Source organism: Actinia tenebrosa, unplaced genomic scaffold, assembly GCF_029948245.1.
Source record: "Actinia tenebrosa isolate PJP-AT-01 unplaced genomic scaffold, QUT_ActTen_1.0 PGA_scaffold12__29_contigs__length_12842862, whole genome shotgun sequence".
Classification (NCBI taxonomy): domain Eukaryota; kingdom Metazoa; phylum Cnidaria; class Anthozoa; order Actiniaria; family Actiniidae; genus Actinia; species Actinia tenebrosa.
In genome coordinates this window covers 4,205,745-4,349,628 of record NW_028292572.1, presented here as the reverse complement: position 1 = coordinate 4,349,628, position 143,884 = coordinate 4,205,745, and the positions used below count along the sequence as shown (strand labels likewise).

At 39.2% G+C, this 143,884-nt stretch overlaps 12 protein-coding genes and 8 pseudogenes across 14 annotated transcripts; 8 read left to right on the top strand and 12 right to left on the bottom strand.

The window, feature by feature from the left end:
• The first annotated feature begins 3,517 nt into the window (after window positions 1-3,517).
• Window positions 3,518-5,039, top strand: LOC148912021 (uncharacterized; annotated as a pseudogene).
• Window positions 5,040-8,672: 3,633 nt separating this feature from the next.
• Window positions 8,673-25,520, top strand: LOC148912020 (uncharacterized; annotated as a pseudogene).
• Window positions 15,182-16,557, top strand: LOC116287754 (uncharacterized; annotated as a pseudogene).
• A 1,262-nt stretch (window positions 25,521-26,782) lies between the features above and the next one.
• Window positions 26,783-28,419, bottom strand: LOC148912019 (uncharacterized; annotated as a pseudogene).
• Window positions 28,420-30,852: 2,433 nt separating this feature from the next.
• Window positions 30,853-31,728, bottom strand: LOC148912018 (uncharacterized). The gene has a single exon (XM_089027921.1). It carries the CDS (start codon window positions 31,726-31,728, stop codon window positions 30,853-30,855), a length of 876 nt encoding a protein of 291 aa, XP_088884047.1.
• A 3,726-nt stretch (window positions 31,729-35,454) lies between these two features.
• On the top strand, window positions 35,455-40,058 carry LOC148912017 (uncharacterized). The gene has a single exon (XM_089028319.1). It carries the CDS (start codon window positions 35,754-35,756, stop codon window positions 40,056-40,058), a length of 4,305 nt encoding a protein of 1,434 aa, XP_088884445.1. The 5' UTR covers window positions 35,455-35,753.
• A 12,632-nt stretch (window positions 40,059-52,690) lies between these two features.
• On the bottom strand, window positions 52,691-53,642 carry LOC116306985 (uncharacterized). The gene is made up of 2 exons (XM_089028055.1): window positions 53,355-53,642; window positions 52,691-52,922 (listed from the first exon to the last, which is right to left on the bottom strand). The coding sequence occupies exons 1-2, from the start codon at window positions 53,585-53,587 to the stop codon at window positions 52,733-52,735; spliced, it is 423 nt and encodes a 140-aa protein (XP_088884181.1). The 5' UTR covers window positions 53,588-53,642; the 3' UTR covers window positions 52,691-52,732.
• A 482-nt stretch (window positions 53,643-54,124) lies between these two features.
• LOC116306978 (uncharacterized) lies at window positions 54,125-55,910 on the bottom strand (annotated as a pseudogene).
• A 2,138-nt stretch (window positions 55,911-58,048) lies between these two features.
• LOC116300019 (uncharacterized) lies at window positions 58,049-60,629 on the bottom strand (annotated as a pseudogene).
• Window positions 60,630-65,427: 4,798 nt separating this feature from the next.
• Window positions 65,428-68,505, bottom strand: LOC116300029 (uncharacterized). Its single transcript, XM_031708790.2, has one exon. It carries the CDS (start codon window positions 68,503-68,505, stop codon window positions 65,428-65,430), a length of 3,078 nt encoding a protein of 1,025 aa, XP_031564650.2.
• Window positions 68,506-72,835: 4,330 nt separating this feature from the next.
• Window positions 72,836-73,553, top strand: LOC148912016 (uncharacterized; annotated as a pseudogene).
• Window positions 73,554-77,346: 3,793 nt separating this feature from the next.
• On the bottom strand, window positions 77,347-78,145 carry LOC148912015 (uncharacterized). Its single transcript, XM_089028504.1, has one exon. The coding sequence runs from the start codon at window positions 78,003-78,005 to the stop codon at window positions 77,430-77,432; it is 576 nt and encodes a 191-aa protein (XP_088884630.1). The 5' UTR covers window positions 78,006-78,145; the 3' UTR covers window positions 77,347-77,429.
• Window positions 78,146-88,827: 10,682 nt separating this feature from the next.
• LOC116300058 (uncharacterized) lies at window positions 88,828-89,904 on the bottom strand. Its single transcript, XM_031708825.2, has one exon. The coding sequence runs from the start codon at window positions 89,772-89,774 to the stop codon at window positions 89,082-89,084; it is 693 nt and encodes a 230-aa protein (XP_031564685.2). The 5' UTR covers window positions 89,775-89,904; the 3' UTR covers window positions 88,828-89,081.
• Window positions 89,905-91,810: 1,906 nt separating this feature from the next.
• On the bottom strand, window positions 91,811-100,873 carry LOC116300068 (uncharacterized; annotated as a pseudogene). The gene is made up of 4 exons (XR_016119385.1): window positions 100,660-100,873; window positions 98,653-98,761; window positions 96,651-97,883; window positions 91,811-96,346 (listed from the first exon to the last, which is right to left on the bottom strand). The product of XR_016119385.1 is annotated as an uncharacterized LOC116300068 (transcript).
• A 1,122-nt stretch (window positions 100,874-101,995) lies between these two features.
• Window positions 101,996-103,103, top strand: LOC148912014 (uncharacterized). The gene has a single exon (XM_089027920.1). It carries the CDS (start codon window positions 101,996-101,998, stop codon window positions 102,917-102,919), a length of 924 nt encoding a protein of 307 aa, XP_088884046.1. The 3' UTR covers window positions 102,920-103,103.
• An 824-nt stretch (window positions 103,104-103,927) lies between these two features.
• On the bottom strand, window positions 103,928-109,030 carry LOC116300699 (uncharacterized). The gene is made up of 4 exons (XM_089028215.1): window positions 108,692-109,030; window positions 108,091-108,153; window positions 107,476-107,614; window positions 103,928-105,943 (listed from the first exon to the last, which is right to left on the bottom strand). Exons 1-4 carry the CDS (start codon window positions 108,890-108,892, stop codon window positions 103,932-103,934), a joined length of 2,415 nt encoding a protein of 804 aa, XP_088884341.1. The 5' UTR covers window positions 108,893-109,030; the 3' UTR covers window positions 103,928-103,931.
• An 89-nt stretch (window positions 109,031-109,119) lies between these two features.
• On the top strand, window positions 109,120-112,256 carry LOC148912013 (uncharacterized). The gene is made up of 4 exons (XM_089027919.1): window positions 109,120-109,136; window positions 109,192-109,244; window positions 109,364-109,414; window positions 109,803-112,256. The coding sequence occupies exons 1-4, from the start codon at window positions 109,120-109,122 to the stop codon at window positions 111,008-111,010; spliced, it is 1,329 nt and encodes a 442-aa protein (XP_088884045.1). The 3' UTR covers window positions 111,011-112,256.
• Window positions 112,257-112,723: 467 nt separating this feature from the next.
• LOC148912012 (uncharacterized) lies at window positions 112,724-116,248 on the bottom strand. Its single transcript, XM_089028425.1, has 4 exons — window positions 116,088-116,248; window positions 115,722-115,904; window positions 115,358-115,399; window positions 112,724-114,942 (listed from the first exon to the last, which is right to left on the bottom strand). The coding sequence occupies exons 1-4, from the start codon at window positions 116,152-116,154 to the stop codon at window positions 113,069-113,071; spliced, it is 2,166 nt and encodes a 721-aa protein (XP_088884551.1). The 5' UTR covers window positions 116,155-116,248; the 3' UTR covers window positions 112,724-113,068.
• A 353-nt stretch (window positions 116,249-116,601) lies between these two features.
• On the top strand, window positions 116,602-118,302 carry LOC116290553 (uncharacterized). The gene is made up of 2 exons (XM_031697610.1): window positions 116,602-117,073; window positions 117,595-118,302. The coding sequence occupies exons 1-2, from the start codon at window positions 116,767-116,769 to the stop codon at window positions 117,672-117,674; spliced, it is 387 nt and encodes a 128-aa protein (XP_031553470.1). The 5' UTR covers window positions 116,602-116,766; the 3' UTR covers window positions 117,675-118,302.
• Window positions 118,303-118,844: 542 nt separating this feature from the next.
• On the bottom strand, window positions 118,845-125,007 carry LOC148912011 (uncharacterized). Of its 2 annotated transcripts, none has more exons than XM_089028304.1 (6): window positions 124,035-125,007; window positions 122,922-123,497; window positions 122,489-122,621; window positions 121,815-121,951; window positions 121,504-121,668; window positions 118,845-120,860 (listed from the first exon to the last, which is right to left on the bottom strand). In XM_089028304.1, exons 2-5 carry the CDS (start codon window positions 123,318-123,320, stop codon window positions 121,540-121,542), a joined length of 798 nt encoding a protein of 265 aa, XP_088884430.1. In that variant the 5' UTR covers window positions 123,321-123,497; window positions 124,035-125,007; the 3' UTR covers window positions 118,845-120,860; window positions 121,504-121,539. The 2 variants fall into 2 exon arrangements, with proteins under 2 accessions (XP_088884430.1, XP_088884431.1); XM_089028305.1 differs by having other exon boundaries at window positions 122,940-123,497.
• Window positions 125,008-143,884: the final 18,877 nt, after the last annotated feature.

The following is a 143,884-nucleotide window of genomic DNA, read 5'->3' as shown; positions in this document are numbered from 1 at the left end:
CTGCTCATAGTCCCCAAAGACCCAGAGTAATGCTGCTCCATGCGCCCGATTACACTCTAGGCATGTCAGTATTACATTGCCTCTGCAATGGCCGCGCTTATTATTCATACGATCCACGGAGAACTGCTGATCGTCATTTGGGTCAAACCTCCATAGTAGAGGTATGTTACATTTGGCACACCGCGCCCCTTTCTTATAGACGTCGTCCACGCATAAGTCAAAGACATGACCCTTCTCTTCGTCGTGGCGCTTGTAGCGAAGGAGTTTCTTAGCAATGTTTTCTTTGGCTACGTCCTCTGGCGTCTTATCGTAGCGCAGCTGCGGACCCCAGGCTCTTTTTAACTGTTTGGCATACTCCACACGACTTACGGCGGTGTAGATAAGGTTGCTCCAACACAGCCGCTGGTCTATGATCCATAAGGTTTCCTTTATGGTAAGTCCTTGCGCGCTGTGGACTGTCATACAATACCCCAAGCGCCAGTCTGGATGGGAGGTTATTTTTTCCACCTTTCCTATGGGCACCCAGGCTTTGTCATGCGTTACTGCGTTCTGCAGTTGGATGTCGGTACCGGGTACTAAGACATCTTTTTTTTGCATGCGGGTGTCACGCGGCTTATAACAAACGGGCACCAAATGACTAGGGAACCGCTCCTGGTGTATTTTGAGTAAGTCTTTCTGTATGCGCGACTGTGCTGCGCGCTTACTACTTAGCACCAGATCCTTAGGATGCCAAGAATACAGGAAGTCTTCGTACGACTTTGCTCGTACCCTCTTACGTAACACCTTAGATTGTTCGGCGTCGATAAGGCCCCTTAATTCTGCCTTTAATTTCCTCACTTGATCCTTGCTACGGTAGTCTGTTAATTTCTTCATGATAGTCTACCATTTCTTTTAACCATTCATGGGGCATTTCTCCGTCTATAGGAGGTGGTTGACATGGATCCCCGGCAAATACGACTTGGCACTTTCCGCGGAGGAAGTCTACGAACTCCTGCAGGATTTCTAAGGGCACGGTACAGATTTCATCCCAAAGTATCACGGGAGGTATGTCGTGGATGGCTTCCGGCACCCACTTTTGGCCATTCCAGCGAAAGAAGCTGTGGTAGGTTTGTGCGTCGTAGCCCATTTCGCAGAGTTCTCTTTCCAAACGATGTGTTGGCGTTAGCACCTTTAGCTTAGGAAAGAGTTCTAACACACGCGTCGTCTTACCGCTGCCTCCCGTACTGTAAAGGTAAGAGAAGCGTTGGTAGGAAATAGGGTCCGCAACTGAGGGCAGTGGCTCTTCCGTCGGCGTAATGGAACCGCGGGTGTGTTCTCCATGATATTCTACACGTGCCCTCCAGGCTCTTATCTCCTCATCTTTAACGCGCCATTGTCCACTTTCTGCGAGTTCATCGGCAGTGTAGAATTCCTTCATCTTTTCCAATACGTGCGGTTTCACATATAGGGAATCCGTGGCTACGCGTGGAATGTCTTCTTTGTCAAACCGCAAGAGCATTGCGAGAAGGTTAATGTGCGCATATGCGAGCATACTGGCACGGAGGTGATAATATTGCGGTCGATGGTGCTTGTAATAACACAGCGCATTCCATTCGTGCAGCTGATCTTCTACGAGGTAATCCCATTTCTCTACAGACACCATCGTTCCTTGATCGTGGGCACGTTTTATGAGGAAGCTTAACTCTCCTTCGTCTGTTATTAAACGCCGTTGCATGTGCTTCTCTCCCTCCTTAGCGCCCTGGGTAAATTTGCCTATGACAATTCGGGCGGTTGGGTTGTGCTCTGGAAGCCACTTCGTGTAGGCGCTATGGCAAAGTATGGCTTCATGCGCTGTGTATTTCAGGAGCTTACGCTCTTCAAAGAACTTTAACAATGGCACTGGTATCCATTCTTTCTCTTGTAGATGCTTCCGGTACCATGCGTAAATTATGGGGTGCAAGTCTTTAGCCAACTTCCAAGACGTTAATCTGATGAACCCTGTAGCTGGCGCGTCGTAGCTGCCGTCTAAGGACACACGAAAGAACTGTGAATCTGGATGGCTGTAGCGGTCGTAATATTCCTTACAATCTCCCAGGCCTTTAAATGATGCAGGATAGCAGTGCTTCATGTCTAAGGACACGTATTCTTCCTCATCGTACTCCATGTTCCAAAGACCGCCGTGGCCATGTTCTACGCAGGCTTTGGCTATGTCTTTGAATTCTTTGGGGGTCGGTTTCCACCCATTCCTTCTTTTTGCGGCTAAGAAGTCCAAACTACGAGAGCTGAGGACCTCGTCTGAGAAGTCTTCCCCAAGGGTTTCACAGGCGCTTTGGATGCGCTGGTGTTCGATTTCCGGGCGATACAAAGTGCCGTCTTGGGTCATAAACTGGCTTCCTTCCGAATCCATTAACCATATTGAGTTCTCATGAATCAAGTTCACCAATGGGGAGGTTTCGTAGACCTTGGTTTCTTTCTTTCGCGGGAATCGAAGTTCTCGCCAAGCGTGTCCGTTATGCTGGTAGATGACTATAGGAGCACCTCTGCCGCCGTATTTATGTGTCCCAGGGTAAATGTACCCGTCTGTGATGTCTTTCACGTGTATACGCCTTTCTAAGAGGGTTTCTAATTTCTTTATGTTGTCTATCGTAGCCCCAGCTTTGTAGGTGGCGTTTTCCCATTTCCTGATGGCTTCTTTTCTTTTTGGAGTTAACTTACCTCCGCGGGCGGAATCTTCGAAGAATTCCCTTACCAGTTTCCCGACGCAGTTGCCGGGATGTCGCATTGGCTTGAGTTTCCTAACGTCTGGCTCTTTGATCTCATACGCACAGTAGATAACTACCGTAACAGGGTAAGCAACCTCGTAGAACAGCGCGTCGATGCCTACCAGCGCTCCGGGGCGCGTTTGCTTATTTAAGACAAACAGGTTCTGCTTACCAGACGCCCGAATAGGGTTACGGCCTCTTTCTATTACCCAGTCGCCGTCGTAATACTTTATAAACGTTAACTGTAAACGGTAGTTACCTTCAGGCATCAGGTCTATTATCTTTTCGGCTCTTTCTTCATCCATGATTTCTTCTGTGTCTCCTTCTGTGAATGTCGTGAAGGCAAAGTCGGCGTCCAAACGATCCAATACCTGGGTTCGCAGCTTGCGTACAGTTTTGTTTTGAATGTGCAGCGATGTTGTCCATCTATATCTAGGAAATATTTTAACCTTCGTTTGCGACACAAATATTTTAACTTAATACATAGATTTCGCAAACACAGCAGCAGTAAGGGAATCATCGCGCGGGTAATACCCGCTGCCGACGCATACATTTAGAGGGGCCTGAAACGCGGGTAATACCCGTGAAATTCGATGCTTGATGATTTGGATTTCGCGAGTCCCCCTTACTGCTGCTTATGTTAGTGCGCAAGTCAACACTAGAAGCACTATATTGGATGACAGTGGAGGTTCGCAGCAACTCAGCAGGTATTCCTAACACTATTCGAAAGTAGTATAATAGAAAACAACATATTGAAAAACATCCAAAGATATCAAATGGCAATCCAAGAGTCTAAAAATAAACTAGACTTCGCTATATCACCTGGATGTTGGCTAATGCCTTCTCACCTAGCAATCAACACAGAATCGGTGGTGGGATATAATAACAAACTACAAAAAGCCACCCCTGATATGAAATTTGGATCTAATATTAATAATGAAACTAAGACCATAGGAATCAAATATCCAGAACAACTTAAGACGAGCCTACCACACCATTCGATAGAAACCGAATCTACTATTGAAAACGAGAAAACACCTTTGTGATTAGAAATTCTACTAATTAGAAAGTCACTAAAAAACCAACAGGGAGCTTACGAATCGACGACCTTTTGACGACGACGACGGATAATATTGCGGAAGTCTGGGTTCTAGTCGAAAATGCGCCGGCGCTAAATTTAAAGTGCACAAATGCTCGATGTTGCGCTTATCGACTTTGTAGTACGTTGAATTTGGGAGAAGTTAGAGAGTTAGTTTTGTGGTCTTACATCATTGGAATGCTCAGTGACGAGGAATTTCTATTGCTTTATGAAGCAAATACACCAAAAAACCCAGATTTACTTACTGGGCATACGACAGGTTTGACTTGGATGAGATACAGATGAAGAATGGAGGGCCAATTTCCGTTTTTCTAGGAGAAAAATATATCAACTTGCTGACTTTCTTCGTTTACCAAATGAAATTTTGACATATAATGGACTAGCTGTTGAATGTATTCCAGCCTTATGGATGTTCCTTAAACGATTTGCTTATCCTTGCCGATATTTAGACATGGTTCCCTTACTCGCTCGCCCAGTACCACAACTTTCTATCATAACAAATCATCTGCTAGATATGATATACGATAGATGACATCATCTACTTACACGATACAATGATAACTTACTTTCGCCTGCAAACCTAGTACGGTATGCTGAAGCAATACACAGATCAGGAACTGCCTTAGATAACTGCTGGGGACTTTTGATGGTACTGTTCGCCCATTGTGTAGACCAGGTACAAATCAAAGGGTAGTCTACAATGAGCATAAGAAGGTTCATGCCATTAAATTTCAATCTGTAGCATTGCCTAATGGACTTATCGGAAATTTGTATGGACCAGTTGAAGGCAAACGCCATGACAGTCGAATGCTTGCATCCTCAAATCTTCTTCAAGATCTCCAAAGATTTTCCTTTTCACCAGTAACTGGACAGCCACTGTGCGTTTATGGAGACTCAGCTTATCCTCTGCGTGTTCACTTACAGAGACCTTTTAGGGGAGCTATACAAACGCAACAACAAAGGGACTTTAAAAATCTATGAATTCTGCTAGAGTGTCTGTTGAATGGGTTTTCAATGACGTAATATAATATTTCAAATTCTTGGACTTTAAAAAGAATCTGAAAATTAGACTGAGTGCAGTATGAAAAACGTATATAACTTGTTCTTTATTGCATAATGCCCGTACTATTTTGTATGGATCTGTTACATCAGAGTATTTTGGAATTGATCCACCAGATTTAGACACATACCTCATTTAAGGCAAAATTTATTTTCGAGATAGAGACTAAACACAGAAAATGACTTAAAGTTAAGTTTTTGGTTTGCTAGAAACCGAGTTTTTTACGTATTCCTATTGGAATTGAATACATGTCTATTTTCCAAGTTTACCATATCCCACCATCAAAGATCCCATCCCTGGATTTGGGGGAGTTCATGGGGTGGTAGATAGAGTTTGTTTGGGCACGTCACGTGACCCTGGGCTCCCTGAGGAAAAAAGGCCACGAGGCTCGAGGTTCGACAAAATTGCACTTAAGGTAAAAGTAAAGCGAAGGATAAGGATATTTATACGTGTATCTAGGTTGTTATTCTTGTGAATTCATCTCCTTTTCATGTATAATTTGTCTGTAATCTGTAATTTATGTCTTACATTGTAGTTTTTACCGAACGAAAGATCGAGCGTGACAAGATTGATTTGCTTGGCTAATTCGAGTTGAAATTCTTGTGGAATAAAGTCTATACGTAAAGAGATCCAAGCTTGACCTTGATAGGGACAGGGAAACCCTTTTTAAACCCCAACACAGTAAAAAAATCGTGGATATGTGCTTTAATCCATTCGCTGGATTTGTGTAAATACGCCATGAGTGGATGTGATGGAATGGATTGATCGGAACGACAGGATTTGGACTGTGGATGACAATTTTCTAACGATGACATGGTTTTGATGGATGTCGATGCTAGAATCGATGGGTTGACGCTTGGTCAACATGCTGGTTACGATTTCCCTGAGTTTGCTGCACCAATTGATGATTTTGTTTTACCGCTGAAGGCTAATGAGCCACCGTCAACTGGTCAGGATCACGGAGCTACCGGATACGATTTTCGTTCATACCGACCCCAAAACACCGCTATAGACCTCGACGAGTTCGACCGACAACGCGAGATGAGTGAGCAGCGTAGATTGGCCGCCCTATGGGCGAACGCTGCTCGCGAAATCGAAGCTGAAACAAACAAACTCAAAAACAATACCTACTTCCTGTGGGACCCATCATCAGCCATCGAAAATGTCGACAAAGTGACGGCTCTCTCAGAATCATTCGAAGACTTACACCCCGTGTTCCTCAATGGTATAAAGGACAGAAAACGCCTTGAATTTGTCGAGGTGAAATACCGAGAACTTAAAGAAAGCATGATGCACATCATCCAGGAATGCAGGATGCGGATGCAAACTGACCGACAAGGACAGGCACAGGATGATAATGTTTCCGTTGAGAGCTATGGTTCCCAAAGATCGCAACGCTCGACACCTTCCTAGGAAAGGCTGAAGGCTATGCTGATAGCAAAGAAAAGGCTAGAACTCGCGAAGGCACGTGAACAGGAAGAAGCTGAGATTGACAGAATGACGTAGGAGAGAAACAGGAGGATAAGAATCAGGAAACTTGAAGAAGAGGTTTTCCTGGCAGAGCTTGAATGGAGAATTGAAAGCCAATACGAAGACGGAACAGACGAGATAGACAACATATATCATCCCATCGACTACAGCACCATCCAGCAACGTAACGCAACAACCCCTAGTGGAAATGCCGTAAGGTATAATGATCACAGAGATGTACCTTCTCAACGCTCTCCCCCACTGCTACTAAGAGAGGACTTACGTTACGCGGCAGAACAACAGATAGAACGACCTGCCCCCAAACCGTCAATAAGACACGTGGGCGGAGCTACGACGACAGCGCCAGGACGAGTACCGAGAAATACCGAGTGCCGCAGGAGGACCCCATAGCGGCAAAGTGGAAGATTCAGTTGCTGAATGGATTCAGGCCCAGGCAGTTTAGCGGTAAACCTTCGGGGTTCCCATTCTTTTGTGCTCAGATCAAAAATCATCTTGAGGGTGATCTGCTCATTGACGCTCAGAGAGTGGAATATCTCCCTAAGTTCCTGATCGGAGATGCCCTCGAAGTCCTGAAAAGAAACAGGGGATGCTCCTATGAAACGATTGTGCAAGTACAATTCATTTATTATTGATTTCACAACATCTTCGAATGCCGTGCCATCTTAACTAACCCTTCATTAATTTCCTAGTTACATAAATTCAAGAGGCAAAAAACATTGTTTAATGGAGTTTATATTTTCAACCGACCTTACTTACATTTCAACTTATCCGATTGTCACTGGCTAAAACTAGCACATTACAAGACAATTATCGGTTTTGAAGGCGCTTCTCCTAGCTAAGGATGCGGCAAATAGTCAATTAGAACCTTCAGAAGATCAATTGTATTAGAATCAAACCAGATATCCCACAGAATTTAAAGCACTTTCTTTTTGTTTACGCGCGAACTGTGTATCATAACTTCAAACAAACCAGATTGCATTACACACAGGAAGCCCGACATTGACAGTTGTTAAAGATATATTACTTGCTTTCAAAATTATTGTTCTTCACAGGAGCAAAATACTGCTGCATTATTCTGAACATCGCGTTCACAGCGTTCTAAACACTGACCATTCTGTCTGAGACCGAGAGAAATTGTATGTCCACAACAAAACATTCGAACAACGGCGTATTTTGGAAACTCCGTTTTTTAAACGACCATTTATATTACAAGTGTACTTTTCCGCATCTGACAATTTTCAATTGTATGGGCAATTGATGGGCATGAATTCTTCTTTGCGTCCTCTATTTATTTCGCCCCCATACTCTTTAGTTTCTTCTTGAGCTGGAATCGAGCTTTTATCTTCCACGAAATCTCCCGTTGAAATCTCTATTTGCGTTGCAGTGTCAGGCAACTTGACAACTACTTTAAAATGCAAATGAACCCTTCGACAATACTTTCAGTACTGATTCTACATGAAGTAATTAGTTGAATGGTAAAATATTTCTTGATTCGAGTGATGCGTTTCTAAGTTGCGAAGGTTTACACTTCCAATATGCTAAGGACGTCTATTGTGTGACGTCTATTAAGGCTTAATAAAATCGAACTGGTTCATAGATACAGTATTTAAAAAGTGTTTAAAATATTACCGTGTACTGAAAAATTCGAAAACATTAGCGCTGAAGAAAATTCTTTGTTCTTTTTTTGTTTTTGTTTTTTTTGGCACAGAAGATTTACGTATTTCACTGTAAGGGCACGGCACCATGCAGACGCGGCGCAGATGTTGTCGAATCTTTCAGTACACGGTAAGGCACTTACAAATTCAAGCTCACACACGAAGACTGCTTTTTAGACCCGGATAATGATTATGTTTGGAACCGAAAATCCTTAACCCCCCTCCCCCCACCTTCCCCCACCTTCCCTCACCTTCCCCCACCTTCCCCCCCTTTAATAAGCTCCCCTCAATGGTGTTGGAAATAGATAAGCCCCCCAGTTATGGTATATTATTTTTGTTTTCATAGTTAAAGTGCAAATAAACCCTTTGACAATACAATACAATACAATGCGATACAATATGTTTATTTAGTGCCGTAATATATATAAATAAAATTACAATGTACATTTTGAATAATTCTTGTGATAAATACATATATATATAATCAGTATTACATTGTACATTTAGTTTGTTCCTTATTTTAAAGCACAGGCTAATAGACCTAATCGGCTAACGCATGACTTGATTTGGATACGAAATCAAAACAAACAATCACACGTGTACCGCTCGCTTCGACGTCAAGCGATATGCCTCACTTTTGTTGCGCAGGAGAATGCCAAAATTCGTCTGAAAATAGAAAAGGTCTTTCTTTTCATAGTCTACCGATCAATAACAAGCCATTGCTGAAACTGTGGATTGCAAAAATCAGGCGTCATCCCGATTATTTCAACAAAAACACGCACATGGAGATTATGCAGCGCTCACTTCAGATCGGAAGATTATATAAATCCCGAAGCAAAGAAGAAAAGGGTAAAAAGTTATGCAGTCCCATCAATTTTAAACTGGACAAAAGAAAAAGACTTGAAACCGAAAAAACGAGAAAGTTTAGGCGCTAAAAAGCTTGAAGTTTCCCGATTACTCAACGAAGAAGCAACTGATAGCGCTTCAGAAAGCGAAGGTGACAAGTTAGAAGCATCTGGACGTGTGTTGATTTCAAGAAAAACTCAAATTTTTGAAGACGAATGTGATAACTACTCTTTCGAGATGGAAAGAAACTTGAGAATACCTTGTGCACACCGATTTTCTGTTGGTCATTTACTCTCTAAATGTACTACGTCTTCTAAAGAGCTGAAACTATTTAGTCATTATACTGGATTTAATTCACATACTGAATTCATTGAAACTCTTACGTTTTTACTACCAGAGGTAAATCGAAAACAGCTTTCTTACTTGGATAGTGCTGCTGGGAAATCCACAGTCATTGATACAGAAAAACATTTTTGAAGAAGGGTATTCTGCGGAGCGGGAGAATCCCGAGGAAAGTGATAGTGAGACTGATAATGTTGATGTTGAAACTGACCCTAGAGTGAGCATGACAAGACCCTCGTCACACATGCTTCCAGGTCAAGATGAATTTTTACTAACAATGATGAAAATAAGAATGGGACTTTCGAATATAGATCTTTCAGAGAGATTTTCTGTTTCTGAAAGTAGGTTCAATAATATTCTAATGACATGGTTCAATTTCATATACGTTGTTATTGGTAGTCTCAAGATATGGCCCCACAGAAATGTAATTTTAGCAAATTTTCCTGATGAATTCCGTGAAAATTACCCTAATAACATTCTAACTGTTGATGCCACAGAACTTAAGGTTCAAGTCCCTAGCTCATTACAAAAGCACAGTGAAAGCTACAGTACTTCTAAGTCACATACAATGTTTGATTGGTGTAGATCCAAAGGGTGGCCTTTTTATTTGTATCCCAACTCTATGAGGGATAAATCTCTGACAAACAGATTGTCGTAAAGTCTGGATTGCTAGAGACTTTGAAAAACAAGCTTGTTATAGAAGAAATGTTAATAGGCGATGCTATCAATCAATCAATCCTTTATTTGTTAAAGCAGGTTAGGTTTACAAAATTTTAAAACAAATATTGCATCGACAGCCAACGGCTGATGTGGACCTGCTATATATATATATATATAACAATATGATGAAATATAATAACCACTACTATAATCTAAAGAATTTAAAATGTAAAGGACTGGTGTAAGATTAAATTAATCATAATTAAAATCTGAACATACACCTACTTGGAAGAATGCCACCACAGGAAGAAAGGGGACACAAGCAATCCAGGCCACCATCCCCCCATGACAGAGCCCCCACAAGCAGGTGTACACATTATATGTAAATTAAATAAATAATAAATAAATAAAATACTAAAATAAACTTAATAATAGGCTTAATAAAAAATAAAATCATCCTTCTTATTTGAAACAACAATAGCTTCTTTGTTAAATGAAAATTGGAGAATATCTTTAGAATGCTTTCTTAAGATTGCTTGAAACCCATCTTTACTGATAGTATTAGTAAGTTTGACTTTCTTGTTTATAAAATTCTAGATATTTGGACCCCTATATTGTAAAGAACTCCTGCCTAATTCAGACTTTACCCGAATGATATTTAATTGATTACTGAATCTTGTTGATCTAGATGATTTAGAAAAGAAATCCAAAATTTGGCTAGGGGCAGCCCCTGTGAAAACTTGATGCATCTTAAGTAATATACGTCTCTTATATAAATAATTTATAGGAAGCCAGTTACATTGAGACAAGCATAAAGTACTTTCTAATGAAGAAGGAAGATGATTAATTATACGACATGCTCGAGCATGTATATGATATAAACTATTAAGTAGTGATGGGGAGCAATTTCCCCACACCGATATTCCATAAGTAGCACTAGGTATAATTATTTTAAAATATATTTCTTCTAGGGCTAACTTAGGTAAATGTGACATTTTTCTTAGAGCACCAACTTTTTTGGAAAAAGAAGTTCTAACTACATCCACTTGTGCATGCCAAGAGAGTCTGCTATCAATTGTAACACCAAGACAGGTTGTGAAATTGACAAACTTCACAAAGCCAGGGCCAAAGTGTAAAGGCTGCAAAGGACCAATAAACTGTTGCTTTTTCAATATCATAGCTTCAGTTTTGGAAGGGTGGATTGTCAATTTATTTAAAGAGCACCACTTAGATATCTGTACCATAAGACCATTTAGAGATGAAATAACTTGGGCAACACTTATAATAATAATAATATACTTTATTTAAAGAGGGTAACACCCAAAAGCAAAAGCTTACAAACTTGTGGCCCTCAAAAGACTTAATATAAATAGTTACATGAAAATATAAATATACATATATAAAAAAGTACTAAGAATAATATATTATATATTATAGACCAAGTCGAAGACTCGCACCTATGTGGGGGCCAGGCCATGCGAACAGAGAGACCTGGCGCGACTCGTCACGCCAGATCGCTCTGTGTCGCGCCAGGTCTCCCTGTCTTCAACCACACCGGCGCAAGCCCTGGACTTAGTCTATATTAACTAGAATATGATTAAATAATTATAAATAAATAATAAAAATATACTTATATCCAATAAAACTAACTAAATCTTAAAATGGTCCATTGATTCCTGGTTTAAAAGAATACTCCATAAGTATTTAGATTTAAAATTATTTATAGAAGATGCAGTTTTCAATTCTACAGACAAGGAATTCCATAAAGTAGATGCTCTAAAACTGAATGAGCGGCCTCCAGCTGTAGTCAATGATATTTTTGGTACCTTAACGTTGTACTTAGAAAAGCGAGTTTCAAATTTGTGAACATTTTTCATGGGTTTAATGTAATTGAGTAGATAACTAGGAGTAATCTCATTTAAGATCTTAAACATTAGAGCACCGGTCAAGTAATTGCACAATTCATTAATAGGAATCCAACCAAGTTTGTTAAACATAGGGACAGAAGGTGCATCACGTGCTGCATCAAATATTGTTCTAGCTGCTCTTTTCTGCAATCTAAGAAGGCGATATTTACCCTCCTTGGAACAACCTCCCCAAACAGGGGCACAATACTCGATAAGTGGCTTAATAAGTGTATTGTAAAACAAAATTCTCTCCGGATGAGGTATATACCTCTTATTCCTTTTAAGTAAGCCAATACGTTGTGAAACTCTATGCTCAATACTATCAATTTGAGAGTCCCATGTTAGCGATCGATCAATTTGGACACCAAGCAGTTTAACTGAATCAGTTGTTTATAACTTTGTATTACCTACTTCGATTGAAATGTCACGTTCAAGAGTAGATAGTTTACGAGAGCTACCAACAAGCATGACTTTTGTTTTAGAGGTGTTAAGAATCATTTTGTTCCGTGACGCCCAGGATTGAATAGGTTTAAATTCATCGGCCAACTTAGATTCAACTTCTTCAAGAGTTTTCCCTGACACAGTTTGAGTTGTATCATCAGCATACATGTCAAGTGTAGATTCTTTAGTAATTAAAGATAGATCATTTACAAATATTATAAAAAGCAAAGGTCCTAAAACAGAACCTGAGGAACACCATGAGATACTGATTTAGGAGAGGATAAACGTTTTGCGATCATAACAGACTGTCGACGATTTTCCAAATAAGATTTAAACCAGGCAATGGCTGAATCACTGCGACAATAGAGTTGGAGCTTAGTTAGTAAAACATCATGATCAATAAGATCGAATGCCTTACGAAAATCAATGGCTACTAAGCCACTAAGCAGAGCTTTGTCAATATTCATAAGTAGAACGTCGACAATTTTGATTAGGGCTGTCTCACAGGAATGGCCTCTGCGAAAGCCTGATTGATTAACACAAAGCAAGTTATGGTCAGTCATGAATTCATAGAGTGAAGAATGAACATGTTTTTCTAACACCTTGGAAAGAATAGGAAGAACCGAGATAGGACGATAATTATTAGGATCCTTCCTATCTCCATCTTTATAAATAGGTGTGACACGTGCAAGTTTCCAAGACTCAGGAAAAACTCCATTTCTTATTGAGGCGTTGAAAATTTTTGTTACTTCAGGTGTAATAACAGGAGCACTGATTTTAAGTAAACGGGCACTCAGTCCGTCTAAGCCAGTGGATTTATTCAATGGCAAAGTTCTTAGCTCCTTAAAGACGGTGCCTTCGTCAATAAGTGGAATCTCAAATTTATCACCTAGAGGATTAAGCTCATTAATATGAGTATTAAGAGATTGATAAAAATCACCCGAAGCAAAAATTTGAGCATCAACTGATTTAGCACTAACATCAAACTTACTAGCAATGTTCGAGAAGTATGAATTAAAACATTCGGCAATGTCAAGTGGATCAGTAATGTCTGAACCATCAATGTGCAATCTATTGATGTTTTCCTTCACATCACTACCACTGAGAGATTTCAAATGTTTCCAAAGACCTTTCGGATTTCCTTCATTTTCCTTAAAAGCACCATGGAAATAAGCTTTTTTTGCCTCTCTAATGAGAGTAGTACATTTATTTCTCTGTTTCCTATAGCAATACCAGGTGTCATTATCACCACTATTCCTGGCTTTAAAATGAAGGTTGTCTCTCAATTTCATTGCCTCACTGATATCTTTTGAAAACCAAGGTGGTTGGCGAGGCTTACGAATCCTTTTTTCTACCCAGGGAGCATGCTGGTCAACAACCTCAAAAAAGAGTATTGACCATGAATCAAGAGCTAAATTTGGATCTTCCCATAGGTCAATATTAAACCAAGGGACAGACTTTAGATCAGTAAGAAAAGCCTTTTCATCAAAATCTTTGAAGTTACGGTATCTAATTGTAACATGAGTACCAGGATGAATCTTAGACCTGTCATACAAACGAGTGAATAAAACAGGCAGATGGTCAGACATAGAGATGTTTAAAACATTGATAGTATGAATATTTTGTGAATGAGATGTATAAATATGGTCAAGGCATGATCCACTTACTGGTCTAGTTACTTCCTTAACTAGTTGTTCCATTTGAAGTGTAGAAATAGCTCTAAATAAGGGATGAGACTTGCCCTTCTTATCAAGTAGATTAATATTGAAATCTCCCATAATGATGGTTTCTTTGTTTTCAGAATGAGCAGCTTGACCCGATTGAGTAGATTGTAGTGTCATCAGCGTACATCATGACAGAGCCATCTTTAACTTGATCAGGTAGGTCATTAGTATAGATAGTATACAGTCTTGGGCCAAGCAAGGATCCCTGAGGGACACCAAATTTAATAGGAAGAAGGACAGATCTTTTGTTGTTTACTTCTGTATATTGATATCTATCAAGTAGGTAGTTCATTAGCCACTGATGTAATGGACCAGAGATGCCAACTGCATTGAGCTTTAAGGATAGGATTTCATGTGACACAGTGTCAAAAGCTTTTTTAAAGTCGATAAATATAGCTCCAACAGTTAGGCCTTTGTCCATAGCTAGCTTCCACTTTTCTGTCATGGTGAGAAGTAAGTTCTCTGAAGAGAGTCCTTTTCTGAAGCCCCATTGGTGCTTACTTAGAAGGCCACAATCTTGTAGATGATAGAGCAAATTTGATTTTCTAGGAGCTTTCCAGGAATGCTGAGTAAAGAAATTGGCCTGTAATTTGAAACTTCAGAGAAGGAACCTTTTTTATGAACTGGAGTAATTTTGGCTTGTTTCCATATATCAGGAAATTTGTTCAAACATGAGCTTTTGTGGAAGACTGTAAATGGACCATTATCATCAGAAGATTTTATCAGGGATAAGGCTTGTGATGAAATGCCGTCTGGACCAGAGGCCTTCTTGGCTTTCACCTTCTCAAGGTCTTTAGGAATATCCCTTCATTTTTGAAAGATAAAGTTGGTTTTAATGAAGATGATGTCATAAAGACGCAAACAGTTGCAGCTCACAGAATTCATGTGGAGAGAGCTATGGAAGGCCGAATGTTGCAAAATTCAAGAACCTTAATTTGATCACATTCAAGGATCTAGTTCACATTCAATAACAAAATTCACCTTCAACATTTGTAAATCAATCATATTCAACAGATATTTTTATGACATTCAAAGATCGCGATTACATTCAACAGCTTCATTCACATTCAACATTTGCAAGTTATCATGTTCAACAAACATCCCACGAATGAAATAAATCGCGTAAATTGTAAATGACACTCAACAGACACACTAAATATATTTCGATCTCATACAACGCAACGAGATCGCGTTCTACATTCACATTCAACAGAAATGATTTGTCAACAAATCCCACAATGCATTTCCAAACTGTCATCGAAGTGCATGCTGGGAAGGACTACACGTGAGTTCAAAAAGGCGGACATCCGGAATCAATTTTAAAGCTTCTGGACGATTATGAACTCTATAGAGATAATTATGGTTTGTCTACAAGAGAGAATATCGCTATAAGAATTGAGTCGGTTATTATTGCTCTTCAGCAAATTATATCTTTTACTTCATCAAGCAGCCTTGAATGTCAACCTTTTCTAGAATCTCTTGCATAACCTTCATGTTTTACATTTAGACTGGACTAGAAGCAATAAAAACGTTTCTCAGTGCACAAGAGTGGCTGTTTATTCTTTGGAATCCCCTAGTGTCTGTTCAGCTTCTACCTCAGGTAGACCCAAACTACAAATCTGTGAGGACACTTTAATTCAACTAAGATCACTTGGCTTTACTTGGGAAACCATATCCAAGATGTTGCTCGTTTCTAGATGGACAATTCGGAGACGTGTGAAGGAGTTTGGAATTGAAGAAGAAACTGGACACTCTGATTTGTCAGACGAGGAACTGGATGTAATTGTTCAGCAATTCATTTCCCAGCATGGTGCTCTTGTGGGCTGTTCCATTGTAAGTGGCAGCTTAAGATCAATGGGACTCAGGATACAGAGAGATCGAGTCAGAAAAAGTATTGGACGTGTAGACCCAAGTAATTCGCACATAAGGTGGGCCGTCACAGTTTCAAGAAGATCATATTCTGTCCCTGGGCCAAACAGTCTATGGCACATTGATGGTCATCATAGTCTAGTAAATTGGGGGTTTGTCATCCATAAAGGTATTGATGGGTTTTCCCGAATGGTTGTGTTTTTGAAATGCTCAACTAACAACAATAGTGAAACAGTTGAAGAATGCTTCATTGAGGCCACTGAGCAATATGATTGGCCATCCAGAGTCAGAACCGACCACGGAGGAGAAAATGAGAAAGTGTGGGAGCGAATGGAAGAAAGAAGGGGTGCAAGCAGAGACAGCTATCTTGATGGGACATCAGCTCATAATCAAAGGATTGAACGCTTGTGGAGAGATGTATTTGGTACGGTATGTCACACCTTTTATTATACTTTTCAAGCAATGGAAGAATGTGGTGCATTGCAGCGTACCAATAAGCTGCACATGTTTGCGTTGTGTAGATTATTTATTTACCAAGGATAAACAATGCTCTAGATTCATTTCTGTCGGCATGGAATCTATATCCAATTCGGACAGAGCACTATTTGACACCTATCCAGATATGGATAAATGGTATGCTGGATTTGAGAAATCATGCTTTGTGTGGAATGTCAGCAGATTCGAGCATTGCAGGGGCAGGTGTGTTACATATTTTTTTGTGATAGTACTACTACTACTACTAATAATAATGACTTTATTTAATGAGGATAACCACATAATGCACAAATGCACTAAAAACCTTTCGTCCTCCATATATATATGTATATATATACAAAAAACTACAAACTATAAAACTAATATAAAAGAACTAAAGTCTCCGACACAATGGCCACCTAGTGATAATGACCCCTGAGTCGAAAACGCTAAACCCCCATCAGAGCCCCAGCCCAAGTTTCACGGTACTTACTTGTATCTCACATCCAGGGTAATCAACTCTAAAATCTGGACCATGATATTAATTGTTTTTCTGTTTTTGAGTACATATCTGACTAGAACATTGTAATTGGGCAATCAGTGATACAATAATATCTATTGCAAAATACAAATTATGTAAGTGTAAATAGCCACCAGTACTGTGACATTAACTCATTGAGAGATGAAGATCACAGGCATAGAAGCATATCAAACTTGTGGTATGTTCAAGTGTTTCACTTTTGAGTGCACAATATTTTCAAAAAGTTTATATTACAATTCAGACACAAACAAGAACTACTGTTTTATATTGCTTTAAAATGTTCCCAAGGTTTTAATCACTGTCATTTCACATACATACACATGTAAAGACAGTTGTTGCTGACTCAAAATAGAATCCCGTGCCCCCATTCGTAACAAGGCTATAACATATTTTAAGGTGGTTAATTAATACAGGAAATTATCTGATGACACTGCAAACCTTTTTATGAAAAAAATGCAAGCTATCGTTTACCTTGCTTGAAACACGTTCCAGATAGCTTGATATTTCAAAATTTATGATTTCCAAATTTAAAAAAAGGAATGATGAATAATAAAACCATGTTTAACTAAACAAGTTTTAGCGTGAATGGGCCTCAGGTTTTGAATCTTCAAGAGCAAAGTACATATTATGTTCATAATATGCCAGTGACACATGTATGATTCTACAAGTTCAGAAAACACAGCTCTCATACAAACAAGAAAATAACATTATTATACAGGTTATATGTTTTGTTAACTGATGGTTTTTAATGTACAGTAATTATTTTTCATCTCAAATACAATTTTACTATCTAACGTAATAATTATTTTAATCAACAAAATTGGCCACAAAGGTTAACCAAACTCAGTACAAGTTTAATTAAATGTATAAAAACATTAGCCAAGCAGTAAATGAATGATACTAAAAAAACTGTCAAAAGTTAATTTTTTGACTGAATACCTTTTGTAATTAAGGTTTTATAGCGGAGCTCCCGAGCGATCGGAGCCCCATACTTAAGAAAAAATGGTAAACCATCGAGTTGATTTTTCATGGCTTGGCTGACGTCACTTCCGTCCGTCCGTCCGTCCGTCCGTCCCGATTGGCTGGTTAGATTATCTTTTTTTTTTAGCGGGAATGTCGACGCGTTGCAACATCCGGGTACACATAAAGGTAAATCCGGCTATTAAACTTTTGTAAAAAACGTTTTTACACCTGTTATTACGTATAGAAATACCGAAAGATAACAACACAATTTTTTATTCAAGCTTATATTTACATTTATATTTACTCTATTTATGATGGAACCCCTTTCCGAAATCGATATGTCGAAAGAAAGCTCAGAGGAGAATGAAGCCAAAAGAAAGGCCAGAAGTAAAAGAGTTTTTTCGGAAGAGGAAAAACTCTGGAGGTGTGAAAAAGAAAGGCAAAGACGAAGGAATCTCACCAAAGAAAAGCGGCAAGCAGAGAGAGAGAGGGAGAGAAAACGCAAATGCAGGCGGGACTTCGATTATGAACAAGGAGAACATGAGGAATATGAGGCAAAACTTGACGCATGAACACAGGGCTGTCAACCCCCAAGATATTCAAATCTGGAGAATTGATAGGGAAGGGACATGACGTCACAGCGCGTCAAAAAGCGCGCGAAAAGACGTCTTTCGCTTTGTAACATTTGATGTGATTGGTTTATTTCTGACCAATCAGATTATCGCTTATATTACAATGGCCTGCTTGCAAGAACAGTTCATGAGGAACGTTTTGATTTTGTTAGCGATATAAAATAACACAAACAACATGAAATAATTGGAATTTTATGGTTGTGAAAGTCTAGTCTCACAAGACAAGAAATGGTCAGCTTCGGGGATTATCCGGGAGATTTGATACTCTAATCTGGAGACCAGGAGACACGGTCCAAAATCTGGAGACTCCCGGTTTATCCGGGAGAGTTGACAGCCCTGTGAACAAAGAGAAAATGAACGTGAAAGACAAAGGAATTTGAGGCAAAACTTCACGGATGAACAAAGAGAAAATGAACGTGAAAGACAAAGGAATTCGAAGCAAAACTACTAGCTAATGCGACTCTCAAATGCACAGAAAAAAATCGCTTTAGGGCAAGTTATAGACCAAAGACAACTAAAAAAACTTTCATGTATTCAAAGATGGATTAAGAAGTGTTCTCCAAGAATTCAGGTGTGTGTTTTTTAGCAAACCATCATATATTATTATTTTTTGACAAGCATTTTTTTCCGACGAATCGGCAAATCAAAGACTTTCCCTCAAAACTTTTAATATTTCTGTAGATAAGCTTAATTTATTTTAATGCTGGAGGAAATATAACATGAAGAGCATTTCGTCCTTTGTTTAGCTTTATAAATCATTAACAATTCGGTTGTTTTTAACCAACTATCATATGTTTTTCGTTCAAGAAAAATTCAGCTTTGCTTGCCTCCTATCGCGTGTCCCATCGGCAAAACAAAGCTGAAGACTTTCATTCAATAATGTTATATCTTTCTACAGATAATTTATTAATATATTGAATGAAATGTAAAATTATACCAAACATTCAACTGTTTATTAAGTTATTCGAGCTAGCCATGATTATACAAATGAGCTTAAATTTGTGTTGTTAAGAGATGATATTGTATAAAGACCTTGTCTTTTACTTTATAACCAAGCTAAAAAAATGTTCAAAAACATTTACAAATGCCAATTTACTGACAAAGAAATTAGTCATTTTGTATTTTGCATTATTTTCTATTTTGTCTCAGTTGTTCGTGTCAAGTTTAATACTGAATGCAAACTTTGCTTATCTAAAACTTTTTTCGTTCGTGATTTTCGTATCTTTGTCACACATGAAAACAGACATGAAAACTGGTAAAATTGAATCTCAAAATTTAGTAAGCTTAGTTTTCAAGCTTCTCGAAAAGTAGTTAATTCTCATTTATATAATAGATTTTCACGAACGCGCGCTCTGATTGGCTGAAAAGCTATCTTTTATCAGAGTATAGAAACATAGATATGACGTCAAAACCATGTTTTCTATACAAAATTAAACATAGAAAATACGTCACAGGAATTCGGCTTTTCAATTTCAAGCATTTTCACATTTTAAATTGAAAATATTCATTTATCTTTATCAAGAATTATGTCTTTCCTCTAAAAAAGGAAAATATGTCGTTTTGAAGCACATTTGATTGGTACTACATGTCGACGAGTAAAGCTTTCTTTCGTTTGTGCTGCGACTATTACAATGACCTTATTTCGCTAAACTAGAAGCTTTTTGCTTGACCGTGATGGTGTTAGAGAAGTCAAAAAATAATTTAAAAATTTTTTCATAGTCTAACAAGAATGAGCAATCTACCATCGTCAATTTTACGCTTATTTACGGTAATTTTTTTACCGTAATTTGTTTTCCAATAGCCCGAGACTATGATTACGAAATACTACCTACACTACTATAGTTCAGGGTCAACTAAAAAAAACAAGTTTTCCAAGTACTGCACTGCTAGCTTTCTTCCAATTTTGAAGATCAAAATCGGCTCCTCGTCTCTCGGCTCCTTAGCATTCAAAGTGTTCATAAGGTGGTTTTCTTGAGTGTTTGTACAGGTTAAATGTCCATTTAACGATCTGAACTTTGAAAACGTTTTTTAAACTCTTCAGTATTTGAATTTTCATTTCTTCTAGTAGTTAAATGCTTGTTTTCTTTGTTTTTTTTGCTAAAATTTACAAGCAATTCTCCTTTCTTGTTGAACAAATGCGATAAACCAGTTGTATGCCAGCCTGTACAGATCTGTCATTACCTGTCAAAACTGGACCAATGAGATAGCCATAGGTCGCGTTTTTAGCCAATCATCGCATAGATGAAATTTGTTTGCGTGAGTTTGACGACAGACGCGCGCTCTTTTTGTAAACAAATCTTTTTTTTGAAATTTTACTCTTTTTTCCCCGTAAAAATCTATTATATAAAGTGAATAGATCAGGCTTAGCTGTGTAGCTAAGCCAGAACATAGCTAAGCCTGATCTATTTGTTAAATGAAAGGGATAAAATTATTTCAATGAAGTAATTAAGAAAACTTTTTCCTTTTAACTGATGACACATTTGGTTTTAAATGTTCAGGGCCTTCATTTCTCAAGTTTAGTTAGTTGATGATCTCCAAGCAATTTTCTTTTTGATGCTACCAAAGCATTTGTTTTTTTAAATTTTCATTGCGGTAAAAATACATTTAATATAAAAGCATCAAAATTCTTATGGTTTTCCAAACATCGTTATGTGAAAGACGCAAGTAAGCTTTAGTTTTTTCTCACCTTAACCAGTTTTCAAGTCTGTTTTATAGTCCTGATTTGTCCTAAAAGAATCGGGAATCTCCAAAATTTCGATTTCAATGAAAGACATCCAAGGTAAATTTCACTAAACCTGATATTTTGTTGGATTGTCTGTAGTTATCTTTCGTTTTTTTAAAAGTAAAATTAAACAGGAATTCAAAGCTTAAAAATGTAGGCCATGGAAAACTTTGTTGAAGAATGTTCAATGAACAAAAATAGCCCGTGGGGTGGCTGGTGGGGCATACCCCTAAACCCGGACTCGGACTCAAAAAAAAAAACAAAAAACTAACTACCTAAAATGCATATATATATAATAGGACCAAAAGAAAAAATAAATAAATGTATTATAAAATATATTGAGATTACTCAAAAAATATATAATATATCACATACACCGTACACTCAGGACACGACTCATTTGCCGTTATTCATAATAAGAGCCAATCTGTAGACGGGGCCACACTGTTTGAATATTCACCACTGAAAGTATCGTGTACGAATCGTGGGATCGAGTTGGCCAAGACTTGAAATAATTCCTTCGGAAATGTTATTAATCTTGTCTTTATTAGGCTTTTTAAACTGGTGATAGATAGATAGATAGATACTTTTATTTAAACAGGGTTATCCTATCAGTAAAATACAATGAATTTACTGTTATCAACAGGAGCCCTAACTAAAGAAAAATAAAACAAAAGAAATAGACTAAAATATTTAAGATATGAAATTAAGCTAAAAGCTAACACTAATAATAATATCAATAAACTATACAATATATATACTAAATTTATATACATACATACATACAAACATGCAGAGTAGGATGTACACAAGCAGACACATACATAGAAAAAACCCTCTTGCATGCATATATGTAGGTATCATAATATTGTAATATGTAGGTATATAAAATACGACCATTAAAAATCTAAATATCTATCAAATACATTATTTAACGATTTCATTAAAAACTATACAGCCATGATAGTAAAAGGCTTTTTTAGCACATTCCGTACTAACTCTGGGCAAATGAAGCAAACCACTCTGCCTCGTAATACGTTGAACAATATCCCTATTGTAAGTAAAATAATGCTTAAAAAACTGAGGTACGCGTCCAGCAAGGCATTTCCTAACTAACTTATAGACATGTTTATCTCGTCTAATTTGCAATGTGTCATAACTAAGTGATTTTAAGGCTTCATCACTAATAAAGTTCTTCATAATAACGCGTGCTGCCCTCCTTTGCAATCTTTCTAGCAAGTCAGCATTAACTTTCCTGCAGCAATTCCAGACTGTATCACAGTAGTCCAGAACAGGTAATACAAAAGACTTTAAAAAAATCGTGTTAGCAGTGTTCATAGACAAATTATCTCTAATACGGCCTAATATTCCGAGTCTTTTTCCTGCCTTACTTAACACATATTTAACATGTTCATTAAAAGACAATGTCTCGTCCAAGACAACACCAAGATAGGTGTACAGTGATTTACGCTTGATAAGATTGACACATCAAAGCTGGTTACATTAGACAGCCTGGCTCCGGTACCAAACAGAACACTCTCAGTTTTATCTTTGTGAAGAAATAGACTGTTATTTATCAGCCAGGAGCTCACCAATGCAAGTTCTTTAGTTAGGACTGTTTCAAGGGGCTCATAAAAGCGGTTAACTGATTTTCTTATGATTAAGAAAAGCAAAAATTTCTAGGCATTTCAAATTGTCAATTACAGTAGATAAAGAATGAAGATTGTGTCAGTTTTATACTCACTGTAAGGGCTCTGTTCTCGCCAGCTTCAGATAGAAGTCTGATCCAATCAGATTCAAATGCAATAGCACTTAGCTCAGTTGCTGGTGCCTCAGTGATCTGAAAGTATATTATTTATAGAAAAATAATAGATATTTCTTAATAACTTAAAATTTAATGTGAAATTTAATGGGGATGCACACAACAAAAAGGGACAAAGAAGAAACAAAAAAAGGGCATAGTGTCACACATAGTCCTGCACCCCTCCCCTGGATCCCCCTCTGGTTTGCAGTTCCATTTTGTTCTTGATTTAGATTTCCAATTTTTGTTTTTGTCAATATGATGTACATGCAATAATTACAATTATTGGATGCACGAGGAACATTAAATATAAAACAAACAAAAACAAAACCTAACTACAACATAATATTATACATCAACCAGCAAAATCTACCCTGGCAATGTAGAGAGTTAGGTCACTGTCATCCACATCTGAGCATGAGGCTTTCTGGAGTGCAATCTGAAGATCACCAGTTGCCAAATACCAGTACATTGGGGGAGACAGGTAAGGGAATCCTAGGCCTGACTGAATTAGGCTATGGTCTATCATCTTACCCAACACTTAACACACGGATAAACCATTGACAACCAGTTCATTGCTGAAAACAGGTACTTTGTGTTCGTCTCCACTAAAAACGTTCTTAATTCCTTCATTCTGTGCAGTGCCAAAGAAAACGTCACTGAACGTCTGTCGCAAAACACCACCTGCATCTATGGCTGGTTGGCCCTTTAAGGAAACAAAAATAGGAGCTGTAGGATCAAAGTCAGGACTTTTATAGAAACTGTAAACCATGACTATATCCTTTTGATCCACCTTTATCTTCTCACGAGTTCCCCTTGGTTTCATCTTTGACCTTAAACGATGTAACATCTGAGGAAGAGTTTCTGGCTCAGTTGAGATCTGCGGAATGTCGTCAACATCATTGCTGCCGGCAGTAGTGTCATCGGCTACTGTGTTATACTGCGAAAGAACGTTTGCAGCAGTGTTCAAACTGTCACAGGTCATAACGGCATTTCGCACCACATGTTTGGGAATAGTGGGAAAGATTGCTGCCATATTCTCCACTTTTTGTTGATCCCATGGTGAATTAACTGCCCCAGACGGTCTTAAGTCATCATCATCATCATCACTCACAGTTAAAGTACTAGGACCAGCTGCTGCGGTGGGTTGGGCCAGTGAGTTGGCAGAACTTAAGCCAGCATGTGACCCAGATCCAGGCTTGTCAACTTAACTGATAAAAGAGGAAGTAGAAGGAGTAACACTACCAGCAGATGGACTTGGTGGCTGAGATTCTTTAACGTTTTCTGCATTATTTAGTGTGTCCTTGCAGACATTGAGCCTCACGTACAACCGGACAGTTCCGCAGAGATGTTTCACATGCTTGAAATCCCAAACATGATCGCCTTTAACCAGAGGTTTGGAAATGGTATTCCTCTCTCAACTGATGAAGTCAAAATCCCTATTAGTGATGTAGGGGAGCTTTGTCTGAAATAATTTGACCAACTCTGACCTTATGCCTGTTTCATCAGCATTACAATGAAGATCACACTCTCCCTTTAAAATAGTCATTGAATCTACATAGCTATACTCGTCGTCTTCATCAGAGTCTGGCTCGTCCAATAGGTAGACACTCTTTGGAATTGACTCGTCACTTTTCTTCAACTTTTTCTCTTTGCCAAACCTGTATGGATGTCCTGGAAGGGGTCTTTTCCCTTTACCACTCAAGTTATTCTGAACTCTACCCGGGACTGTGGCAGCTTGACTTGTAAACTTGGTGTAGCCGACGACAAGTTCTGAGTAGCAAATGATGCGGATCCTCTCATTAAATTGCGCGTTCTGTTGATTAGACTTTGTGCTCCAGAAGAACTATTTTGTAATTCTTCACGAATGCAGTTTCGTACTTCTTCTCGGATAATAGATTCCCTATCTCTGCTAAAGGTATTCATGGTACAACGACTAGGGTCCGCCATTTTGAACTCACGTGAAGTCCTTCCCAGCATGCACTTCGATGACAGTTTGGAAATGCATTGTGGGATTTGTTGACAAATCATTTTTGTTGAATGTGAATGTAGGACGCGATCTCGTTGCGTTGTATGAGATCGAAGTATATTTACTAGTGTGTTTGTTGAGTATGATTGACAATTTACGCGATTTATTTCATTCTTGAGATGTTTGTTGAACATGATAATTTGCAAATGTTGAATGTGAATTCAAGCTGTTGAATGTAATCGCGATCTTTGAATGTCATAAAAATATCTGTTGAATATGATTGATTTACAAATGTTGAAGGTGAATTTTGTTAATGAATGTGAACTAGATCCTTGAATGTGATCAAATTTTGCAACATTCGGCCTTCTATAGAGAGCAATAGGTAAAGTTAGAAGGTTTTCAGTGTTCAAGAAAGATATTCCAGTGTCCATGTTCGGAAGTATCAACCAAATTTGGTCAGTTGCATGTTTTCTTTCTAACTTTCAAAATCCTGTCTTAGAATAGAACTGAAGAAAACCTAACATACCATTTCACATGATCAACATAAACATTTATTTCAAACACCATAATATGTACATACCAAATAAATGAATCCAAAAGCTTCTTATTAGATCTACATATGGTTCGATTTTGTGCTCAATGCATGAATTAATTGTCAGTTATGGTACATTACATTTGAAAATTGCCAAATTGGTATTGTTTGAAAACAAAGCAGAGATTTAATCAATAAAATGTTGTGTGAAAATAATACAAATAATTACAATGACATAATGGCTAAATTGGAGCAATTAGTGTACTTCTACTGTAGCACTGGCAAAGTGTACGCAATCACACTGAATACTAAAAATTATTACAAAGGCATCCAAGCATGAACAATACACTAATATTTGTGCTTCACAAGTTTTAAAAATCAACCACACCCTAAATCCATTGTTTGGTGTAGGTTCTTAAGTTCGGCGGAAAACCCAGATTCTTAAAGCCGGCGGCGGAATTGATATCAACAGGGGAGAGCGGGGCTGAATTATAAACCCGGGATAGGTTTTTAATTACGTTTCCTTATACTTGCCCGAGAGAACACAAGGTATGAAAACAATACTATTTTTATTTCTATCGGAACAATAGAGTGCAAACGCGGATATATTGTACTCTATTTCCAAAAGAACAAAGCATCAGTAATCTATCTCTCTGAATTCATTATAATTTAGTATTTCGTGTTTTGCATCGAAACAATGGAATTTAGGGCTTAGTTGATATTTTAAACCAGTTCAAACGCACGGGCTCGGTTTTGCATTAGAATTCAAGACCTCAGGCCTGCAGCCCTCTGTCTTGAATTCTAATGCAAAACCTCGTCCTAGCGTTTGAACCTTTATATAAAAACCATGTATCATTGTAATTATTAACAATTATGATTGACCGTAATGGCCAATCACTTCAAATTATATGGTATATTGTTGTTATTCAAGGGAACTACAATCATTATGCATGTGTGCTCAACATTGAATGGTTATATATAGCTGCTCAGGATAATATAGCACTATCTTGCTTTGATTTCAAGATCTGAATCACTTTTCTTTGCCTTTATTAAAATACACAAATTATATTGGAAGATGTCAACAACTGCAATAAAATATATTCATTGTTGTTTTGAAAATGAATATGCTGTCATATATCATTGCTAAACATTACATACTGGCTGTTACGGTCAAGTTTGTTGTATTACGTAGTCACTTCCCTCAGTACATTAACAATTTGCTACTTAAAATGATTCATAATTTAGAAAAGATGAAACGGTGGATACAATAAACTGTGGATACAATACAACAAATTTGCCTGTGAATATTCAGTTTAGCTATTTAAATTTTCATTATCAGTCAGAAAAGGTAAGGCATGATTGAGGAAAAACTCTGTAAGCTTAGGTAACAAAACATCAGTCCTGTAAAACTGGTTGAAAACAATTCTGTCAACGCACATTTCATTAGACTCAGACAGAAAGACAAAAGTCACACCACTGAAGGCCAGTTATTGATAACTGACCTTGTACTTGAGTATAATACCCTAGAGCATGATCTAGTTTCAGTTGTAGCTATTGCCAACTTTGAATAGATAGAAGTTGGGGTCTTGGGCAGCTTGGTCGAGCGTCTCATTTCTTTTGGTAAATGGACGTTTGATTTCATTAGGCCATACTTACTTCCTGTTGCTGTTGGGTCGTATACTTTGGCATCAGGGCTGGCTCCAAGAAATGGGACAGCAGGGCTTACAGACAGTCCAGTATCAAACACAGCAAAAGTGGCAGCATTTTTCTGCATTTTTCTTGCAAAAATAGATTTGGCAATCTTTTCTTTTTTCTTACCATGAGCAATAGCTCTATCTCTGGACAAGTCAGACCCCTCAAACAGAGATTTGAGCATTGCTTTTGTGGGCTTCCTCATCCTGTTTATAACTTTACTAAAGTTAGAAGCTGTTAGTCTGACTTTGTGCTGATCCAGCCACTCAGAACATTCTCCTTTGAAGGAGAATGATAGTTAATGATAAGTGGGAGTCAAAAACGTCTTTAGCAGAATTATAATCAACGTCCAATGATGTAAGGTTTTGTTCATCATAAACAGTTTCGGGGTCAACAGGGATTTCAATAAAATCGGTGCATGGATTTGTAAGGTCAGCATCAACAGTTATTCTCAAAGCATTGCTCACAAACACAGTTTTTGGTCGTCCAAAGTCCTGTGGCTGGTAGGATAAAGGGGAACCAACAGGCACATTTCCGAGTGCAGTATTTACAATAAAAGAAGGTTCTTGGTCGCTCAAGAGAGATGAGAATGGAGGAGGCTTTTCCTTATTGCTCATTATAGCGACATGTATCAGCACATGTTCACCGGACAGTCAAGATTTGAATGTAGGCCCTCGAGCGTCATACAGTTTGCATGCAACAGCATCTTCTTTCCTTGTGATCTGTCGCTGCTTTGGCGAAGTGGGTCCCCATGACAGGCATTGGAACAATTGAAGTTGCTCTGGGAATATGCCAGCTTTGTGGACGACCTGTGCATGTTGCATCGCTTGGAATATCTTTCATTCCAAGACACGTTTAATCGTTTAGTTGAAAACAACAATGCAAACACGTGGTTGCAATGTCCACCGCTTCCTCCAACGCAAGATCAGTGTCCCTTTTCAACTACAGCTTGATTGTCATCTTTAAAGTGAACGTAAATGTAATGTGGTTCTTCGTTTTTCTTTAGGGAACGATAACAGCGTGATTTCGCTACTTTTGGAGAGTAGGACGTCACGTAAAAATCAAACACGTAGCCCTCACGAAAGAACTTGTAGCTTTTTTCTCCAGCGTGTTTTTTGCCACCTTTCTCCAGCCATTTTGCTACTGTGTCGACGGTGACTTTAGGGAAGTCTCTTAAGCTCTTTGACCAGTCTTTCTCGCTTTTCGAAGTGAAACAAGAGCAACAATTAACGTGATTACAAGAGTCTTTAGACGCCATTTTGCCAAGTTTTGTGTAGGCGCCTCGTTTTCATGTTGGTGTAAACACCCAAGTCAAGTCATGTGATGCATTAGCCGATTAGGTCTATTGTAACAACCAGTACGGCTGAACTACACAATTAGCTAGCTTAACTATGTACAAAATTTAGGTCAGGAGTAATTATATATGTATATATATATGTAGGAAAAAAATACATACGAAAATTAAAATCTTATAATCTAAACTGAAAAAACTATATAGACACACAAAAATGGCTAATAGAGAAATAGAGAAAAAATCAAGAAAGGCACAAAAAGAGCTAGATGGAAGTTGAAAACTATCAAAAATTTATAAATATTGATGAGATATTGCCTATTGTCTAATGTAAGATTCTAAAATATTTGAAAATAATATTTTTTAAAAAGAGGATTTTGTTTTTGCTTTCTTTAAATCTTCAGCAAGAGAGTTCCAAACTGTTGCACCAGAGAATCTTACATCAAATTTCCCATAACTAGTTCTTGCCTGTGGAATTGAGTAATTTAACTTGGATGCAAATCTATTATTATAGTTACGTCTTTGACTTACGCTCGAGAAGAAGTTGTTGAAAACATTAGGAAGATAACCATGATGATATTCGTACATAAAAATAGCGGTTTGGTACAGAACAAGATCATGAAATTTTGAAATCTTAAGGCTGCTAAAAAGAGGATTGGAATGATCACTGAAATCAGCAAAAGTCATGATACGCATGGCTTTCTTTTGTAGGATATAGGGAAGATTGACATTTGTGACATAAGTGTTCCCCCAAGCTACTATACCATAGATAAGATATGGATAAATAAGTGAATAGTAGAGACTTATGAGGATACTTTTTGTGACAGTATGACGCAACTTTGCCAATACCACGTTTGGTTTTGCTTTGAATATAAGTAACATGTGATTTCCAATTTAGGTGATTGTCCATCATCACACCCAGATATTTAATACTATTTTCTTTCTTTAGATTGAAGTTCTCTAAAGAAAGTTTAACTTGTAAGGAGACTTTTTTTTCGACTGGATGAAAAACGACAAAATTAGATTTCTCAATATTTAAAGACAGCTTATTAACCCATAGCCAATTATATACAGATTTAAGTTCAATATTAACATTAGTTTCCAGATCACCAAGGTTTTTGTTAGAGTAGAATAAATTAGAGTCATCAGCAAAGAGATGAAAATCCAATATTATGAATTCTGAAAGTCATTGATATATAGCAAAAATAGGAGTGGGCGAAGGACTGAACCTGAGGGACGCACATGAGAACTTGCTTAGTGTCAGAATTAACATTACCTATGGGAACAAATTGTTGTCTATTATTAAAAAAAAGATTTAAACCAGTTATGAGCAATACCTCTAATGCCATAATGATGTAGTTTTTGAAGGAGAATACTGTGGTCAACAGTGTCAAGGGCCTTGCTCAAGTCAAGAAATACTCCACAGGAGAATTTTCCATCCTCAATTGCTTCATGGACTTTATTGAGAGAGTTGAGTAATTTTGATAAAGTTTTTGATATTTTCCCCATTAAGAGCGACTTTCTGTAAAAATCCACCAAACGGCGGCACAAGTCAAGAAATCGATTTCGCTCATATTTTGTCCATAGGTAGCCTATAGTTTGAAATGAAACGTGCTGTAGTTAGTTTTTTAAAATATTGCTTTGTTTGGCGAGAATTTGAGAAAAACGATTTTGACCGGAAACGGCACTGAAATCGCCTTTTGCAAATAGTCTGGTAGCAGAGGGGGATTTCGTTCAACCCACGGACTAGAAAAGGTTTGAATTCGGATTCCGGAAGAACTTCACCCCCTGAACAACACCTGGTAGTTAGTGGAGTCGAATTGTGGTATAGGTTTTGAGTTAAGGGGAGGTTTTTATTTTAGACCAAAAACCACAGGGTACCCAATAATGATTTTTTTGAAAAAAAGCTTTTTCATTTAAAATTGCTACAGAAAAGCATCAAACATTACACAATCCATAGCCAATACCTCCTTGAGAATAGTATGTCAGTATAACCCTGTTAGGAATATAACATATCTTCTGCGCATTACACAAAATCTTAAATCTTGAATTGACATTTGTGAACTGCTCTTTTTGACTGTAAAAATCTCCAGTTTTATGAAAGGTGTTGGTCATCAAAAAATATTTTTAAGATGAACGATAACAATGCATTACATTGATTTTTTTAGTCACGTGAAAATATTCAACACTAATACTAGAGGTTCAGAATGTTTTGTCTCTTACTTTATGGCCTAAAGACGACATGATAACTGGCTCGTTACAGCACTTTAGTTAGTTACTTAACTAGAAATAATGAATCAACCATATATGGTTATCCATTTGTATGATATTAATTTGTTTTCTGTATCGAGTATGCAGGTATACTTATGTTAGGTGAACCTTATGACAGAGTGAAGTTGTTCACTCTTCCTCATCGCTGTCATCTTCCAAGTCGTCGTCAGATCCCTCATCTGAGTCACTGTAATATTGCTCAGCTGTAGAATGTGGGTTATTGCATGTTTCGTCACGCATGCAAAAGCACGCCTCCGTACAGGAGAGTCCTGAATTGTAGCAGGAGCAATTACCTTGACACTGAGACTTCTTACAGTTACATGTAGTTAGCTCAACAAGACTGCGTGGAGCAGGATCCTTCGTCATATAGACTGGTTTGAGAGTACCATCTTCTATCTCCCATCCATGGCCTTCTCGACTCTGTAGATCCTGCATCGCTATGAGGGAGCTTCTCCAGATAAATGTTTGGTAGCTTGCGCGCTTCATGTGCTGTCTCAAGCTGTCTGATGTTGGCGGAAGAGCCTCATTTCTGCGTTTACGCTGTTGGCAAAACATTAGGTACCGTAGCTCGTCCATGGTACTTGTGCTTCTTTTCGTATTGGGATATAGATCACGTATGAAAGCTTCCGTCTTTTCAGCAAGCGTATCATCCAAATCTGGCTGCTGACCAAACAGGCTGAGAGTTATCTGGTGAGTGGCACTGAACTTGAGGGCAATCCACAGTTTCTTCTTCCCACGATGGGATATGCTGCTCGTCGAATTGCAGCCAGTGAGGGCGTGGAATGCTGGCAGACACTGACACAACCTTTCTCCTAGGCTTTGCTGGATAGTATGCACTGGAATGTATCTCTGACGGTCGCTTAAGCCAGTACGAAACCACAACTTTCTGCATTCAATTTCAGAGAAATGGGATACACATAGGACAAGAACGTCGGTATCTGGAGACTGGATGATGATTACAGAGGTAGGAGACTCTCTCACAGCATATGCAGCATGAAGGATCATTCGTGTATCTGCTTCCTCGTGATTGGACTTAAGGGCGTCAATGTCTTCAGTTGGTCTTGCGCGTGTGATCCTCACAGCTCTCTCTCCATCAGCCAGACCTCCTCCGATGATAAGGTGTTTTCCTTGCTTCAGCTTTTCTTGCCCAATCTTGCACAATAAAGAGGTCAGAAAGTCACACAAGTTGATCTTATTCTTTGGGTTTTGGATGTACTTTGCCCACTGTTTGGGCACTGGTGTATTAGGACCAGTTATTCTGACTTCAAGAGCATCTGAGGACCCTCTTCTGGTACGCTCTCCAGCTTTGATAGAAGTCGTCCAGTATTGATCAAACAAGAGGTGAACTGCTGTGCAATTGTTATTTGAAAGCTGCGCTACAACAATGGTGAAGTATTTCAAGGCAAGTTCAGCGAATGTACTTGCTCCACAAGATTTGTGCATCTGGATAAGTGCCATACCATCAGTGATATGAACGATGTCACCTTCTGATACTGGAAGTGTTGTTTGAGCATTGATTCCATCTTCCAGAACTGATGTCAGGTCACTTTTTGTAGATTTTCTTATGCTACCATCGTTGTGTACTAGTGAACAGGGCACTGGAGATAACTCATACGACAGAACTTCTCTAAGATTGATCTGTCTGACATTTGCCACGATAAGCAATCTTCCAAATAAATCTCTGTCAGCTTTCACGGTTATCAAACGCTCGTCTGCTGCTCTGAGTTGTACTTTCCTTGAAGTTGTCTCAAACGTCTTTATTTTGAGCTTAGTGATGGGATCCCAAAAACTTATGGTGTTTGTGTTGATTCGCTTCTCTATGAAAGTGGACATGTGCTCTTTGCCTTTCTTGGTACAGCTAACAAATGCGTCTCCCAAGTCTCCAGGTAAAACTACACCAGTGGCAAAGTTCATAATATCTGTCGCGGTATCTTGAGAAAATGGATCTGTCATTAAACCTGTCGAGAAGCAAGATAGTAGCTTCTGAACATCCTCCTCATCTCGTTTAACTCTCTTCGTTGATGCCTCTTTGTGAACTTCCTGTTCGTTTGATTGTAGGCCGTACATTTGCTTCAGTGCTGAAGTAATAGATGCGCGCTCATGGGCAGTCAGGAACCATCGATTTAGGGCTGCAGGGTTCTGAGATATACCGATGATGCCTCCTTTTGCTTTGGAGTCGGCATTTATAGATTGCGCTAGCGCCATATCTGTCCACACCTGCGCAAATGGGTTAGTGGAACGACTAACTGCATGACCACCGGACTGAAATTCCTCATGAACTCTTGGATGTACTTTGGCCAGGCCATTCATATCTGAGAGATAAACAGGCAGCCATCTGGCGTAGTTTTGGCGATCCATAGTGAAGAAGTGAGGTAACATAGCAGCTACTGTGGTAAGATGAAGATCCCAGTCAGCTGTTCGTTCTGCCTTGATAAACTGAAGTAGAATGTTGACCATGGACATGTATTCCTCCCAGAATGCAAACATCTTCGATTCAGTGCTCCTTGTCTTCTTGTATTCTTTAAACAGCTCGGTAACCTCGGTTAAGTCTGTTTCTAGCTTATGGATGCTCTTGCTCACCTTTTCTTTCTTCTCCACTACCGTGATTGACTCTTGTATCTTCTGAAAAAGATGGTTTCTTTGACGGCCAATCACTTCATTGTCGTTAGTTTGGCACCATTCAAGGAAAGCTCGCCACATTAAGCGGAAGAATGCTTCCATAGTAAGCTTGTGGGCTCTTACTCCACGATTATAGTCTTTTCCCTTCATTAATGCCGATGCTGCGCCAGCTCCAAAAACGCCAGACTCAACAAGGAGATCATCTAACCCCGAGCTGGCATATTTCTTGCCCATTAGCGACAGAAAGTTTAAGGCTATATGAAAACCACCGACACGAATTACGACATCTGAGAATTCATCTGAGAACCTCCATTGTAGCTGCTTGGCTTTTATGTAGATCGCCAAGTCGAAAGTTATAACAGTATCTGCCTGTCCAACGCTAGCGCTAATTGCCTGAGCATGCTTTAGGACAGTGTAGATGGTACTGAAATCGGTAGATGATCCTTCTATCAAAGGACAATAGCCAATGTTATTAGTACATGGTGTTAATGGGTTACCTGTGGAGTGAAATTATGGGATAGGAGCACATGGTCGAGAGCGGAGACAAGGGAGGTTGGCGGGCAAATGGTCGAACCCTTTATGATCCTTTATGACCCTTTATGACCCTTTATGATCCTTTATGATCCCTTTGATTCCAATTTGGGATCGCTTTTTTATTGTTGATCAATGTAAATCGATGTAAACAAGAAAAGGTTAAAGTAAAGTTTAAGATTGTTGATCAGAAAGGTGTTATTCGTCGATCAAACCGCTCGCCGAACGCAAACAACGTCACAGTTCGACCAGAGAGTTCAGCCTCCAAGCGAAGGATCAACCGATGGACAGCAGAAATGGATAATATAGAGAACGAATTTCAAGAATTTGGTCTTCTTGGTCTAATGAATAGTTTAGCAGTTAATATTCCAACGCTTCCAACCGAAATTATGTCGAATTCGCCAGTCGTCATTTCGCCGCTACAGCACCCGGAGAACAACAACGAAATGGATTTAAACGGTTCAATGGGTAAAAAGGAAGGCGATTTGACTGCAGAAAATTGTACTGGTGCCAGAGAAAGGATTCCGACAGCTAAAGGTAAAGAATTTGAGACACAAAAACGCAAGGAGAATCGTAAGTACGCGTTGTCGAATATTACCAGACAGATGAACAAAATCAAGCCATTGTTATCTAACCTTGAAAACGAAAGAATCGTACAAATAGAGATGGGATATTTTGACCAGCTAGTTATTAAGTTTCAAGAAGTCCACGAACGTTATATTGAGATATTAGAAGACGAACATGACATTGATTTGGCCCAAGAATGGCATGGTATTCATGATAAGGAAATATTTCATTTCAAGCAAAGCGTTGTAGATTTCCAAAACAGTGTGAAAGAGAAATATGCAAATTTTGTCGAAACACAGTCTCAAATTTCTCAAGGTTCTCGCCGTTCTCGCGCTTCCTCAGCGACCAGAGCAAAGTTGATTGAAGCTAAAGCTAAAGCAGCAGCGTTAGAAATTAAAGCAGCTTTCCTAAAGGAAAAACAAGCTTTGCAAATAGCGACTGAGGAGCTCCAGCTAAAGCAAGAGCTAGCAGAGGCTAAGACAGAAGAAAGAATCTATGAAGAGTACGAGAACGAACATGTGAGAAGTGAGGGTAGGAATGAGTGCTACAAGAATGACAATCCAGCTGAAATCTCCTCAGCTGCCATAGCAACTAAAGAAATGCCACGCACTGTCACATCCTCCTCAAGTTCTTTGGCCGGGAATAACAATACAAGTCAAATAATATCTGGCGAATCGCAGAATAACCCTGCACCATTTGTAGCTAATGTCACATCGTCAATTGTTACCCCAATAGTAGCACATCAATTGAGTGAAGGCTCAGCTTTGCATCCACCAGCCTCAGGGTGGGTCCCCAGACCCCCTCACACAATGAAAGGGTGGACGAGCACCCCAGCAGTAGTACAAACAGCTGACAATTTTGATCACAAAGCTTATGAAAGCGCCCAAGAGAGCTTCATTGAAGTACAAAGAAAGCAGAATGAGTTATCAGAACTAATTGTGAAGCATCAAACCAGAAGTCAGTTACCCTCACACAAGCCACCCATATTCGCTGGGGATGTAATGGAATATCCAGCATTTATTAGAGCCTTTGAAACACTAATAGAATCAAAGGTAGAGAGCCCCATTGAATGCTTATACTTTTTGGAACAGTATACAGATGGTAAGGCTAAAGAGCTAATAAAGGGATGCATGCAAATCAAGTCAGAAGACTCGTACAAGGTAGCCAAGCAATTACTAAAGAAACACTTTGGAAATCCTTTCAAGATAGCAAGTGCATACATTGCAAAGCTTTGCAATTGGCCTGCAGTAAAACCAAATGACGGGGCTAGTTTACAGCAATTTTCTATTGCATTAGAACAAGCATGAAATGCAATGATAGGCATTGCCTACATGAGTGATCTAAACACAACCCATGTCCTGCGTCAGTTGTGGGAGAAGTTACCAAGGTATCTTCGTGTAAAGTGGTGTGAAAAGTCCAACAGAATAGCCAATGCACAGTCAAGGATAGCCGAATTTGCAGACTTCGTGGAATTTGTAGCCGAACAAGCCGATCTAGCCACAGATCCTATCTACTCAGAGGATACCGTTAAAGTGCAGGAACCGCGAAGGGAAAGGCCAACCATTGGTGGAAGAAAGATTCAAAGAAGTAAAGGTTCAAGTTTCGCTACAAACGTATCTTTAGTTGACAACAGTGCTAAAGTAATGAACACTGGTAGTAGTTGTTTGTTTTGTTCCAGCTTACATGACATAGATGAATGTCCAGCATTCAAGGCAAAATGTCTAGTTGACAGAAGGAACTTTATCAAAGAAAAGAACTTGTGTTACGGTTGCTACAACAATGGACACACCTCGAAGTACTGTAAACGAAAGAGATCGTGCAAGGTCTGCAACAGGAAGCATCCCACTTCATTACATGATTACAATTGGAAACCATCACTTCAAGGATCTTCCAAGAACACGAGTGTCAAAGGCAGTGAAGGCGATAAAGATAGTAAGAGCAGCGAAGTGTCATCACAGAGCAACGAACCCAAGACTGAAGGCAAAGTCAATAACGCGTGTACCGCAATCTGTGAGGTAACGGAAGCAGGTGACATTCCAGTGAGTATGGGCATAGTACCAGTGTGGCTATATCACAGGAACAATCCTGATAAGAGAATTCAAGTTTATGCTCTTCTCGATAATGCTAGTGGCGGCACCTTTGTCAAGGCGGAGACGTTACAGAAGTTAGGCATGGTTGGAAGTGAAACCACCATACTGTTGGGCACCCTACATGGTAGTCAAGAGATTGAAACGAAAGCTGTAGACGGCCTCGTGGCAGTTCACTTCACGCAAAGAGATGCAGAGGCAAGCCTACCGAGAACTTACGTTCGAAAGGAGATTCCTGTAGATCGAGCAGAAATTCCAAGACCGGAAATTGGCTACGAATGGCCTCATCTGCTAAACATGACAGAACTTATACCTGCTTATATGGAAAACCTAGAAGTAGGTCTCCTTATCGGACTAAATTGCCCAAGCGCAGTACGGCCAAGAGAAGTAATACATGGAAATGAAGACGGTCCTTACGCTGTACGGTCTCTGCTAGGTTGGTACGTGAACGGTCCGGTGTGCAGCAGGGGTAAGGCCTCAGTCAATTGTAATAGAATACAAGTAAAGGAAGCTGATGATTCTATTGCGGAGAGAGGCTACATAACCATAGAAAGAGCATCCAAGGAATTGATAACCCCTCAAGCAGTATCACGAATGTTCGAAGTAGATTTCTCAGAAAGAGAAAGTGGAACAGGCATGTCACAGGAAGATCGCAGATTCATCAAGATGGCAGAAGAAGGAATTAGACTCTGTGAGGACAATCACTATGAAATGCCCCTCCCATTCACGAGCGAGAACGTTCAACTTCCAAATAATCGTGAGCAAGCGTTGCAACGTTTGAACAGTCTAAAGAAGAGACTACTGACAGATAAAAGGTATCATGATGATTATACAGCGTTCATGTCAAACCTCATAGACAAGGGACATGCAGTCAAGGTTGCACCTGAAAGATTAAAGACTCCTGTTGGCAAGGTTTGGTATATACCCCATCACGGGATATATCACCCACAGAAACCACAGAAGATTCGTGTGGTATTTGATTGTTCCGCCAAATACCAAGGGGAATCCATAAACGACAATCTGTTGCAAGGTCCAAACTTGACGAATCAGATGATAGGTGTGCTGACGAGGTTCAGAATGGAGAAGATCGCGTTTATGGGTGATATAGAGAAAATGTTCTACCAAGTCAGAGTCAACGATCAAGATCGAGATTTCCTGCGTTTCATGTGGTGGCCTGACGGGAATCTCAACAATCGACCAGAAGAATACTATATGACAGTCCACCTTTTTGGCGGTGTCTCATCACCGGGTTGTTCCAACTTCGCGTTGAGACGCACAGCAGAAGATAATGCGAGGGAATTCGGAAAAGAGGCAGTAGACACCCTAAGAAAGAACTTTTACGTCGACGATGCCTTGAAGTCAGTTGAAAACGAGGAAAAGGCAATCAAGTTGTTGCAAGATGTCAAGGCACTGTGCGCAAGAGGCGGATTTAATCTCACTAAGTTCGTAAGCAATAGTCACAAAGTCTTAGAATCAGTGCCAAAAGAACACCGAGCGGACAATGTCAAGGATCTAGACCTCTGTCGAGAAAGGCTCCCGATAGAAAGAGCGTTAGGCCTACACTGGTGCATAGAGTCGGATACCTTCAAGTTTAGAATTGAACTAAAGAATCAACCTTGTACAAGAAGAGGTATCTTATCTACTCTGAGTTCAATTTACGACCCACTGGGGTTTATAGCCCCCGTTGTGCTAATGGGAAAGCAGATCCTTCAAGACATTTGTCAAGAATGTAGCTGGGATGAACCAGTACCCGAAGACATCCAAACGCGTTGGAACAAATGGAGAGGTCAGCTTGCATGTCTTGATCAGCTCAACATACCAAGATGCTTTAAGGCTCCAGATTTCGGTAAAGTCGTCTCGGCACAGCTCCACAGCCTGTCGGATGCGTCAACGAAAGGTTATGGACAGTGTTCATACATAAGATTAGTGGATGAACACAACAAGATACACTGTGCACTCGTGGCAGGCAAGGCACGAGTGTCACCAAAGAAAGCTGTAAGCATCCCAAGGCTAGAGCTGGCAGCAGCCACAACATCAGTAAAGGTAGCTGATGCACTAAAGAAAGAACTAGAATACGAAAGTCTCGAAGAGTTCTACTGGTCTGATAGTCAAGTAGTGTTGAGCTTCATAAGTAACGAAGCGCGACGTTTTCATGTATATGTAGCAAATCGGGTGCAGATTATCAGAGATCTCACGTCCCCAGGCAGCTGGAGATTTGTTGAGTCTGCCTCGAACCCAGCAGATGAAGGTTCGAGAGGATTGATGCCAAGAAAATTTGTCGAGCAGTCAAAATGGATTCGTGGACCGGAGTTCCTTTGGCAGTCACAAGAACAATGGCCTCAACAGCCATCATGTAAACTCCAGCTGGATGATGACAATCCAGAAGTCAAGAAAGTCATAGTGCATGCTAACCGTGTTCAAGAAAGGAGCAATGTGCTACAGCGTCTAGAAAGATTCTCAAAGTGGACAAGAGCAAGAGCAGTAGTGGCCTGGTGCCTAAAGTACAAACAACAGTTAAAGAACATCATAAAGGAAGACCGCCAACAGAGTTGTAGTCCTGTCACAGTGAGCGATTTGAAGCAAGCCGAAACAGAAATTATCAAGCTTACGCAAGCAAGTGCCTTTGAAAAGGACATATCATTGCTAAAGGACATAGAAACGCGAGCGAAAGGCGAAAGTCGAAAACTGGACAAAGATAAGAAGTCAGTCATGAGGTCTAGTACACTCTACAAGTTAGACCCCTACTTGGATTCCAACGGAATACTCAGAGTCGGTGGGCGACTCAGAAGAGCGGCAGTAGATGATGCTATAAGAAATCCTATCATACTCCCAAAGTCGGGACATGTTACAACGTTGATTATTCGCCATTATCACGAAGGAACACAGCATAGTGGAAGAGGCATCACATTAAACGAACTACGTGCAAACGGATACTGGGTTGTCAGTGGCGGCCACGCGATTAGAAGTTTGCTTGCCAAATGTGTGAGATGTCGCTTCCTACGCGGAAATGTAGGTGAGCAGAAGATGGCAGACCTACCTGATGCACGTCTGCAAGCCGCACCACCATTTACTAATTCTGCCGTGGATTATTTTGGGCCGTGGTATATCAAGATCGGACGCAAAGAAGTAAAGAGATATGGAGCATTATTTACGTGCCTATCCAGTAGAGCAGTACACATTGAAGTAGCCCATTCGTTGGATGCAGATTCTTTTATACAAGCGTTGCGCCGATTTGTCGCAAGAAGAGGTCCTATCAGACAGTTGTACAGTGATCAAGGAACCAATCTTGTTGGAGCAGAGAACGAGTTGAAAAAAGCGATCGACGAAATGGATGACGACAAGATTAGATCTGAACTCCTAAAGAATGATATTGATTGGATCAAGAACCCTCCCACTGCCAGTCATTTCGGTGGAGCTTGGGAAAGACAAATTCGGTCAGTTCGGAACATCTTAGCAGCCCTGATGAAGGAACATGGATCAAGACTCGATGAAGAATCACTACATTTATTTGTGAAGCTGAAGCAGTTATAAATAGTCGTCCCCTCACCGTAGACACGATCAACGATCCACTGTCTCCAATACCGCTGTCTCCAAGTATGCTGTTAACCGGAAAGTCAAAGATCGTCTTACCACCACCCGGCAAGTTCCAAACAGAGGATATGTATTGCAGAAAGAGGTGGCGACGAGTGCAACATCTGACGGATCAATTCTGGAGCAGATGGAAAACAGAATACCTGCAGAACATACAAGCAAGACCCAAGTGGCAACGGAAGAGACGTAACTTTGTTAGTGGAGACATAGTACTAGTAAAGGACAGCGACACATCCCGAAGTCAGTGGCCTTTAGCTAAAGTGATAACTACACATTCGGATGATCAAGGTTTCGTCAGATCAGTAACGGTTCGTACTTCCAAGGGTTCAACGCTGGATCGACCAATTGCTAAGTTGGTCCTCCTCCTAGAAGCTGAACAGGAAGAACCGGGAATCCCCGACGAGGAGCCATGAAGAACTGATAAAAAATTGACATTGTTGTTATTGTTGTAAAAAATATGTTTATTTTTGGGGAGCCATGTTAATGGGTTACCTGTGGAGTGAAATTATGGGATAGGAGCACATGGTCGAGATCGGAGACAAGGGAGGTTGGCGGGCAAATGGTCGAACCCTTTATGATCCTTTATGACCCTTTATTATCCTTTATGATCCCTTTGATCCCTTTGATTCCAATTTGGGATCCCTTTTTTATTGTTGATCAATGTAAATCGATGTAAACAAGAAAAGGTTAAAGTAAAGTTTAAGGTTGTTGATCAGAAAGGTGTTATTCGTCGATCAAACCGCTCGCCGAACGCAAACAACGTCACACATGGAATATCGGGGAAGAGAATGGAGTTGAAACCGCTCCAACTTGGGATGGACTGATTCTCACATGCTTCTACGATTACATCTTGGGATAGACATCTGTCGTTTAACCTTAATACTTTCCATGTAACATCATTTGATGTTGCACAGTTAAATGCTTCACTCTCTCCGGTGAACCACTCCTTGTCAACTTTGCCAACGTACTCAGCGACAGTTGGTCTCTTGCCATGCACCGAGCATTCTTCTAGAGTAATCACGCTTTCGTCTGTCTGAAGCGATCTTTGTCTTGTTTCGTGTTGGGCAAGACGTGTGGAGGGCAGCTCGGGTCCGAACTGCTTTTTCTGATACACAACCATTGTAGTCGCATGCGTGGTATTCTTACCATCAAGCGTCTCCTCGTTAATGTCACTGTTATCTGCAGCCAGCTGCACAAATAAGCCTGGTGATATATTGGTGGGTACTACCGTGCCATATTCATGCGCCTTAGCTAACACCTCCATGGCAATGCTAGTGTCTACTGCTCTGAAATCGTCATACGAGCAGCAATGGCCCATCCTATTAAGGAGGGTTATCAGGCCCTTGGATGCTGTAAGATGGTGAACACACATAGCAAGACAGACTTGTTTTGGCAGTTTCACCCTACTTTTACTGCAGCAGTAAATGACATCCTGGGCAATGCTTAAAACCTGTCTTTCATCATTGGCGTTATTACACTCTGTATCACAACCTGAAAGCTGAGTCTCTTTGGTAATGTCGGATGTTACCAGAAGACGCAGAAGCAAGTGCAGGGAGACGGGAATTATGCGCTGCGTGGATGCAAGACCAACATCACTGACGTTGAGGGGTTTTGTTGAAATTCCTCTTCTGATATTTTCTTCTTGATGTGTTTTGCCACTCGAAATATCTCAGTCTCTATGCACTGTTCATCCTTTTGACGCTGCAATTCAGCCCAATCATTCAATATATCCTGCACTATAATAGTGCTGCCATAAACAAGTTCTGGTTTGTTACGAGCAGTCGGGGGGTGAAAAACCAACTTGTCTCCAAAATGCTTTTGGAGTCTCGCTTTTAGATGCTGCTTAGTGTAACTACTTCCATTGACACCTTTGGTTGTTAGGATGTCTTGATACATGGAGAGAAGAGATGCCATGTCGTAAGCTTTTCCTCCCCGGATACCACGTGTTATCTCGACTGCAAACTCCTGAAATGAAACTTCATACATAGAGTCATGGTCTTCAGTCTTTGCATCTTTTTTAAGAAGATACAGTGAATAGCAATTCTTGTGGTATTTTGCTTCAGCGGCCATTAGGTCATACCTAATGCTTCTAAGAACATGGAGCATCGATTCGTCCCCATTTGCTTCTGCAGCCTTTCTAATGCTACTGGATGCTTCAAACGTGCAAACATTAATTAGTTCCTTACATTTCTTGTAAGTTCTATTTTTGCAAAACAAACACTTTGACCAGTCCGGAACCTCAGACACGGATCGAGAAAGTCTACCAGTCTCATTTGCTTTGTCGCCATCACCTTTGGTATTTTCATCCTTGCAATTAAAAGAATTCACTACATGGCGAATATTTTCTGCGCTCGTGTAAGACGCATAGCATGGCGAGTGCCATACAAACCCCTCAGAAGCACCACTTACAAGGTTGCAAGGCACTTCATCTCGTCTTCGTTTTGCTGAGGATATGAGCTTGATAACGGAAGAATCTTTGCCCGTCCTTAGAGGCTCACTCCCTCGAGATCGTTGGCAAATGATACATTTGCTAATGTCAAGCTTCCTTCTTTTCGGCTCAGGAGGAAGGGGCAATGAAAAGCTACTTTCAGCAGACGACTCAACTATTTTTTCTTTTTCACTCTCCATGGTAACAACTAAGAAATGGATATATAGGAAAACAAGGCATTAATTAAACGTCATTAGTCAAAGCAACCACGTCCCAGCGATTTTTGACGTTTTAATTGCTCTTATTTCATATATATTTTCTTCTCGTATTAAATTGTTGCTATAGAAGAAAGTTTTATCAATGTTTTTTTTCAATAGTTCTTAAGTTTATGTAGTAAAAAAGGCATATATAAACATACTTACAGTCTTTACAGACACAACAAAGATGAATCCATGGAGGCTGCCATGTTGGATGTGACGTAATAGCCTCGATATGACGTTCAAGTAAGCGAGGCTGAAATGCATTTCCGCTTCCTTTTTACCAATATCTCAAATTAAAACGCTTTAGAAAAAATTTGAGATCATCTAAGTTCTACAAATTCCATACCAAAAATCTGCTACAATAAATGGATGATTAAAAATAATTTTTTTATTTTGTAGATTATTTTTATGTTTAAATAAATCATATAGCGAAAACTTTTTATATACCTTATAGTTCCAAATTAGTTAAAAGTAAAGATATCCACAATAGAATTTGTAGCTGTGTAATGTTTGATGCTTTTCTGTAGCAATTTTAAATGAAAAAGCTTTTTTTCCAAAAAATCATTATTGGGTACCCTGTGGTTTTTGGTCTAAAATAAAAACCTCCCCTTAACTCAAAACCTATACCACAATTCGACTCCACTAACTACCAGGTGTTGTTCAGGGGGTAAAGTTCTCCCAGAATCCACATTCAAACCTTTTCTAATCCGTGGGTTGAACGAAACCCTCATTTTCCGGCTTCTGCTACCTGACTAAAAGTTCAAAACTATCAGATTCTAATTAGCCTCGAGCTGTAAAACTACGGCTCTGAACATCGTTGAAACACTATTTTCTTTTTTAGTATATCTCCTCTTAGTTTGGCATTGAAATACTTCCATAATTTTATTTATTTTCGTCTGGAGAAAATTACAATTTTAAGCTATAATCGTCAAATTGCTTGTAAACAAATCGTAGGGTCTGAAAATCGCTTACGTTTTATATGTGCTCTTCCTCCCAATTGCTCAAAAACTGTCTTGTAGGCTTTATAAGACAATAATCTTCCACAATATAAAGAGAAATCCCTGGGCAAATAATTTTGACTGAGCCGCTGGAGAGCTTTTTGATCGGCTATTTAACAATCTTTTTGGCTCGTGGTATATTGAGTGATGTGACAAGCTATTTCAGAAATCTCTAAAAATCGACTTCAAGAATAGTGAAATCGATGAAGATTAAGTATTTCTTTCATTTCTAGAATTTTAAGCTATTATTTGGAAAATTTTCGAACTGTTTACCTCCGAGATCATGAACCTTGAATCTTGCGTTACATTGTAGTCAACAGAAATGACCAGGGACTTCGCTGCGATCCTCATCATAAATGGTTACAAAAGATTTTTTAATTTCTAGGCGCGCCGTAAAACATTTGTGTTTGCAGTCTTTCTTAGTCGGTTTTAGCGAGCAAATTAAATATATATCAAAGATTTCGATGCAGGTTTGCTATTATTTGTTTTGGAACAAAATTTTATAAATGGGATTGCTGAGTGGCAGTTTGTACATTTTAATAAGGTGCTATAACTACGCACAAAAATCCCGTTGTTCTCGGGCAAAGATCCAGAACCCGCCGATGACGAGGCAACGCCTGCCGCTAGTAAAGCCGAGTTGACCATGGCCGCCAAAGGTGCTTTTAAAGCTTCTACTACTGATGTAACCAACTCAGTAGACGGCGCAGTAGATGTAGGGACGCCATTACAAGCCGACTCAACCAAAACTGGAGGAGCCAGCGAAGAAGAACAAGAGGTAGGAACCATGCTGTCCAAGCTATTGCGTGTGTTACGGGGCATTTTTTTATCGACCAAACAATTAACACGAGGACAAGGAACAATGGAAAGACGATCGTAAATAGACGTCGAAACGCTGGAAGAACCACTAACAATAAGGATTGAGAAAGGATGGCTTGAAAAAAGGCGTATAAACCAGAAGCAAAACCGCGATATCAAGGCAATGGCTAACAGCAACTCAGCTACAGCAACCACGAGGCCTTAGGCAGCGACTGCGCATGCGCAAGTCTCACACCGCTGGCCAGCACTCCACTCCCAGTTAACTTTGCTTAAATTTAACCACATTTAAACACACACACAATTATCATATTGGAGGGAGCTAGTTTCAGTTTTCCAAAGGACGAAAAAAATTATAAGTTACTGTTTGACCGTACCAAGAATATACATACAAGAATATACCAAGAATATACCAAGTATACATTACAGTGTCAGTTCACACAATAAAATACCGGTCAGTCATGGTTACAGGAGCAGCTAGGAACCACGCATTCCAGGAGCTTGACGTAAGGCACTTTCCTTTTGACGGGGTTTGCAGGAACATCGAGGTTGAGTTCGTCGCATAGCAGCTGCAGCATTTCCACTTTGAGTTTTATAAGTGTACCTTTTTTGACCGTATCGCACACATTAAATTGATCAAAGACGATTGGATGCTGCAGCTGTAGTGATGACAAGACCGTTTCTCTAATTTCTTGAAAATTAACCTCCACTGCAGTTACAATCTTCAACTTCTGATATAGTGACCTTCTGCTGTCGCACCTTGGTAGCAAGCCGTGAAAAGAAAGAGGAAACCTGCTCAACAGAAAGAAATTCTGTGACACTAAACAGTCTGCTACCATCCTCTCCACGTGCGTGACACATGTCTCTGAACACAACCTGTGCTCTGATTGTTCTTCCCGTCTCTTGGCCAATGTTGAACTTGGCGGTTAGGTAACCCTTTTGCTTTTCGTTAAAGCGATATTTCTTGCTTGACCCTTTAAGTGCCCGGCCCTTGTGGGCAACAGGATAAGGTTTATCATTGTCGCCAGTGTTGTAAGGAACGCTGATGGATGGAATCACACCAACATCTTCTTTCAGAAGGGATGCATATTTTTCTTTGGCGATATCCAACATGGTCTGCTTCTCAAGAATGTTGGAGCAGGACTCCAAAGAGAGGTGCCTTTCTAATGCAGAGGATCGCTGGAAAACGCGAACACATCCCTCTTGAGGGCAAAATTAGATCGGCGGTGTACTATCCTCTGCCTGCTCCTCACTTACTGGCTCTTTAATGCTAGCAGCTTGCTGGTTGAGTCGTGAATTTCCTGTGGATTTGACCAGTTTAAAACTCCCCGGTGAAAACGGGACAGTGAGCCACTTGAAGTTAATATCTGCAACGTCATATTTAAAAAGCAATTGATGATATTATATGCCGTTGTTATTGTTGTTGTTGTTGTTGTTGTCGTTGTTGTTGTTGTTGTTGTATATAGTTGATCCCCTTCCAGTTGTCTAAAAACATGTGAATCCCCTACCCAAAACCCTCAGATCCCCCAGGCGATAAACAATGACCGGCTTTCCTTTTCCAACACCATAAGCTCGCCATGCAACAACTTTTCCATCCTTGAACTCAAAGTTGTTCAGTTTGCTCATTCCGCGAAATTTTTCTAACTGAGTAATGGAAGAATCATCAATACACGGTATTACAGCAACTCTTATTCCCTCGATACCACCATGCGATAAGAGGGCGTTTTTCATTTCTTCAGCATTCGTGACATCATTACCCTCATTTATAAACAATCTGATATGGCACTTGCAAGTAGCAGCAAGACGGTCAGCTGAACCTTTTCCACCTTGAGGGTCGCTGAAATCAATTATTGAGATCTTTATTTTTGTTGTTTTTTTCGATGTGAGGGCATGCGAGGATTGTACTAACAGAATGTTATCAACCTGCATTATCTTGGCGGGAAAATGCTCTAATCAATGCTGGGTTCTCACTCTAAAGTCTCTGCAAGACTCAATAACATGAATAAAGCCTCGAGACTGTAATTGGCTATTGAACCGTCTGAACACCACAGAGATTCCCTTTTTGCCAACCAGTCCGACTGTGACTCCCGATATTGCGGGAGCAGAAAATTCATTGCCCAGTCATTTACTTTGTACACTGTCTTCTCATCTTCTAAGAGGTCAATCACGTCTAGTGTGGCTTGGTCTTGTGGAACGTTTCGAAGTTGTTTGCTTTTCCACAAGTTGATTGCCCTCTGTTCAGATGTAAAGAGATACAGTTTTCGTCTCTTTCTTCGTCAGAGGAAAAATTGCACTCGTTGATTGCTTTCTCTATGCTCTTTAATGTGACATCAAGATTGTGGCACTGATCACACCTTTCTCTATGTTTATGCTTGCACTTGTGCTGAAAATCTTTATCTGCCTTGTTACTGAGCGCGTACATATAGCAATGGTCTGGATCAGGAGCTTTGTTGCTTACGTGCACCTTTATTCAAGGAAAAGAGAAATTGAATTAGCGAAACAATTATTTGAAAAATCTATGATTCTTTTGATTATGTTGTTACCTTGTAATCTCCTTTCAGATAAAGCTTTACCACTTTCAATGATTCTTGCGTTTCTGCCACTCATTTTTAGCCTTTTTTTTTTTCAAATTTGAAATAGTCTGCACAACAGTGGCCAAGTCACCAAAGGACCGAGCTCCTTGGGCAGCGAAGTTGTCAAGGCCTTGGAGAGATTTACGTACTGTTGCGCTACATTCATTTACTGCCCTCAGCATTGTACTTTGGCTGAAAGGTTGGAAATTACTTTCTTCGCAATACTGAGAGTATTGATTTACGAGGTATCATGGTACGGATGATGTTTGGCACTGTAATTGTTTTACCAGAAGAAATCTTCAATTCATTTACGCCAAATGGCAAGTCTTGTACTAAATGAGGGCTCGTTATAAAGCTCCGAAAATGGTCAAGCTGTTGCTGACTAATACGAATACCGGGCGAACTCTTCGCTGGAACTGGAGCTCCTCTTCCGTAATGAAGGCGATGGAGACTAGCCATAGTAAAGCGATATTTTGTGAGTCCAAGAATATATTCTGAGATAGCATTGAAACTGGCTACATCGAGTATCCCAACTATCTGCGGTTTTATACGCTTCTGCCAAGGCTTCTAAATAAGCTTTTTCTGATGGCTGATGACTAAGACCAAGAGCCTTATTCATATTGGTGGAGATTTGAAGTGCTTTCCAAAGATTAGGAGCATTATTTGATGAAATGAAGTTCAGTACTGACGAGACAATTTCACATGTTATCTGGACATATCGTTGTCTCGGTTATCTCATTCCAATCTAACATTGGTTTTCCCAAAGGCTTGATATGACACACTTCAAAATATTCATTTAACTTCATTTTTCTGGCAAGTAACGAGGTCGTGTCGCTGACATCACAAAATGACGATGTTTACTTCCAGTGTCTTGAGAGAAGATGCTATTAAAGAGAAAATATTAATGATTGATTTGAAGATGTAGAGAATGAATTCTTCCTTGATCCTATAAGGAGATGGGGACAGGAAACAAACTACGCCAATATAATGACAAGTTAGTGGACACACTCAATCTCAAATGCTAAATAACAGAACGACGCCTGGGCTCCCTGTGGTAAGAAGGTATGACAAATTCATGTGCGTTTCATTCAGAGTGCGTATAAAGCAGAGGCACGAGGATTATTAGCCCGAGAATCTAGCTTAGTAAACTTTAGTAGAAATCACGTACCTGTTCCTACTGGAATAAGTGTTTTCGTCTCGTTAGAAATAAAACACGATAATAGACTTGTCAATCCACATTGAGACTTCACAGATGAGGATTTATGTGCCACAAGTTCATCTGGAACTGAACATTTTGTCTTGTTACTCCTCCAGCGGACACCATACAAATCTCAATGTAAGGAGCAAACTGTGATTTTCATGTGGGACTCATCGATGTCAAAAATATCTTAAGAAAAAATGTGTTTAATTCCAAGGACCAAAATATAAAATGAAATAAAGGTAAAGATTGGTTTTAAAGAAGGTAAAAATTGAAATTGCGTTACCTCCACGGGCAAGAAGTAACTCTAATTGTCTTCCAGAAAGACAGCGCCGTCACTAACTTTGTAAAACGAACAATGATTGGACATATCCTTATTGCAATCCTTGATTGTAACACATTCAACAATAGATAGATTATAAGTACTGGGGCCACAAGAACCACCGACTAGCTTTGAGTAGTGACACGACGCCATCAACGAAATCCTCTGGTCCTCTCTTAGGTTTTTAGTCGGTCTTTCTAATGACACGTCATTTTCATTTATTTACAAAACATCGTCAGTGTTTTGAAAAGATGATCTAGACTCTTTGCCTCCATAATCTGGTTCATTAGCTAGTTTTAAAAGTAAATTGAACCAGGTTTCTTTTTGAATATTAATTCCCACACGGCAATCAGGTAAAGCAGTCATGTAAATGTATTTTCTTGTTGATATTGACTGATGATTTCTTCCGTGTTTGAATAAAGTCTATGTACGTACTGATTTTCTTATTGATTTGACTAAAATACTCCGCATTAAACGCCTTTAAAACACTAACTTGGAAAAAAACCAGTTTGAGAGGTTTTTTCTCCAGAAATTTGACCCTAATACTTTTATGATCATTAAAAAAATGTTCTCATCTCTGCTAATGGGCTACCTGTGTTTAATTGTAATCCGTTGTCTGTCACGCCACGTATAAGCACCTCGACGATTTTCTTTTCTGAACCAAATCAATCAATCATTTGTAGTTTTAGACGTACTTTTAAATCAAAATTGCAATGATTTGAGTACAACAGCATCTTGTACATGTAGGTAAAGTTAATTACAGTGTGGAGATTTGTTTGTGCAGTATCGTTGTTTATGCCACATTGGAATGCTACAACTTTGTTCTGAATCGGTATGTTACAGTTTGTTTCAAAGTTAACTATCTTTATAATATTTAATCCAAGTCTGAAAATGAGACGTCATTGTGTCTCGTCATCGATTTCTTAACCATGAAAAGCGTTCTAGGGGTTCTAGGCAACTCGTATCCTGAATTTCATTTCATTTCATTTCATTGACGTATTAGTGTTTTGAACTTGATCCTCTTATCGCTTGATCTGTGATAAGATATCCCTTTGATTTTAACTATGAATGTATTAATCACTCATAACATTTAGGTACAATACTTAATACTATGTTCAAAAGATATTGTTGTTGTATTCTTCATTCTGCGTTGTATTTCTTTTTTTAATGCGATAATCAACTGTCAGTGCCTTGTACGAGCACGAGGTGACGACATCTCAAAATAGTATCCACATTATAAGCTCTCACCGGAAGGGGTTTTGCATGCCGCATGAATTGTTTAGTATCTTAAAGACCAATGGTTGGCCTTCAAGATGGTTGTGTATTTTTGGAAATTCTTTATGTACCACGGACCATTTGGACATATCAAAGTTGGTGAAAAATCGTCGTAAATGCCATCTTTTTGTTAGCTCAAAATGTCTTTAAATGTTTTGAAACCAAAGGATTTTTTACTTGCATTAGAAAGTATGAGGATGGATTTTGATTTTATGAAGAAATAGTTGTAATAAAAGGGGGATTGCTAAATTGCGAGTCTGCGAGCCCGAGTCTCTGATATGCGAGCCGCGAGCCTTTTTTATTAGCGCCAATACATAATTTTGCGCCAAAACATGAATACTATGGTCTAGAATTGAAGATGGAGAATTTCTTTGAAAAGGTGAGTAACGTAAACTCTCATTTAGTTAGAAATCTGCTTTAAAATATTGAATTTTTTTTCGCGTTTATTTATGGAAATACCCTTGGTCTTTTGCGATTTCGGTCTGACGTTTAACGATGAATCGCACTGCAGTGTACATGTGGAACCCTGCAATTTTATTATGCACTTCATTAATTTAGTATTTACTGTCTAGGACGACATTTAGAGAAAAGATTACCCCGAGAGGTGGAACAAACAGAATGAAGTGTTAAATATTAACATAAAGTCGCTCATGCTTGAAGCCCTTGCTGAGAGAAACCATGAACCTATCCTTCCTCGGCAAAAATTTCACTGGTGGTATTTGTTTTAGAGGTTCAAACCAGATAAATATGAATGTGTAACAACTTTATTCACTAAACAGGACGTAAAACTCTTAATCATTTTTAAGTTTGCAGTAACTTAACGGCGTCATAGTCAGGGGACCTATCTCCTGGGTTCGTGCATCCACCAGGTAGGTGAATATGAACCAGATAGTAGTCTCCTACAAAAAAAATAGTTCAAAAATACAAAAGTTGTATGATTAAACTGAAGGCTCGCACACACAGGCTCGGACTCGCAGACTCGCACTTTAGTCAGCCTCTAATAAAAGAATAAAAAAGGCTAATCGTTGCGAACGCTTCAAAAACCTGTTTTTGATTGGTCCGTTGCAGTTAAGGGACGGCTGAAATCCTAAAAAATCATCTTTTCGTAATTTCTCAAAAAATAAAAGGCGCTGGGACTTCATTTATATTCTTGAAAATAACTCACCAAAGGTGTTCTCTGGGTAAAATAAAAAGAATTTCGAATTTTCCAATCTGTCGTTGGATTCTCGATATTTACAGGTAGTCGCTCTTAAGATTGTTTACAAACCCGATTCTACTCAAAAGCAACAGAAATAGGAGGGATAAAAAGCGTAAAGTAGCGGAGCCTTTAGCAACACGTCCGTTCTCCATGACAATGCAATACTACAACAACAACAACAGCAGCAACAGCAACAACAACAACAACAACAGAACCATCACAGCAGCACCAACAACAGAGCCATCACAGCAACAACAACAACGGAACCACCACAGCAACAAAACCGTTACAGCAACAGAACCATCACAGCAACAGAACCATCACAGCAACAGAACCATCACAGCAACAGAACCATCACAGCAACAGAACCATCACAGCAACAGAACCATCACAGCAACAGAACCATCACAGCAACAGAACCATCACAGCTAACAGACCCGACATTATAGTGAAGAACAAAGTAGAGAAACGATGTTCCTTGATAGACGTGTCAATCCCAGCAGAACGAAATGTGCCCCTAAAACAAGTAGAAAACTCTCAAAGTACAAAAATCTAGAAATAGAAATTTTAAAAAATGTGGGGTATGGAAACAAAAACCATACCTATTGTCATTGGGGCACTCGGGTTAATTCAAAAAGGACTAGAACAATATGTCAACCATTTAAAAGAGGACATCTCTATCACAGAAGTACAGAAGATTGCTCTCCTTGGAACTCCACACATCATTAGAAAAACTCTCATGATTACTTGATTAGTGATTTCTATTTTCCCTTTAAATTGATTTATTTTATTTTTTATTTTAATTACACCTCGTACAGTGTGTGGCCCAGTATCCTGCCACTTCAGCTAAAAATCGCTGTAACTCCCATTTATTAAAAGCTAATGCATTGAAACCCGACCAAATTATGAATCAATTATTCTGCAACACAATAAGAACAAATTTGTCATTTGTATCCTTTGTCTTTGGTTTGCATCGCAGTTTTAACAAAGTGGTTTGGAGGTCCAGTATCCTGCCACCTGGTCCAGTATCCTGCCACTGCCAATAACTGTGCGGTTTATTGAGATCCCTGTGTTGTTTAGGAGCTAAATAGCAAAAAGGCACTTTCTAAATACACGCTTAATAGTTTCTTACATTAAAAATTGCAAAACAAGTTAGATATCATGCAGAAATAACGCCAATTTTACGGCGCACTTTAGCATTTGCGAAAATTCCATGAGATCAATAGTATTTATGCAAGTAAACTGTTAGCTCTCTGATAGAAAATGCGTAGATCGTATCTAAATCTATCAAAATATCGCAAGAAAAAAGGAAAGCATCAATAACATTAATTTATCGCAATCTGTAGATATGAATGAATACAATGTCAACATGTTTAATAATAATTCAGGAGGTTTAACCGCTGTTCAAAGCCATTAAGCTGCCATGGCAATTATCCCCTGGCTAACGCTAATCCACTTTCAAACAACCGAGCCCAGGATACATTAATTCAACACTCCGTGCTCAGAATTTATAAGCAATACTTTTATTTATAATCTTTAACTTCGACGCTTAAAGCATATGCACTTCAAGAACGGTGCTTTCATCCATAGCAGCGACCGCTGCTCGCACTTTCTGTAACACATACTGGTGGCCACTCTTGACTTCTATTCTGTAGGAGCATGGCATTACAGCACCTCCCCCAGGGGAATGCTGGTTGGGCCACGGGGGAAAGCTTTTACATGGCACGCCCATCTGCCTGCTGGAAAGTAGAGTTTGCATATTATCAGTAGTTTACACTATTGATCATACTCCTGTGTCCTTATCTGCGGAGGCAACAGGGAAATTATATATATTGGAATGGGAGATGACTGCGGTCCTAGTTGAGAGTTTGCCACAAAGTAAATACACCTAGCTAATAATCAGAAGACATTCAAACCCAAAACTTCCTACTCACAGGACAAATTACATTTAGCTTGAGGTCAGTGAGATGATAGCTCAAAACAAAGAACAATCTACCAAAGTAACCAATTTTAGTATGCAATCTCTAAAACAGGGATGTGAAACAAATAATTTGATAAAAGGATAAGGGCGATTTTTATTAATCCGCACAAGAAAGTATATTCTAAGTGTGTTTGATGGGTTAACAAGAACCACCCTATAGCCTCCTCACGTCCATATTAATGCAGCTTACCAGTTGATATCGTTGATGTCAGGGGATCCTAACAATTCCCAAAAGCACTTAGAAATTCCCCTAGGGACCTTCCCGATAGGGAGGCCAGCAATTGTCCTGACTGTCTCTCCGCGCTTCTCGTCAGTAACCATATTCCATTCTGAAGCCGGTATTTGGTCCAGTTTTGGCACCCAAACGAGGCATGCGTTGGGGTCATGTTTGTTTCCTAGCTCTCTCGTCACTGGTAATAACATCGTCGGGGGAGGTCTGATTTGGAACTCATGATATCCTTTAATTACCGCGTTGTCTATCAAGATAATATGCATTCTAATAGGAAAAGCAAAGCAAAAAAATTTCAACCAGAACTAATAAAACGCAATATGACATATAACAGTTGACATATCCTTATGCACCCAAGCTTTAACGTGACTACGCAAAAAAAAAGTGATCTACTAGCGCACTCATTAAGAGAATTTCTAAACAACTTAAAAAAACCGCAACATTTAAGTGATTTAAAATGTTCAATAGCAAAATTAAACAGCCGCGCGCGCAATATGCTCATCTTCAAATCACGAAATGCGTTGCGATTGTTTCATGAAAATAATAAGGTATTATATTTATGTCTCTTTTAGGCATTTGACAGGTTTATCTTGTGAGGTTCTTAATTTGTGCTTCATGGATCGGCAAACTTTAAACGCAACCTATGATGATATTTGCTTTCAAGAGAAACGTTCTCTAACGATGACTCGAAATCGTTTGAAAATTGTTTGAAAAAGTTTTTTCCTCGATTCTCATTGCTTCCTTGGTCTTTTGTTTTCTTTGTCCTTTCTCTTCTTTTCCTGAATTTCTCGTTTTCTTTTTTCTTTTCGAGCTTTATCTTCATCCGCTCTCTTCCTTCTTTCTTCCTTCATTTCTTCCCGTTCTTGAAACTTTTTCTGCTTGTCTGCTAGCTCGCGCGCTTTATTTAGTTTCTCATCCAAAAGGATCTGCCTTGACGCTGGCCCGCTGACGAAATTTGGAATAGTTCGCTTTACGTTCTTTCTTTTTGGAGGGCCTTTTGCTTCTAAGGTAGGATATGTCAGGATTTCTTTCAGCAACGTTCCTGATCTGGAATCGCTCAGTGGTTGAGAAGGCACAGAACATAAGGCCATCCTTTCCTTTGGCTTTTCTGTCGTCGAAGTGCTGGCCTTAGAGAGATTGATACTAGAGTTGTCAGGAAAAGCCTTACGATAAAGCTTTTGCCAGGCGTTAAAAGTCGGGCTGCTTTCGATATCATAATTCTCTTCAACCCAACGGCGGTACTTGTCTCGAGTGGGCGTTGCCAGCACTCCATCTAATTCCTTAAACGCTGCATGTGTCGCACTTTCATTAGCGGCAGGCGCTGAATTAGCTTCTCCAAGAGTGTTCGTCGCAGCGAGTAGACTCTTTGATACCTGGGCTCTGTCCAAAGGGTATATACCCGATTTTCGAAAAGCACCACTCAGAATAGTTGGAATCATAACCTCTTCCCAAGTAGGTTTAAACACAGCACAAAAGTTTTTCTTATTGATGTCGGCATTCGGATTTGCTTGGTTAAAACGCCTGAGTGAGTTATACCAGCTTTCCTTCATTGGGCCGAAGAGACTTACGTCAGCTGGTTGCAACATGTGTCGCGTTCTTTAAAAGAGCATAAATATGAACACCATTTTGTTCTGCTAACTGAAACGTTTCCAGATCCAAATGTGAATCGTGGTTATTGATAAGCAACACAACGGGTCTTGCTGGTGGCAGATTGGGTATAAAATGATTTGCGAGCCACATATAAAAGGTTGAAGTGTCCATGTAACCGGATGGTTATATTACACTTCCTTGGACCCCTCCCTCAAGAGGATTGTAAGTCACAGGTATCCTCTTCCCTGGGAAGATAAAATACGGTGGCATCCACTGGCCACACGCGTTAAAGCAAGGCAGCATGGTTATGCGCTCACGGTTTCCTGTGGTTGCTTGATACGGTGCCTCTTTCTGATTTGATGGTCCAAGCACGTTTCCAGTACGCCCTTGCAAATCAAAACCAGTCTCATCACAATTCCACAGATGCGCTGGGGAATCTGTAAGCCCTTTCTCTCTCAAAAACATTTCGAACTCATCAAACCAGCCATTAACATCCTCCTTTGTGATTCTCGCTCGTTTTTTCTCAAGAGGGCGTGCCTTGTGGAGCTTCACTTTGGGGTTACAGCTAAGAAAGCTTCTGTACCACCTACGCCCGGGCATATTATCTTTGAATGGAGTAGCTCTACCGTCCTTATCCAAAAATTGTTTGACTGATAGGAGGAACCCTTGCTTAGACATTCCAAAGCCACGGTTTGACAGTTCAATCAACCATTCTGCCAAAAGGTTCTCTTCAGTTCTTGACAACACTGAAGGGGGACCCCTGTGCCTATCAAGTTTTACTTTTCCATTTATACGATCGGCTAGTGTTTGCCTGTTAACACCCCATTTTTTGGCTGCTTTCCTTATGCTCAATTTATTTTCTTCCACATCATTCATAGCGTCGAGGAATAATTCCAAGCGGCTCTCTTTTACACTTTCGCTCTCCATACAAAATTTTCTATAACATCCGCTTATTGATATTACAATCTAAAACACAAACAAATAGATCACAGTTTTTTTAAAAAACGTTTAATTAATTTAATACTCCTAAATGACCATTTCTAATTTTAAAATTGAATAAAATTTAAGAAATTAAGCGTGTTACGAGGCCGCTTTATTTATCTATTTAAACAGCAAGAAACACATAAATGCATGATGAACACGAACGCGCGCGAAATCTACAAATGTCTCGCTTGGTAACAACAACTACTGTAGATAAATTAAACTAAATCCATTTAAAACAAACTTCATGTCCTGCTCATATATCGCATACATTATTCACATAGCTATTATCAACTTATTACGAATATATTTCGCTGTTCATTTACAAAACGATGAGAATGACTTATCAAGCACTGGCTTATTTGGGTATCTATCGTGTTTTAATTTATTCATCTCCTGCTCTTCGGTCGTAGAATTGAAGAAATAAAACAGCCAAAGCAACATCTAGCCCTTCTACTACTTTATCAATATCAGTACATAGTTTTAAGAACCTCTTAGGCAAAGGAATACAGATCTTTATTCAATTTATAAGACAAAGAAGAAGTTGGACGATAAACTGGCAGGAAAAAGGGCCCCCCAAGCCTAAACTTTGTCCTTGCTTCTAGAGTGTATTATTCAAACGAAAACTTATTTAATGGACCTTTCGCTCAGTTTATGAATGTTTTCATCATTATTCTTTCATCGCATGAAAAAATCATAGCGATCCCAGTCGCATTTTGCATGTTTTGAGTTCATTTATAATCATTGGCAATTTCACTGCGCAGTAAAAAGCCTAATTTTAGCCATGAGAAAATTTACCTACCTCCACTTCTCTTCTCCTCGTTCGCGAATGGTTTGGCCAAAAAGCCAGCCAAAACTGTCTTTAGAAACCGGAAGTGTTTGGCTAATCATCGGATAGCTTCGGATTAAGTAGAAAAATAAAGGCAACGAGATTTTTTAAGTTGAATTTTTTTTGGCCGGATACTGGTGCCGGCAGGATACTGGGCCAGACACTGTATTGTAAATATGTTGTTTTCCCAAGGCCCATGGATTCGACTCGGTAAACTAAGGACACGTCGGGCTCTTTGGGTCGAAAATTTTCTCATTTCACGCCCCGAGTGGCACACTGGGTAATTATCTTAAAAACGATACCGCTTGGTAAAATCGTGGGCTTAAAAAAACATGGCGTCAGAACAAATGAAGCAGAGAGTGAGATCAATCGTGTTAAGTTGGAAGCTTTCAGTAAAGACCGAAAGCAAACGTGATGAATTATTCATTGATAACGTTTATAAAGAACTCAAATCACTTATGGAGACGATAATGGAGAAACACGATGGTTCTATCGCCGAAAATACAAAAAAATGCCATCAAGTAGTTGATATTGGTCCTATGGCCTTTCGAACACTAGTTAAAATTCACGACGCTATATATCGAAGACTTAGAAGTACCCCAACTACATCGTCTCCATATTTCTGCAGCTTTAAGCAGGAGGTACAACAAGAAGTTTTCAATGTTTTAAGGAAACAGATTATAGAACAAAATAGTTTTGGACATACCTCTACATCAACCAATGCGTGTGTTACGATTGTGTTCGAAGACAAGAGGAAATCTGTCTACATGATGAACAAGGTTATCGAAAATGGTTTTTACTTGGAAAAAAGTGAGATGTTTAAAAGAAAATTTGAGGACGGAGGTGTTGCAGAAGTACTGTTGTCTAGAGATAAGCCACTCACCTTTAAATACAGCCTCAAGAAGGAATTCCTTTCAATGTCATTGAACTATGGGTATTGGAACTCTTTTGGTACTCCTCAGCACTGAACTTATTAGTTTAGCATTCGAATTCTTGCTCTTCCAATGAGGTAAAATGTCGCACAGTTTCTTTTTGTCATTATGTTATGATTAACACAGGAAAAAAATGATTCGCCCATAGAGATCAATATTACTTCTTTATCAAACGATTACATAATGATGAGTACTTTAAGTTTTTAAATAGAGAACTTCAACTATACATGTCAATGTTTTCAGACAGGTATCGATTTGAATGCTATTATGACAGCACAGTTGATACATGATTATGTTAACCTGTCTTAATTTACATGCAAATATTAGGTGATGCGTAGTTGAGGTATCATCTCCTTAAGCTTTCTGTTGACATTTCCATCCTGGCATGATTGCATCACTGCTTTGCACATATCTGAGTAACAAACATCACAGGCGGTCTCGGAACTTGACTTTGGCTGACCACAGTAACAAAATTTGTTGTTGCTTAGGCAGTATGGAGGGAGATACTTATCCTTAGCCATATAAGCTCCATGAACTCATGTTTAAAAATTTGCCACCAACGCAGATGCTTACCCTTAGTAGTATTTTTAGCGTAGCATGCAAGCTTTGCATGTTTTGCTTCTCTGCATTGCATGCTATTTAGTCCCAACCCAAACCCTAAATCATTATACATCTCAGCTGTGTAATAAGGGATAGCTTTACCAATTGTCCATGTGGTTTGATTCCGTGTAAAAGAATAGCTTGGCACTTGTAATATTGTTCACACTCATTTCGAAGACAATTGATATCACTCTCATTGATATGAACTCTGCTTAAGAGGGAAACACAGTTCCGTAAGCAAAGGCCTGCATACGCAAGACTGTAAACATGTAGTAAGGTAGTCTTAGAGATACCTGGAAGAAAGATATTTATAAAATTTATTAAAAATATAAAGTATTCCTTGTTTGTTTAGAGTCCTATTCATAATCATTGTAAAAAAAAACTACATCACATTACAAATATTGTTACATATAGACAAATATGAAAAATAAAGATTATTTACTGATGAGTGATACTGTACCTTTAGAAGCAATCAGAGTTTTACAAATTTTCATAAAATGCCAGCGAAAGAGTTTGGCCTCTTTTCCTGTAAATCTGTATGAGAAATCTTCAGTTTTTTTCTTTTCACTGAACCATTTCACCAGATTCTTGTACAGTCTGCCAGCCTTCATCATTTTGTCATCATAATTTCATTACTCATGTCTTGAAAGAAGTAAAAAAAAGCAATGATAAAAAATTGAATGGAAATTATTAAAAAAAATTAAAACTAAAAATTAATTCAAACAGTAGTGTTAATAGCAAGCAAAATGTTATTAGGTTCTGTTATAAAATTCTGTTACATATTTTATAAGAATTTTAATTCAAGCTTCCAGCTGAGGGGTGAATTAACTTAATGATTTTATAATTAGATATTAATGAAAATAATTGATTTATAGTTACCTCAAGATCTAACACATCTCCCATATTGATGCCTTTTATATATGACACTAGTCTATCATAGGCTACAGGTCTTGGTACTGGGACATCTGACATGAAGTTAATTCTTTCATTTCTCATTTCCTTGTATTTCACTTTTGTTAAGATCCCTCCTTTATAAAGCAAAGCTGTACTTCGTATGAAGTTGTCTTCACTATTTTCATAACTTAGCACATTTTTCTTTACAATGTTTGGAATAACTTTGCTAGTGCAAAACTTGGAGGTTCCTATTAAAGACTCCATAAACTTTACTGAGTTATTATTGACCAAAGTTGACCACATTCCGTTCATTATTGGTTTATTATCAGTTGATCTTGGAGTGCAGTGAACTTCCCTCAAAACCTTTATTGTTGCAGTGCGCCTTCGATGACTTTGGGCTTTAGATAAATCAAGGAAGTCACTGTTTTCTTTGTTGAGATTGCTTTGTGTGTTTGGCAACCTTGCCTTTTGTTTTGATGAAGGAAGCTGTTCTTCCAGGTCATCACACTGCAAATTTCAGGACAAAAAGTGATTCATAATTTAAAAGTGTCATTCAAAGATTGAATAATTTTTGAATTATGTTTTTCAGTGCGATCAATTATTTAAGTGGTCTTCAATAAGATTTACATTTTCACATAAAGTTATGTTTACATAATGTATAGAAAATATATTAAGCTTATAAGAGAGCTTGTATCAACTAGTTTGATTCCAGCTTTGTAATTTAAAGATAGTAAAATAAAATAAAAGTTTTAAGGGATTTACAAGTAACAGGTTTCAATATGATCTATATTTTTGGAAAACCTAGTAGGTTTTAATGTGTGGGCATGTACACACAAGAAAACAAAGTAAGCTTTTATTTAGACCATGGCAAAATATCAGCCTATAAATGCATACTATGAAATGAGTACAACACGATGCTTACAACATTACAAGGCCATTGCTTTTAATCTATAAGTTATATGCTTTCCTACAATCTGAAGCAATGAATAGTCCAATCAAAAATACAGTAATCCAAAGAAAAGCCCACCTTTCGTTTTCTATAATTCGGCTTGTTCTGGAAGCTCTTGAGCTTGACATCTGTGGCTATTTTTTCATCTACTAGCTTTTCCATAATGAGCTTTCTTCGTTTAGCATATAAACCAACGTTGAACCGTCCTTTCTGCTTTGGTGCAAGCGGAGTACATGTGTCTACAAACTCGCTGGTAGAACTTGTCGAATCCTGTGAGCTAATGAACATGTCAATATATCAATACAAAGCTTGGAAAGTGCACTACAAATCTGTCGTTTTAATTTTTTTATTTAAAGTGTTTTTCTCAATAAAAAATAATCCAGAAAGAGCTTCTAGTTTGTCAAAAGCATGAGCAAAAATACTTACCTAATAAGCGTTGTCTGTGTCGGAGAAGCATCCATAGATTTAGGCAAGTTAAACACCAAAATAGAGCTTTTTTACGATCTTTTCGATTTTGCCGCCATTTTTGGTGCAAATATGTTCCCCTTGGGGGCAGAGACGGTCAAAAGAAGGCATATTTTAATATTTTATAGCAAAGCTGGTAACCGAGATCGTCCCATTCTCACTTTCGGCTGAATTGAAAGAGACAATTTTCGACCCAAATAGCCCGAAGTGGGATTTTTTAAGCAAAATTGAAGCAATTAATAATATAAGTTCTTATATAGCGCGTCCTAATAAACTCCAGGCGCTTTACAATAAACTATATAGAGATCGTAACCTTCGTGCTTTCTTGGTTAAAGGAATTCTTCCATCCGATAAAGAACGTGGTACTTTTCGTTGTTCTCGCAAACGCTGTAATACATGTCCTTTTATTGCTCTTCGCACGTCTGTCACAGGTCCTAAATCAACTGTTAACATTACTGACTACTTTGATTGCACCTCATTCAATGTTATTTCTTGTATTCAGTGTTCTAACTGTAACCAGCTTTACATCGGAGAAACTGGTCGTCGTTTAGGTGACTGTATAAGGGATTACCTCAATGATATAAAATTTTTTGGTTTACTCCGATGAAGGACTAACGTCCGAAACGTCAGTTTCATTTTTACATACCATACGGTGTTACAAATTATCTATCTATCAACTGTTTTACAATAAACTAATTTATGTATACGATATATAGAGGATATTACATGGTCGCGAGGAGATATGAATTTTATCTTCGAGTGTTGAAAATGATATCCCACGAGTGAGCGCAGCGCATTTGTACCTTTGAATGACAAAATGAACGATATTTTTTCCTGTTGTTTGTCTGATAAAGAGGAATTTATATTACGATGGCCAGTAATTTGCATTATCTGAGTAGGTGGAAATTCGTTGTTTAATATCTGAACGAGGTGCTTTCGAGCACTGTGGTTAGTCAACCTTTTATTTCCATATCTTTCAATATACTATTGAGCTTGTTTATTCCAATTGGCTGTGCTTTGAACCAAGGTCGCATTGAGAGAGAGAAAGGCTGAACATTATTGACTGCCAAGTAGAACGGAGAGTCATTTGTATTCATGGTTTCTGGACGCTTGCTTGCATAAATCTTGTATACGCGAACTGGATCTCTATCTTGAGGTAGTTCAGGCTTTTCATAAATTCTTGGCTTGATCTTTTGCGTATCTCTAGTGTCAGAACCAGTCGTTGTTTTCGTTTGTCGTTCAATAGAGTATTCTAAATACTTTTTCCATCTGAATTTTTCTTCAGAACGACATTTCCTTAAGTAATTTACGCTGTTCCTTCCCGCCTCTTAAGCCGAAGTGAACCGTCGTGCAGAGAGTGTTTATCAATGCTTGAGGACTTTCAATTCCGAGGCATTTTGCTTCATAGAGTATTTCAATTTCCTCATCAGTTAGTTGCTCAGATGTCATAGGTTTATTGCCAAATCCTTTCGCTTTTAGGTCTTTTGTTTTCCTTTGAGCCATGGTTCCTTTGAATTGAGCATCGTTAAAAATTGTCAAACCGTAGCTTTCTTTGCTCAAATATCATTGAATACTTGAAAGAAATCCTCGATTGCTCGTATTCGGAACTGTCTTTCTTTCTAACTCCATAAAGAAACTTAGACAGAAGCTCGTTTAAGACAGATGAATTCAGTTCATGAAGCAACCTATCTTGAAGCAAGTCGGCATGATTTTTTTTGGACGAACGCCTGGAACAGCTCCACACCATACATTGTTTTCCTCTTTGTGTTCACATTTTCCTGCTCTTCAAAAACCTCATTCAGCTCTTCATATGTTATATCAACAAATCTGCTTGATGCCATTGTTTTGTCGTTTTTTTAGCAAGGAAAAACACGAAAAAGCACAAGATATGTACAGTCTCGAATGGAAGTTGAAGCACTTGACACTGTGACAGCGCGCGAAAATACTGAAAGATGATTGGTCGAGAGTGATATTACACATGTGTGATATAAATGATATCTTTATGACTGGGGTAAGCTTTTTATTACTTTGATACCACTCGGTATACCATTATATGTTATATAATAAAAAATTATATATATACATATGTAATGTAGGGTTAAACACACACGTCTCAACTTCATATGTACCGAATTTGATTTATTCATCAAAAGGTTTCACAGGTATCTGATACACAATAAAATCCTAAAACAAAGAGCATTACATTACGATGGTACAATACTGCAAGCAAGCAATGGCAAAGAACTTACCAATTGATGAACACACTGCACGAGAACATAACACATGAAGCTGATGATCACATTACACTAACACTACAAATGACAACGTGCACACGACGTGACGCGACAGCGACATTAACTGGTTAGCGGACTCACACTGCACAAAACGGCGGGAAAACAGGAATTCTATACTGCTGAGCTAGTGGCCTCAACATCCTCGGGGGCTAGGCTCAACAAGATACATATTTTTCACATTGTTAATCAAGCTGTAACTAATCACTTGACAAGACTTCATCATGGCTTGTATCATGTTGAACAAACATCTGGTCATGACTAAGCAAATTAATGATGTATGTAAATCGTCCTATCTTTCACTACGTAACCTTGGAAAAATCAGGAACTATCTAGATCAAACTACCACTGAAAAACTAGTTCATACTTTTGTGTGCTCCAAAATTGATTTCTGTAATAGCCTCCTTTTTGGTATTCCGATGAAGCAACTTGACAAATTGCAACGTATATTAAATGCAGCTGCTCGCATTATTATTGTATTTGTAAAGCGCATTGAGAGTCTATAATGCGCTATATAAGAACATATTTATTACTTGGGCTACCTGTAAGGTAGGCCGAGTTTAGGTTTCGGTTTTGTATCAGTCTATCGTATGGTCGAGGTTTTACATGATGAATATGCATGCGATCGAGACAGTCATGAAAGCGAGGCGACGCACGAGTGCAAGTCATGTGACCTACATGTTGGGTCTGAGGTTTTCTTGCTCTCTGCTCCTCGTCGGTGGTTTGTTATGGCGAATTCCTTTTCTTCTGGGACACTCAAAATACACACAAACGCACACGCCGTTCGCGGTAGACCCACACTAAAAGATGTCGAGCGTTTTCGGAACGGGTCGGTCCACGAACTCAAAGCAAAATGCCAAAAGAATGCCAAAGATACCAGAAAGATTACCAGAAATGTGAACTCAAATGAAACTCAAATGAACTCAAATGGACAAACGTACAAACTTACTCAAACGTACTTAAACGAACAAACAATCACTAACTCTTTAGTAAGCAGGAACTTTATTGATAACTGCTTCGAAGATGATGGAGACAAAGAAAACATTCCATGTAAGCTGAAGATGGACGCCATATTGGAATCTTTCAAGACAACATTTCATGCCTTCCGCGAATCAACAAGCATTTTCATCGAGGATAAGTTTTTTATGTATTCTTTTCTTTTTGTTCTCAATTTTGGACAGTTTCTTCAACATTCTATCGTTCGTTCAACTATTAGTAGCGAGCCTGTTGTGCATGATGTTGATTTTAATTGTACATTTCATAAATGAGTCAACTAAGAGTTTGGTATACTCTTTGGAAAATGACTGTGATTTATTGGAAAAGGTTGTACAGTTATCTGCATTTGTTGATCACAATAAACTATTATATTTATTAGAGGATTGCAGGTCTCGTTATGCCAAATTTTATACTTCTCAGTACCGTGTTGAGCACAAGCCTCGTGTTGCTTCGCGTGATCGAGAACCAAGTAGAGTCCCTGTTGAACAACTCGCACGCCTTTTGCACAAAAGCAGAAAAATACGGAAAAGGGTTCGTAAGTATGTTTTCAAAAATGTACCCATGACATCTAGAATGCATTGCTTTGTCAATAAATGTCATTTGAATCACGAAATAATGAAGTGTTATTGCAAAATCTACAAAGGATCTAAACGAAACAAAGCTTCTGGTAATTCTTTTCCCAGTCGAAGGAAATTACGATTCAGGAAATCCCTCCTTAAGAAATTAAAGTTTCACAAAAAAGCAATAAATGCTGGTTATAGTCGTTGTCAGCCAATATTGAAAAATTATAGTCCAGGAAAACATGCTTCCAACAGTTTACCCCATGTTTACAAGAGTCTCAATCACAGAATAAATCACAGTAAGTTTACCCTAAGCAGAGATGTAGAAAAAAATCCTGGTCCATACACAGTAATAGATCCAAAAAAAACAATTTCTGCTCCATATTCTCAAGGTAACATTGCATTATTTGGTCCAAATGCTGGTCGTCAGTGTGTTGCCATGTCACTATGTGCATTGAAGTAGCGTGTTTGGTTCGAAGGAATTATGTGTCAATTTGGCTCTACACGGGCATAGTTTAATGGCTAAACTTTATTCACACAAATCAGTCCAATACCACGAAAAAACAGGCTAGGGAAAAGGCCCGGTGAAACCTAAAGTTCCAAAGCTAAAATTACAATGTATAAAGGGAAATATAAAAGGAAAACAGTACAAAAAACTCACCGAATTGACACCACGGTATACAAGTACGGCACATTACTTTAAGCACATGTAAAACCATATACCGCGCAAAGGATTGCGGGACATTTATGCAGAAAACGTAGAATAGAAACATAGGAATGCGGGAACTCCGGAATACCCTTGTTGAGGATTGTTGACATCCTGGGGGGGGGGGGGGGGGTGCTGAATTCACCTTATATCTATAACATAACAAATAAACACAAACTACATCTAACTGTCCTTAGTGTTCAAATAAAGTCTCTTTTGGTTATCTCCAAGATAAAGTTCTTCACACTGCTTCCAACACGAGACACAACTTGTTTACAGGACGAACTAGTAGGGAACTCTTTGTCTTGATTTCTGCAACTCGTACACGTTTGTCTTCACCTGGGAAGATCCTTGTAACTCTTCCGAGAAGCCAACGAGTCCTTGGTAGAGAACTGTCTGCGAGGAGCACCAAGTCGTTCACAGCGAGGTTCCTCAGGTCAAGGGTCCACTTCTGTCGTCGCTGCAGCGTCGGGACATATTCTCGTAGCCATCTGGTCGAGATGCAGTCGGCCAGAAACTGAGCTTGTCTCCACTGCCTACGGCCGTAAAGATCTTCCTTACCGAATACACCTGGAGGGACGACAATATTCTTCTTCTGTAGTAAGAAATGGTTTGGTGTAAGTGCTTCGACGTCATTTGGATCGTCACTGCAAGGGCAAAGTCGGCGGCTGTTCAGGATGGCGGTGACTTCAGCAAACACCGTGCGAAGCGTTTCCCAACCAATGGTTGAGTTTGGGTCGCCTAGGACGCCCTTCATAGCCTTGCGCACGCTTCGGATGAGTCTCTCCCAGACCCCTGACATGTTGCTCGCTGTAGGATGCTGAAACTGCCATTTCGGCAAAGGACAACTGTACCATTTTACTTCCTTGGAGCGGAGTTCCTTCTCAATGGTTTCCGTATTCAGTTCCTTGACGGAGCGTCGGAGTTCTTTTTCGGCTCCTGTGAAGTTGGTCCCGTTATCGGACCAGATCTCCTTTGGACACCCACGAACCGCGATGAATCTGCGAAGGGCCTGTATAAACGCGTCAGTCTCGAGCGAACTGACATCTTCTATGTGGATTGCTCGACTATTGAAGCAGACAAAGATACATCCATATACTTTCATCATAGTACGGCCACGCTTTACATTAAATGGCCCGAAGAAGTCTAGTCCTGTGTAAGTGAAGGGTGGCTGATAAGGCACCAGCCTCTCCTTCGGCAGATCCCCCATTCTTTGCTTCATTGGATTTGCGCTCCGTTTTCTGCAGGTCACACATTTGCGTGAGACATTTTTAACTAGAGATCTTGCTCCTAGTATCCAATACTTCTGATGTATTACAGATAGGACATGCTCCCGACCGGCATTGCTGAGAACTCTGTGGTAATGGTGTACGATCAGGTTAGACACTGGGTGTTCTCGGGGAAGTATGATCGGATGCGCAGCATCAAATGCAATCGGTCCTCGGTGAATCCTACCTCCCACGCGGATCATGCCGTCAATGAGGGTCGGACTCAGGTTAGCTAGTTTACTCTGAGCCTTGACTTGTCGGCCTTGCACTAGAGCTGAGTATTCTTCTTGTAGTACTTGGCGTTGTGGTAGTCTCGAGTTTTCTTGGCCCGCCTCTTGAAGCTCAGCCAGGGTGATTGTTTTTGATACTTGATGATCACTCTTTACCTTCCTTAATCTCTTGACGAAGCGAAGCACCCATGCCATAACTCTCAGCAAACGTGGCCAGGACGAATAACGCAGGAATATCTGTTCTACACTGGACTCTGAGGTGGACATGATGCTCTTTTCGACTCTGATTTCCTTGTCATCAGCTGCAAGTTCACCGATTTCTTCCTTCGGCCATTCCTCCTCGTGTTTCCACAGAAAGTCTGGTCCACGCCACCAGCGGCAGCCCAGATAAAAGGACTGGATATCCATTCCCCGCGATCCCTCATCGGCTGGGTTTAAGTTGCCGGGAACAAAGTGCCACTGTTCGGGAGTCGTACTCTCGTGGATCTCTGTCAGACGGTTGGCCACGAAGGTATGGAATCTTCGGGTTGTGTTTCGCACGTACTGTAACGTTGTCATTGAATCCGACCAGAAATGCGCGTCATCTACTGGCCCCTCCAATTCCCTGAGGACTGACTTGCTCAAACGTGTTGCAAGTATGGCCGCTTGTAGCTCTAGTCTTGGTATTGTCCATTCTTTCAGAGGGGTGTTTCGACTTTTCCCCATGACAAAGGCACAGTTTATTTTTCCTTCTTCATCTACCATTCTCAGATACGACACTGAAGCATAACCTCTCCTGGAAGCATCAGAAAAGTGATGCAACTGCAAAGTTGTTATCTTGCCGAGGCCAGCGGTTTTGTAACACCTTGGGATACGGATCTGCACGATGTACGGCAAGGACTGCAGCCACCTTCGCCATAGCGTGAGATAAGGTTCCGGAACTTCCTGATCCCAAAGAAACTCTTTTCTCCAAAGGTCTTGCAGAAGTATTTTCACCGGTAGGACGTACGGGGCCACGAATCCTAGTGGGTCAAATAACGAGCTGACAACACTGAGGATTCCTCTCTTGGTTAGTGGCTTTTCGGTAGGGATGACCTTAAACTGGAAGGTGCCAGTTTGTGCGTCCCAGGAGATGCCTAATGTGCGTTGAATAGGTAGCTGATCCAAGTCCAGATCCATCGTTGGGTTGACTCTGCTTTCTTGTGGGAGTGCGGCTAGAACCTCTCGACGGTTGCTGGCGAATTTCGTTAGACGAAATCCTCCTTCTCTTAGCATCTTAACTAGTTCTGTCGCAATGTGCACAGCTTCCTCTGTTGTTGGAGTGGATTTCAGGACATCGTCTACATAAAAGTTACTATGCACGCTTTCAATAAATTGTGGGTCGTATCCCTGTTTGTTGTCTTCAGCTGTCATCTTCAGAGCCTTATTAGCACAACATGGTGACGATTTGGCGCCAAAGATGTGTACCAGCATTTGGTATTTCTGGGGCGGATCATCAGTACTTCCGGGCCACCACAAGAACCTCAACGCATCCGTGTCTTCTGGAGTAACCTCTACTTGATTGAACATGCCCTCTATGTCCGCGGTGAATGCAGCTTCGTGTTGTCGGAATCTTATTAGCACCCCGGAGAGATCATTGGTGAGACACGGACCTTGCAGTAGACAGTCGTTCAATGATACTCCAGCGAACTTGGCGGCAGCATCAAAGACGATCCTAACCTTATTGGGCTTGTTGGGATTCAAGACCGGATGATGTGGGAGATACCACGTCACGTTGCTGCGTTTAGCGGCTTCCTCATCCGTCAACTTTCTAGCGTACCCCTTAATCAGGTATTCTTTCATCGCAGTTCTGTACTTCGACTCTAGTTCAGGATCACGACGAAAACGTTTCCTTAGATGTTGCAGTCTCGCTTCCGCAAGCTTTCAGTTGTACGGTAGTGAAATGTTCTCATCCTTCCACAATAGACCCATCTGATAATGATCGCCGTTCTTTGTGATCGTACTGTCGATTCGCTTCAGCGCCTGCTGGTCCTCCACGGAGACCGGTCCTGTCTTGAGGTTGTTGGTACCGTATGATTCTACCTTCCAGAATTCTTCTAGTTGGCGACTGAGCTGGAGGTCTTCACCGGCAACAAAGTTCGAGTTTGCGCGTTGCTTAGTCGACTCCTTGGCAGCACCACCAAGGATGCTCCATCCTAAGCTGGATCTTATGGCGATTGGTGCATTTGACTTTCCTCTTCTAACCTCCAATGGTATGAAGGCTTCACCAACGTTGGTGCCGATCAAGATTGATATTTTCTTCCTATCAACTTCTGGGAAAGGGACGTCTCGTAGGTGTGGCCACTGATAGTCATTATTTTGAGAAAAGATCCAAAAACCGTATTTTTGAGACATAATTTGTATGGGCTCACATGAGGGGGCGTGAGCTTGAAATCGTAGTTGACCAAATGTTAACAGATTTTTTCTGATGATCACACATGTCATTTACAAAATCCACTATTATTCTATCATGTTGGCTATCAGGGAATGCCATATCGCTCGCTATCATTTCTGCAAACTAGAGTCCATACTTGGCAGGTTCAGCGTAAAAGCATCCCATTCATCGACCATAGGTATGCCTAAAAATTTAACAAACTCCTCACACAAGTCTCGCATCATATCAATATTGATATGCTTGGTGTCATCAAAGAAAAAGGTCCATTGATCATGATCGCTAGTCATTCAGCAGGTATGGTCCCATTGACTTGGGTAATCATTCTCACATCCTTCACAATCTCCTGTCAGCTTCTTCATCATCTCTTTTCGGCATATTTCCATGTACAAAAATTCTAGTACTTTTCGGAGTTTGGCGTGTGCTACCATCTCTACCTCATCAGTGACAATCATAACCACCGCATTGTCGACACACCATATACTTCGAATCATGGTACTTGACGTCTTGATGTAAATAGTGACCGTCAACTTCTTCGTGTATAATACCACAAGGGACAGTAAAAAGTATCTCGCACAAGACAATAAATCGGAGGTATGATAGTGAGTAGTACCATCAGCAGGCACATATAAAAAATAACTGAAAAACAGCTAAGAAAACCAACCCCTTTATACTCTCCGAGATCTCCAAACGAATATAAAATGACGTCACCCTCTATCAATCTAAAAATAGAAGATGATCTCAAAACCCCTGTGAATCCGAAATCCAAGATCCGAAGGCGACCGCATGGAAAATCCGGATGTAATCGCTTCTCCGCAATGAAGCCGCATGACCTGATGCAGAACCCCCATTTCATATCTACTGGCCACTACTTCTTCTTAGCAGCATCCAAGGTACGCAATCTATCATGCATAGTCTGGTTCTTTCGCTCGCATTGCCTGTTCCCTTGCAGGTGGTACGGTGCTGTGCGACTCTTTACCATACCATAGACTTTACACAGTTCTTCTATGGATTTACCTTCGAAATTGCGACCTTGGTCGCTGTGGAGCCTTTTTAGTGCGCCAAACCTCACAAACCAATCTTTCACAAGTGCCTTAGCTACTGTAACTGCCTTCTTGTCCTTGATCGTAACTGTTTGGGTAAACTTAGTGAAAGCATCTGTGAGTACTAGCACATTCTCCATACCACTGCTGCTCCGCTCTAACACATAAAGTCCATAGCCAGAACCTCAAGTGGCCTCTTTGCTATCAAGTTTCCCATGGTTGGGTGGAGGTGCTTCCCAGCTTTGCTCAGAGTACATCGCTCACACGTTTGACAGTAATCTGCAATCTCAGCTGACATACCCGGCCAAAAACATCTGCTTCTCGCCAGTAGTGTTGTCTTTTCTATCGCTTGGTGACCAAGAGCATCATGAATCGACTTTAATACTTGACCAGGCAGTTGTCTTGGGAGAATGAACTGCTTCACTTGATGGCCACCTTGTTGTATAGTATGGTACAGGACACCGTGCTCTTTGTTACGCACAAATTGCAAGGAAACGCATAAGACACAGTGAATTGTCGTCACATGTGTTTTAATAACACCAAAACTAAGGTTTGATACAAAAATATGATTAAATTAGACAAAATCTAACCTAGTCTAAACTAACCTGACCTAATTACTACAAACACTTCAATAGCTTGCCTCCAGAGCTTTTTAGTTCTTGTCCCTTGTTCTTCTTCCTCATCTTCTATAATAGAGCTCTTTTACCAGATATCAAGACTGCAGACAATATACTAAATGAAGACTGACTTTACGAAGGCTAAACTCGCAGCTTTGGCTGTTCTCCTTATATACCTAACTTATTTCTAATTATAGACATTACAATATTTCTAAATATAATTATTACATCATTCCAGAATGTCCTTTGTAAATGTACTAACTCACAATGACTAAGCATTGAAGCTTCTAGAGGGTTCTAGACGTTTTCTCTAACATAACTCAAGTAGAATGTTCTCGTATGTTCTACTCAGTTCTAATAGGCCCTTTGCAGCTAAGCAATCACGTGCTGATTAATTCACTGAGAGCAAATGAATGAACATTTTGATTCCCAAGAGTGAAATTGACTGGACTGCAAACAAACTTTCTACAACCTGTTTCGAGAGATCGTAATAAAACTACATTTCGTAACACACTGGATACACATGTTTGCACTCAGTTCTTTACAAGTAGCTAAAAGGAATCACCAATTTAAAAGAAAAACACAAATTTTGCATTCCAGTACAGACACGTGACCGTTAACTGCAAAGGCCCTATTAACAACCAAACAACTACTACAATAACAATATGGGCTGATTGGCCGTCATAACATCTTCCTCGAGGTGATTCCATTCTCTTAGCAACTGTAAACATAGTTCATTGTTCGCACAGTTCAAATGTCCAGTCTGCTTGGTGGCTTTGAATTCCTCCCAGATCTTGTCACATATGGTTGCACATGCTTGGGTGCTGCAGGTGGGCTGTCTCTTGGTGCTACAGCTGCAGGTTGTAGTGGTGCTCTGGTATCACCCACCGGAGGGCAGCTTGGCTTCAGCTGAGTCCTTGTGTGTCGGTAGACAGCTTCTGTTCTATTGCTCTGAACAATGTATGATCTCGGCTCTTGCGGGCTTGACAAACTGTTCCTGGTTCCCATCTCTTGCTGTGGTGGTCATAGATGTTCACAGGTTGACCCTTTTCCAGAGGCTTCAACGTTGGCCCAGCAGTGCGGTTGTAGTAGAAGGCTTGCAACTTTTGTCGCTGTTACAGCTCTTCTTTTGTTGCACTCGTGGCTGTGCTCACGCTAGATCGTTTAGACATTGGTAGCGTGGTCCTGAGCTTGCGGCCGTTGAGCAGCTCTGATGGCGACTTCAGGTTGTGGCTGACAGGCGTTGTCCGATATGCCAACAGTTCGGGGTAGGGATCTTCATCGCATTTCTTGAGGATATTCTTTACGGTTTGGACCAAGCGTTCTGAGGACCCATTGGACTGTGTGGGTACAGTGGGGAGCTAGTGATATGTTCCACACCGTATGTACTCATAAAGTTCTGGAACTTCTTTGATTCGTATTGCGGCCCATCGTCCCTTACGAGTTGGGCTGGGATCCCATGCTCGGCGAAGATGCTTTTAAGGTGGTTGATAATCGCATGGGAAGTGGTGCTGGTCAGCTTTGTGATGATGGGGAATTTGCTGTATTTATCTGATAGTAGGAGGTACTGGTTCCCCTTGAATTCAAACAGGTCGGAGCTGAGGATCTGCCATGGATAACAAGGAGGTTCTGGCTGAAGTATCTCCTGCTTTTGCTGTTTGCTTTGATATTTCTGGCAGGTGCTGCATCTTTGGGCAACTTCAGTGATAACATTCGTGATCCCTGGTCAAAATACGGATGATCTCGCTCGGAGAAGACACTTCTCTTGGCCCAGGTGTCCTTTGTGGATGGTATTGAGCATTTCCCGTCTGAGTGTAGATGGCAAGACCATACGTTCTTGCTTTAGGATTACGCCATCTTCGATGGTTAACTCCTCGCGGAAGTTCCAATAGTCGTGTAACACTTTGGGACATTCGCTCCTCTTGCTTGGCCATCCTTGGTAGATCACCTCTCGTAGTGTGTGAAGGGACTGGGTCAGAGCAAGATGGCCGCTCTATTATCTGCTCTCTTGAGTCAAACCTAAATATCGCCTTTTTCACGTATCTACTTTTTCCTGTTTTATTTTTCTATTACTTACCAATATGAGCTCAACCGACAGCCCACTTTCAAAGATAGAGTCTCTATCAGCTAAATTAGCCAAGCTAGATGAGTTTCAAACTACGGTCAGCTACCTTTGTACAAGTTACGATGAGCTTCTTTGGAAAAAGAGGTAAAAGAGCTTAAAGGAGAAAACCATCGACTCAAATCTCAAGTTTTACAGTCCAACAGCGACACCACCAATGTAGAGTCGGAAGTAAACGACCTGGAACAGTACTCGAGGAGAGATTGCCTTGAGATCCGTGGAATTCCTTACTTACAAGATGAAGACACGACTGACTGCAAAAAGTCGGGGTTACTGAACTAGCAGATGATGATATCTCTGTCAGTAACCGTCTTCATGATGGTGTATCAACCCGTAAAGATTGTGTCCAAATTGTGAGAGATCCAGCAATAATAGTTAAACTCACAAAAAGGTCTGACCGTGATAACTTCTACAATGCAAGAAAAAAACTCAAACACAAGTCAACAATAGATATTGGATTTTCTGGACAACGGGAACAACCAATCTACATCTCTGAAAGTTTAACAAAGAAAAATAGAGATCTGTTTAACAAGTGCATCAAGGCAAAGAAGCAACACAGTTTCAAGTTTATTTGGACTAGATACGGTAAGATTCATCTAAGGAAAGACAGTGACAATCCAGTTCTGACAATCATGAAGGAAGCTGACCTTAGTAAACACAATCTGGACATTAGTTAAGTATTTCTCCTTATGATGTAGATTTAAATCTTCCACAGTTGGATGTTAATGTCAATAATATTTATTATATAACAGTAACTTGCATCCTGATGTTAATCTTCCCAATCATACAAATTTCAAACACTATACTTCAACTGACTTCAATGAGGATAATAACATATCATTATGTTCATCGCACAACTATTTTTCTACTTTGCGTTGTAATGTTCGCAGTTTAAATGCAAACTTTGATCATTTATCAGATTTACTACACCAATTAAGTCATAACTTTTCCTTGATTGGTATATCTGAGACTTAACTTAATACTTCGTTCTATAATTTTTTGAATATTTATATTTTAGGGTATAAATTTATTTCTCAACCATCTTTGTCAAATGCTGGGGGTGTTGGTTTTTATGTGAATACAGTTTGCAATTGCGCAATGATCTCTCAATAATCACTCTGTCTCTGTGGATTGAAATTCAAACCAATTTGCATAACAATGTTATGTGTGGTGTAATGTACAGACATCCACATAGCAACACTCAGTCTTTCTTAAGCTATGTAAATAACATCCTTGATAAAATCAACAATTAAAACTCATCAACTAATGAGTTTGGGCTAGGTACCAGTGCGGGATGCGGTTACGCGAGTATATCCCCCCAGCAAGGAGGTAACCATGGCAACCGGGCCACAACCCAACGCTGGTACCTGTCACACTGTAAACAGTGGAGATCATACCTACCTATGATAACAAAACTTAACCATATAGAGGAGGGAGGGAGGGGATGGCAAGCATGCAAAGATGGCATACAAAGCTACCGGCCGGTCAGTGAACAGGCCACCCGGAACGTGGGCGCATGCGACAGTCAATACTGCGATGATCACCGGAGCATTTACTACATTGATGCAGGTACCAGCAAGGAGTGTAAGGCGACGCACATCTTCCCTTATTCCAAGAGATGCAGACTGGTTTGGTCGTAGTCGTACGTGGTGAGGCGCCGGCGGTATGGAAGCTGTATAACTGGCCGTTGATTTCAGACCACTTCGAGGAGTGGAGTGCTGCAGCGTGTTCTCGAAAGGCTTTATCGTAAGAGAGCCAACAGCATGCGCCAAACATACAATAGGTGCGGAGGATCAGCAACTTATATCTCGTAAGATCAGCCCATCTATTGGGGAAATAGTGGGTCAGCACAAGCATGTAAATGGAAAAGGCCTCCATCCAGCTAATTATTTCTTCTATGAGGCGTTTGTTTTTCTTTGACTGGGATGTTAACACTAGCCGGACGTCCAACATCAGTTGTGGTTTGTCCTCGGTTGCTTTGAGAATTAGCAGGTAGCAGGTCGCTCAGATCGATAAAACGGCCAGTGACAATCTGAGTAACGAGCTTTGATGGTACTGCGAGTGACCCGGACCAACAACAAAAGGCTCATGGAGGATCGGAGGTACCAATGGACTTCTTGTGAATATAGAGGTCGGAGGTGAAGGCAGTGACATGGACGGTGGCGAGTAAAAAGCAGCACTGGAGATGGTGGAAGTAACCGAGGCAGGCAAAGAAAAGGTTGAAATAAATGCAGGCACAGTAGACCTACCTCCACTAAGAATATTCCCGCCAGAAAGGCGCATTGAGTAGCTCGAAGTCGTTGTCGTTGTGTTCGCTGGGGCGGACGAGGTTGATTGTTCTCTATTTGCCATAGCCAACTCAACGGCGGCCTGAATAGCCTCTAGCAAATCGGCAGAAAGTGGAGGAGACTGTGGAGAAGGTGGATCGGCCATTGGTATTAACTGGGTAGTCCAAAAAGTGATAACAACGAGCGACAAAAATTATCAACTTGTAGGATGGCAAGCATGCAAAGATGGCATACAAAGCTACCGGCCGGTCAGTGAACACGCCATTCGAAACGTGGGCGCATGCGTAGCGTGGATGGTCCGCTGGCCAACGGTGCATAGGCTAGCAGGCTTAGTTGTGGTTTTAACTTTGCCTAAATTACATTTAGCCCCATTGAAAATAAGTATTTCATTCTTATGGGTGATTTCAATTTGAATCTTCTAAATTTTGAAGCACATCCTGATACAAATAGTTTTCTAGATATTCTTGCCTCTTATTTTTTCACTCCTCACATTATTCAACCCACTCGTATCACTCATCGTTCTGCTACTCTAATAGATAATATCCTTTTCAACTCAGTTTCCCACCACACTACAAGTGGCAACATTCTTGATGATCTCTTTGATCATCTCCCAAATTTTCTTATCATTAACCCTTTTCCTCCCAGGGGGGTTTGAAATAATTTTCAGGAAAATACAACAGTATTGATCAAGTGCTAATAACTTTGGGTACATTTAATCAATTTTCAATTGTAATAGCTCATTTTAAAGCTCAGATTCTTAGTTACATAACAAATCAACAGAATGGTTGTGTCACTCAAAAGGCAAATCTGTAGCATGCCCCTAAAAGTTTACTTTTAATAATTTTTTTCTTCAAAAATTTGATTTCATTAAAATAAATTGGGTTTTCACACTGACAAGTTATCCTATAACCACAAAACATTATTTATGTCAAATACCAAGATGTGGCTATTTGGATAAAATGCAGTTTTTTGATGCATTTATCACTGGAAGTGATTGCTAAGCCCCTAAAAACCTAACATGTTCATATCGGTCTGCCTGTACACCAAATTACATCCACATTTATCACTGGATAATTTCCAGAAACTAAATTGTATAAATAGCACTTTTTTGCCTTCAAGGTTGTCCAATAGCCTATCCTGAGCAGAAGTATATTCATTTTACTTTTAGAAATAATTGGTTGATTATTGTTATTATTATATTATTATTATAAGACACAAGATATTGACGCATATGGTCAAATAACATCTAGATCAGGGAAAATGGAATTTTTTTGAAGGAAGAAAAAATATACATGTATACATACCAGCTATATATATAGGTGATATAGCATTATTATTCCATGGATTGTATTTTTACTATTACAGCTATTATTTACGGTGACAAACACAGTTTTTCACAGTGAGTGACTCATTGAATCATTGTCAAAGTTTAGCTTCTCCTTTGCCTTGACCTTCCTCTACCCAAGGGCTTTCCAGCATTCTGAGGTTTAAGGCGAGGGGTTGCTGTAACATCTGCAGGGTCAATATACAGGTAGTTCTGCAAGGTGTGGTTCTTCTCGAAACAAGGAGCGGGGCACATATTGATACCACAAACTCCACATTTTTATGGGGTCATCACTCTCCGAATGTGCACTTTACATGCACTCCTTTTATCACTTTTAACTGGAAAGTGTCCCAGAGTAAGATTAAGTCTTGATTGCTGGGGTGCAGCTGTAGTCTGGTTGACCTTATATTTCCTACCACCATGTAAACTTTTGATTACATTCTTTCGCAAATCCATCATTGTCAGTTCTGTTTGATCATCATTTCTCTTCTCACAGTGCATGAGGTAGGCATTTAAAACTGACACTTCTAACAGATGACAGAACAGTTTTAGGTACCAGGTCCAGCCTTTCATAAGCCTTGCGAAGGCTGTTGTCCTCTGGTCAGCTACATCAACCCCACCCATAGAAGAGTTGTATTGCTCCACTGGTAAGGGACGAGGGAACTCTCTCCTTTGCCAGGCATTCCCTTCCCTGACAGAGCGTTGTACTACTCCCATTGCCTGTGTAGTTGGCAAAGTTGACAGAATAGTGACAGGTTTTCTGTCTTTCCATGTCACACATGTAAGGTGACCTTTTGACGAAATATTGAATCGCCACGTTTCATCCTTTTCACTATGGATGAAGATGGTTTTGTGACTTCATGTGGAAGGCCAACTCGACCCACTCTACATGTGTGAAGCTATCCCTCTAACGAGTAAGATGTCTACTTAGTAAATGATTGTTATTGTTTATGTGTTCTTTTGTGGCTACGAAGTCCGATTCTAGAAAAACATCGTCTTTGACAGGTAGCACATACGAACTCTGTAGCTGTTGGTTCGACTGTTGGAGAAGTTTGTTGCCTTGATTTTCTTTGCGACCGAAGTCTTTCTCTGTGCTCTTTTCTTCGTTGTTCACTTTGCTTCGCTCCTACGTAAATAGCATGTCCCCAGGCAGTTCTGTTGCCAGCCTTTTCCTCCCAATCATCTGTGTTGATAGCACATTGTTTGAAATTGTGCTTCAAATTGTCTTTGAAGCGTTTCAGTTGACCACCTTGGTTTCGCTTTCCATTGGTCAGCTCACCGTATAGAATTTTCTTGGGGAGTCTGGATACGGGCATACGCACAACGTGCCCAGCCCATCTAAGTTGATTCTTGATAATGATGGTCTCAATGCTGGAGATATTGGCCTCTTCTAACACACTATTGTTGGTACGTCTGTCCTGCCATTTGATGTTCAGTATACGGCGAAGGCATCGCTGATGGTATTTCTCCAGGTTTTTGAGGTGGCGACTGTAAGGTGGTCCAAGCCTCTGAGCCATAAAGCAGGATTGGTAGAATCATGGCTTTGTAGACCTTGATCTTTGTGTTAATATTGAGGTCTTTGTTATCAAATACTCGAGTTCTCAGGCGCCCAAATGCACCACTAGCTGAACTAAAACGAACTTGAATTTCTGCATCCAGATCAGCCTTACTTGACAAGCAACTGCCAAGATATGTGAAATTATCAACAGTGTTGAGGTACTGCCCACCAACTGTAATCTGTGGTTGTTGTCGTCCGTGTATGCTATCAGGTGATGGCTGAAATAGAACCTTTGTCTTTTGAGCATTGAGTTTGAGGCCCAGCGCATTATAGGCGTGACTGAATGCATTCATTGCTGTCTGAAGATCTTCCTCTGTGTGAGTTGCTATGGCATTATCATCGGCATATTGGAGCTCGAGTATTGTCATGTGTGTAGTCAACGTTCTAGCCTTCAGACGTCGGAGGTTGAAGAGCTTACCATCCATCCGGTATTGCATATCGATGCCTCGTGGGAGCTTCTCCATCACCAAGTGTAGTACAGCGGAGATGAATATTGAAAAGAGAGTTGGTGCAATTACACATCCCTGCTCAGGTATATTAAGGCCGGGGTCAAATCCGGAAAAATACCCCCAACGAAGTTAAAAATGAAATCGAGGCAACTAATTTGCATATTTATTTTGGGAGAAAAAACATGGCGGCCGGGTTCACGAAAAAGCTTCGAATTCTTGCTAGATATTGGTGATTTCTCGTATTTGTAAACGATATTCAATGGGAACATTTAATAAGGTGAGTAGTACAAGGTCATCTCATTCTAACAATTCATAATTTGTCTCACTTTTAATCAATTTTATAAACATTTTTCATTAATAACTTGTCAGAAACGTCACAGTAAATAGGCTATTTTATGCATCCATGTACACCTACAGCTTTTACCAAACTTAAGATATAGATATAAAAGCTTATATACATAATTTTAGCTCAAACGGAAAATATATAGGTTTTTGTGCAACATTGACTCGATTACATACAAAGAGGAGCAATTTTACGATAATTTTATACGATATAAAGTTATTTGAACTGAAGCTATTTTTTACAACCTTAAGACCTAAGACTTACTATTTTTTCAACAATTAATTTCTACAAAAGCTCACAAATCCTTAACTTTCAGTCTTATCTTCCATTCTTTTAGCAAAGCGTCTGCATATTTAATTTTCTTCAACAAAGTAGATGCAATGGGATTTTTCTTCATTTGGTCCATGGAAACCATTGAAAAGTCATTGTTTAGATAGTGATTTGTTTCCCAGTCTTTTAGTTCTTTCTTCAGTTTGGTTCGCTCAGCTAAAACTCGTGACTGGATTGTGGCTAGTTTAGAGTTAAATGATATTAATAGGTCTTTGTTTCGTGGAGACTGTTTTAATTTATATCTAGCAGAATCAAACTCTATTAACTCATTTGTATTTCCCAGGACAAATCCTACTGTATTGCCAAGACGAGTTTTTATGATGGTCTTCTGAAGGAGTGTTTGACAACCTTGAACAGGCTCCTGAGTGGCTTCTTGGAGAACATCGGAAGAGGTAAATAAGCAGGAGCTGGCAACAGACACCTGTCCAGTTGATTCAGGAACATCTAGATTGCTTGCATGTGTTTTTAGCATGCAATCCTCACCTGACTCAGCGACAAGTGTGATGTTTAAAACTTGCTCTTCCTCTTTATTATCCAAACTGTCATCCATTTCTTTTTCTTGTTGCCTTGGATTTGGAGGGTCATCAATTCTGTTGTGGACAGAGGGGTCATTAGGCTGGACAACATCCTGTCTGAACTTATCAGTTGTCAGTTGTTGCACCTTTCCTTCGGCATCAGGCAAGTAAAGATGATGAAGTGGCAGCTTAATGTTGTTCCTTGGCTCAAGACATTCATTCCAGCAGCAAGATAGATAAAACTCTTCTTTTTTGAAGTCACTGGATCTGAAGTGGTGTAGAACTGGTCCCTGCTCTCTTTCTCCAGGTTCTCCTTCAGCATCAAAGAATATCACACTGTTGTTACTTGTATCTCTTGTCCACCACACTCCTTCACCAGGCAAAAGAAAATCGCTGATCCTTTCTAGATGAGCTTGATACCATTTGGAGTACTTCTTGCCTTTGAGAATATAGCTTGGGATTATGGTGTTAGGAAACTTGGGCAGGGTTGATGAAATCTTGGATATCTTACCAGATTGTATGACAAGTGGAATTGAGTCATCAAAATTGCCAATCTTCTCTTCAGCTTGTAATCTTAAAAAGATATTGCCAATGATGTGACCAGGCCTGTTGCAAGATGTTGTCTGAGTAATGCTCTTAATGGTACTGAACATTCTTTCCTCGTCTTCTGCATTGGATGAAGGACCTGATATCAGACGAAGTTGGATAGGTGCATGAGAGACAAGATTGTGAAGATATTTTCCATACAATTTTCTGGCATTTAGGGCAATAGGAGAGGATCCAAACATAATGTCACACATAACAAAGTGTAAAAAGCTGTAGTTGTGGTAGCGTAGGATAAGTCTGGGGCACCTCTTGCTGTCATTAGAGTATAGGATTGCTTGCATTTCTACTAATGTGTCTAAAAGAGATTGAACAGATTCTGATACATGTCCTCTAAGCTGTTGAGCAAAAATTATCAAGGCAGCCCGATGATCGGTGGCTCTTTTAACTTCCTTGTCCCCAAGAGTAAGATCTAATAATTCTTGAAACCTTACTTTTTGCTCTTTGGTGAGATGGCATGGGAGTTCTTCTATTATATTTGATATGTGATTAGCAATATCGTGCATTGGTTCACATGCTAGTGCTTCATATGAAGAAAGATTTATTTTCTCCAGTTGTGCAGATGGGGATAAGAAAAGAAGAGCAGGTACTCTCTGTACACCTTTCAGCTCACTAATAAGATCCTTTTCATACTTTGACTTCAGATCGTCATCTTTGTACAGAAGGCTTCTTCCTCTCAGTTCTCTCTTAAGATCCTCCTTTTTCAGCTTTTCAAATGGTTTTGGACTCTGGTTCAGGGAGCCATTTTTCCCTTCTGGGCCCTTTAAAACAATTTTTTGTCTGTCTAGGAATGACACATATTTGCACCTAAAGAAATGTTCAGGATCATCACTCTGTATGGCATGCATACCACATGAAGAACAGAAATAGTGGCCTCCTTTCTGTTGTCCAACCTCAAAAGCAACTGCTGGACCATCACCTTTAAAATATCTCATGGTGTCTGTAATTGTAATTCCAGGACTCAATTCCACTTTGTTGGAAAGGTCTTGTAAGCATTCACACCTTGTCTCACAATGACGTGAACCCTCGTGGGCTCAAAATCGGTCAGCTATATTTATCGTCACACATATGTGACGTTGGGAGAAAAAGGGTTAATAAATTTCCTCATCTTCCTAGAAAATTTTAATATTTTAAAAGGGATTACTCAAGGCTTGATAATGACAAACTCTTAGGTGATTTTCAAAAATTGACAATGAACTTACAAAATACTCACTGCCTCTTCTATGTTTGATGCATTTTATTCCAAGATTTATCATATCGTTGATCAATTAAACAACTGGCAAAGCCCTGGATCACCCAGGGAATTCGGAAATCAATTAAATCAATCAAAAAAACAAATTCTATAAAAAAAAGTCTCAAAATCCCGATCATTGTATTATCATGAGAAGTACAAACAGTATAAAAACAAATTAAACAATGTTATCAAACTTAGCAAAAAGTCTTATTACAGTGACTATTTTACTAAAACTTGATCTAACATAAAAAACATATCGAAGGGAAAAAGATCTATTGTCTCGCTCAAGCCCTTGGATAATTCCATTCCTTCTAAAGTGTTCATTGAAGACACAGAACTCAAAGATAGTAAACTTATAGCTAATGCTTTCAATTATTTTTTCACTAATGTAGGTCCTAACCTGTCTAATGCTATTCCTGACACTAACATTTCACCTTTGTCCTATATGTCAAATACACTTACTAGTCAGTTAGTCCTTGAGAAAGTCAGTACTCAGGAGATTTCTGACATTATACAAAAACTCAACCCTCCCAAATCTACTGGACCTTTCAGTATCCCGACTAAAATTCTTTTAGTTATAAGAGATCTCATTTTACATCCTTTACAAACTATATTCAATCTCTCGTTTGAAAGTTGTGTAGTACCTAACAAGTTTAAAACTTCTGTGATTCCAATCCATAAAAGTGGGTCAGAACTTATTGTAAATAATTATAGACCTATATCTCTTCCATCTGTTTTTAGCCGTATTTTAGAAAGGCTTATGTTTTCCAGACTTCCAATTTACTGACAATAATAAAATGTTGTACAATAAGCAATTTGGTTTTCCACAAAACCACACTACATTCCATTCCATTATATTTATTACAGATTTGGTTCAAAAAGCAATTGATGACGGCACTTACTCATGTGGTTTATATCTTGACCTAAATAAAGCTTTTGATGTAGTCAATCATAATATCTTACTAAAAAAAGTCTATCATTATGGCTTGAGAGATAATTTGTATGATTGGTTTACCTCCTACTTCACTGGGAGAAACCAATACTGACTCTGCCATCATGAACATTACAACAGGCATGCCTCAAGGGTCTGTGCTTGGCCCAATCTTATTCTTACTGTGTATTAGTGATTTTCATTCACCTCTAATGTACTAAACGTCCACTTATTCGCTGATGATGCAAACCTTTTCTACTCGAACAAAATGCTTGATGTACTCGGGTCTACCCTTAATAATGAATTCATACATTTAAAAAAAAACTGGTTACAAGCAAATACACTCTCTTTAAATGTCGGAAAATTAAACTTTGTTATTTCCATCCTCCTTAAAAGAAAATCTCTTTCAAGTTAAAGTTGTATTTGTGCAACAACCTCCTCAAACAAGGAATTAATATCAAATACCTAGGGGTCTTCTTTGATGAAAATCTAAACTGAAAACATCACGTTTCTTATATTGGTAGCAAAATAAAACGTGGTATAGGAATGATTTCTAAATTGCGTCACTTTGTCCCTACAAGAATATTTGTTAGTCTCTATTATTCTCTAATATGTCCCTATCTTATTTATGGAGTAGTAGCGTGGGGCAATACCTATGAAACTACTGTGAATCCTCTCTTCATACTTCAAAAAAGAGCTGTCACACATAACATTTGCCAAATTTAGAGATCACCCCAACCCACTTTTTGTTCTTAAGTTCAATGCCTTAATTAGATTTCAAACTGCCATTTTCAGGCATGATTTTCACCACAGCAATTGTGAGATCTAGTAGATAAAGCCGCCATTGTGGTTGTGACTCTGTTTAATATGCGAAATTCCATACAAAGACCGCTGACCTAACATATAACTATCTTAATTATGTCACATCTCCCTTTCCATATAACGTTAAAGTGGGGCTATAAAGTGTCAGTATAAGAGTGTTCCTAAAGGGATAACATCAAATAACAACAAATGGATCTGCTTATAAGTCTAGTCTGTTTGGAGCTCTAACAGCTTTTCCACTGCGGGTGACGTATGGGCCCACTTCCGTGCCACTCCTTTCCGGGGGGGACCAGGTTGTATGCTGCTTGAGCTGCGCTGTTCACTGCTTTGGGATGATGGCATTGGTGTCTGTGCTTGTCCTCTGGTAGGTGGTTGTTGTTCCTTCTCATTCTCTTCAGATGTACTCTCCTCTTCGTCCTGTCCTCCTTCGTCAGTTCTCCTGAAAGAACACCGAGCGTCCTTGTTGGCATTGTCAGTTGCTCTCCTTATGTGTCGCCGGTTGCGACGATATTTTCGTTTCCTGCTTCCACAACATATGACCTGGGCATGGTATGGTGTTCGACCACTACAGCTGAGGTCCACTTCTTGGTCCCTGGGTATGGAGCAATTCTGACTTGTTCTCCTGCCTGCAGTGGTGTTAGTTCTCTGGCTTCTGATTTGTCATGATAGTACTTCTGTTTGGCCTTTTCTATGGTGAGATAGGGTCTCACTTCGTGTGAGCTGTATGGGGTTGGTCTGAGTATGGCTGATGTTGTTGGAAGGACATTTCGAGGTCGCCCTCCTATCAGTAGCTGAGCGGGTGATAGGTTGAGTCCTTCCAGGGGTGTAGTCCGGTAATCCAGTAGGGCCAAGTGCTTGTCAGTTGCTTTCTTCCATAAATGCTTTACTGTCTGTACAGCTCTCTGTGCTTCACCATTGGAGCTTTGGAAGTGGGGACTTTGGAAGTGGGGATTCCATATTCCTTGCAAAACCTGGAGAACTCTGCTAACATGTATTGGCTGTCACAGTCGCTTCTTTGAACTGTGGGAATTCCATGTCTGCTGAATTGTGATTTGAGTGCTTCAATCACTGATCTGCTTGTAGTGTTTTGTAGCAAGTCTACTTCTATGTATTTGGAGTAGTAATCCACTGACAGCAAGTATGTTCTGTGATCATACTCGAACAGATCAGTACCAACTTCTGAGAAGTGGAGGTCTGGTGGCGCTTTACTTGCTAGCGGTTCTGACGGAAGGCTCTTCTGAAAATCAGCGCACTTTCCACAGTTCTTGATAGTTTGCTCTATGTCTGCATTCATTCCCGGCCAGTACAGGACTTCACGAGCACGCTGTTTGCACTTCACCATTCCTAGATGTGACTTGTGGATCAACTTGAGCATCGATTGTTGCATGCTGGGGATAACTAACCTCATTCCTTTGTAGACTAACCCGTCGAGAACAGCTAGTTCACTTCTTGAGTCCTAGAAGGGGCAGACTGCTAGGGGTAAGTTTCCCTTTGTGTCCAGCAATCCCTTGTGAATAATATATTGTAGTTCCTTGAGCTCTCTTTCAGTGCAATCCTGCAGTTCCTCGCATTTGACCTTGGTTATCGACACAAAGTCAATGGCACTCACTTGTTCTAGGTCAATGTCCTCAGGTTGCTGCTCAGCCAAACAGGCTCTCTAGAGGGTGTCCGGTGCGGTCATTTCTTTTCCCGGTTTGTAGTGGACAATCAGATCGTACCACTGAAGATTCAGCAGCATCCTCTGTAGACGCATCGGGGCTGCTAGGAGGGGTTTCTTGAATATCTGCTCCAGCGGTCGGTGTTCATTGTAGACTGTGGTCTCCTTGCTGAAGATGTAGTAGTGGAACTTCTTGCACGCATCTACTATCGAGAGCATTTCTTTTTCGATCTGAGTATAGCGGGTTTCTGTGTCCGTCATTGCTCGCGAAGTGTAGGCTACTGGTTGCCCGTCTTGCATCAGCACTGCTCCCAAGCCGCTTTGACTGGCATCACAGTGTATTTCTACTGGCTTGCTAGCATCATATTATTTCAGCACAGGGGGCTCTGCACATTGTTGTTTCAGGGCTGTAAAGGCTGTTTCCTGTTCAGCTTGCCACTGGAAGGGCACACCATCTTTGAGTATGCTTCGTAAGGGAGTAATGATTTCACTTAGGTCTTTGATGAACTTTCCGATATAAGTCACTAGTCCTAGGAACCACTTGACATCTTCTTTGCTTTGGTGTCTGGGCATGTCCTTGATTGCCTCTACTTTCGCTGGGTCTGGACAGAGTCCTTCTAGAGTTAAAATATGTCCGACGTACGGAACCTGAGGCTGTCTGATCTTGCACTTGTCCATGTTTAGCTTCAGATTGTAGCTGGTGGCTCTCTGTATTTCCTGCTTCAGTATTTCATCATGTTCTACGTCACTTCCGGCTACTAGGATGTCATCAACAATTGCATATGCCCCTTGTATTCCTCCTACCATTTGCTCCATGATGCGCCATGCGCGCAGTCTGAGCCATCTATACCGTCCTATTGGGGTGTTGAATGTGGTCAGAAGTGATGATTCTTCGTCTAATCTGATCTGGTGGAATCCACTTTTTGCATCAAGAATGGAAAACACTTTGGCATCTGGAATTTCTGCTACTACTTCCTCTATTGTTCTCATGGTATAGTGTTCGCGTTTAATTGCTTCGTTCAAGTCCCGGGGATCGATGCAGATACGGATCTTGTCGTTTCGAAGAGTTACTACCATAGAACTGACCCACTCTGTTGGTTGCTCAACCTTTGCAATTATTTCATCTTTTTCCATTTGTCGTAGCTTGTCAATGGTTCTTTCTTTTAGCGATGCTGATAGACGTCTGGCTGGATGTACTACTCCTTTGGCGTTGGGGTCTGTCTTGATGGTATAAGTTCCTGGTAGGGTTCCTGTTGTTTGTGCAATTTCTGGGTATTCCTCTAGTCCCGGTGCAGTATCATTGCTAGTAGTCAGATGGCTTGGGTCCTCTGTGCTGCTTGATGATATCCTGGTTATTAGTTCCAGTGGCTCTGCAGCATCTCCTGATAGTATGTTTTCTTGTATGAGGTCTACTATCTGGAAGCTTGTTTCAATCGTGTAGTCCTTGCACTTTACTAGCAGTGTTACCCTAGCAACGGGTTTGATCTGATGGTTCGAAAAGGTTCGAAATACCTTTGCAGACTGGGTGAGTTCACCTTGGTGCTTAATTTTCTGGTAGTCTGCTAGTGTAAGGGTGTTACAATGGGCCCCAGTGTCAATCCTGAACATTAGTTTGGTCTTCAGCACTTGCGTGGTGGCTGTCCACTTGTCATTGGGCTTGCTCTTGCGTGGTTGGGCTGCCTTGATTTCTAGAATATCGGAGGATTCTTCTGGGTCAGAGGTGATTCTTATCGAGTCCATGTTAGCCTCATTTACCACACCTGTTGCACTGACTTGTGTCTTCCTTGGTCGGATTTTCTTTCTTTCCGCTTCTCTGTTTCTTTTGTGCTGTTTTGTTCCATCCCAGCGCCGAGACTTGCGGGTCCTCATCACGTACGAGGCTCATCTGTTGTTGGGACAGTCCGAACTGTTGTCCAATAGCTATCGCTTTCCCCAGCGTTAGCTCTTCTCCTTTGTCTAACAGTTTTTCTTGTAACTTCCTTTGGTATACACCTTCGATGATGGTGTCTATCAGTATGTCGTCCGCATCATGGTACTCGCAGTCCATCAATATAAGCCTCAGGTCTTTGACAAAATTGTCGAAGGACTCTTCTGCTGTTTGTTTCCTCATTCTTAACTTGTGCCGAGCTATTTGCTTGTTCTTTCGCGGTCGAGTGTAGTTTTCAAACTTCTCAAGTACTTTTATTGGTTTATCTTTCTCTCCGTCGTTCCAAAAGTTGACGTTTGTCATTTTCAGAATTTGTTTGGATTCGTTCCGGATGGCTTCGTTTTAGCGTGAATTTGTCTTGGGTTCTGACACCATGTGAGATCTAGTAGATCAAGCCGCCATTGTGGTTGTGACTCTGTTTAATATGCAAAATTCCATACAGAGACCGCTGACCTAACATATAACTATCTTATCATATCACAGCGATCTTCCTAATGTTTTCAACTCATTTTTTCCATGCGTCAATAGTAGACACAGTTATAACACAAGACTTGAAGCCAATTCAAACTGTTCTTTACCATATGCAACAAATAATTATGGTTTATTCAATGTTAGCTTTGCTGCTACAAAATATTGGAATGTTTTGAGTGAATATTTTAAAGAACTCCAATAAGAAAAATTTCTAGAAAAAAATTTTCAATGAGATAATTTTCTCTTATAAACAAGATAATCTATTATAATTCTTTTACTTGCATCGTTATGTAAAAGAAGTAATTAAGCTTTTTTTGCTCACCTTAACCAGTTTTCAAGTCTGTTTTATAGTCTTGATTATGATGTATATGTGTGCGTTTCTGTGTATATGTGTTTATGGTGTGTTCGTGTGTATGTGTGTATATAAGCGTGTATGTATGTGAGTGTGTATGTCTGTGTGTATGCGTGTATGTATGTATGTGTGTAGTTGTGTGTGTATGTGTTTAGTGATGTGTGTGAATTAGTGTGCTGTGTGTTTGTGTGTATGTCTGTGCAGTGTGTGTGTATGTGCGTGCGTATGTATGTTCATGTGTATGTGTGTAATGTATTTGTGTATGTGTGTGTATGAGTGTATGTATATGTGTGTGTATGTGTGTAGTCATGTGTGTGTATGGGTGTGAATGTGTTTATGTGTGTGCATGTCAGTATGTCTGTATGTGTGTATGTGTATGTATGTGTGTGTGTGTGTGTGTGTGTGTGTGTACTGTGTGCTGTATGATGGTATGTGTGTAATGTATTTGTGTATGTGTATGTAAATGTGTGTGTATGTGTGTAGTCATGTGTGTGTATGGGTGTGAATGTGTGTGGTGTATGTCAGTATATCTGTATGTTTGTATGTGTGTATGTATATGTGTGTGTATGGGTGTGAATGTGTTGTGTATGTCAGTATGTCTGTTTGTATGTATATGTGTGTAAATGTGTGTGCATGTGTGAGTGTTTATGTGTGTATGTATTAGTGTGTGTGTACTGTGTGCTGTGTGTTTGTGTGTATGTGTGTATGTGTGTGCTATGTAAGGGTGTATGTGTGAGAATGTGTGTTTGTGTGTATGTGTGTGTGGTGTTTATGTGGGTATGTATGTATAGAACACCACCACTGTCTTGGGATAAAGACGTGATATGATATAATGTTCTTTTTCCATTATATAAGGTCGTTAGACCATTATTTTAGGGAGATACACCATTATATGCGGTGGACACAATATTATGTCAGGTTGACACGCCATTATATTCCGTGGACACAACATTACATTCGGTGGACACCACATTATATTCGATCGAGACAACATTATATTCGGTGGACAAAACGTTATATTCGGTGGACACGATATTATATGAACACGATATTATATGAACACGACATTATATGAACACGACATTATATGAACACGGCATTATACGAACACGGCATTATACGAACACGGCATTATATGAACACGGCATTTATTATATATAGGAGACAATAAATATTAAAATAAAATAAAATAAAATAAAACACATACACCAGTTTGGGGGTTTGAATGGCTTTATTAGCCTAAAAGATCGCACGTAAACATAAACCCCCCAATACCTCCAAACAAGTGGTATGTGTATTAAAGATGACTTAAACTAATTTACTAACTTATGCAGTTAACACTGATGTTTATATATATAAGTTTTGTTTGTTTGTTTTTTAATTTTTATTATTATTTTTGTTTTATGGTATGTTATTCGCCATAGTTCGAATGGCGTATAGTCTATCGATAAACGATTTATCTAGGTATCGTTCGTAAACGTTCGTTTTCCAGTCGCCTTGGGCTTGTATTAGGTTAAACGGGACTCCGGCGCGCATAGCAAAGGTTGCCCCTCCACGCCGGAAGGAGTGTCCAGAGTATTTGTCAGACGGGTGGCCTGCGGTGGTTAAGGTATGCTTGAGCTTCGATGTAAATGAATTGTAAGTGTACGGTTGCAGGTTTTGTGCACTGGTTGAATACACAAAGGCCGGACCGTCCGGATCTGCGGTTGGTGTTGTACTGAAAGCTTGTTGAAGAGCAGTTACCGGGCATAAATCCGCTGACTTTTGCAGTTTTGGAATCGGTATAAGAAGTTTGCGTTGTTTAAATTGAACAGTCTTTGACCATCGTACTACAAGGATGGCTCCCCAGCTGAAAAGTAGGATATCTTTTCGTCGTAGGTGAATATCTTTGTTAAAACCCGCAACCGAGGGCGGCAAAAGGCTAGATTTTCTGAAGAAACTGAAAACAGCCACTAAGCAGGCGGCCCAGAATGTCAGATCAGGAGAGTGTTCTAAATTGAGTTGTTCTCTTATGTCCCTTAGGACTGACGGGGTGATCGGGAGCTTTTGGTTTATTGGTCGTCCACTGTGACGTTTTATGCCGCGTAGCACCATAGTGTATCGCCAGTTAAGGAGTGGATGTTCGAGAGGATTTGGCAGGCCGTGTTGGAGATGAAGAAGGCGAATAACGTTTAATTAGTTTGGAATGCTGTTCGGTGATAGTATTCGCGCAAGGAAGGCAATGTATCGTAGGACAGTGTCGTGAGTACACGGAACTATTTTGTAGCCAAAGTACACACAGAAGCGGATATAGGCTCTAATTTGAGACTTGTAGGTGGACTGTGTCGTCTTAGCGAATGATTGATTCCTGTAGAACTTTATCTCGTCGTCTAGGAGAGTTTCTTGAAAAGAAGTTGAGTGTGCTGGGGAGGTCGAGAGGAAAGCGCACTAGTCGTAATGTGATTTTGTGGCGATGAAGTCGTAATTGTTTCCGTGGTTATAAGATTGCTAAGTTTGTTGATAACGTGCTTATCATGCACACGTGATAGCGCAACTGTATTTTGTTGAGAGGTCAAGTAGCGGGCAATTAATCGGAAGTTGTGACGTGCAGTGTTCCAAAACATTTCTCTTAGCCATGCCATCGATGTTTTACATCGAATTGTGCCTTTGTTTGATAGCATACATTGTTGAGGTATTGTCAGTATACACAACAATCCATTTCCGTCGCATGTGAGTGTGCCAGCGCCGCAGCGAAATAAGAATCGTGAAAAGTTCGAGTTTGTTGATATGGGCGTCTTTGTAAGCAGGGATAATCGACCGCCCAGTTAGTGTAAAACCAGTCAGTATGAAAATGAGCTGCTCCACCGCTTAAGCAGGCATCGGTGGAAAATGTTTCAATCTGTGTAGGCTCAGAGTTTACGAAAAAAAGTTATTCCATTAAACGTGTCCATGAAATCGGTCCACCATTTCAAATCGTCATGCATCGACTGGGTTATTCGCTTGTGGTGAAGAGGTCGCTTGAGCGTACTTATGTGATCGATTATTCGCCGTAAAAACGTACGGCCTCCGTATACTACTCTCGCTGCAAAGTTTAGTTTTCCCGCGAGGGATTGCATTTCGCGTTTGTCCATCTTCGATTGCTCGCTCGCTGCCTGTAAGGCTGATTTATCTCGCTTAGTTTTGTGTCGGGCAGAATGAGTTGCCTTTTTGCGCTGTTAATTTCAATTCCTAGGTAAATTAGCGATTGTGTCGGGGCGGTTACTTTGTTCCAGTTGATTGAGAAGCCAAGACGTTGAAGGAGTGATAAAACCACCCTGTAGGCTTTCCAACATTCAGGCTCTGTATCAGCAATGATAAGAAAATCGTCTAAATATGCTAGTGTGGTGTCATTGCGGCGTAACATCATGCGTGTGATACGGTGAAAAATGCCAGGCGACTGCGAAGCACCGAAAGGCAATTTGGTGTCGATGAGATATGTGGGTTGAGAGTCGCCTGAGAAAGTCCATTTCAACCCCGTCGCAGCATAGTTTGATGGATGAATGGGAATGTGGCGATAAGCGCTTTTTAAATCAACTTTGGCTCCAGGTTTGATAAGTTTGCACGCTCGTTCGACAGTTTCCTAGGCATAATGTTCGCACGTGGCATATGAGTTTACGCTGGCGCCTTCGGGGCGGCTACAATCGTGAATTAAACGCACGTTATTGCTGTCTTTCTTGGGGATTGCTCCCAAGGCACTAATTATTGTTGGTTTAGTTTGAGTTATTACATAGTTCCCTTGCTCAATTTCGCTTGTTATTTGTTGCTCAACTTTGTCCTTGATAGCGCTGTCCGTTGCTGATTTGCAAGTTAGGTAAGCGATTATGCTGAGCTGTTCGCTAAGAGTGATGTTACACGTGTCATGAACATCCTTATGATAATGCTGTCTACAGTCCGGGATTCGCTCCAGATCTGGAGTGCAGTGCCACGTCACGTTTCTATTGTTTTATGCTTCGATGTAAACATTGCAGTCACGTGACATAAGAGCTCCTCAAAATCCAATATGGCGGACGAGTACAAGTGAACGACCGATATCTTATACTTTTTACGGCTCTGAAGGTTTATCAAATGCTGCAAATGAATGTAAGAGCAATTTTTAATTAAATAATGCTGGAAATCTACTAATATTTTTAAAAAGGTCCAGTATTTGTCTAAAATATAGTCAAACTGTAGGTCCCGGTTTTTCGAAGATCTCTCTCTTAATACTTTATTCTTATAAATCTTTTAGACAATCAATTTAATTTACAGCTTTCTTGAAAACTTTCCCTTTTACACTGTACTATTCTACTTTTTTGTAACATTTAACAAATAATAACATGCAATAAACATGAAAATCATTGTTGCGTCATCGTCAGATGTAAATATATTCTTTTCTAATTCAATCATCAGATCATGCTAAATATAATATGACCAAATATATATGCTTAAACGTAATTCAACTGCTAGGTACAGAGCAAGTGATTATTCCAACTGCATGACATTTTTGTTAATTGGGCAGCATCCATAACCTATCTGTTTTGAAGAAATCAGTAGACAAGATAAAACATTTAAGACATGGTTATGCTATGTTTCTACCACCAGTTGGTCACTTTCGTTTGCTCTGTTCCTTATACTGTATATAAAATTGCATGGCTACCCATTCTCAAATTGGAAGTTCCAGACAGTGTTACTGCTGGGGTATTTATTACATATTATTTCTTCTGTGGATATTTTATTTATCAAGGGAACTGAACTTTTACTTTAATTATACAAACAATTAACAGCCATAGCCTATAGACCCTATATAGCCTATAGAACCTATAGAGTCCCTAGAGGAATCGTTCTGGGGGACAAAACAATTGATTTTTTTGCATAAGAAAAGACAGCCTGTTGTTTTGTCCCCAGAACAATTCCTCTAGGAATTCAATGCAAGGGGTCTGTAAACTATTGTTCCACATGATATGGAAATACACGAACACAAAGAATCATATTCTCCAGAGATTTAAATTGTATGGAGACGTACATAGCTACACATTAGCTGATTTGGTCTATTGTTGTATAACTCAACATTAAAACCCCATGTTGAGAGGGTTTAAGCAAACGATATTTATTGGATAGAGTAGTTTTCATAAAACCCTGAAACAGATACCAAACTGATACCCATTAGTAGACCTTAATTCCTTTAATTACATTTAATGCTTGTATATATTTAACAAGTTTATGAAAACCACTCTACTATAATTGAAAATATGTAGAAGTAAAATTTTCTTTAGTTTGTTTCTGCTGTTTTAATTTTGGTATACTCATTAGTATGTGTTAAACAGTAGTAATGTTAATCATGTAACACTCACTAGTGATGATAAATACTTATAGCTACTCTTAAACATAACTAGCGATAACTAGCGGTACAGATAGTCCTAGTGTGGGCTGTTAGTGTTTTAATAAAAATGATTGAATAGAATTGTAATTTGTACACCTTAACAGTAAAACAATTACTGATGCTTCAGATGTAAATAATGTCAGAAGCCTCAGTTTTATCAGTCCGGGATTCGCTCCAGATCTGGAGAGTGGTCGTGACGTCACGTTTCTATTGTTTTCGACGACAAGGTCGGAAATTGCTGTGTAAGCGGGTCGACTTAGTTCTTTGGGAATTTTTATCTATTTTCATTGAGTAGAGACTGGATTTTGATTGATAGTACTATCTAAAATTTAAGTGCGAGATGAAGACGACGGTAAAAGTTTTACCGCACGGACTTGGCTTGAGCGCCATAACAGTGTTTACAGATTCGGTAAGTAATGGAATGTACATTTTTTTTGAAAGTTAACGGATTTTTCCCAGCTCAAAAATAATTTTCACTGAAAATTTTATAGACATAGATTATTAGTTGGAGGTGGTTTGGAGGTGGTAACCCTCCCAGATTTTCGGTAACCCTCGTGAGAAATTTTAGTTGCTAAACTAGAGTCGGGTACGTGACAAGTTAGCTTGTAATATCATCTGATCATTGTAATCATCACGTCTTTCCCGTGTATCAAAAACCGAAGCTCAATGTCATAATCACATTAGCATTTAATAGATGTGAATTTTGATCTACACGATGGATGAGCATAACTTTTTTTGTTAGAGATGTAGAATCTGTGGATGTAGCATAACGACAATAACAGAAAATGTCCAGCTATCAATCTCAAAGTTGAAATTGAGTCCGCATGGTCATTGAACGTGTCTTTGGATTCTCCAACGACTCATCCGAGGTTTCTTTGTTTGAAAATATCGGTTAATATCCGTTAAAGCAAAGCATGAGCTAGACATGAAAAAAAAGTTACAACACAAAAGTCGTTCCAATCGAGTGGAAGCCGCATACTACTTTTGAAGATTGTGAGACATGTCAGATGGAATCGATTCCAGCAAAGAGAAGAAAACCAGGAAGACCTTCGAAGATCAAGAAAAAGAAATCTAACCAGAAAGAGCATACGAAAGAATCTGGCCCTTCGGAAACAGCCGAGTGAAAAACAGACACTGCTTTGTCGGATGAGGAGGATGATTATCAAACATTATTCTACACAATTGATATGCAACAGGAAATATAATGTCCAGCTATCGATCTCAAAGTTGAAATTGAGACCGCATGGTCAATGAACATGTCCTTGGATTCACCAAACACTCATTCGAGGTTTCTTTGTATGAAATGTCGCTTAATATCCCTAAAAGAAAAGCATGAGTTTCACATGAAAAGAATTTACAGGACAACAGTTGTTCCAATCGAATGGAAGCCTCATACTACTTTTAAAGATTGACAAGATCTTTGAAAAACTGGGACCTACAGTTTGGCTCTAATTTAGCCAAATAGAAATAGAAATAGAAACTTGACGTGGCACTGCTCTCCAGATCTGAAGAAATCAGAAACCCTAATAAGACTTTTGGATGCCAACAAGAACACCAAATTCGTACTCCTGGAGTGATGATCAAACCCCTTGCCCCAACTCCAAGTCCATCTGGACTCAGATTAGGCGTTGGAAGTAGAATAATAAACACTGTTGGTGTTCCACAATCTACTACTACAAGAAGACCTCTGGGACTACCACAAAACATGCCCACATGCGTTCAAGACCTTTTAGCCAACAAGCCATCTCCAGTCTTGCTGGTAAGTGAAACCAGTGACGAAGATAAACAATACAAACACCGAGACTAAATTTCACAATATGAAATAAAGTTAAACATGCACTGTGCTTGCTATAAAGGATTGAAGATTATGCACTTTCAGGGCGGTAACCAGAACTTTTACAGGGAGGGTGCAAATCGAATAAAATCGCACCATTGATCGTTTTTTTTATTACCAACTCGGTGGCGTAACTAGGGATCTTGCAGGGAGGTGCACAGGCAATAATTTGCAGAACCAAAAAGAAAGAAAAAAGGTAACCAAAAGAAAGCAGAACCAAAATAAAAAGGGGGGTGGATGAGCGGACCTTAAGCTTTTAGGGGGGGTGCACGTGCACCCTGTGCTCCCCACTGGTTACGGCCCTGACTTTAATACTCAACTATGGACTTATCCCATAGTTTATATTACTGTTGAGTTAGAAGTATAATATAGAAATAAAATAGCATGAGTGAACAACCTCGCACAGTAGCCTTCCATCATATACCACTCAAAGGACTAGCAGGCATCAATTCACTCTATTACCAGAACAGAAGCATAATATGTAACTGCACTTATCAATGTTTAGCCCCAGGATATGGGGGAGAGCAGACAAACCCAGCAAGGGGGGATTTAACATTTTTGTTGAAGCAAATGTCAAATTCCCAATACCCCTGGGCATGTCATAAATGCAAAATTTTCAGTACTCTTCTTTATTCTCTTATGGGGACCATGTCAAATTCCCTACCCATGAGAACAAGGAACAAGTTAAATTCCACAGACATGCCCTCTTCCCAACCTTTGGGCTAAACATTGATAGGTGCATTATGTGGAAGCACTTAATATTATGAAGTGATCTGTTTTGTGTGCTGCTTATTCCATTCTCCTTTTTTCTACATAGTTTTTTCCCCATTGCAGCCATCTCAAAAGTGTTCTAAATTGCTTGAAAAAAGAATTTACTTTCACACAGGTGCAAAGCAAAATGAACACTAGAGCCTTGAAACAGTAAATAGCACAAAACAATACCAAAACCCTTCCTCTCCTATTTTTTGTCTTGCACTAAGCAGGGCTTAAAATAACGCCCGACCAGTCACCGGTCATGATCATGGTCCAAATTAGTTTTAACTTAGTCATAACTCATTTCTGGGTCAACGTTACTGGTTAAAATGACTGTCAAAGCAAAGAATTGACCGGACAAGTCCCAGTTCTGGCCGGACATTGTCCAATGTCAGGCAGTTATTTTAAGCCTTGCACTATTTTGGTCTTTTTGACAGTTAATAATAATGTCCTTAGCTTTGGTTTTGTGCTTCAACTGAAATGCAACCATTTGGCTATAATTATGATCATCAGTCATTATAATTATGTACTTTAGCATTAATTGCTGACATACGTGTCACGAAGCTCAATAAGTTGATACTTGGAGGTGAATGGATTTATACTAAAAGCTGGTGCAAATACTGACATTCCACTGCGCACATACAATGCATTGTTTCTCCGGATGCCAATATGATACACCTTGATGGCACCAAGATATCTCCAGACCTTGAAATTAAATGTATAGGTGAGTGTTAGCATTTAAGTGCCTAAACATTTTGGCAAAGAGATGCTAATCTTCCAACCATTTGTACAAATCAATATTTTATTATTATATATTACTATATTATTAGATTATATAAAAGAAAAAAGGATGAATTATAGCAAAACCAAAACACACTATATTAGCACTGTATGTTAACCTGCATAAGGGACAGGGGACTTTTTAAATGTTGATAGGGCTTACTAGCAACGAGGACTGTGACTGTACTTAAATAAAACATAAATAGTGTAAATTCTTAATATGCTATCAGTAAAATAAAATATGTAATATTACCTGTTCAAACATGTAGATATAATTGACATCCTTTTTCTCCTGTGCCCAGTTGTAAATGTAATCATTCACAGATAGTGGCTTTTTTCTTGCATCCTCTGCCGGCCATATGGCAGTACCATCTCCATCCAGCAGCCTCTTTGGAGGATCTCTAGCATTTCCATGGCTTGATGGTGGTAGCCTGCCTTTTTGGTATATCTTAATGCATTCTCTATCCTAAACCCCATCTCTTGAGCCAATGAAGAAATAAAAACTTCCCAGTTGATCTTAAAGAGTGTCTTAACCATATTCATTTCAATATGTAATGGGCCAATTCTGAGGACTACACAATCGAACTCCAGGGTTTTATTGGGTTTGACGGCATTATGCTGATCTTTAACGTGCCTTTCCCACTCTTTCTGGAAGTAGGATGATGTACTCAAACCACTGCTACTACAGTCTTTGCAGATAAATGTGTTGTCAATGACAGTTGCAGCTGGACCATATGGTAACCCATCCATGGTAACAGATATCCATTCACGAGCATTAGGACCCACATGGCCATACCTTGAGATTTTTGCGGTATTACCCACATGACGCAATATTGTTTGCACAGCTTCATAAGTGGCTGGGTTTTCAAAGACTGGATCTGACACTGTGATCTTTGTAGCTTTGGTGTGGCCAGTGTGGACATTTTCCCATTCCAATTTGTTTTCTAGAAGTTGAGTCACTTTAACTTGGGAGATATGGTATGCCTCTTGAGGATTTGACTCCAGAGTTATCACAACTTCATCTTCTTTGAATCTGTAATTTAACTGACGAATGGGCTCACAGACAGCTGTTCCCAGAATATCTTCACCTGATAATTCCTTCTCAGCTGCTTTCAAGTTCACTTGGCACTCTGGGTTAATGCACTTTCTCTTTGTCCTTTGGCATTACTGTTTTGCAGTTTGGACAAACTCTGCTATCTGCTTTCTGTATAATCTCTTCAACTTTTCCATCAATATCATCAGTGAGAATTCCATTTTCATTCATAACCTGCTCTGCTACAACCAGTTCTAAGAACTGTTGGATCACTCGTTTATTCCGTAAAAACAAGCACAGTATTTTTTTAGAAAACTGGTTACCCTGACATTATGAAATTAATTTATAGCAAGTATATATACCGCAATCACCATGCATGCAGGTATACGTACAGTGTGTTTTAACTAGTCTTATATGATTCAATGCATCCTGAAAAGTATAAAGTATACAAACTAACTAACATTCAAGTTATGTTATTGTACTCTTTGGTCTTCAAATAATATCAAGCCTTGGGGTATGGAGCAATATTTCATTCATTTTGTACACTGTGATACTGTAGACTCCATCAGCTTATTAATTTGCTGGAGTGTTGAAACAGACTTCATAACTAACTGATTTGATTTGATTAAATTTTACCATTATTATCACATGCACATTTTTAATGATTTGTATAATATTTAGATTGGCAGTTAGGCCTCTAGAAGCTTTACAGCTTATAATGACTGCAACATAGGAGGCAATTAAAGTTGGAAATTGATTAAAATTAGATACATTCCCTCAGTAATGCAATTGAATTTACAGTTCTTGTTTAAATAAATAAATATAAAATACATTTCAGTTTTTATAGAAAGCATTTCATGTAATAACTCAATGTACTTTACAACAAAAATAATGTGGAGGACTTTGCAGACTTGATAATGCAGTTAAGTGTTGTGTCATGAATATATGCATTGTCTCAATATTTGCAAGCCTCGTTCCACATAGTATAGTGTGAGGTCATACATTATAAATGCAGGTAATGAAATTCATTAGAACATGGAAAGTTAAACAATCAAAATGAGTACAGGTATCTTTCGCACCATCAGTCAAAGATTGCTTGGGAAACAAGAACTAAATAACACAATATTAACACATTTTGAGCATAAAGAATTGACCAGATGCTTTATAGGCACTATGCATGTTAACAGTTTTTACATACCTAACGTCTTATTACTGCCTGCGACTCTGGGGAATAATGAATGGCACCCTCTGTTCTTTTCATGAAGTCTTCACTTTCATGACATCCAGCCATTGTAACAGTCCAATTCCTAAAGTTTAAAAAAGACACTATTCATTACAGAATTACCCTCCACCCATGGCCACCCACACACACACTCTTTAGCATGCTTCACAGTTCTTGCATCTCTGCCAGCAGTTTCCTTTTCTTTTCTTTTCTTTTTTTTCCACTGGACTAGTGCCCAGCTATACCTAGCAGGAAAAGTTCTTGCAGTGTTTTTCGAAAGTCTTTATTTCCAGACAGGCTTGTTACTGGAATGAAATACATATACAGATTCTACAACTCTCTAACAAAAAAAAATTATGGCTCATCAATCAGGAAGCTTTGCGGCCAACCTGATTATTGGAATCAGAAATCAGGAATTGTACAAGAGTTATTTTAGATTCCTGTTTCAGAAATTAGAAAACTTACTTTTCGGCACTGTCTAGGTATATTGCATAGGCGAAAATACAAGTTTGAAGGAGAGAATCTAGAATTTTGGATTTCCGTTTCCCGAATCAGAAATCGCATTTCTGTTTTCTGAATCATGAATCAGAAATAACAATCTTGCTAACATACGACAAAACACCACGTGTAGGGGAGGGGTGACCACTCGAAAATGCTCTTACTTCCGGTATCATTATCTGCGCTCTATCACCCCACCCCTAGTCCAATAGTTGTAGCTGTTGTTGAACTTCCGTTAAGATTACCAACCACGTGAAAAAGTTATGCTTTTTGTTAGGATAATTCTCTTTAAAATACCTTTCCACGTCCCGTAAGAATCCTCCAGCATCGAGAATCTTTCTTATTTCGTCTTGGACATTGAGGGAATCTATTAAGCTCATTTTTTTTCGTAATCACTGACAGAACAACTGAGATCTTTTTAGCTAAGTTTGAATTTATCAGTTTGGCACAATTTTACAGTAATATACTACACAGGGGATCACGGTTCAATAATTTGATAATAATAATAATTTTATTCTAGCGCATTACATAATATCTCAATTCTCTTACAATATAGAATAAATCAATAAATAGTGAATAAATGAATAAATAAATAAATATATATATATATATACACTGCAATAATAATAATAATAATAATAATAATAAGCTATCAAAATATAATTTTTAATTAAATATTAATATAATTATTTATGCGTCAAATAGGAATGTCTTAAGTTTTCCTTTAAAAGATTTAGTGGATGGAGTGTTCCTTATGGATAGCGGCAGATCGTTCAATGTTTGTCTAAGCGGAAGATCAACAACAGCTACAACTATTGGACTAGGGGTGGGGTGATAGAGCGCAGGTGAATGATACCGGAAGTAAGAGCATTTTCGAGTGGTCACCCCTCCCCTACACGTGGTGTTTTGTCGTATGTCAGTGAGATTGTGATTTCTGATTCGTGATTTAGAAAACAGAAATGCGATTTCTGATTCGGGAAACGGAAATCCAAAATCCTAGATTCTCTCCTTCAAACTTGTATTTTCGCCTATGCAATATACCTAGGCAGTGCCGAAAAGTAAGTTTTCTGATTTCTGAAACAGGAATCTAAAATAACACTTGTACAATTCCTGATTTCTGATTCCAATAATCGGGTTGGCCGCAAAGCATCCTGATTCTCATCAATCGTGTAGATCGTAATACAAAATTTGAATTCACATCTCATAAATGCTAATGTGAGTATGACATTGAGCTTCGGTTTTTGATACACGGGAAAGACGTGATGATTACAATGATCAGATGATCATATTACAAGCTAACTTGTCACGTACCCGACTCTAGTTTAGCAACCAAAATTTCTCGCGAGGGTTACCGAAAATCTGGGAGGGTTACCACCTCCAAACTTGGTACAAATAATCTACATCTATTAAATTTTCAGTGAAAATTACTTTTGAGCCGGGAAAAATTCGTTAACTTTCCAAAAAAATGTACATTTCATTACTTACCGAATCTGTAAACACTGTCATGGCGCTCAAGCCAAGTCCGTGCGATAAAACTTGTCTGATTTTTTCACCATCGTCTTCATCTCGCACTTAAATTTTCACTTCAAGCTATTCTTTCGTATATCGTGAGAACTACTATCAATCATTATCCAGTCTCTACTCAATGAAAATAGATGAAAATTCCCAAAGAACTAAGTCGAAACACTTTCACTGCAATTTCCGAGCTTGTCGTCGAAAACAATAGAAACGTGACGTCACTGACCGCTCTCCAGATCTGGAGCGAATCCCGGACTGGTCTAAGCGGATACGATTACATGCCGCAGTTAATAATTAAACCTGAATAAAGTAAACATTATTCTATACTTATACGAACACGGCATTATACGAACACGGCATTATACTACGGAAGCTCTGGGGGGACTTCAGACTTCAGACTTCAGACTTCAGACTTCAGACTTCAGACTTCAGACTTCAGACTTCAGACTTCAGACTTCAGACTTCAGACTTCAGACTTCAGACTTCAGATTTAATAGTTGGTTTTATGGTCGTCCTGTGTTTTAACACCGGCAGCCGGCCATTTATTGCTTTGTATGCTTGGTGTGCTGAAGACAAATGCTCAGGTTCAGTAGTAATGGACAAAAAGGTAATTCAGATTATAGCATACTTAATGTTATATAACAAAGGTTGATTTTCCACTAATTAGCTTCTTTCGACTGCTTGAGTGGGAGACAAAATTAGTGAACTAGTGGATTGCTATAAAACGCCACGAGGTAGGGCTAGCCGAAAAATATCTATGCTAAAGAGCAGCAGTTGAAGTTAATATTATATAGAAATGCTAGCCTAGCATTACCATGTAAGAAAATGAGTATGTATGGGATATAAAAATGCTAGCCTGGCATTACCATGTAAGAAAATGAGTATGAATGGGATAACACGTGCAACAGAGCGTCTTGCATGATAAGGCGCCGAGGGTAAGCATGTTGCTTGGTGTCAGAGTAGATGAGGAAAGAATAATATATTTGATTTATTAATAATTTTTACAGACCAAGTGGCTGCTAGTTGTAATTCTGTTTACTGGATTTCCATATTGCTCAGGAGAAAACAGAGAACGTCTTATCACGTACTATTTTCTAAAAGGATACAGATATGTGGAAATTGTGGCTACACTTCTAACAGTCCATGGCATAAAACTATGTGTGAGACAGTTGAAAAGGATATTGTCTCGTCTCCATCTGAAACGAAGAGTGTTTTGTGGCGACGCAGTCCGATATTGACGATATTGTCAGGGCAATTGAACGACAACTACAGGACAGTGGGGGGGAGTATCGGGTATCGAACGATGTGGAGACGCATACAAGAAGAGCATAATTTGCGTGTTAATCAAAAAACCGTAAGGCAACTCATGAAAGTTATTGATCCGATAGGAGTTGAAACAAGGAAACGTCACAGACTATCTAGAAGGAAGTACGTTGCACCTGGCCCTAATTATTTATGGCATGCTGACGGTTATGACAAACTTAAACCTTTCGGGTTTGCTATTCATGGTGCTATGGATGGATACAGCAGACGAGTTCTATGGTTACACGTGTCCCCAACGAATAATGATCCAGCGGTAATTACTTGGTATTACCTGAAATACTTGGAACAGCATCAGCAAGCCCCAAGAATTCTCCGATGTGATTTGGGCACGGAAAATACAACAATCGAGGTTTTACAACCATTTTTCCGCTACGACTGCAACGATGCATTCGCTGGGGTGAAAAGCTTCATGTATGGGAAAAGCACAGCAAACCAAAGAATAGAGGTATGGTGGGCGTTGTTGAGAAAGTCCTGCACAGGTTGGTGGATAAATATGTTTAAAGATCTCAGGGATAGGGGATTGTACAATGGTCATGATCCCGTACACATTCAGTGTTTAAGGTATTGCTTCATGGGTGTGCTTCGGGCTGAGCTTCAAAGGACAGTTAAGGAATGGAACTCTCATCCAATCAGAAGCAACAAAAATGGAGAATGTCCATCCGGTAGACCAAATGTCATTTACTTTTCACCCGAATTGTATGATTCAGAAAACTTTGGGATAACGGTGGACGTTGAAGACGTTGAAATTTGTTTAGACGAATATGCAAGTCCACCACCTCCTGACTACACTGATGACTTTCTACAACTACTACATCTGCTAAGGCCATTTGCAGAGAGACCAAACACAGTTGGTGCAGCTTGCGATCTGTATGTCGAACTTATTGAAGAGCTACGCTGTTTGTAAAGGGAGTAGACTTGAAAATTAACACCGACCTTGATCTGGATGTCAACTACATTTTTACTTGAAGTTTCCAAACATTTTCGTAATCAAGACTTTGTTAGACTTATAGCTCGCTTTAAATACTGAAAAAATACAAGTTTTATTATGCTTTTATGACATCAATTACAATAACTGTGACATCTTTAATAAAAATTTCTATATCATAAATAACAGTAGTTCAATTATCATCAACGATGATGATACTAATAATAATTATGTCATCAATTATAATAACTATCATATTTTCAATCATAAAAAATCAAGTATCATCAATAACAATAACTATGATAACATAAAGTATATAATCTCTAATAATCAATCATTACCCTAAGCTCAACCAAGATCGAACGCATGTGTACGAACGGCCAGAGTACGACAAGCAGAGGGGATTGCCTTTATGTGTCTTTCAGGATTACCTGAAACTGAACAAAAACCGACTGTATATTTGTTTAAATAATTAACACACAACGCCGAATGGAATAAAGTATAAAAACTAAAAGTGTGTAATTTTTTAAAAATATTAAAACTAAACATAGTGCGCGCTAAATAGCGATAAATTCTGCTAATCCTATTGTTTTCAATAGGTTTTTAAACAATACTTTGCATTATTTAGACCTATAAAAATAGCACTGTATAGGACTTGATAGTGAAAACTATTGCACACTTTTACTGTTTGTACTCTATCGTTTAAAGATTCCTTTTCAAAAGTAATTTTAAATATGATTATATGTCTAACTATAACAAAACATTCAAAACCTAAAGTTCTCCTGTCATTTGCAGTCGAACGGGCTATTAACGCCGGACTGTCCAAAACTTACTGCATGGAGTTTCAATTTCTCTTTAGTACAATCAGCAGAGGCGGATTCAGGATTTTTGAACGGGGGGTGACTAGTCAATCCCGTCACCACCCCTAAATCCGCCTCTGATTTAGTGACACACGGACGTAATACTGAGAAGATGTTCAAGGGACTTTGACTTATTTCCCCCTTGCCCAAAATGACACCGCATTAAGGATATCAATTGCACGTGGACGTTTCGTTGGATCGTACTCCAAACAGTTGGTTAGAATAGGAGGCAACTGGTTTAATGCTTCAGGGCTTTTCTTGTTCTTCAGCAGTGATTCCACATCGACACAAGCCTCCCCAGATACGTCTTGCCAACAATCTTTTTCTGAAACAAGCTCAACCAATGTGCAAACAAGGGACCATATATCTGAGTGTAATGTTCCTGGTTGTTTGTCCAGTAAACATTCAGGAGCTAGATATTGCGGCGTACCCGGGACTCCATTGGTAGCTGTGGTTGCTATTCCTGTCTTGATTTTGCTCAGTCCCATATCGCACAGTTTCGTCGCAACAGATTTCTTGTCAACTAGGACATTTGCTGGCTTGATGTCGCGGTGCACTACTGCAGGTTTCAGATGATGCAAATAGGTCACTGCTTGACATATTTGTTTGGCAACAAGGACTTTGTCTTGAAGCAGCATTTCTCGATGGCTGTGTGCTTCAGAACTTTCATCACAAAATAAAATATCTTCTAGGTTAAACCCGTCCACTAATTCTGACACTATGTAAACAGAATTCTTGAGCAGGGACATGGCCATTATTTGGACGATATTGGGATGGCGAAGCATACTGTGTACCTGCACTTCTGCTTCAAAAACAGGTTGCATCCTTTTGGCATTTCGCAATTTTATATGTTTCAATGCAATCGGAGTTCCCGCCCATACACCTTTATATACCACTCCAAAAGAACCTCTTCCAATTTCATCTCTTGGGTTGAAGTCAACATCCTTGATGTCAATGATTGGCAACTTGCAAAGAAGAAGACTAGAATCAGCATCATCGTGAACTTCTTCTATTCTAGGCAAAGGTTTGCATCTCCAAGGCTTAACCGCCACAGAATCTGAGACTTTCGCTTTTCCTTTGCTTTGTACTTCAACCTTGTAATCCCCTGTTGTACCAACCGGAAGGCAACACAAACCATGTCCTTCTTTGATTATTTCTCCATTAAGATACCATTTATAATAGGCAGGGTCTCCATGGCAAGCAGCAACAACACATAGTAAAAGCTTGTTGTCGTCATATCCCCAAACTTCAGAGGGGGGATGGAGAATGATTTCATTTGATGTGTGGTCCATAGGACACTGAGGAAAACTGAAACTTTCTTCAGACACTTCAGACTCTGTATCGGCAAAATTCCTCTTGAGATAACAGGTGTTGCCTTTTGTTATCTCAGTTACTGTAAAATTGTTTTCTAAGGGATCGTAGTTATCTAGTTTGGTGTCTTGTGTGAATGGATCATTCAAACACTGTAGGTCGTAGCACTGGTGTCTACATGAAGATAACGATCGCATGATAACTTCAGAGTATGATGACTCTTTAGTTTCTTCGTATGTGATATCTAAGACATTGCTTTTTACGTCAATGTAGTCGCCTTCTGCACTGTAAACACCATACTTTGGAGTAGAAACGTTGGTCATTGGCTCGTACTCTGACGTTGGCGTTTCTTTCTCATCGCTTTTCTTGTCATCTTGTTGTGGTATTTCAGTCGTCATTAAATATATGCACGAACGACTTGCATAGAGGCCTCGACTACGGAGGTACTCTGGGTAGGTGCATTCCTTTCCCTCAGTGTCGGAAAATTCGTCGACAGGCTCTTGCTCGAAATTGCCAAGTTCAACTTTCATGTTCTTTAAAGGACCGTGTATGGAAGTACCTCCTGGAAAGAACATGCGTTGCCCTTCACTTTTAAGGAACTCTACAGTTATGGCGTTATCATCAGTGTATGTAATTTGACGAATAGAGCCCCCGCCAGTTCTTCTCACTTGCTTGAACCTGGCGCCTTGTGCTCTATGTAGCCATCCTATTCTTATTTTCTTCTGCTTTACTTTGCTTTCGGTCTTTGTGGATGCAGGCTCTTTTTTTTTTACATTCTTTCTTTCGTTTTTTATTTTGTCGATGGCTCGCCTTATTTCTTCCTTCCTGTTATCTAAAACAAATAATATTTTCGTGTTATTTTGATTGCAGTCTATTTCTTGCCATAATTGTGATAATAATAATAATGATAATGATGGAAAGTTTATTTCATATTTCCTTGTTTTACGCAAACAATTTACGTACAATTGACTACTTGAAAACATACACCTACTTGCAACAACGTTGTAATAGGAAAAAAGAACATTTGTAGTTTAGTGGAATAGGAATAAATTAGGTTGACAAAAGAAGATCACTGAAGCTGAACTCTTTCTTTTGTCTTCAGAGTTCAGCTTCATTGATCTTCTTTTGTCTTTAATTTATTCCTTTCTCACTAAATTACTTATGTTCTTTTTTCTTATGACGTTTCTGCAAGTAGGTGTATAAACGTTTTGATATGAGACCGTTAAAGGAGCTGATAAAATTAATAATAGTAATAATAACTAATAATAAATCAATATTTGTCATATTTTATATTTTATCCTTTTGATACTTGAAGGCCCACCAGGGGTATGATTTACAACCCCCTGTACTCCTTACCAGTTAGTAATTTACACTCAGTGGCGTGGCTAGAACCCAGGAAAAGGAAAAATGTGGGGGGACACCCATAATAAAAAGATAAAAAATTTTAAATTTTCATATTTTTTCGGATACATTCTAACAAAGTTTCTTAAATTTTTGGGGGGCACTCCCCCCCCCCCTCCCCCCTGCCCCCTCCCTAGCTACGCTACTGATTTACACAGTTGGTTGATTTGGATTGGCTGGAATTATGGGGAAAATGTAAATTAGGTATGTAGTTAGTTTGACAGACAAACAGAGCAAAGGGGAGAGAAATTAAAGAGGTAACGGGGGGGTTCTAACTCTTTTGATAATTCCAACCACAATGTAGATTTAGACTACACTAGTGATCTCGAACCGTGTTTCATAGTCCCGTTAAGTCAGGTGGATGAATCTAGATGTTTTTTTCCCTATATCATTAGTGATCTTCCTACAGTGTTTCATTGGGGTATCGATCAACAAGATGCATCTACCTGACTGAATAGACCATGGTCATTGGATGAAAAACTCCTGAATTATTAATGTGTTTGAGAATTGTAGTTACATGCATTTTGGCATAGGTTTTTATCTACAGGAGTAGCGGATGGGGAGGGAATAGCCAAAAATGACATATTCTGATCATCTTTGGCCACCCCAGGAAAAATGGCAGTAGTTTTTAAAAATCCTTACTCAATAAGATAGGAAATTTAAAAATTAATAACAAAGCTGGTAAATCCAAAATAGATAATTAAATATAATCTAATAATAGTAACAGCTTGATTTTTGTCATATGAGAGCAACCATATCAAGCTATGTTGTATCTCGCAAAGAAGATTTGTGAGGTTATGTACTACATTTGTCAGATAATGTGTCTAGGATGAACAAAAAGGGGAATTGTTTTTCAAATCTCTGTAGCAGCCTGTAGATAAAGGTTAGCTTGAGGCTAATGTTTTTTGTTAAGCTAGTGTTATATTGTGCCATTTTAATGAGTTAATGATTTCTAGTCCATACCTTGTATTGGAGAGTTGACTTGAGGATCATTATTTCTTGGCAATATCATGGCTCGCAGCATTGCTGTCTCTCCGATAGCCAAACCCATTGCCTCAAACTGGTGATCGGTCACCATCCTTAATGCCTTAACACTGTGCACCTGGTATAATATAAATTGATGATGTCATTAAGAAACTGATCAGTCATTTAGAGATTTGCTTAAAAGAAAATCCTGGAGGCAGGTGTATATATAGTATATATCATCTTAGATTTATACTTTATATATTTAACTTTTTTATCATATTGTATTTTTTCTGTCAGTGCTTCTGAAAAGAAAATAAAGTGTGTATGTATATATATGTATGTAAAAGGTCAAACAAAAAATCTCAGGAAATTAGGGGAGGTGGTCAGGTGTGAAGAAAGGATGGAAAATATTATTATAGTTTTCTAAGTTCTTCCTTTTTACATTTGAGAACAAAGTATTATTATTATTTTGCCAGAAATGTGGAAATCTCTAAGCAAAGAGAGGGGGGATTGAAACACAACAAGAATTACTTAAATTTCCAAAAAATATACTATGCCCTGTTATTTGTGACCATAATTTCAAAATTGCACATTATGACATGTGGTACTCACTTTATTCTCAATAAATGTGTTCTTCAGCCTTTCCAAATTGGCTGTTTCCAGTACCTGATATAGCTAGAAATTATTAAAAGTGACTGGTTAATGGGTGTCTCTCTAATGGCTACTCTAAAGGTGGCTTTTTCATTATCTAATACCACACCAACATTTAAAGTATGCATGCTAGTATCCATCCAGTACAGGCACCAAGTAATGAAGTGGGTTATAAAGGGAAAATTTGCAAATAACTTTAGATTAATCATGCATGTTGGGTTACCTGTGGTGCAGCTTCTCAATAATGTCAAATCTATAATCTGTACCATAGTGACCTCCCTTAACTTTTACATTTAGGTTTATTAGTACCAAGATTACATCGTTGAGGTTCATATCAAAAAAAATGAAGACCCGTTATTAGAGGAAGTTCGACAAACAACGGACTACCCTGCACGGTAGAACCCTTGATCCTAGTAAAACTATGCCCGACTATTTGGTGTCGTTTGAAGTTGGAGTCTTACAAAAATTACAAAATAAATGTTAAATAGTTAAATTTAAATAGAAAAAAATTGGAGACCTTACAGTTGTTACTTTTATGCATAAATAAATAAATAAATCTCACCTCGTGTTCCATCTCTGACGCCATCTTGACAGCAAGCACAGAAACACAGGGAGACCATACAATCATGTTTAAACTATTAAATCTGAAGTCTGAAGTCTGAAGTCTGAAGTCTGAAGTCTGAAGTCTGAAGTCTGAAGTCTGAAGTCTGAAGTCTGAAGTGTGAAGTCCCCCCAGAGCTTCCGTATTATACGAACACGGCATTATACGAACACGTACGGAAGCCCACAACTGTCACGGCGAAAGCCAAAACCTCACGGCAAGAGCCAAAAGCTCACGGCAAGAGCCAAAAGCTCACGGCAAGAGCCAAAAGTTCACGGCAAGAGCCAAAAGCTCACGGCAAGAGCCAAAAGCTCACGGCAAGAGCCAGCAGCCTGGAGGTCTGGGTCGACGACTTTAATGATTGCAATGCATCATGGGATCATTTCAAAATGGCGGACACACACGTGTAGACTTTGTTGTGCTTGATTGCTGTTTAAATTATAGAGATGTTTTGCCTCTAGCTGTGGAAAACCAGTTAACGATGGCGACCGATATTGTGCTCAATGCGGACAAGGTGAGGTTTTCTTTTGCTTTACCACGTTGTCATACAAAGACCTCTACTAGTTTTTTAACTAGTTTCGAAAGTTTTCACGAAAGGATATAAGCTAAACTTAACTCATCTTCATACCAAAGGTGTTGCTTCATCTTCAAATTTATCCCAGCCTGGAAGTTCAAACTGCACAGGTATTTGTCCATTTTACTAGTAATTCATGTTTGAAATGCACTAGCCCAGTAAAAACAAGGCTTTTAAACATGATTATATGTGCTTATAATGTTTATAATTATTTATTATAGGTGATTATATGTTTGTAGTTAAATATTCAATAATCATATTCCCTAGTCGTTAATGCTTCCATGTTTTTTCTTCTTCTTTTATTTAAGAGAAAAGCTTTCACACCACTTGTCCATCATCAGGGATTAAAAAAATATTCCCCCTCCATTAAGTAATAAATCTGTAAAGGAGTGCACTAAAACAGTGAAGGGGTTTCATATGTGTACTATATAAGTTCAAGATTCTCAAAGTGTTCCATTACACTTGAAATTTAACACATTCTTATCTACCTTTTTCAAGGTAATCAGCAATCAGATGACTCAGATAGTAGCTTAGGTGGACTAGAAGAAGAGAATGATGAGGAAGAGGCAATAAAGTACTACTTCAATTGTGGATTTAATTACCAGGAAATCCTTGCCTTTCTTGCTAAACGTCATGGGATTTCACTTAGCTATAGTACACTGCTTCGACGTCTCAAGAAACATGGTTTAAATAGAAGAGGGATTGCCAATAGTACAGAATTTAATGATACGTTATTGAAAGTGCAAAAGCGTATAAGTGAAATTATTACTGGTCCTGGATCATCCTTAGGCTATCGAAGTATATGGCACACACTAGAAATGGAAGGTCTAAGGGTTCCAAGGAAGATAGTTCAAGACCTTCTAAAAGAAATGGATCCAGAAGGTACAGAATTGAGAAAAAAACATAGATTAAGAAGAAGATGCTATCGTAATCCAGGGCCTAACTATGCCTGGCATATGGATGGCTATGACAAACTTAAGCATTGGGGATTTCCCATACGTGGTGCAATTGACGGTTTTAGTAGGAAGATTTTGTGGCTTAAAGTTACTCGTTCAAATAACTCACCAATCAGAATTGCTGATTATTTTGTACAGACGGTTATTAAGCATGAAGGATGTCCAGTGGAATTGGTTACTGACCTGGGTACTGAAAATGGTCTTGCGGCATCAATACAAGCATTTTTTCGTGACAATCCTGATGCTCACCGTTATGTTTCATCACCTAGGAACCAGCGAATAGAGGGATGGTGGTCATTTTTTTCAAAAAATCATTCAATATGGTGGAGAAATTTTTTTCGAGATTTAGAATCACAGGGAATCATTGATACTTCTTCTGATTTGAGTATGGAGCTACTTTGGTTTTGTTTCAACAATATCCTACAAGAAGAGCTAGACATGATAAAAGAACACTGGAACACTCACTCAATTCGAAGGTCCAGACATGAAACAGTTCCTGGAAGGCCAGACTCTATTTACTTTTTACCTGAACTTAACGGTGGTGCAAGTAACCTGAAGTTGGATGTTCCTATAGCAGAAATAAATTATGCTTTGCAACATGTTGTTGAAGATGAAAACCCTGATGAAAGTGAGTACCAAGACTATTTTGATTATGTCAAGAGTAACCTTTTATTTAGCATGCCTAAAAACTGGAAGGAAGCACTTAATCTTTACAACCTATTGCTACGTGTTTCTGAGAATGGCTGCTGAACAGTTCTGTATGTAACAGAACATATGGATATATTTATGTAAACTAAAAGGAGGAATTTGGAAATTATAAATTGTATTTTCAGTGTGTATGCTACTGATTCAATGAGCAACAATTATTGTTAAACATTTGATGGAAATTAAAAAAAATAGTAGTGAGAAATTGCTATGAAATAAACTTCAGATAGAGACTGTGCAAACATTATACCCATGAAATAGTTTGTGAGACTAATTAGTGACAAAATTGTTGACTAAATATTATTGTTGTTTAACAATTTAGTCTAATTAGTCTAGTCTATTTTTGTTTCCATGGCTCACTAAATTGTTGTCATGGCTCACCAAAGTAAACAAATTAGGCACTTACACCCCTGTGAAAGAGAAAACTGACTACTTTAGTTGTTTAATACAACAATGGATTTAGAATCTATTCCTAACCTTTTTGTAAAGTCTCCTCTTCAATGGGTGAAGGAAAGTCACTGTGATCAGCATATGAAACAGTCATTAAATCAGTCACTGTGACCGATTTAAAAAAAGTGAATTTCAAATATAATAGATCAAAACCACATTAATAGTAGAGTGCTCACCTAAACCCATGAAACAAATACTAATTTTTAGTACTAAATAGTGATAATGAAACAATAGAAAACAAAGAATTTTGTATGAAATAGTACTAATTAGTAATAATTATTGTTCATGGGTTTAGTGGATGCACCCTATGATTATCCTACAAAGGAATGAACGAAAAAGACCAACAATTGTTAACTTGGCTTGCATTACAAAAAACGTAAAGTGAAAATGCAATACACCTTTGTGGCAATGCTTTGGAACAAGGCTCCATGGTACAGAAGTCCTGAAATACTGTAAACTTTGGGAAAATACAAGGAGGGCAAAATAAAGCAAGATATTTACAATTTAGAGAAAAAAACAGCTGAAGCATTACTCATGAAGCCTCTTTTCCAAGCAATACCAGAATGGTGTAATATAGCATTAAATTTACATCTTCAACTGCAACTTGTAATACCACCTGGATTTTCTTCAGAATTCATTGAATTAACTGAAAAGGTATTAACTGGGAATGTAATGAATAGTGGAAAAACACATGGTTTATTTTGAATTTCAAATATGAACATAACAAACAATAACACTTCCAATAAAGAGGATAAAAAGAAACTTTGTTAACTTCAATAATATTTTTGAGAGAATCCACTCTCTAGCATCACATCATATTAAAGTAAATTAAGATTTCTCATTATTTTCTTTATTGCTTAATCATGATTTTTTGATCTCACTCAAAAAGAAGGAAAACTTTTAAGCACTGCTACATCTCTCTTACCTATTTTCCAAAGGCTTGTCTTATGCAAAATGCAAGTACACCCAGTAACATAATTCGTTTGAACTAGTATTACATCTGGATCTATCATGACAAACTGGGAATGAGCCCCGGGGGGGCACTCTCTTGAAAAGTGGGTAGGGGGGCTCGACGGACGGTTTTGAAAATGACCCTAAAAATTACGCATAAATTAACTGAGATGCTGATTTCAGACCCTAAAAGGTACGACCACATTACGTTTCCAACCATTATATTCTTGTATGACGTTTGATATTTTACAGCTGGAAGTCAGCCGGAGACCCTAAAAGGTATGTGAGGTCTCATTTTCGACCCTAAATGGTCCGTCGAGCCCCCCTACCCACTTTTCAAGAGAGTCCCCCCCGGGGAATGAGCACAGGCTCTGACTAGAGTGAGTTTTTATATGATCCTCAAAAAATAGGAATGCCAACAAATCATGATAAACAATGATACAAAATAATCAACTCATTCATAAATCATCCTATTTGAACTGTCACTTATTGCTTTTCTCTGAGTGTCACTTTTGAAAGCTGATATACCAAGAAATAATATTATCAGCATATGGAATGCCAACAAATCATGATAAACAGTTAAGACTGAAGGAACAGTCTTAGAAATCACCTTCTTTGAACTTTGGCTTTGGCACTTGAATTTAAAAGAAATTTCAATAAAATAACTTTAACAAGAAGTAACTTGATTGATTGCAACCAAGGTTATGGTTTTGCAAATGCTTGTCCCTTGCAATATGCAATAACAAACACTTCTTTGAATTCTTTTGTTGTGCTCATATGGGCAACCGGAAATGTTATTTCTTGTCCACAGGCTCGAACTTGAGGGAAACAGACTGTGTGGCTCGGATTTCTCTCCATGCACTCATGGTCAAAATGAACAGTGATGACCAGTGAATTACCATTCAATGGTCTGTGACATTGGCCTGTTAGCCAACCAAGGACTCCTGCAGGCTTAAGATCAGCACTTTGGAACTTGTTGATGTCATCCATAGACTCTTCATCTTGGTATAAGCTGTCATCAGTGTTCCATGCTAAGGCTTCAGAGTACCCTCCAACTTCCTCATCTTCTAACAGCATTAGAAAATCTTGAAAGCTATCAATTACCTCTTCTTCCAATGTCCTCTTGGTGGTGCCAGGTGCTGAATAGCATGGTTTAAGAAGAGAAAAGACATAACTGGCATCTACTGGTTTTTGGCCTGAGGCATTTGACACAAAAAGAGGCTTGAATATGTCAGCATTCACCCTCATGGCATCTGCAAGACCATAACAATTCAGACCCTCGCAAAACTCCTTCAGATAAAGTAGCCTCTTGCTGACAATGCTTACTATGACAGTTCCAATAATAGCATCTGTGTGATTGGTGTCAATCAAACCAGTATAACCATAATCAATAATTGCATCTTGGTGATCACTCATGTTTTGCACTATCTCATCAAGCAGCTTTCTTTCTTTGGTTGTCAAATGCTTCTTACTTAGACGTGAAATATCAACAACTGGATTCACTAGCATCTCATAAATGCACTCTTCAAAGCATTCCAAAGCTGGCCCTCCCTGGACAATACTCGTTGCCACTATCTGTCCACATGTCCTGAAGATTCCATTTTGGATGTGGTACATTGAATCTACTGGGGCTCCATCGGGAAATATAACTGTCCTCATCTCTCTCAAAGCATATTCCAAGAATTCCTTCGCCATTGCTCCGCTGTCAATCCCATCTTCACCACTGAAATGGACTCTTAGTGCTTTCTCTGGGGATGTTTTCATTGCCTCTCGCTGCCAAAGCTTTAAACACCTCATTATTGGAGCTTTTCTTCTCATAACTAGGAAAAACTGCCCATCTTTATCCACTTGTCTTTCAAGAGACTTAAGTGCACTCGGTATATCAGCAAAACCAGCTTTATTTTCACTTTTGTAACTTTCGACGATATTCCCTGCTTCATGACTCTTTTCCAGATTTGGAACATCAGAGTAACCCTGCAATACTTCAAAGGGCTCCACTTCATTATCGCTTGGATGTTTTTCAATACCATTTCCATCCTTGGGATATTCATCATCTAGATGGCATTTCTTTTGTGGTGGTTCTCTTTCATCTTCAATTGTTGGATCATCTTTCTCAGAATATTTTTCAGACTTGTAGTCGTCATCGGAACAAAGATATAAAACCATTCGTTTATAATCTTTGCCAACTTCTTCTCGATAGCGTGAAAGTTTAAAAGGTTCATTCGTACCAGGTAAAAACTCTGCTGACTGCCCATCCTCGAAAAGTAATATATACTCTTGCTCATCGTTATAACAATCTTTGTTGTAATTGGCCCACTTCTCTTTTGCCTTTTCCAGGATGTTCAAATATGGTGCCTGATTGGAAATACGAAGGGCAAGTCTCTTTCCCCTTTTCGGTTTAAGCTTCAATGCTTTGTCACTCCACTCAATAAGACCAATGAAGATGCCAACATCTTCTTCTTTATCTTTGTCTTTTGGTTTGGCAGTTGTTTTTGATACAAGAGATTTCCAATTTTTCCCTTTCAATGCTTTATAGTCACTGAAGGACTTCACTGTGCTGGCAGATTTTGAGTTTCCTGTTTGTGAAAAATAGAAATCATTTTTGCAATATGAGAGCTAATATTCAAACCATCTGTGGATCAAAAGATAAGGAATTCTTTTGAAAAGGAACATTACTAAACACTGATCCCCTTCTTTTTATTTTGAAAATATTAACAGCTTTGTATCCAGAATAATTTCAAGGGGTAGGGGGTGACTTACTTTATGCTTTATTTATAATTATCTTAATAGGTGACTAGACTGATTAAATTCAAAAGGCATGACTTAAAAAAACAACATCTAGATATTCATTGTGACATATTGCATGTGCACAGGGTATTTAAAAAGTAGTCATTGAATTAGATAATCCATTTGCATAGACCATGGACTGGGGGTCCGTGTTTTGTAGTCCAAGTTTTGATAAAGAATGTATTATGAATTTTATTTCTGCACCTGCTTCTTTTCTTTCTTCCTCTTTTTCAGTGTTTGGCAATCCTATTGAAAAGATATTAGAGATGTTAATAGGAAATCCAACATTGATTCATAATAAGTTCATGCAATTAGGGACATACAATTTGAAGCCTAGCTCTGTTGTGGGCTCCTCACCCCTACTTTTATCAATATTAGTATGTTTTTCCTTCTCATTTTTATCATCACAATCATCATCATCATTATTAGTAGTATTATTAGTATTTTAATTAAGCCTTATAATCTAAAAACAATGTGTAGTAGCTTTTTTCGGAACCAAACCGAGTACTGAAGGTAAATTACTTTCTATTTGTCCTGGGCTAGCTCGTCTGAACTTTTATATCAATACCTTTGCCTTCATTTTTCTGTACGCAAAGACATGTTAACTCCTCGTCTTCTGAATAAACCCTTATGCAACCATTTTGTGAAACATGGACGCCCGACGAGCGAAGCTCTTTCTCGTACCCACATCTTGAACACTTTTCCGTAAAGAGAGCTCCACTCCCGTACTTCTCTTGCAATAGTTTTGGGACTATAATAGTAAAAATACCATGAATCCAATTTTTTACTTTTTTTCATAAAAAATTTAAACTAAAATGTTTATGCCATCTTTGAGCGGACAGTAAGCGAGTAAGCCGGCTAAAGCATTTATTCAGCTTAATTTCGTGTACTACAAAATGGAGCCACATTTAACTGAAGAGTGCTTAGTACTCACCTTGTCCGCATTGAGCACAATATCGGTCGCCATCGTTAACTGGTTTTCCACAGCTAGAGCAAAACATCTCTATAATTTAAACAGCAATCAAGCACAACAAAGTCTACACGTGTGTGTCCGCCATTTTGAAATGATCCCATGATGCATTGCAATCATTAAAGTCGTCGACCCAGACCTCCAGGCTGCTGGCTCTTGCCGTGAACTTTTGGCTCTTGCCGTGAGCTTTTGGCTCTTGCCGTGAACTTTTGGCTCTTGCCGTGAGCTTTTGGCTCTTGCCGTGAACTTTTGGCTCTTGCCGTGAGCTTTTGGCTCTTGCCGTGAGCTTTTGGCTCTTGCCGTGAGGTTTTGGCTCTTGCCGTGAGCTTTTGGCTTTCGCCGTGACAGTTGTGGGCTTCCGTAAACACGGCATTATATGAACGCGGCATTATATGAACACGGCGCGCATTATACGAGGTGGCTCGCGGGCTCTTTTTTTCAGCGGATTTTTATACAAAATGGGCTTCCTGTGGTGTTCCCTTTCAACAAGATGGGGGACAAGAAGTATGTCGAATGTTCTGAAAAAATTGGGTCTTGGCCACGCGATCAGCACTTTTGAACATGAGAAAAAATAACCCCCGACATTGTTTGCAAACTTTCAACTAAAAATCTGGAAACTCTTGGGATTATTAACCCCTCTGACATGATGAATTTACGACAACAATGTTCAACTTATGGAGGTCAGAAACCACCAGCAGTCCAAACCGGAATGGGTAGCTCCTATTCGTATGATATACCAAAGGAGATGCTGGAATCGTTTATAGAAGAAGGGTTTTCCATAGCGGAGATTGCATTGATGTTTTCAGTATCAGAGAGCACTATATACCACAGAATGAGAAGCTACAACTTGAGCACACTAAACGTTTCTGACATCTCTGACGATGAACTCGATGTACATATGGTAAACATAGCCAATGGATTCCCCCGCTGTGGTGAAACAATAGTAAAAGGTATTCTCTTGCAAAGAGGGATTAAGGTACAAAGAATGAGGCTAAGGGATAGCATGCATAGAGTTGACGAAGAAGGTGTGCAAGGGAGAAAGAAGGGCCCATTAAGAAGGAGAGTGTATAATGTGCAAGGTCCAAACCATCTTTGGCATGTTGATACCAATCACAAGCTAATAAGATGGAATTTTATTGTCATTGGTGCAATTGATGGATATAGTCGTCTTCCAGTATTACTAAAATGTGAAAAAACAACCAAGCAGAAACTTTGTTGAAACACTTGGTTGGGGCTGTACAAAATTATGGCCTTCCAAGTAGGGTAAGAACAGATAAAGGGTTAGAAAATGTTGGAATTGGTGATTACATGATTTCCCAGAGAGGCACAAACAGAGGTAGTATAATCACTGGCAAAAGCACTCATAATGAGAGGATCGAATGACTATGGGTAGATGTCTTTGAAGGGGTGTCACGTTTTTTTCATAAGCTGTTTTATTTTCTTGAAGATAATGAGCTTCTTGACCTTGCAGATGATTTACATATAGCAGCATTGCATCATGTTTTCAAACCCGAAATCAACAGAAGAATGGAAGTATGGAGATCAGCATGATCTAATTACAGAATGCGTACCTCAAAGTCAAGTCCTCTTAGGATGTGGATTAGTGGTCAAATGCAAAACCCACTTGGAATAGAAGTCACAGAGGAGGATATTTTCTATTACGGTGTTGAAGGAGACTGCAGAGACTTTTCAGCCGAAGAGGATGAACGACTTATTTTGTGTCCACCATCATTTGCACTTTTACCTGCTTGTCAGGAAATGCTCAATTCAGCTGTACTTAAAGTAGAGTGTTCTTCAAACTATGGAATCGATGAGTACCTACATGCACTAGATATCATAAAACAGTTTCATGCTGTAGCATAAAATACATTTAAAAATTCTCAAAAAGGCTCGGGCATGAATCTTAAAATGCAAGCCACTTCAGGATATCGGTGCACAAGTGTGCAATCCGGGACTTTACATGATGATGATTAATGAATGATTAATGAAAAGGGACTTAACCACGAAGGGAGTGTGCTTCTTCGGTATTTCTTTCAGAGAAATGTTTTCATGAGCGAACAATCACTTTGTTCAAGTATTACATATGCCTGGGCATGAGTACACGCTCTCAGAGTGTATAGTTTAAAATATAATGGTATTCAAAGAGTTTATGGAAAGATAAATAACACCCCCCTAAAAACGCATTTCCTTTTCACTAAATATATGCATATAACTGGTGGTAAAATGAAATTTGGGCAGGGTTCAACATGAGTCATTGCTTCTCTCCCTCTTTCCTGATTTAAGGCTTTGCTGCTGCTGCCAATTTGATCAATACATGTAATGGTTGTCCAAGTGTCACATTAAATAGCCTTATTGCTACTTAGTGTGGGCCTTCTGTGGTGTACTATTGGATGGACCATTGGTATCTGCTAGAGTGTGTGGGGTGTCCCAAAGCATTGTCAGAGCTACTCACAAGGCATTAGCTGCTGCGCCCTTTCGCCCTTTGGAAGCTTGGTGTTAGGTTATTTGCTCCCAGTACCACCCTCCCTATGTGTAAATGTTAAATAATTTATATTCCACTGATTTGATTAGTGTGACAATAGCTAGGTAGTGGACCGTGAGTGGTTACCAACTTGCCAGGGACAGTGCCTCCTACTGGGGGAGACTGAAGGTATCTATGCCCAACCTCGTCTACCAATGAGTTGAAATGTAAAAATATCTAAAAATTAACACAATCTTCTTTATTCATATTATCGATGCAAAATAATTTTATGTATTGCATAACAATGATGACATGATGTCTACAAAACATTTCTTATCATTAGTTTTTCTGTTGAAAAATGCAGAACAAATTTTCACAATCTATCATGAACTGAACATTTTGTTAATTTCTGCTCATATGTGCCTGCAATGTTTTTATACTATATATGTTGGTTCTAATAAACTGAAAAACTTCAACATTAAGCATAACTTAACTGTAATGGTAATTAAAACATTCAAAATAAGAGGCCAAGTTGCTTCTAATTGCTATGAAACCTGGTATTACATCTGTATATTAATCAGATCCAAAATTGTCATATTTGGAATGAAAATGACAAATTACCCATCCCAATGTACAATGAGAACCTTAAGCCTATGATCGTTAAAACTATCACAACACTGCCAAATGAGAAGGGAGTTTAAATATACATGTACTTGTAAAAACAAATTTTAACCACAACAGATATCACTTTAAGGACGGTGCCTACTATTGTCCACGCGCACATGTACTGCGCATCTACATTCAAGGAATTTCAAAATTTATTACTTGAATTGCACGAAACAAAACGTTTATTTTCGATAAAAGTTAAAGTAGAAAAGGATCTTAAGTAACCCAGGCTTGTTAAAGAGATAATTTGCTAAGGTTTAAGTATTATTGACAAAGAATCATAAGTTTTTTTGGGCAAGTTTTGAAAAAATGGCAGACTCATAGTTCTAAAAAACCAAATCCTTTCAATAATAAAGCTTTTTACCGTTTCTTTAGATTTAATCCTATAAAACTTGAATAAAAACAAACAAGAAATACATATGAAATTGAAAATTTACCATTTCTTAATATATAGGTGTGTAATTATAGTATTGAAAATCTTTTTTTGGTCGCTAAACACTTTCATCATGAAATTCTTTTACTTTGGAGTTTTCAATCTAAAAATTCATCTTATTACGTACCAAATATTTCAGAAATTTCTTTCTGCTGTTAAGTAAAAAGTCAATAATAACTTCACTTCAAACCCAAGAGTCTTCCTGGAACTATAAAGCTTATAAATATCGAGTTTTTCTCTGTGTTTTTTTGCTTGCATGGCAGGAAGTAGCATGTTTAGCTTGACGTGCAAATGCGCCAAAAACGGAGTTTGTCACGCCGTTTTGTATGCTGTGTAATGCTTGTCACGCATTTGGCATAAGGCTTATCCCTAATAATGTTCTTTAAAAGTTCGTAACTCTTCAAAACGCCTGGATACCCCTATTTTTTCTTCGTTTAAATAATAGAGTAAATGCTAAATTAGCCTTGTGAAATGAAATCGATAAAAAATAATTGGTTTTGAAAAGAATATGGACACAATCTTTATGTACCTACTGATCAAAAATAGGGAGCACGAAGCTAAAAAATTATATATATTATAGCCAACTATTTAAATCATGGTAGAATTGGGTATATTTTAGTAAAGAAACAAAGTGTCAGTCACTAAGTACGATTTAAATTAGAAATTTCTCAAAATCTTTTGAACAAAAATTATTTTCCTGGTGTTAGTAAAATCATGACGTCATCACTTTTAAACAATTTTTAAGCCTTATTATTTCTTTCAAATGCATGGTGACCCCTACTTTTCTAACCAGAGTTTGACAACCCTTTGATAGGTTAAAATAATACACATAGTCATTTAAAAAAATAATTGATTCTCAATTAGTAGTCCTTAACACAACTTAATGATGCTTTCTTGGAGTACATGTACTAGTCCACTTATTTATTGCCAAAATATGGGCAAAAGAAGGCATAATCATAAAAGTTAAACAGTGTTTTGGCATTTGGTAGGGGATTCTCAAGGGTAGGCTTTGGGAGAACGAGCCAGTTTATGTAAGTATTGGCTGTGGGGACGAAAGACTGTGTGACCTCCACAAACTTGATGGATGGGCGTAGAGAAAATCCTAACACTGGTTCTCTATCAGCACCAGTTGCAAACCTTAGAATATGATGCAAGGTCACCTCACCCCTCCTACCACCTAAAAGACAAAAATTGCATTTTTAATGAGAAAAATTAAGAATTTCAAATAACACCAGCTGTTGTAAGATCACATGTAGTTCAAGTTATACTTCCATTTTATTGGAGTTCAATAGGAGACATGCACTCACAGCAGAGGTCATGTGACCCTTCACGTATATCCCCTAAATCAAGCACCATTTAGAAAATTATATAAGTTGATTATACAGCTTCTCATTAAGCCCATATAGGTAACTATTTTCTCAATTGGACAGTTTTGATATGAGGTTAATTTGGTAGCCATGTAATTAATAGGTAATAGGGTCAAGAAATAATTAGACTCAAATAAAAAAAACCAGATTCTATTTTTCCCCAGTCATTTCAATGAACAGTTTTATAGCTTGTTTACAGCCTTTTGGATCACATTGAAAGTATCCCTCAATGCTTGAACAAAGTTGGTTGAGTTTGTTTGCATTGAATTTTGATTGATGTTCTTTCAATTGTTTCCAAAGGAGACTTTCAGCTTTGCAGGTTGCATTTCAACATTAAGGATTGCTAGTTTTTTGCTTAACCTTAGATATCCAATTCCTTAAAAATTATTGGTAATTTGTGAATATAGCTGGTGAAATGAGTGCTTGGTACAATGTCGCTTACTTGCTGCTTACCTCAAGTACTTTACAAATGAGGCATATACTGTTTTTTCATTCCTTTTCAGCATTTGTTCCTTCATTAAATTGTGGCTTGAGAAGATTTGTCAGCATCTTAATCGTCAGTGTACTTTGGTCAGTATTATGGAATAGATGGAGGAAAGTAGGAATTTGGCAACCAACCTAAATATACAAGGTTAAGTAATTTCAATTCGATGGTTTCATGCTACCATTTCATTTGTCTTGTGATAAATGGATAAAATGGACATCATGTTATGGAAGTGAAAACAGTTAGTGTTGGATGTCAAAATAATAGAATTTACTCATACCTGATAAATTCCAAGTTTACTCAAACCTTCCCGTAGTTTCTCCACACATGGTGAGGTTGCAGTGTCACTGAATATATCCTGTAGCAAATCCTCAGACAAAAACGGGGGAATTTTTCCATTTTGAAGAATACTTAAACCTGGAATACAAAGATAAATTCACATGTTAAATAATGAAAAATAAATGGATGAATGTGCAATTTCATACTACCAAAGAATATATTTAACAAATGAATAAGCGATTTTCACTAGAAATGCATGAAATTATACAACTGTCAAGTACATATTGCATGTGCGATATCTGGAAATCAAAAATATACTGGTAAATCAAAAAAAATCAAATTAACTTTTCTTTTGGTGTGTACTGGTACTTTTATTGACAATAGAAATTATGTGAACAAAAAATGAGCAAAAGTGAAGAGGCAGGTTCACTTCAAAGGCTTTAACATTTTCTGGTGTTTTTGTTACTGTCATCAATTTTTTGTTTTTCGTTTGTTGTTTGAAAAAAATCAAAAACAAATTTTTTAAAAGTAAAACCATTTTGAGCACGTCTTGGCTAAAACCATGTCTGTCCTCATTAACTGACAATGGCTCTAAGCCAACCTCAATCAGTGCATGAGGAATTTACATGTCATGGTTTAAAGACAATGTAAACAAAAAAGTACAATATATCTTACCAAAAATTATACCAATTGTAATATATTGATTGGGGACATCTGCTCTTAATTCGTCTTTAAAATAGGTTTCACATATTTCTTGCAAAGCTAGTCTGAAGAATTCCTTTCTTGGCCCTCCGGCATCTTCAGCTGTCTGATGATAAGAATAACATAATTATCATTATTACATAATTTTATCATAAAACTGAGGGACAAAAGAACTGGACTTTGACGAAATCATGTCATTGTTTTCAACAGTTTAATGGTTTAAATTGGATTTAAGATATAAATACATAGCAGCAGGCACATGTAATTAAATATATAAGATCTTAAATAAACAATTAATTGGATTTAATGGAATCCAATGGAATGGAATGAAATGAAAGCCACAAAAATTACAAATTCAAGTTTGTTATTAAATTTGTAGGCTATTGGATTCCTTAGAACTGCATACCTCATTATATAATTGTACCTCCAATGTTTTCCTCAAATCTGATATGGCATTGATTTCTTCAAATGAAGTGGACAAAAGATTCTGTCTGTCCACTAGTATGAAATTTGTTTCCCCTCCAAGGACCTCAGCAGGGTTCTCAATATCAAGGGGTCTACCAGTCACAATCATTTTCTGCATACGATGGAAGACTTCAACAGCATTTTCAATGTTATTTTCTTTGCAGTGAGTTATTGTATTTTTTATAGCTTCTTCAAGGGATATTTCAGAAACACTGATTGGTTCTTGTCCACTGTCAGCATTCGTCTCATCTGCAGCCAGGTCTACTGTAACAGGGTTTACAGTTGTTTCACTATCACTACCATTTAGAGAAATTTCAGTTGTTTTTATCACCATCCTCATTTTTGGTGCTAGACTTTTCTTCTTCTGTCAATTCAGATTCAGTTTCAGATTCAGATGTAGCATCAAAAGGTGAACAGGATGAAAAGTGCTCTCTGAGATTATCAATGGGGAAGTTCTTATTGCAAATTCTGCATTTTTCTGTGATGCATGTTCATCTGAGATCCCCCCATGTTTTGTCTAGAATAAATAAAAATATAAGATTAATAGATGAAATTTAAAAAAGAACGCCATAAAGAAACCACAGTCCAATAGCGGTGCTGGAAGATCTGGGAAGGGGGGGAGGGGGTACTCAAACCCATTTCGGAGAGGAATGTGCCTCCACAGGTCTTAAACCCTGAACCTATTTAAGACACTTCTGAGTAAAAAAATCCATACCCTATTTATGACATATTGGTAAAAAAAATAGACCCTATCAGAGACTGGAGGGCAGTGCTATAACATATTATTGTGGCACTTTGTTGCATTATTTATAAAGAAAAAGCACCCTATCTAAGCCACAAATTACAAAACCTACAATTTTTTTTGGCCGAAAATATAGATCTCATTTAATAAAATTTCAGGAAAATGTATATCCTGTTTAACACAGCAAGGCAATAACCATACCCTATTTGGTGGCACATACACTATGGTGTAGATTATTATCACTAATTGTCAATTGTTTTTATCATTATTTTTTGTTCAAAAAGTACTATATATTTAAATATAAATTCATACCTCAACTGAAATGCTTAGCAGTTCGAGCACATTTCAACAGCTTTAACTCTCTGGAATTACTTCCACAAAATAGCATTTCAAATCCACCAATTCCTTTCAAGCGTGGGAACCCCTTGGGCTGACCATCTTCATCAGGATCGGTATAGACTATTTTCTGGAGGACGGTTTCTTCGTCATCTTCAAGCTCAAGTTTGATTTTCTTCAGACCCAAGCCAGCCCTTATTAATGCTTGCTTTTCGTTACCGGTAGGAACTTCAGCCGCTTCTCTGTTTGAGAGACGAAAGAACTGGGGCATCCAGGATCGACTAGAATTAGCTCTCTATGCACTAGAACGATTCCATGGCTGTGTTCGCTGTGAAGAAAAGAGATTCAATCTCTCTCTTATGGCCTCCGAGGCTCGTGGAGTTGTTTGGCTTGGACCACCAGTAGCCCCAGCAGACCTTGCTGTACTGATTATTTTGGCACAAATTTGCCGTAGCCTAATCTCCGAGGGCTTCCACTCCAATCGTTTTTATCTCCTCGTTTTCAAAGTGGGCACAATGTTCACTTCAACTTTCTCCTTTTCAAAATTCTGTACCAAAGTTTGCAATCCCAGCTGTTTGAGAACAGAAAACATGCTTTCTTTTGCGGCCATTTTGTCAGAAACAGAGGCTGCTGGGATATTCCAAAGGTAGCCCATTTTGTATAAAACTCCGCTGAAAGAAAGAGCCCGCGAACCACCTCATATAATGCCGTGTTCATATGATGTCGTGTTTATATAATGCCGTGTTCATATAATGCCGTGTTCATATAATGTCTTGTTCATATAATGTGGTGTACATGTGTGTAGTCATGTGTGTGTATGGATGTGAATGTGTGTGGTGTGAGTATGTCAGTATGTGTGTGCACGTGTGTGTATGTATGTTCGTGTGTAATGTATTTGTGTGAGTGTGTGTATGTGTGTGTGGTGTATGTATGTGTGTAGCTGTAGTCATGTGTGGTAAGTATATGTGTATGTCGGTCGGTCTGTCTCGGACGGTCGATCGGTCGTTCTGTCTATCTCGGTCGGTCGGTTGGTGGTTCGGTCTATGAGTTTGTCTGTCTCGGTCGGTCGGTCGGTTTGTCTCGATTGGTCGGTTTGTTTCAGTCGGTCGGTCAGTCGGTCGGTTTATCTCAATCGATCGATCGGTCGGTTTGTCTCGATCGGTCGATTTGTTTCGGTCGGTCGATTGGTCGGTTTGCCTCGGTCGGTCGGTTTGTTTCGGTCGGTCGGTCTCGATCGGTCGGTCGGTTTGTCTCGGTCGGTCGGTCGATGTCGGTCGGTCGGTTTGTCTCGATCGGTCGGTCAGTCGGTCTCGCTCGGTCGGTCGGTCGGTCGGTTGGTATGTCTCGGTCGGTCGGTCGGTTTGTCTCGGTCGGTCTGTCTGTCCGTCTTTTTGTCAGTCTGTCTGTCCGTTTGTCCGTCTGTGTCTTTATGTCTGTCTACATGCATATACATGAATAAATGAATACATGAAAACATGCATACATGTATGTATGTATATGTGTATGTGTGTGTATAGTGCTGTGTGTATGTTCTGTGTGAGATTGAATGTTGTATGTGTGAACGTGTTTATGTATGTTTGTTTATGTGTTTATACGTGTGAATGTGTGTAAGTGTAATGTGTGAGGTGTATAAACATAAGTAAAAAAGTGCAAACTTAAAAAAATTTTTAGCAAAAGACGCAAGCGTCAACAAACAATCCAAACGTGCCAAAAAATGCAAACGTAAGAAAGAATACTTCAGAAAGCGGAATTCCCAAAAATAATTCAAATGCATCAAAAAAGTGCAAATAATGCTACAATGGTAATAAAGTAGTTAAAAATGGTAATACCAACAAAAACGCAAATTGCAACAAAAATACTAGCTCAATTCCATAAAAAGATTGAAATGCAAGCAATAAACTTTGCTTATAAACGTCAGTAAAACAATTCGTTATGAAATAAAAAAATTCAAGAAAAAAGAAAACTGCAATAACATATGCAAGGCGTTGGTTGCAAATATCGACAGTGTGCATGGATAAAAAACTGTACAAACGCCTGTAAAAAAGCACAATCTTTAAAAAAAGTGCTAGGGATTGGTAAAATGTAATAAAATTTAAAAAAGCAAATTTCAGCAAAAATTGTAAAATGTAGTTTAAAAATGCAAGTGTAAAGCAGAAATACATTAAAAATTTAAAATGTGTATAAAAAGCGCAATGTCCATTAAATATAAAAGTATAAAAGTATAAAAAATTTAACAATTACAAAATAAACAAGTTAGAATAAAAAGTTGAAACGTTAGTGTGCTTGTGTAAGTAAAAAAAAAGATCAATTTATAACTAATATGATTATAACATTATTGACAACAAAAAAAGAATTCAAGACATAAATTTGCATATTTAACAAAAAAGCTAACGTTTAACTTTAAACGTCAGACAGAACGTGTGTAAAAAGCCAGTATTTTCGGAAAATGTTTAAATTCATGCAAATTTGCCTATCAAGAAATGAAAAAGTTATTGTTAAAAAATGAAAATACGACAGGGAAAAAGAACTTTATATTAAAAAGAACAAGCGTTATTTTCCAATTGATACTAAGTTTGTGAAACATCTAAAAAATACGAAAAAAACAAATAAAATAAATAGTGCAAGCGTTTCTTGTATACATCAAAAAAGTGTGATAGCAAAAGATAATTATGTACAAACACCTGTAAGAAAGCACAGAATTTTAAAAAAGCTAAAATAATCGTCAAATGCTAAAAAATAAAAAGGCAAAAACTTCAGGTAAAAGGAAATATTAGCAAAAAATGCAAACTTTCAAATGAAATGCAAACGTTTACCATAATACTTAACCGAAGACGTCAAAATAGCGCAATTGAAAAAACATCAACATGAAAAATAGGAATTATTTTTATAAAATTGAAAAATGATGAAAAAATCTTTTCAGGTTGATGCACTGTTAAGACAAATAACTGAGTCTGTTAAAATAAGCAGAGAAGAACAAGATAAACAATAATTAAAAAAACAGAATGGAACTTTATGAAAATCCCTAGAACAGTTATAATGTAAATCTTCTCTCTTATACTTCTACAGCTCGCGCAAGTTTACTGCGCGCTTTCTCGTTCATCACGAGTATAAACACTATATCGCAACGTAATCATTCAGTTAGATTCAGTGAGGTTTAAAAGGTCCTAATAAAAGGACGAAACTAGTCCCTAAAACTACAATTGTGTTGTTGTTAGTGCGTGGGGGATTATAAAATTCAAAATAGAGTGTGTATAGATATGAAGGATAAGCAAGTCCCTCAATGTCTCGATTGAAAAGTTTATCACGAAAAGATGAAAAAAAGGAAAAAATTAATTATTTAAAATTTTAATACTAAAAGTGGTAATAAATTGAAAAAATAAAAGAAATAACTAAAATTCAAGAAAAAATTGCAAGCTTTATCCAAAAATGCAAACATTTAAAGCAGGAAACAAAAAATATTAGATATGTGAATAAAAAGCGCATTTCCTGAATGAGCTTTATAGGTAAAGAAAAGTGCAAACTTTGTAAATCCTGCTTTAAAGTATAAGATAATAACAATTTTTTTTAAAAATTATAACTTTACGCCTTAGATACAAATATGGAGAAACTGTGCTTGTATAAAAATGTAAAAACACCTGAAAAAACAAATTTAAGGAAAACCAAAATACTTTAGAAAATGTTTATAAATTAATAGACTTAAACAAAAGATGAAATCTAAACAAAAACTTTAAATTGAAATATCAAGAGATTGTGCTTGTAAAAAAGAAAGATATATGCAAATGATGCAAAAAGTTTGAAATTGCAATTTCTTACTATATTCATTATTCTATTCTCATTTTAAATATTACAATTTATAAAAAAAATGAGCTAACAAAAACGATAATAGTGAAAATGTTAATTTGCATAAATAAAATAAACATTCTGTTTTAAAAAATATAATTTTTATTATGTTAACTAATTGGTATATGTAACTATCTGAACTAACTGTAAATCTTTGTAAATGTAACTAATTTACTTTTTTATAGTACACAACAAAATTACTCCACTCGGATTGGTCGAGAGGAGTACAATTATAGCGTTAATTGTACTCCGTAGGAGTACCGAATTAAGTGGTATGGCAACACGGCCAAAACAATGTCAAAACAATTATTTTCTGACATTTTGTTCTTAAAAAGCATATATAAAATTTTAAAGCCGTTTTAATTTTTTTTATGCATTTCAGTTGCACGATGGCCTGGAAATCGGCAGCCAAATAGACAAAGATGAACGGCGTCCCTTCGAATTTTTTACTGAAATTTTGTTGAGTGAACTATAAACGAAAAATCACACGATCTTCTCGTACAATTTGGAATTAATAGACACTCGTAATGTTTTGAAAGTTCTTTAAATGTACTCGCCTAAAGGCTCGTGCAATTACAAGAACTTTCAAAACATTACTCGTGTCTATTAATTTCCAAATTGTACTCGAGATCGTGCGATTTCTTATACTAACTCACTTTCTAAGTAACTTATAACTACATAACTGTCCTACTATTTTACTAATTATCTAACTAATTAACTGACAACTTTAACTATCTAACTGGGTAATTATCTAAATAATTAACTAATTATATAACTTAAGCTTACTATTTAACTATCTAATTAAATATCTCTGTTTAACTAACTCTGTTACTTATAATTAATTATTCAACTAATTATATAGCTAAGTAAATTAACTAACTTTAACTATCTACTCTAATTAACTAACTAACAAGTTAACTATCTAACGAACTATCTAAGTAACTAAGCAACTATTTAACTTTTAAACTCACTAAGTAAATTAAAAACTAATTATGTATCTAAATATCTTACTAATTACCTGTTTTATAGTACACTCAACAAAATTACTCGAATCTGATTGGTCGAGAGGAGTACAATTATAGCGTTCATTGTACTCCGTAGGAGTACCGAATTAAAATTTTAAAGCCGAAAGAACTAATCCGGTTTTTTAGGCATTTCAGTTGCGCGATGGACTGAAAATCGGCCGCGAAATAGACAATGATGAACGGCGTCGCTTCGCAATTTTTACTGAAATTTTGTTGAGTGAACTATAAAAAAACATCGCACGATCTTCTCGTACGATTTGGAATTAATAGACACTCGTAATGTTTTGAAAAATCTTTAATTGCACTCGCCTAAAAGGTCGTGCAATTAAAAGAACTTTCAAAACATTATTCGTGTCTATTAATTTCCAAATTGTACTCAAGATCGTGCGATTTCCTATACTAACTAATAACTAGCTAAGTAATCAATTGACAACCTTATTTATCTAACTAACCATCTTAACTATCTAACGTACGCAAACTAATTAACTGACTATCTTAACTATCATTGTTTATCTAAACTATCTCAATTACTTAATTATCTAGCTAACCAGGTAACTATCTAATTTATTTAGTTAAGTAATTAACTATTTTAGATATCTTACCTTTTTAACTAATTTAAATTTTTTAATTAGCCAACTATTTCAACTATCTAACAACAAAGTAACTATCTAACAAACTTTCTAACTCACTAACTTATTAAATATTTAACTATCTACCTTACTAATTAACTAATTAGCTATTTAACTTAGTAGCTTAGTAATTAACTGACAATCTTAACTATCTAACTTAAGTAACTAAGTTGCTATTTAGCTAATTATCTATCTAATTATCTTAAATTTACAAACTAGCTTAGTAAATATTTATCTTAAGTATTTCACGAACTATATATCTAATTAAGTAACTATCTTTCTAACTTAAACTTACTATTTATATAACTAACACTATAACCAACTTACTACCTGACTAAACCTAACTAACAAACTTACTATTTAACTAAGAAACTTATAACTTACAGTTCTTCTATCTAACTTTAACCAGGTAACTTGCTAATTATACAACTAACTAACTATCTATCTAACTTACTTTTTACATAACCCACTAACAAACTATTTAGTTAATTAACAAACTAGCTAACTAACCTACTATTAACTTTGTAACTTATTACCTATCTTGAGTAACTATTTTACTATATGCCAGCTATCTTCATAACTATCTAGCTTACTATCTAACTTAAATAGCTAACTACCTCGTATAACTTACGATTTTAACTGATTGCTATTGCACTATCTAGCCAACTGACTTAATGACTAGCTAACTATCTATCTAATTAAATATCTTACTCGATTGACCGACCAATAGATCGACAAACCGAGCGAACAACCGACCGGCCAATTGACCGACCGACCGACCAACTAGCCGACCAACTAAACGACCGACCAACCGACCGACCGACCGACCAAATAACCGACCAGCCGACCAATTGACCGAGCGACCAATTGACTGACCGACCGACCGACCAATTGACCGACCAACTAGCCGACCGACCAATTGACTGAACCAACTAGCTGACCGACCAACTGACCGACCAAGTAGCCGACCGACCGAACGACCATTTAACCAACCGACCAACTAACCGACCAACTAGGCGACCGACCGACCGAAAAATTGACCGACCAACTAGCCGACCGACCAATTGACCGACCAACTAGCCGACCGACCAATTGACTAACCGACCGAACGACCAACCGACCAACTAACCGACCGACCAATTGATCGACCGACCTACCAATTAACCGACCTACCGACCAACCTACCAATTGACCGACCGACCGACCAACTAATTGACAGACCGACCGACCATTTAAATAACCGACCGAACGACCAACCGACCAACTAACCGACCGACGGACCAACCTACCAATTGACCGACCGACCGACCAACTAATTGACAGACCGACCGACCATTTAACCAACCGACCGAACGAACAACCGACCAACTAACCGACCGACCGAGCAACCGATTAATTGATCGACCGACCGACCAACTAACCGAGCAACTAACCGACCAGTCAACCAACCGACCGAACGACTGACCAACCGACCGACTGATCGACCGACCTACCTACCAACTTATTGACCGACCGACCGATAAACTTACCGACCGATAAACTTACCGACCGATAAACTTAGCGACCGACTGACCAACCGATTGACTTACCGACCAACCGAGCGACAAACCGACCTACTAACCGACCGACTAACCGATCGACTAACCGGCCGACTAAATGATTGACCAACCGTTTGACTAATCGAACGACTAACCGACCGACCAACCGACTGAATGACCGACCGACCAACTGACCGACTAACCGATCAACCCACCGACCAATTTGCCAACTGAATGACCGATAGACCAACAGACCAACTGACCTACCAACCGACTGACTAACCGACCAACCGACCGACTAACCGACCGACTGACTAACTGACCGATAGACATTCCGACTGACCAACCGTCGACAGACCAACCGACCGACCGATCAACCAACTGACCGATAGACAGACCGACCGACCAACCGACTATCTAACTCACTGACCGACAGACCAACCGACCGATTAACCATTCGATTTTTATCCTCCTGACTGACCGATTGAACTACGTAACTACCTTACTAACTTACTAACTAATTAGCTAAACAAGCTATTTCAGGTTAACCTTTTATTCACTGCGTTAAAAATCTTCATGGTATAAACTGGATGTGTCTGAAAATAATTATTATAATGATCACTCATACAATTTTGCTAAGCAACTAACGAAGAAATGAAGAAAGAATATATAGTAATAAACAGCAGTAACAATCAAAAACAAATCGAAAGCATCAAAACAATACCAACAACACTAACAACACCAACAACAGCAACAACAACAACATCAAGATCGAGAAGATTAAAACAACATCGACAACATCAGCGTCATCGTCAACCCAACATCAACATCATGAACAACATCAACATCATGAACAACAATTACATCACCGTGACAAAAACATTATAAACAACAAAATCAATAACAATGACAGCGGTAACACATTCAAACTCAACCTCAACACCAGCAACAACAAAAACCTTAACAACATCAAAAGCAATAAAACAACATCTAACAAGCACAACATCAACATAATCGAACTCAACAACATTATAACATAGTAACAAAAACATCGACAAACGTCAACAACATCAACAACGGGAATATCAACAGCAACATCTACGGTGACAACATAATCAACCACACAATCAACCTCAACGACATTATTACCACAATCTTCAATAAAAGCAACATCTAACAAAAACATCGACAACGTCAGCAACAAAAACAAGAACGTCAACAGCAACATTAGCAACAACATCATAAACAACATCGACCTACAAAATAAAAATAAAGTAACAACATCGTAACAACATCATCAATTACAGATTCATAAGCACACACTTCGAAAACGTATCAATAACATCAAAACAAGATCAAATACACACACCACATCATCAATAACAACAACATCAACAACAACATGGACAACACCCAAAACAAGAACATTAATTAACAGCAAATAACAACTTCAAAGACAACGACATACATCAACAGCAACAACTTATGCAACCAAATAATTCCTTGTTGGTTGTTGTTACATTAATTATAATTTTGTAACCGGCGGCAAGGCGCTCAGCTATGAATCAGATTGCAAGTGGTTTTGACAAAAGAATTTATTGAAAAATTCACACAACTTTACAATACATGAAAAAAAACGGGAACGAGATTACAGGATATCTCTTTACATCGTAGAGAATTCCTTGTCTTGATATGTGCAACGTCTTCAAGAACTTTTACTACACTGATTTAAGCTTAGTTTGGGCCTATTTTTATGGAAAAACCTGCATTCTTAAGACCTTACACATCCTATGCAATGTTGCACGCCCTAGGCGCAAACAGGATGTCCCAAACACGAACTTACGTAAACAAGCGCCAAACCTAGGCATGACTCACTGTAATGTAATTACGTACGGAAATTATTTCTTGCTTACGCATTTTCCACGCAAACAGTTAACTAAAGAATTACATTCCTATGTGTACACGAGGCATTCCTAATTAAAAATATAGATTTATGACTAAATAATTACTGTCCAAAATAGTGTCTTTTGACTCTGTCACACTTGCCCCTCCTTTTTGTTTGCTTCGTCCTCGAGCAAATTCAGGAACAATGATACGCAGGTGGACTCGTCAGTGCTGAAGTGCGGATCTTGGAAGATTATAGAGGTTGCTGTGTTGGCCTGCCGTTGTCCTTGTGGAACGTCGGAGTACAGGTGCAGCCAGTTCTTCCTCAGACGCATCGTCACTATCATCATCATCATCAGGTTCAGCTGGTTCTGTCATTGGTTGAAAGGTGATTGTCATTCCTCCAATGTCATCTTCTTCATCCGATGATTCTGGCGATGCAGTACATGTTTGTCTAGACCTGTCAGCTTGCCTGTGTCGTCCTCGTATCTCCAGCATTGGTCTTGGACACACTTGCATTTCTCCTTGACTAACAACTTTATCTCCTCCATGTCCATCAGCTCTTTCAACGACATATGTATTGTTGTCTCTTCGTTCGACGATTTTGTACACTTGGTTGTCCCATTTATCTTGAATCTTGTTTCTTCCTCTGACTTTACGGTTGCGAAGGAGTACTCGCTCTCCAACTTGTAGTGGTTCGGCCAGTGCTCTGCCCTTCTGGTCATGGATCTTCTTTCTGATGGTAGCAGCTTCCTTCAAGTTTTGTGTCACAGTGGTATAAGCTTCTCGTAGACGAGTCTGGTGCTTGGTAATCCATTGCTGGTTGTCTACTGTGACGACAGAGAATTTTAGCCGAGTTAATAATTAGCTCAACCGTTCAATATTTAATTCAATTTAGTCAATAAGTCAAATTCAAGCCCAGTTGGTCATAATAGCAGGATAAAAGTTATAGTAACTTTAGGAAGTCTTTTCTTACTACAAAGAATAACGAGTTAATCCGCAGCAATAGATTGTGCATGGCTGAAACAATGCGCTAACAAATCGGTAACGATCTCACGGGAATATTCGGGTTAGTTCGCGTATTGTTTAGCCATGTGCTCATTAGCGCTAAATCTTCATTAACCTACGATCTCTTTAGAAATTAGTTTAGTTTTGTTGGATACGCGGTTGCCACAGACGCTTAAATCTGGGTTGTCCTTAAATATCATTTTAATATTTTAGCTTAGGTTATGACTTGTTTACGATATTTTCTGTTTACCATTTCGGAAATTCTAACTAAGTTATTCCCGTACCAAATTGAGTTAAAGTTTGATTTCTTTTCATAAGATGGTAAACAAAGAGTTAGTCTTTTTAGGAGTATGTACGTTTTTATGTACTTCATTACGAAGTGGTAAGAAAACTAAGATTTCTCACTGCATAGTTACCAACTAGGCTAAGTAAGGGGGGTGCACGACATACTGGTTGTTAAGATAAAACTGAGCTAGACTGGCAGCTGTCCTTCAAGATCCTTGGACTATAAAAGGAGAGTTACCACGCTAGTTTGGTGTGTTAGTCGGGAACCCGAATGCTACAACAACTTGGTACGCTTCCAACAACTTTATAAGGTATGAGTGCACCTCTTCTCTTGTTACCGAGTGTGGAGTGTAACCAAAATAGTGAGTTAATTTAGAAGTGTGATATCCTATATTTCATCGCTTAGTATGTGTGATTGGTATTGGTTACTTAGTGATATTTATTTTCCTAGCGTGTGATATTTACGATTTCAAGTTGTATTAGTTAAAATTATTCAGTCGTGCGATTCAATAAATTGTTTTGTAAAGTTACTCTCCGTTCTCATTCCTTTGCGTTAACTCAACGAACTCGCGCTGTCGCGGCATTTGAAATATAGTGCCGTCACAAATTGGTGCCCCGTGTGAGGAAATGAGTTTTTAGTTTTAAATTTCGCGAGGGGAGAGTATTAGTCATTTCCTCTCTAAATGTATTTGTTGCGTTTTACTTGTCCTGGTAATTCGGTTATGCGTAATGAAAGCACGGATCGTTATAAATTTTTTTTCGAGAGACTTTGAGTGCTATCGTTTAAGTAGTATTGTGTTATTAACAGTTGGGTCTCGACTGATAATCTAGGGAAACGGTGTAATTTCTAGTGGTTCTTGCTCTTTTATTTGTGTTGTACGGCAACAAACAAAGTACCATTACAACCAACCATTTTAACAAAATTTATTCCATATCACGGGTTAATTGGTTTTGTTCGGCAAGTTATTGTATGACAACGCTAGAAGCTACAATAATCTAGAAGTATTGCTGGGGACCCAACTAGGTAGTGTATATTTTGTGAAAATTGAATGAGTAAGGTCACTGAAACGACTTCTAAGAACGAGAATTCCAAGGACCAGCAGCAGTACTGCGACGGGACCTGCAGCCTTACATTGAACTTGAGGTCCCGGAGTAAAGCGAAAACCATAAAGTCCGCGGACCAGCCGAAGGCCAAACAGAAACCCACTAACAGAAAAGGAACAGAAACTAGTAAAAGCCTACCACCAGAACACGAGAATCCACCAGAAGACAGTCATCCACCAGAACACGAGAATCCACCAGAAGACAGTCACCCACCAGAACACGAGAATCCGCCAGAAGACAGTTATCAAACGGAACAGGTTGAAGCACCGCCAGACCAAGTGAACCAAGTTAACATGGAAGAAGCCGGAGCCCAAGAGCCAGGGATGGTCCCCGAGCTAGCCGCCCAAATTGCCCAGTCTTTGGCCGACATGCAGCAACAACAGCAGCAGGACAAATCCCTGAATGGTCTACCACAGCTCCGAACCTTCACGGGCCATCCAGACGAGGATGTCAGAGATTTTATCGTACAGTTCGAAAGCATGGCTGGACTACGAAAATGGCCTGCTGACCAGAGAAGCCATATCATCGGCTTTTACCTGGCTGGCCATGCCAGGGAATGGTATTCTTCGCTCCCAGCTGACGTGAAGGCCAACTATGCCCAGCTGATCGACGGACTGAAAGCTCACTACGATGGGCAGACATACCTACGCCGCCAAGAGTTGAATAATAGAAAGCAAAGGCCCGAGGAATCAGTGAATGACTATGCCCAGGATATCTCTCGGCGTGCACGCAGTCTTGGTCTGTCCGAACACGACAAGATCCACAAGTTTGTTCAAGGCCTACTGCCCCAACTACAAGAACACGTAGTTATGGCCCGACCCACTACATACAAAGACGCAGTGGAACTCGCCACTATCAAGGCAAGTTTCCTCCAACCGAAACCAGTCTGCGGAGTTGCTGTCCAGTCATCAGCAGAAATCCAAGTACTGCAGGCTCAACTGAACGACTTGAAGGAAGAACTGCGGTACCTGGGAAAGCCACAACAGAGAAGCGAAAATGACGACCTGCCACGACAGATGGCTGCCATGGCTAATGCCATAAAGACGCTCTCGACTAAATTGAACCAACCGACCTTGGCAGCGATACCACAGAGAAGGAACCAACCAAGCAGAATGCCGCCTAATCATCAGTACGACACGGGGGGACAGCGAAGTAACCATGGTTATAACCAACGTGGAGGTAGAGGTCAACGGACCACGGAAGGGGATGTTATTTGCTACCATTGTAGACGGGTTGGACACTACAGACGAAGCTGTCCTGATCTCCAAGAGTATTCAAGGCAGTCGAGATACCAGCAACAAAGCCAAGCCTTCCCACCAAGACCGATAGAAGCCATGTCCGACCCACACCAAAATTACCAGCGCCCGCCGTCAAACTAAACAGGGCTTCTATTCGAGGAGTTCGTGTTAGCCAAAGGATAGGAGCCCGAGGAAATGTAAATAACAACACCTTCAGGCCATTTGAAATACAAAATGCACCGTATATACCCACGTCAAAGAAGTTTAACGAACCGTATAACCCCACAAGTAACACTAATTATTATGCACGAAGGAGTACACAAATTAATGGACCGTGTAACCAGCCCACAAGAAGCACGGAACAATACGCACGAAAAAGTACAGCACCAATTAACCTGCAGCATGAAAGCCCAATAGTCCCCGGAAAAAGTAGCCAAACAAGGAAGGAAGACAGAAAAATGCCCAATAAAGGAATGATTGGGACGATATTAACCACCAGCCACCAGAATGATTATCAAGAAACAGACAATCAAGCCTACCTACACGCGACCGTTCATCCAAGTCAACCAAGTGGTAAGAAACAGAACTATGGAGCCGAGACAGATAAACAACCTCAAAGTCCCTGCCAAATGAAGACTCATCGTGCGAACGAACAACCTGTTGCTGAACGCGGAACCGTTTCCGACCGGCCAATCGGAAACTATTCCGGCAGAGAACTCGCCAGATCGTTTCCTGTACAACAATCAAGTTTTAATCAAGAAGTTACCCAAGAGACAAAAAGACATGAATTTACAAGGAAAATTGAAGAGACAAACGTAAATCAAGAAGTTGCAGACCACGGCAAAGGAAGTGCCGAACAAATTAATATGGAACCAGTTGCAGAATACGAGAAGACTAAGAATACCAAAGATAAAGACGTCGTTAATCAACAGGAACCTGAAACAGTGGAGGTCCTGACCAATGAGCCCAAGGCTGAGCTTCAAAAGCGCTGTCCAAGACAGAACTACAACCACGAGGAAGGTGTAGTACCAGAAAGTTCGAAAAGAGACGAACTGACAATTAGTATTGATAACGATGCAACTGACGAAATTAACGATGATGAAATTAAAGGAAATAAGATGTTAAAAGTGGCGCCACAAGAATCCGAGAATACCAGTACAGGAAAAGACATGGCAAGTCTGGCAGCAAGCAGCAACTACGAGACCGCGGAAATTAACAACAGAATAGCCAAAGAAACAAGGGACAATTACTACCAGGTATCAGTTACGGCCAACGAGATGCCGACAGACGGAGAATCCACAGTTTATGGGGAAATAGCAGATACCAAAGTAAGGATATTGATAGACTCTGGTGCCGCCATATCGGCAGTTAGTGAAAAACTGTTCGAAGAAATACCGCTTCTCCGAAGCAGCGAACTAAACCAAATTCACAATGTACAAGTCCAGTCCGTGAACGGTCAACCACTCAAGATACTTGGACAGATTACCGTTGAAGTAGGAATCGGAGGGCAAAGCTACGAGTTACAAGCCCACATTATCAAGGACTTACACTACAATGTTGTACTTGGCCGAGATTTCTTAAAGGAACACGAAGCCCAAATTGACTTTGCAAAAGAAACAGTACGATTGGCAAGGTTGACTGAGCAAAGCAGCACTTTCCCAAAGAATACCGCCAGAACAGACCCGCAGCTTGGCCCATCCACAGTCGTTGCTGCTGCAACTTACGTAGTTCCACCGCTTACAGAGACCGTCTTCCCTGTAAGGATTACTGGAGACCTAGCAGTCGGAGTTCAAGGCTATGTTGACCCTGACGAGCGACTGGTATCCCGCTTTCAAGTCTTTGGAACCACAGTCCTCGCGAATGTCAGCCAAGAGAAAACAGTTTCATTTCGAGTCATAAACCCGACAGATACACCAGTAACGATCTATCACAACACCAACCTGGGGTCCTTTTACCCAAGCCTTGGCGTCATGGCTGCGGTCGAGCTGGATGAGCCTAACAACCCTGTGAGTTCTACACCTGAAAATCTAAGTGAATCTAAAGACACAACCGAACAAGTCCCTATACAATGGGACGACGCAAGCATGACGACGGAACAACAGTCTGCACTTCGAAGACTCGTTAATGAACATAGAGATGTATTTGCATTGAAACCAGACGAGCTTGGCTGTACATCATTGGTGGAACATCATATAGACACTGGGAATACCCCACCAATCCGGCGCCCTCCTTACAGAACGTCGCCAGAGCAGAGACAGCGGATCGACACGCACGTACAAGAAATGCTGGAAAGAGGAATAATTGAACCATCAAGTTCCGCTTGGAGTGCTCCTGTAGTACTAGTGAAGAAGCGCGATGGCACCGACCGGTTCTGCGTGGACTACAGAAAGTTAAATGCTGTAACTCGTAAGGACAGCTATCCCCTTCCAAGAACTGATGACGTCCTAGATGCCCTGCACGAAACACAGTACTTCAGCTCTTTGGACCTGATGGCGGGCTACTGGCAAGTGAAGATGGACGAAAACTCACGAGATAAAACTGCTTTTGTCACTCACTCTGGACTATTTCACTTTTTAAAGATGCCATTTGGGCTCTGTAATTCGCCTAGTACCTTCCAGAGACTCATGGAATGTATGCTGAGGGGACTAACCTGGAAGATCTGCCTGCTGTACTTGGACGACATCATCATCTTCAGTAAAACCTTTCAAGAACATCTGGAACACCTGAAGCTAGTATTTGGACGACTACGAGCGGCTAAGGTAAAGTTGAAGCCATCAAAGTGTTACTTCGCCAGTCACAAAGTCGAATTTCTGGGCCATGTAGTAAGCAGGGAAGGAGTCCAACCTAATGAAGACAAGATCAACGCAGTCAAGAATTATCCAAGACCACGAAACGTCACTGATGTCCGAGCATTCTTAGGACTGTGCAACTACTACCGTCGATTTGTCCAAGGGTTCGCCAAGATGGCAGCGCCGCTTAACCAATTAACACGGAAGGCCGCACGTTTCCTATGGAGCGAAGATCACCAAATCGCCTTCGACAAGCTGAAAACTGCACTGACAACTACCCCCATTTTGGCGTTTCCTGACTTCAGAGAAGAATTTCATCTATTCGTAGACGCCAGTCAAGATGCTATTGGAATCACACTAGGCCAAATTCAACATGGTAAAGAACGAGTAATTGCATATGGAGGACGTAATTTATCAGAGACTGAACGCAAGTACAGCACTACAGAAAGAGAAGCACTCGCAGTCGTCTTCGGCATCAAGAAATGCAGACCATACCTATACGGACGAAAGTTCACAGTCCACACCGACCATCACTCACTTCGCTGGCTGATGAATACCAGACACGAGACTGGCCGACTGGCTCGCTGGGCGCTCACACTACAAGAATACGATTTTGAAATTATTCACAGACCCGGTTCTTCCAATGGAAATGCAGACGCCTTATCCCGACGGCAGTACCACGACAATATTGCAGGAATTGTCTCGCAAGAACCAACACTACCGCTGACCAGAACCCTAGAGCAAGTTAAACAGTTGCAGAGGAGGGATCCTGACCTAGGCGACCTTATTACGTACATTGAAACAGACAAGCTTCCAGCCCAAAATAACAAAGCACGACCACTTATGCTAATAGAAGACCAGTTCTACTTGGATGACAATGGCCTATTGTTCCACATCTGGATGCCCAGTCAACCGGCTCGTCACGCTATCTGCTACCAACTAGTCATTCCACAAGCCCTCAGATTTGAAGTATTACTGTGGGGTCACGACGACGTTACAGCAGGACATCTTGGAGTAAACAAGACTTATACCAAACTTCGACAGCGCTACTACTGGAAAGGAATGTTCCGGGACATCGAACACTGGTGTAGATCCTGTATCGACTGTGCTATGCGAAAACAACCCAAGAACAGAGCAAAGGCACCTTTACTTCCCATCCCAGTAGAAGGCGCGTTCGACCGAGTAGCAGTGGACTGTTTGGGACCATTCCCACCAACGCACTCTGGTAATCGTTATATCGTGGTCTTCTCGGATTACCTTACTCGCTGGCCTGAGGCTTTCGCAGTGCCAACCATCGATGCGCCAGTTATTGCACGGCTATTTGTTGAAGAGATAGTTACTCGTCATGGAGCGCCTCGTACCTTACTGTCTGACAGAGGAACGAACTTCCTTTCTTCTCTTTTGAGGGAAATCTGCCAGATCATGAACACTAAGAAGGTCCAGACTACGGCCTACCACCCACAGTGCGACGGAGTTGTCGAACGTTTTAATGGGACGATCGCTCAGTCGCTTTCCATGTACGTTGCCGCTGACCAGAAAGACTGGGATACCTATCTGACTTCCATTCTTTTTGCATACCGTGTCTCTCCACAAGCCTCGACCTTAGACAGTCCGTTTTATCTGCTGTATGGCCGGGAACCAAGGCTACCGATGGATGTGAGTTTACTAGCTCCCTCGAAGCTATCCAACTCAGTAGAAGAGCATCGTAGAAGAATAATCAACCAGATTAATGAAGCCCAGAACCTCGCTCGTATGAACATACAAAAGGCTCAGCAGAAAATGAAAGCACTTTACGACCGAAACACCAAACCTGTTACCTTTGACATTGGTGATAGAGTCTGGGTTTACACTCCAAAACCAAGAAAAGGTTTATCCAAGAAATTGCGTCACTTCTGGTTTGGTCCATACCGTATAACAAAAAAATGTCACCCGTGCACTTCGAACTTACGACCTGTGACAACAGAAAAGTGAGCACTTCAATCCACGCCAACCGCATGAAACCATATATTGATCCTAATGACCGGCCAATTGCACCACCTGCTGAAGACAATGATGAGCCTTACCTGTGTCATGAAGATCTACCGCCCAATAGCTATGAAGAACCCGAGAATGAGGCAATAGCCGACAGTGCGCAACCAATCGATTCTCAGCCCGACTCAGTACAAAAACAAACTACCCGAACAGGCAATGACGTTTACCAGGCAGAGCGCATCGTTAAGGAAAAGAAAAAGAAAGGAAAATCCTACTACCTCATAAAATGGAAAGACTACGAGGATAAGGACAACACCTGGGAACCTGAGGAAAACATATTGGACAACGCGCTTATCGAAAATTTTAAACGACAGAAGCTCAATAACCGCGTCGCTGCCGCCATTCAGCGTTTTATCAGTTGGCACCGCTGACCCAAACCTCATGCCAGCTAAAGAACCCAGGAGCCAAGACATCCTACGCTCCACTGATACCATCCTGTCCTCTTCGTTTTAGATGATGACGATGATATTCCTGTTCCTACTCTATATGACCTTGGTCCACGCCCAAGACCCGCACTCTCATGGCTTTGAGGCAATTGGAAGAAAGGTGACCTACTACCCTCAATCCATGATGCTGACAACGAATCCACGTACTTTGGTGTTTTTCAAGGGAACGAAGCTGATAAATATCGTAACAAAATTCCCTACCAGACGCAGCCGCCCTGCTCCAGTCATCAATAATACATGTTCCGGACAGGCGAAACCATTTCTTGACCAAATACTAGCATCTGTCCACTCTGTGCAGCGAATCACTCGTCGCCTGGTCACGCTTCCTGACCAACCTTGTGGAATGCGATTCCTATCTACGAAGATACTACCATTATGCAACTGGCTTTAGTTCATATATGCGATGCCCACGAATGTACAAGAAATCCCTGACAGCATGTAAAGCATGGGCTTTGGGAACGTGTAAAGGAATCTCTGTGCATGAAAGAACCTGGCTACGACACCGTTCCCGTTAACGATATCCTGACGTCCATTGCATTTTCGCTTGGTGTTTTAAACCTTCTGCTACCTTGCCTTATCTTCGTTTCGGGACGACACTTATATCACAGTCACCGCATTCGCAAGCCGGAAGAAATACACCTCCGCCACAAGGAACAAGTTACTACGGAAGATCCACGCTGCACAGGCTGTAACCACCTCTTACAAGTAACAGATCATGAAGACCCTGACAATGGTACAATTGAACTGAACTCTTAGTTAAACTTAATGGTAATGTTGTACAGTAGTGTACACGTTTTACACAATAGCTGCCACGGGTTAGCAGCTCCGTCTGCAGATTTCAGTGTGTTCGCATATTTAATCCAATTTCAAAACCATCGTATTTACTCAACGTTTCATTTGCTATAGTGTGGCCATGTTTTCACGTTTTGTCGTTACCTTTCTATTTAACCTCCTTAATATTGGTTAATTCTTTCAACACATTTCAGGAGAAATGTTAATGTAAGGAGAGGGGTATGTGACGACAGAGAATTTTAGCCGAGTTAATGATTAGCTCAACCGTTCAATATTTAATTCAATTTAGTCAATAAGTCAAATTCAAGCCCAGTTGGTCATAATAGCAGGATAAAAGTTATAGTAACTTTAGGAAGTCTTTTCTTACTACAAAGAATAACGAGTTAATCCGCAGCAATAGATTGTGCATGGCTGAAACAATGCGCTAACAAATCGGTAACGATCTCACGGGAATATTCGGGTTAGTTCGAGTATTGTTTAGCCATGTGCTCATTAGCGCTAAATCTTCATTAACCTACGATCTCTTTAGAAATTAGTTTAGTTTTGTTGGATACGCGGTTGCCACAGACGCTTAAATCTGGGTTGTCCTTAAATATCATTTTAATATTTTAGCTTAGGTTATGACTTGTTTACGATATTTTCTGTTTACCATTTCGGAAATTCTAACTAAGTTATTCCCGTACCAAATTGAGTTAAAGTTTGATTTCTTTTCATAAGATGGTAAACAAAGAGTTAGTCTTTTTAGGAGTATGTACGTTTTTATGTACTTCATTACGAAGTGGTAAGAAAACTAAGATTTCTCACTGCATAGTTACCAACTAGGCTAAGTAAGGGGGGTGCACGACATACTGGTTGTTAAGATAAAACTGAGCTAGACTGGCAGCTGTCCTTCAAGATCCTTGGACTATAAAAGGAGAGTTACCACGCTAGTTTGGTGTGTTAGTCGGGAACCCGAATGCTACAACAACTTGGTACGCTTCCAACAACTTTATAAGGTATGAGTGCACCTCTTCTCTTGTTACCGAGTGTGGAGTGTAACCAAAATAGTGAGTTAATTTAGAAGTGTGATATCCTATATTTCATCGCTTAGTATGTGTGATTGGTATTGGTTACTTAGTGATATTTATTTTCCTAGCGTGTGATATTTACGATTTCAAGTTGTATTAGTTAAAATTATTCAGTCGTGCGATTCAATAAATTGTTTTGTAAAGTTACTC

Excerpts from the sequence above, each read along its gene's own strand:
- LOC148912018 (XM_089027921.1), bottom strand. The coding sequence starts at position 31,728 with ATGATCCTTCATGCTGCATATGCTGTGAGAGAGTCTCCTACCTCTGTA.
- LOC148912017 (XM_089028319.1), top strand. The coding sequence starts at position 35,754 with ATGATAGGCATTGCCTACATGAGTGATCTAAACACAACCCATGTCCTG.
- LOC116306985 (XM_089028055.1), bottom strand. The coding sequence starts at position 53,587 with ATGTTATTACCAGTGACGAGAGAGCTAGGAAACAAACATGACCCCAAC. Across the intron at positions 52,923-53,354 it reads GACATCAACGATATCAACTG|CAGGCAGATGGGCGTGCCAT; the intron begins GTAAGCTGCATT and ends TCTACTTTCCAG.
- LOC116300029 (XM_031708790.2), bottom strand. The coding sequence starts at position 68,505 with ATGAAAGAATACCTGATTAAGGGGTACGCTAGAAAGTTGACGGATGAG.
- LOC148912015 (XM_089028504.1), bottom strand. The coding sequence starts at position 78,005 with ATGGCTCAGAGGCTTGGACCACCTTACAGTCGCCACCTCAAAAACCTG.
- LOC116300058 (XM_031708825.2), bottom strand. The coding sequence starts at position 89,774 with ATGGTGCTACGCGGCATAAAACGTCACAGTGGACGACCAATAAACCAA.
- LOC148912014 (XM_089027920.1), top strand. The coding sequence starts at position 101,996 with ATGTGGAGACGCATACAAGAAGAGCATAATTTGCGTGTTAATCAAAAA.
- LOC116300699 (XM_089028215.1), bottom strand. The coding sequence starts at position 108,892 with ATGCCGTGTTCGTATAATACGGAAGCTCTGGGGGGACTTCACACTTCA. Across the intron at positions 107,615-108,090 it reads ACACATTTATTGAGAATAAA|GTGCACAGTGTTAAGGCATT; the intron begins GTGAGTACCACA and ends ATATTATACCAG. Across the intron at positions 105,944-107,475 it reads AGTCAACTCTCCAATACAAG|ATAACAGGAAGGAAGAAATA; the intron begins GTATGGACTAGA and ends TATTTGTTTTAG.
- LOC148912013 (XM_089027919.1), top strand. Across the intron at positions 109,245-109,363 it reads TTGTGCTCAATGCGGACAAG|GTGTTGCTTCATCTTCAAAT; the intron begins GTGAGGTTTTCT and ends TTCATACCAAAG. Across the intron at positions 109,415-109,802 it reads TGGAAGTTCAAACTGCACAG|GTAATCAGCAATCAGATGAC; the intron begins GTATTTGTCCAT and ends ACCTTTTTCAAG.
- LOC148912012 (XM_089028425.1), bottom strand. The coding sequence starts at position 116,154 with ATGTTTTGCTCTAGCTGTGGAAAACCAGTTAACGATGGCGACCGATAT. Across the intron at positions 115,905-116,087 it reads TTGTGCTCAATGCGGACAAG|TCCCAAAACTATTGCAAGAG; the intron begins GTGAGTACTAAG and ends TTACTATTATAG. Across the intron at positions 115,400-115,721 it reads ACAGAAAAATGAAGGCAAAG|GATTGCCAAACACTGAAAAA; the intron begins GTATTGATATAA and ends TCTTTTCAATAG.
- LOC116290553 (XM_031697610.1), top strand. The coding sequence starts at position 116,767 with ATGATGAATTTACGACAACAATGTTCAACTTATGGAGGTCAGAAACCA. Across the intron at positions 117,074-117,594 it reads TGGTGAAACAATAGTAAAAG|ATGATTTACATATAGCAGCA; the intron begins GTATTCTCTTGC and ends TTGACCTTGCAG.
- LOC148912011 (XM_089028304.1), bottom strand. The coding sequence starts at position 123,320 with ATGAGGATGGTGATAAAAACAACTGAAATTTCTCTAAATGGTAGTGAT. Across the intron at positions 122,622-122,921 it reads AGGTACAATTATATAATGAG|ACAGCTGAAGATGCCGGAGG; the intron begins GTATGCAGTTCT and ends TCTTATCATCAG. Across the intron at positions 121,669-121,814 it reads GTAAACTTGGAATTTATCAG|GTTGGTTGCCAAATTCCTAC; the intron begins GTATGAGTAAAT and ends TTGTATATTTAG.